Source organism: Tamandua tetradactyla, chromosome 1 (genome assembly GCF_023851605.1).
Source record: "Tamandua tetradactyla isolate mTamTet1 chromosome 1, mTamTet1.pri, whole genome shotgun sequence".
Taxonomy (NCBI): domain Eukaryota; kingdom Metazoa; phylum Chordata; class Mammalia; order Pilosa; family Myrmecophagidae; genus Tamandua; species Tamandua tetradactyla.
In genome coordinates, this window is record NC_135327.1 from 190,476,864 (window position 1) to 190,621,042 (window position 144,179).

At 34.8% G+C, this 144,179-nt stretch overlaps 2 long non-coding RNA genes and 1 pseudogene across 6 annotated transcripts; 2 read left to right on the forward strand and 1 right to left on the reverse strand.

Moving 5' to 3' along the window:
• Positions 1 to 19,604: 19,604 nt before the first annotated feature.
• On the forward strand, positions 19,605 to 21,633 carry LOC143673741 (microtubule-associated protein RP/EB family member 1 pseudogene; annotated as a pseudogene).
• Positions 21,634 to 21,676: 43 nt separating this feature from the next.
• LOC143673747 (uncharacterized) lies at positions 21,677 to 55,007 on the reverse strand. 4 transcript variants are annotated; one of them, XR_013170587.1, is made up of 6 exons: positions 54,715 to 55,007; positions 50,831 to 50,919; positions 48,556 to 48,681; positions 37,384 to 37,553; positions 24,895 to 24,987; positions 21,677 to 21,802 (listed from the first exon to the last, which is right to left on the reverse strand). It is a non-coding gene; the product is annotated as an uncharacterized LOC143673747 (long non-coding RNA). The 4 variants fall into 4 exon arrangements; XR_013170582.1 differs by lacking the exon at positions 54,715 to 55,007 and having other exon boundaries at positions 50,831 to 50,948; XR_013170591.1 differs by lacking the exons at positions 24,895 to 24,987; positions 54,715 to 55,007 and having other exon boundaries at positions 50,831 to 50,948.
• Positions 54,724 to 56,679, forward strand: LOC143673759 (uncharacterized). Of its 2 annotated transcripts, none has more exons than XR_013170594.1 (3): positions 54,724 to 55,086; positions 55,585 to 55,626; positions 56,524 to 56,679. It is a non-coding gene; the product is annotated as an uncharacterized LOC143673759 (long non-coding RNA). The 2 variants fall into 2 exon arrangements; XR_013170601.1 differs by having other exon boundaries at positions 56,534 to 56,679.
• The last annotated feature ends 87,500 nt before the right edge of the window (positions 56,680 to 144,179 follow it).

The following is a 144,179-nucleotide window of genomic DNA, read 5'->3' on the forward strand; positions in this document are numbered from 1 at the left end:
TTTATAGGGTATATTGACAAATCTAAACAATTCAAGAATAACTGTGACATTATTTTATGGCTCAAGACACATCACGCCACCTCTTTGAGCAATGAAAACTAGTTTTCTAACAATAAAGTTGTTTCTCATCTTATGAATGCCCATGGGGTAGAGCAGAATAACCCCTGACCCCAAATTTTGCTTGAATGGCATGACTAGTGATGCCACCCACCAAAAGGGGGTGAAAAGTTTCCCTATGCATATAATGAGACTTTCTGTGGAAAGGGCAGGTTCCAGGTGGGACTGGAATGAGGATTCCTGCCTGTGGGGTTTCTGTGGTCTTAACTCGCCCCTAGGGCTAATGGAGGGAGCTCCTGGGCTTTTCATTGGCTTGCTCAGAGGTAGGACTAAAGGGGAAAAGGAAGGGATAGGGCTTGAAATGTCTCAGGAGTCTGACATTGAAAATCAAGTTAGACTCTTTAGGATACCTTTCTTAACTTCCTTTCATTTTTTCTCAAATTACAAGCGCCTTGGGTTCTGGGAATTGAGTAATTGCTTTGAGTTTTTTCACTGAGTCAATATTAGGCTCATCCAGTGTTAAGGCCCATGTATGCTCCATTATGAGCTCCATTGGAACACAAGATCAATGACTTAATCATGTTTTTTTAAGTTGTTTTTTTAATTCTTCATATTGGTGGAGGCTGGCTTTTTGGTTTTTCTAATCACTCAGCAGGATATCTTTTAACTACATGCATTGTGGTGTGGGAACAATATTAACAAAAACTTTATAACACTTAGGTAATTGTGTTATTCATGATTTGACCTGTAATTGAATTCATGAAATGACTGCATCTTTTAGCAAGTCTCTCCTCCTTCCCCCAAAGAGACTACACACAAGCACACATACACACAGACACACACTCACTTTCTTTAAACATTTGACTTTCAATGTTTCTTTTAGCTCCTATCCTAAGCATGACAACTTGGGAGCCCACTGTGAGTGACTTTTCTCCAGGTCATTGCTTAGGGTTATAGCTTCTGCACAGAAAACAGGTCTCCTATGCTCTTTTTCATCTCATCAAGCACAGCTTCCTTTGCAAAAACAACAGCATCCAATTGCAAAGACGGAGGTCATTGTAAAAACTTTTTCAATGTAAGCAAAACTGAGTTCTTAAGAACACTGACTAAAGATACTTAAGCTCAGTTTTGGAAATAAACGGGTTTGAAAAGTTACAGATCTGTGTAGTCTAATGAAAGAAAGACCGAAAGAAAGATCAAAAGAAATCATTGCAGCTAGATTATAAACATTGATCAAAGATAGTATCAATATGTACAGAGCTATTTTTTGTTTGTTTGTTTTTGTTTTTTTTGGCATGGGCAGGCACCGGGAATTGAACCCAGATCTCTGGCATGGCAGGTGAGAACTCTGCCTGCTGAGATACCGTGGCCCGCCCAAAGATTAACTGCTATGCCACCGAAGCTTCCATGTATAGAGGTTTGATAACAGCATGCTAAAAATTATTGATTGGAATTCATTACTTTAAAGAGTGTTACCAGTCTTAAAAGAGAGGTCCCTTTTTTTGTATATTTCTGGGAAAAAAAAAGGCAGTCTAAAATAATGATGCTTCATTCAATCTCTAAACTTAAAGTGAACTTCAGTAATTTTAGGTTAAGAAACATTCTCTACAAACAAGGGAAATTCAGTCAATGGTTTACCCTGCCCCCACAGTGAGGAATGGTGTTGAGGTAGGTGGTCTTTGATGATGTTTTCTCAGGTGAAAAAAATCAAGTTGCTCACGCATCTCCTCATGAAGGTGAGCCAACAGTGGCTGTGAGACGCTAAATCTTGTCTAGGAGGCAGCTGCTGTTATTTTCCTCTTACTGTGGTTGGCTTCAATTAAAAAGACTTTTATGGGAGAAGGAAGCTGTGGTACCATCTATTTTGATTATATTACAAGAGGAATTCTAAGATCAGAGAGAAGCATCTATAATAGAACAGTAATTTGCAGAAGTGAATATGTGAGGCTGGGCACAGTGCCACATTAATTCAGTTTAAGGCACAGAAACACCACTAGATAGTAGATAGGTTGTTTCATGTGGTAAATGTAGAGATTGAGGGAAACCTTTCAAGGTTTTTGAAATTTTCTCCTCAAGGAACAGAAAGGAGGATTGTGAGTAGGTTACTTTTATTCCTGGAACCTCAGTCATCCTCTCTGGGAAATAAGGAGGTGAGGTTTGATGATGTTTGAGGTCTCTCCAGCTCTACCATGTGTCAATTTTAACTAAAAAAAAAATTTTTTTTTGATAATCATGGAGTACTCTAATGAACAAGCAACATATTTTCTCCTATTACCTTAGGGCAAGCACTTGTTCACTGGCACACTGCCATCACTAATTACTGCTGCCACTCAATTAAATGTTAATACAGCTATAGGTTTTCTGTTGTGTTTTCTTTTTGTTTGTGTGTGTGTGTGTGTGTGTGTGTGTGTGTGTAGGGTTTTAGAAAAACATAACATCTCTATAAACAGCTCAATATTTCTTTTACTAAAATAGTTTGAATATCATAGAGTCTGATAACTAACATGCAAATATCAATGCTGTCATAAGATAATAACATGCTTTGTAAGCTTAAATTCTGCTTAAAGTACCCTAAATAATTCAATACATATTTGTGCATGTGTATATGTACATGCACACATGTGTGTATGAAATTTTGTAGCAGTGATGGAAATTGTAAGTAGATCATGAATAAACCAATGACTTTGATATTCTTCCAAGTTTAATTCACATAAAATAACTTGATCTCTGGTGGGCCCCGGTGGCTCAGTGGCAGAGTTCTCACCTGCCATGCCGGAGACCCGAGTTTGATTCCCAGTGCCTGCCCATGTAAAAAATAAAAAAATAACATGGTCTTGATTTCTGATTTACAAATCTTCAAAGATCTCTTCCTGCCAACTGGTCCCACATTATCTTAGGATAAAGTGCAAAATTCTTAGCATAAATAAAAAACACCTCAAAACAAGGCTTCTGCTAGCTTCCTTAGGTTCCATGTCTACCATCTCACCCTTTGACAGAATCTCAACTCCAACCATTCTGACCTAAGGTCAAATGACTGAGTTTTCTATTTTCTTTCCATTGTCAAGTCTTCATAGCATCTGTCTCCTTTAACAGAATACCCTCCCTTTATTTATTTGCCAGTAAACTTCTCTTCCTTTGGGTTTCATATAAGTAAATTTGACTTCCACTGAGGGAGATTATAATCCTTTCTTAAGACCAGCTCTGCATTTAACTGCACAGAAACAGCCTAAGACATTCTTCAATCAATTAATTTATATTCAGTGAGCAGCTACTACTATTATGTAAAAATACTACAGGGACATAAATAAGAATAAGATACAGCCCCAGATTTAAAGAAGTATGGAAAAAGCACACGTTAAAATAATAATGCATAATATCACATGGGGAATTCAAAGCTATAAAGGCGTACAAAAGAGTTCACGCACATTTTGTTGAATTTGGAAAATAACTTTGGCATTATTTTATGCAATAGCTTACTAACTGCATTGGCCCAAAGGATCTTCTGCTCTGAAAGGTATGTCTGGGGCTATTCTTGGCTGATGGTCCAGGGATCAAGTGAGGGGTTTTGGACTCCAATTTCCAGTTCAAATGAGAGCAGCTTTTTAAAAAGTGTGAAACCTCCAGGTCTTTACTCCTGGGATAATGGCATACTTTGACATTAGCAGGTATTCTTAAATTGAACTTTACCCTCAAGGGAATTGGTGGGTAACAAATGCACTCTCTCAGTTTAGACTGGTGTTTTGTTACCTAAATCACTGAAAGTAGTGAATCATCTGTTTGTGACCATATATAATACTGAGAAAATTTAAAACACTCTACATTTGCCAGGTACATTCATTACTTTTTTTTGTATCTGTGTGGTGGGGGTCACATTTCATTCTTTTTCCATGTGAGTATTACAGCACTACTTGTTGAATTTTTTTTTTTTTTTTTTTTTTTTTGGTGGTGGGGGTGGTTAGTGTACAGGCCGGGAATTTTACCCAGGTCTCCTGCATGGCAGGTGAAAATTCTACCACTGAACTACTCTTGCACCCCTTCATTACTTTTTTTAAGATTTCCTTTTGGTTGAATTTCAGAGAAAGAATTATATATTGCAAATTACTATCTAGTACTGTGATCTTTGAGAATGGCTCAATGCCCTATGTTAATTGCAAATGTGTCAATATTTTGCAGCAGGAATTCTGATTCTTGAAGCAGGGGGGAAAAGACATTGAGGCTAAGAACTAGATGTACCTGAAATATCTGTGGAACAAAAATGACAACATAACTATGCTATTCTTTCATTTAATATGTGTTTAATACATAATATAACTACTTTTAATTTCTGTGTTCATCCTGTTCTGTTTTGAGCAACACTAAATATGCTTCTCTAGATTCAAGTGCTCACTGTATGAGGTAAAGTAACTCTTCCAGTGCTGTAGGGTACCAATTAATGCCCTGGAGGAGGTAAATTACTAAGTGGTACCCTGCTGCTTTCAAAGACCAAATTTGCCTCAAATGGTTCAGTTGCTCTCTGGTAAGAGTAGATTACTCTCAATTGTTCTCTAGAGGATAGGACTCATTTTTAAATGGGAAATTAGATTCCACCTGATCAGTGAGCTGTAGCTTCCCAAATAACTGTATCATACAATATTCATGACTAGGTGATCACGAGGTACAAACTCCTTTAAGGAAGGCATAAAAAGCCAATTTGTAATTATAAGGGCATGGACTATTGGGCCATGTTAGGTAATTAAAATTGTATAGGAATGGTGAGAATATGGGATTTGAATTTTATTATTAAGCTGTTATCTTTATCTTTAGTATTTAGCATGAATTAATGGTGGTATTACACAAGCATATGACAAACAATAGTCATTCCTTTCTTTATTCATTAAACAAATACTAAATTGAAGATATAGAAATGCAGAAGATATCTACTCTAGCATCTTTTGCCCTGCAATTTTAATGTTGCCTGGATAATCTAATGCTTCATAAGGTGACACAAGCTATTTTTTTAGATCAATCTAACTCTTAGAAAGTTTTACTTTATATTGAGGTAAAATCTACTTTCCTTTATCTTCATGTGCTCATTAATTGCACAAAGAGTTTTGAGTGTCTATTAAGTGCAAGACATTGCACAGTAAAGAGAAAAACACCATTCTACCCTTTAAAACCTTGAATTCTAGCAGAGAAGAACAAAAACAAAACCATAAACATAGCTATTACATTGTGATAAGTGCTAGGTGGAAAATAAATAAAGGTTCAAGACAGAAAATAATTAAGGTTGGGGAGTAGGTAGCAACTGCTGATAAGATAGTCTGGGAGTACTTTCTAAGAAGATACCATTTACATTTAATCCTAAAGGATGTGAAGGTGCTGCCTATGAAAAGCCAGCATATGTTGGGGGATAAGGTTGGTGAATAATGTTTTCAGATCTTAAAAATTGAAAAACAGACCCATGTGACTACAGACTAGTGAACAAGAGAGGGTGTGGTATGAATTGAGATTGTAGGGAAAAGGAAGGCTCAGATAATTAAGGGTCTTTAAACTAACATTAAAAAGCTGAATTTTATTCTAAATGTAATGAGAGAATGTTTTTAAGCAAGTGGGTGATAAACTGAATTACACTAAATAAGGCAATGATATAAAATATTTATATAATACATATGTGCTATATACTTTTATAAGGACTCAGTATTTATTAATCATTCTAATACCCTAGAAAACAGAATCATTATCTCGGATTTAAAGAGGAGAAATGTAGGGCCCAGAGGTTATATGACTTGTTCAGAGTTACATAGTTGTATAGTTATTAAGTTATGTAATCAGAATCTAAATCTGCATAGTCACAAGCCCTAATTAATATGTACGTAGGTATGTATGAATGAATCTTTCTTATCATCATCACCTATCTTTTACAAATGTGCATAAATAGTATAAGTGGTATTAAATTATTGGAAATTGATGAGATATTTTAGGAAAAGCTTTTGAGAGATAGGAGGACCCAGAACTAAGTGGGCTGTGAGCAACACTATTAATGGAGGCAGGGTAGAAGAAATGACTCAAGCCAAAGAGACTAAAAAGCAGTGAACCAGTATTAGTAGAAGGAAACTCAGGAGGAAGCAGTGTCATGGAACCAAATATTAGAGAATATCCTAGGACAAATTGAGGAGTCAATGCTGAAAGCTGCTAAAAGGTAGAGTAAGATTACATACAAGTATTTTCTGGCTTTATTTCATGGGAATTGTTCATGGTCCTGAAGAGAGAAATCTGAAATATGGGATTAAAAGTGAATGAGAGAAGAAATAGAGATACATCATATGAGCAACTCTTTTGAATTTAGTGGCTATAAAAGACAGCAAAGCTAAATAGGTCTATGGGGTCAAGATGGACACATAAAAATACACACAAAGGTTGGTAAGGATACAGCTTACATATACTAATCAGAGAGAAGGGAGCCGTTGAGGTGCAGATGAGAAAATGACATCAATACACAGATGTCCTTGAGAAGATAAAGCAAGAGAAGATTCAGAGAAGACATAAATGTTTCAGCCTTTGATGGTGGACTTTCCTTATAAAGGAAAAGATAAGTAAAATGACAGTGAGTTATAGCTTTGCTCTGAAAAAGGGAAAGTAATGAGCAAAACTTAATCCTGTTTATAATAAGCCATTCTCAGTGCTAAATGTTATACATATATTCTTTCAATTAATTCTCAAAAAATTCAGTATTTTTTATTTTTTTTTACTTTTTAATTTGAAATACTTTCCAAATTACAAGAGAGTTACAAAAATAATACAAACCTCAAACAGAGAACTCCAACATAACCATTTACTTCCCAGATACACAGATCTACCAATTTTAAAATGTTGCCATATTTGCTATTTCATTCTATCTATCTATCTATCTATCTATCTATCTATCTATCTATCTATCTATCTATCTATCTATTCATTTTCTGAACACTTGAGTGCAGGTTGGATATATCATGCTCCTTGAATACTTATTATGGCAATGGACATCTCCTAAGAAAAAGAATATTCACTTTTGTAACCACCTTAAGTGTAGTTATCAAGTTCAAGAAATTTAACATTGCTACACAACTAGTGTCTATATTCCAATTTTTCTATTTGTCCTGATAATGTCCCTTTGAGCCTTTTCTTCTTCTTTATTAGATCCCAACTAGGATCATGTATTGTTTTTAATTGTCATTGTCTCTTTAGGTTCTATTTCCTTCTTTCTTCTAAATTGTGGGAACATATATACAACATAAACTTTCCCATCTCATCCACTTCCGAGCATTCCATTCAATGGAATTCACCACTTCATAATATTGTATTACCCTCACCACTTTCCATTACTAAAACTTTCTCATCTCCCAAATGGAAACCTTAAAATTGGTATGCATTAAATTCCTTTTCCTCCTTCTTCTTCCCTCTGGCAAACCGTATTCTAATGTATATATCTATGAGCTTGGAAATTCTCTGGTACTTTCCTTGTAGTTATGGAGCTTAAATCTAACATTCTATATCTGTTAAAATCTCATTTGTTTTGGTATATATAAACTATGTTCCCATACCTCTCTGTCCTCCCATCTTTATGTAATTCTTATGAAAAATTACATGATTTTACGTTATGAATTCAAAACCACTGATTTGTCATCACATTTTATGCATTTGCCTTTTAGATACTGTAGGAAGTAAAACATGGAGTTACAAATAAAAAATACAATAGTATTGGCATTTATACTTACCCATGCCATTGCCCTCACCAGAGATCTTTATTTTTTTCAAGTGGTTTCAATCTATTGTCCTTTCCTTCCAACCTGCAAAACTTTCCTTAGCATTTTTTGTAAGGCCAGTCTAGTGGTGATGAACTCCCTTAGTTTTTGTTGATCAAGGAATATCTTAATCTCGCCTTCATTTTGAAAGGTTTTGCTGGAAATACAATTCTTGGTTAGATTCTTGTATGCTGTATGGTGGGGTCATACTTCATTCTTTTTCCATTTGAGTATCCCATTATTGCAGCAGCATTTATTGATTTTTTTGGTTTGTAGGTTGGTTGATTTGTTGGTTTCTTTTTGTTTGTTTGGGAAGTGCATGGGCTGTGAATCAAACATGGTCTTCTGCATGGCAGGTGAGAATTCTACCACTGAACTACCCTTGCACCCCCTTGGTTAGAATATTTTTGCTTTCCGCACTTTAAATATGTCATTCAACCACCTTCTTGCCTCTATGGTTTTTGATGGGAAGTTGGAATTTAATCTTATTGAAGCTTTCTATATGTGGAATGTTGCTTTTTTCTTGCAGTTTTTAGAATTCTCACTTTATTTTTGACATTCAACAGTTTAATTACAATATGTCATGATGTGGGTCCATTTGGTTATATCCTATTTGGAGTTCTATGAGCAGCTTGAATGTGTATGTTCATAGCTTTCTTAAACTTGGATAGTTTTCAGTCATTATTTCTTTGAATATTCTCTCTGCTCCTTTCTCTTTCTTCTCCTTCTGGTACTCCCACAGTGCATTTATTAGCAACACTTGATGGTGTCTCGTAGTTTCTACAGGCAACATTGATTTTTTCATTCTTTCTTCTTTCTACTCCTCAGACTGAATGATTTGAAATGTCTTATTTTCAAGTTAATTGATTCACTTTTCTGCCCACTCCAATTGGCTGTTTAAACTCCTCTAGGGAATTTTTAATTTGTTATTCTGTTTGTATTAGTTTCTGTGCTGTTTTGAAACTGTTGTGTACCCAAGAAAAGTCATGTCCTTTAATCTTGATTCAATACTGTAGGGTGGCACCAACTGTAGGTGTGACCTCTTGATTAGAGTGCTTCCATGGAGATGTGACACATTCAGTTGTGAGTGTGACCTTTTGATTAGATGGAAACATGACTCTGCACATTCAATTGGGTCTTAACTAGTTTACTGGAATGCTTTAAAAGATCCTACACAGGAAAACATTTAGGAGAAAGCTTAGGTGCGGATGTTTAGAAATGCAGAAGCCCCAGGAGATGCCATGAGCTGAGAGAGACAATACTAGTAAGACAGGAACTAGAGCCAACCAGACATTGCCATGTGTTATTCCATGAGATGCTAAACTAAGAGATGAAACTTACAGTTTTGCCCCAGAGCAGCTAAGTCAGGACCCACAGATGTCCAAAGAGAAAGCCACAGGAATTAGAAGCTAAAGCAATGGAACTGGGATCAAGGACCAGCAGACACTAACCACATGCCTTCCCATGTGACAGACATCGGCTTTTCTTTGGAGTCAAAGTATGTTTTTCTGGATGCCTTAGTTTGAACATTTTTAAATCCTTAAAACTGTAAACTTGTAACTTAATAACTCACCTTTATGAAAGCCAGTCCATTTCTGGTATATTGCATTCTGGCAGCTTGAGCAAGCTAACACAGTTTCCTAGCCACTGAAACAAAAACCATATTTCATGGCATGGCTTAAACAACAGGAATTTTGTGTTCCCAGTTTTGAGGATAAGACAATTCCAAAATCAAGGTATCAATAAGGCACTGCTTTTTCCTAGAGAACTGTGGCATTCTGGGACTGTCTGTTAATGATCGTTGGTCACTGACTTTTCCATCATGTGGCAATGCACACGGCACCTATTTTTCCTTTCTCTCCAAGAGCCTGTTGATTTGCAGTTTCTTGCTGTACCTTTGTGGCTTACTCTTCATGTCCAATTTCTTTTGCTCATAAAAACTTCAGCTATATTGGATTAAGGCCCACCCTTATTCACTTTGGATACACCTTAATTAACATCTTCAAAGATCCTAATTACAAATGGGCTTACACACACAGAACCAGGGATTGAGACCTAAATTTGCCATTTCACCTGGTCGATTTCTTTTTATAATTTCTATCTGTCTATTCATATTCTCTTTGTGTTAATCTATTGTTTTCCTGAATTCCTTTAGTTCTCTACAATGTTTTCCTTTAACTCTCTGAGCAAATTTAGGACCATTTATTAAAAAGTCTTTGATTGGTCTGTCCCAGGACTGTTCTTCCTCATTCATCATTTCTAATGCTTTAATCTTCTCCTTTGCCAGGGGCAACCCTTCCTGTTTCCTTATGTGTTTCATAATCTTTTGTTGAAATCTGGACATTTTGATATGTTAATGTGTTATTGATGGAATTTAGACTGGAGCAATTTTCCTTAAGATTGTAGCAAGACAGAGTTATGACAATGTTTTCCTTGAATGCCAGAGGCTAACAAAAATAAATAAAAAAATAAGGAAAACAAGAAAACACCTTTCTGAAACTTTGGATTGTCCTGTAAAACTGATCTCCTTCAGGGTTTATCCATATAATGTGTTTAGAGAATAGGTCCTGTCAAATCATAGTGGCCATCCTGATTCTTTCTCTTTCTCTTGAGATGTACATGTGGCCCTAGGAATTCTTTCATTTACACAGATACACATGTCCCTCTTCCCAGGAACCTTATAGTTTCCTCATAGTCCCTGGCACCCTGGCACTACACTGTATGTCCTATAGCCACCGAGTCCTTGTCCCAGGCAGCACAACTTGACTACTCTCCTACTGCATTTAATAGGAGAGCTCTGTGAGCTGCCTTTTGCATGCAGGGCAAGTTCAGGGATGGCAAATCCCTCAGGCCCCATAAATAGACTGGGCTATACATTCAAGCTTCAGTATTTGCATGCATGTTACTGTGATCCTTCTGGTATCAGGACCAGGAAACTGCATTGGAAACCAGGTCCACTATGCATCAAGATTCTGAAGAATGGGGAATGGGCCAGCCAGGGTATCACAAACTCCTGACACTTTTAAGTAGAATTTTTCTGATTTGGCTCTTGTCCTGTTAAAAGGCATCACAAACTACTGATAGTTTTAAGTAGACTTTTTCCTGATTGGCCTCTAGACCTGTTAATGCAGTCCTTTAACTGTATTGTGGAGTTTTGAGGAAGATATTACAGCTAGTTTCTTGTGGTTGTTCAAAGCTGCTGTGAGTGGACCAATCCCTGAAGCTTTCACTCCACCATCTTGATTGGGACAGAGCAGTATATTTAATGTTTAATTAATTAGCTGATGTAATTAGGCTCATGGGACTATGTACACGTACCAAATCTACTAATTCATAGATTTGAAATTTGAAGGCAATTGGCCTGTCTCCAAAGCCTGTTCTAGAACTAGGAATTCATTTATTAACAAATACGTGGTGGAGCCCAGACAGCTAAATCAGCCTTACCAAACATTCATATAGAACACAAGTCTCTTGACTCCCAGTCCATTGTTCTTTCTACTATACTTAGCTATGATTTCATTGGCATTAAAGGCAGGAGATATTGCAAAGTAATAATATGGCTACTGATTATGAAACATATTCATTGAGAATTTATTGGCATTTTGGGAAATTAAATATATGAGATACAATATAATGATAACAGAATTATTAGATTATTTTTCAAGATGTAAAAAATAAAGGACTGTTTGACTTACACAGATTTTTCTGAGAGTTCCAAGTATATACAATTAGTTATAAAAAAAGACTTTTCCAAGTGCCTGATTAACTTTTAATCAGCATGCTAAGGTTATTAGACACAGTCTCATTATGTAAGGAAAAATGAAATTAGGGACAATGCTCTGCTTTTCTGAATACACATCCACTGAAGCAGGCTTCAAATAAGCAATTAACAGGAAGTTTAACAAGACTTCACATAACAAATATGATAAAATAAATAGGAATGGCAGTTTTTCAAAGGTTGTGAATTGCTTGTTAATATTTTCTCCTATTTAATGGAGAGAGATTTCTAATCTTTAATTTTTTATAACAGAATAGCTGTCAACTTTATCAGCTGTTCTTGTGAAATACCAAGAGTACTTTTTAAATTCTACTCTTAGGAAACTAGATGTGTTCCATTCTATTATTTATTGCATGGTTTTCATTCTAGTGATGTAAATGTGACATCCTAAAGTTCTTATTTTTCTTCCCACTGTTTCTTATGCAGTACTTCATTTCTTCTTGACATCACTTTTTACTCCAGCCACTTGTATGCTGTGTTAAACAATTCCACGTAGGCTTCAAACAGCTTATACAGGTGTGAAGTATACCTAAACTCACATCCTCATTTCCTCATTCTTCACATCTGTTCCCCAGAATGGTCTGTCCAAATGAACTACCTGAAAAAGTATAAAGGGGAGGTGTATGTGTCTTTCATTTCCCCAGCTAAGTGCCAAAATGAATCTTACTTGATTCACTTAAACACACACACAGGTTTACTTCAATCCTTTGCAACTACTTGCCTACATTTTATTTACTGTCAATTAATTAATTAATTAATTTATTTATTTATTTTGGGGGGTGCATGGTCCGGGAATAGAACCTGGGTCTCCCACATGAAAGGAGAGCATTCTACCACTGAGATAGGTTTTATTTTTATAAGCTAAAATAAAGAATTGGAATTCACAACTGATCTGAGCCAATCTTTTTGATGACTAGCCTAAGGTCTGAAGAAATTTCTATTATTTTAATAATCCAATATTACATCAAAACAATTTTTTAATAGGAAATAGCAGTGAGAGAAAACTTGCCAAATATTGTATCTGAAGTTAGGCTGAAATATATAAGCCTGGGTATGAACTAATCGTTGTCCCATACTATTTATTTATTTAACATCTACATGTGTCTTTCCTGTGTCGATTGCTCAGGGAGTTTGTTTGTGTGTGGGAGGGGCAATTTCTATTATTCTAAATGGAAGAAATCTTAAGACCTACATCAATATTGTACCTTAAAAAGAGAATTGGTGTTGACATTATCTGTGACAAGTGTTTAAATGGAATATCCTCGGTTTTGCTACAATTTTCTCTTTATCACAAAACTAAGTGTGATGGATAGATAGATATAGTTAGATAGATGTAAATATAGATATACGAATATGTATACACTGTTGTTCATTTTTATATTTAAAATGTGACTAGATGTATTCTATACTAAATGCTAGATTTACCATTTTCTCATACTTTTGTGACATCGTTAGAATTTAGAAATAAGAAAATATTTTGTTGAAATAATTTTTATATATAATATCAACCTAGTTTTCTAAATACCACAGTAATGAATTCAGTTAGCTTTTGTAATGTCCTCTGATAATAATATTTATCTGATCAAGGTTACTACTAATATTTTTTAAAATACCATATAGCTGGCGGGCAATGATGGCTCAGTGGCAGAGTTCTCGCCGGCCATGCCAGAGCCTGGGTTCAATTCCTGCTGTCTGCCCATGTAAAAACAAAAACAAGCAAACAAACAACAACAACAACAAAACATAGTTACACAAGATTAGTCAGTTAGTTTGAATCCAGAGGAAAGGAACCATCTATCTTATTACTCTTTAGAACGCAATAACAGAAAACAAATCTACAAATATCATTAAAACCTCAAAGAAAATTCCTCCACAAAAGGAAATTTTGACATCAGCTGATGAGCCCTAAAAGATTAAAATGATTGAGAATCTGTCCTCAAAATTGGTCTTTTATGTGCATTTATGTATTCGGCTTGGCCATCCTTCAAGAGTTCCACCTGTCTTGGAGATATTGCCCATCATTTTATTTATTTGCAGAGAGAGTGGAGTCTGAATTGATTTTCATTTTAGTCAGAAACTGAAGGTAAGAAACTGTGAAAAGCAATCTGGAGCCAATGTACATCCTTTTTCTGAGAGAGAAGTTTCACTTCACAAGGATCTGAGCCTTGCCATTGAGATCCACTTTTGGAGAATGACAAGAAACTGTCTAGTTCTTTTGTAGACAAATGTGGACATTTGGTCAGGTCAAACCATGAAACAAAACCTGTCACAAACTTTCTTAATTTTATCTATCCTTAAAAGATTGTAGTTAGTTTCAGGGTAATAGTAAATAAAAATAGCTGCTTTGAGAACTATTAATGGTGCATATTTAACATTGGACGAGATCCGACAAACAACCTCAATTTTTCCACCACAGCAAATGTTTCCTTTTGCCAAAATAACTGTCTATTACTACCGTTCACGTTAATAGAAAGGTTCCTATGTGCCACATACTGCACTAACTGCTTTTTTGAATGATTTCATTTCCTCCTCATAAGAATGTCACAGGGTAACTAATATTAAACATATTTTTTTATATTTAAGTAAACTACTTACTTAATTTATAAGTGCCAGAGACACAGTACTTCATTCCATGCCTATATGATTTAGAAAAAATGCAAGCCTTTGGTACATTTGTATAGCACAAGAACTATTTATTTAATATAAGAATTAATAAGTCTGTATTTCATACTTATTATCAGGAAACAATTTACTATGGAGTAGAGAGATGAAAAAGGGAGTTTTTCACTTTAGGAAACTAGTAGTGCTGATAAAGCAAGTATACACATGTTCACATAAAACTGTTTCTATCTATATAGGCTTAACAGTTTACAGGGATACTTCATTTTAATTGTGTTTTACTTTACAGCAATTCACAGATAATGTGTTTTTTGAAGGTTTGTGGAAATCCTCAGTTGAGCACTGTTTCCAACAGCGTGTGCTCACTTTGTGTCTCTGTGAGACATTTTAATTAAAATATGTACATTGTTTTTTAGACATAATGCTATTATATACTTATACACTACAGTAAGTGTAAACATGATTTTTATGTGCACTGGGAAAGCAAAAATTTGTGTGGCTCACTTTATTGTGATACTTGCTTTAAAGTGGTAGTATGGAAAAAAAACACCATCTCTCTGAAGTACACCTGTACAAAGTTCCTTCTGACATTTTAATTTTATTTTACTGTATTGAGTATTTTGATCATTAACTTATCTGTTCCCCTCATATATATATGACTTTCATTATTAATGTATGAATCCTCTCTTACTTTGACTTTTCAAGGATATCTATATATTTAGTATCATTTCTCTTCTGCATCCCCAATGACATCCTTTTCTCTCATCCGCATATTTATATGTTCTATCCTTACCCAATTTCTGTGTGTGTATGTGTATGCGCATGCTCATGTACCTGTATATGTGCGTGTGTTTGTCCATGTGTGGGTGTATATTCTCTAGTAACTCCATATCCGTCCACAGCTATTGCTGTTTTTGCATCCAAGATTAAAACCAAGTAAAAATTTAGCATACTGGAAAGCATAATGAATTAAACAAGTTATAAGTAAGGAAAAATGCACAAAAGAAAAGTCTAAGAAAATATATACAAGGCCAATAAATTAGCAGATTTGAAGAAAGCGCCCAGATATGCTATCAAATGGTCTATAGAGCTGGCTCTGCTTTTTAACAATACCTTTGATGTTGACCAAATCACATGAAATCCTTCTATTTTATATAGTAATAGCCTCCCTTCCTTCTCTTAAGTTGTTGCTTCAATTGCAAGTAAAATGCCAATTTATTGTAGAGTGTTTATAAATTGTACAAATCTTACACAATACAGATATTAGATGGTATTGCTTTCATTGGGATAAATGCCCTAGTGGCGATTCAGTTTTCCTAAATGAGTCATTCTCCTATCCCCAGTTTTGCTGATTTGTGTGCCTCTGCATTTTCCTGAACACAGAATTTCTGTATTCCAAATAATTTCCAGGGAGTAAACTATCAAGTTTACTGCTGTTCCATTCTTGTTTCTTCTTGTATATTTTTTTTTTCTTTTTAATTAGTTCTGTGTGTAAAGAAGAGTCATTCATGAAACACATGATCCCCCTATACCGCCCTATTATTATCACTTTGCATTGGTGTGGTACATTTGTTTCAATTGATGAAAGCACATTTTTATTATTCTACTAACTATAGCCCATGGTTTAACTTAGACAAAACTTTAGGGTCATTGTTTGTGTTATACAGTTCTATGGATTTTTAAAATTTTTATCTTAGTACCTTATATACAACCTAAAATTGCCCTTTTAATCACATTCACATATATAATCCAGTGCTGTTAATTATATTCACAATGTTGTGTTACTATCACAACTATCCATTACCAAACTTTTCCATTTTCCCAAATAGAAACTCTATATTTTAAGTCTTAACTTCCTATTCTCTCCTCCCACTCCATTCCCTGGTAACCTATATTTTAGATTCTGACTTAATGAGTTTGCTTATTCTAATTATATTAGATAATAGATATTATACTGATGTATTATATAATATATATTATACACTATATATTAAAATAATATATTATATATAATTGGGTATTATGTAATATAAATAAGATTATACAATATTTGTCTTTTGGTGTTTGACTTATTTCACTCAATGTGATGTCTTCAAGTTTCATCCATGCTGTTCTTGATTGAAGAAAAATAAACAAACCTGTGCCATTCTTCAAAACTTTTAGACACTCTAAATTGTCTTCCAGGGTTAAGACATACAGTGAGAAATATTTTGGCACCCCAAAAAGACATTTTTAAATTTTTAAAATAACTTTTGAATGATAAAGAACTTTATTTAAAAATTTCTGCAAAATGTATCACTCTTTACCATAAGGATACTGATAAGTGTATCATACATCATTTAATCCACCTAAAACATCTTACTATCAAAAAATACATTGAGTGTCTCGGCAGCTGAACTCACTGCCCTTCACCCTACATGGGACATGACTCAGGAATGTAAATCTCCCTGGCAACAAGGGACAGGATTCTCAAGGATAGGCCAGAACCCGGCATCGTGGGATTGAGAAAGCCTTCTTGATCAAAAGTGGGAAGAGAGAAATCAGACAAAATAAGGTTTCAGTAGCTAAGAGATTTCAAAAAGAGTCTAAAGATTATCCTGAAGGTTAATCTTATACAGTATATAGATACTCCTTTTTAGAATATGGTGTATGGGAGTGGCTAGAGGGAAGTAACTGAAACTGTTGAGCTGTATTCCAGTAGCCTTAATTCTTGGAGTTGATTGTATATCTATATAGCTTTTACAATGTGACTGTGTAATTGTGAAAAACTGTGGCTGACACACTCTTTGTTCAGGGTATGGACAGAAGAGTAAAAAAAAGAAGGACAAAAAATAAATAACTAATAGGTAGGATAAAGGGTAAAATAAAAAATGGGAAGACAGAAATACTAGGGGCCAACAAGAGGGATGGTTAAGGGGTATGGGATGTATGATTTTTTTTTCTTTTTTCTTTTTATTTCTTTTTCTGAAGTGATGCCAAGGTTCTAAAATGATCATGGTGATAGACAACTGTGTGATTATACTGTGAACCACTGATTACATACTTTGGATGGACTGTATGTGCAGGAAGATATTTCAATAAAAATATATGTTTTTAAATGTGTGCTTTGAGAAACTTTTCCCTTTATGTGTGCAGAATTATCATCATATTATCATCATATCATCGTGTATCACCTCTTGCAAATATATAGACTTCATGCAATAAATTGTCATGCATTTTCTGTATCAACCTCACCCTAATACTCTCCATACTTCCCTTTGGATCATTTTCCTTTACCAAAATTCTTCAGGATGTGTGTGTGTGTGTGTGTGTGTGTGTGTCTGTGCATGTGTTGAAAGATAACATATGCATATAATAAAACATTAAACCACCTCAAAAGTAATAGAGTTAAAACTTTCCTTTCCATCTCTGACCCTTAAATTCTACTTCTCCTTCCCACAGAAATTCTATGAATCCAATACATATTACTTTATTACTCTCTTTTTTGGTGTGCATTTAGATTTTGTCTGATATTTTGACAATAATTGTCAGGTATTTTGTATGATAATTAAAGTTGCAATAAATAAAATACCTTGTTTTGTAAGTAATCTGTGAGACATATTTTAACAAATGAAAAATCAACGATATGGGCATTCTTCATTCTGATAAATGGTGAATTGTTCTCAAAATAAGTTACAGAAATTTATTATTTCATCTGAAGTGTATGACAATTCCTTTTAAACATTCACAACAAAAGAAACTTTTAGAGCTATACCTATTTGAATGCTATAAAATAAGAAGTTACATTTTTAATTTAGTATTTTCTTCACATGATGCAGTGGAATATCTGTAAACCACTCTTTTCTAATTTTCTCTATTGGCTGTTGGTTATTTTCTTACAGATTTGAAGCTTTTTACATGTTACAAATAAGTTGTCTGTCATATAGCACATTTATCCCAATTTTCTGTTTATCTCTGACTTCATAGTATTTTGATATCCATAAATTGCTAATTTTTATTCTTTTTATCAAAAGTCTTTGTTTTTTTAAGCATCTGGATTTAGGGTGCTACTCAGGAAACGTTTCCTAAAAAAAAAAACTTTTGTGTATTTTTATTTTATTGTCATTTAAAAATCATTGTTAATTTGGGATTTACTTTTGAGTAAAAAGTGATTTAGAAATCCAACTTCATACTTCTTTTGTTTCGTTGTTGTTTTTCATCCATATGGCTACCCATATGGTATGAAGACAAAATGGTATGAAGACCGTTTATTTAAAAACCCATTTTCCCTCTGTGATTTTAAGAGCCATACACATTATTTAATGAATAAATATTTTCACAACTTACTATATTTTGGGCCTTATATTTTATTTCATTTGTTTGCCCATTCAGGCACCAGCTCCAGCAGTTTAAATTAATATAATCTTAAAATACTTCTAAATGTCTGGTAGAAATATTCATTAAACTTTTTTACTGCTTTTTTTTCTTAATCACTACTCATCAAACTTATTTTTTATTTTTTCCTTTTGAATATTAAATTTTTATTCAACTTTTTATTAAATTTTACAGGTGAATTTTAATGTTTCCCTTCTTCCAGTACACAAATAAAAATTAAAACACAAAGAAAACCAAAAGAAATTCCCAATATTTTCATGGGAAATGTGTAAATTTTAGAATACTTTGGTGATCATTATCTTTCTAATATTGAATCCTCTTATCAAAGAATGGACAAAAAGTCTGTTTTTAAAAGATTGTTTAAATCTTCCTCAGTAAAATTTTAAGGCTTTTTAAAATTGATCTTGCACATTTCTTTAAATTGATCTTGCACATTGAGTGATCCTTTTCAGGGTAAAGAGACCCACCCTGGAGAAAACACATTTAAGATATTCTATAGGTATTTGAAGATCTTCCAAAAAAAAGATACCTCAAACTAATTTCATGACAGTGAAACCATAAGTGGTTAGACCCTTCTGTGTCATCACAGAGTTTCCATATAGCTAATGAGAGATCCCCCAAGTATAACCCAGATACTTGAAGAAACACTCAGATATAAAAACAGAGATTGAAATTCTGAACAGAAAAACAAAAGGAAGTTGAAACACCCAGACAGACATATACTTACACACATACAGAATTTAGGCAGCAGAATAAAGCATTGAAGAAATCAAGTTATCCTTCAAGGGGTGATATGATATTGTATTCATGAATCTCAAATTCTCTTTTTCACAAATATTAGAAATTTATTGAAAGAAAAAGTTAAGGCAATCTCCATTAAAGTAGATCAAAAATACAGAGATGGGCTTTGCGTCATCACGTAAAAGGCGAGGGGTTGGGGAGGTAGGAGAGGTGGGAGGGGTGTGCACGGTGCCTGTGAGGTCATCCTGCCGTGCGTGTGAGGTCATCGAGCGGTGTGTGTGAGGCCATTGCGCAGGAGGGCAGCCGGGGTCCGGCGGTTGAACCAGAACAAGACAGAGACCGGACCAGCTATAGTTGCCCCTTGCCGAGAGGCAGAGATGGCGGTGAATATATACTCGGCATCAGTGACCACTGATAACTAAAGTTAACGTGATATGCTGCCATGGATCAATGAGCCTCTGAACTGGAATTTGACAAAGATTGAACAGTTGTGCTCAGGAGCCGCCTATTGTCAGTTTATGGACATGCTATTCCCTGGCTCCATTGCTTGAAAAAGGTGAAATTCCAAGGTAAGTTAGAACATAAATGCAACCAGAACTTCAAACTACTACAAGCAGGTTTTATGCGGATGGGTGTTGACAAAATAATTCCTGTGGACAAATTAGTGAAAAGAAAGTTTCAGGACAATTTTGAATTCATTCAGTGGTTCAAGAAGTTTTTTGATGCAAACTGCAATGGAAAAGACCATGATCCTATAGTTGCTAGACAAAATCGAGAGACGTCAGTGGCTCCCTCCCTTATTGCTCCACCTCTGGATAAACCAAAGAAACCTCTGAGCTCTAGCAGTGCATCTCCACGGAGGCCCATTTCAGCACAGAGAACTACTGCAACTCCTAGGACTGGTCCAAGTGTGGTGAGAAAGAATCCTGCTGTGGGCAGTGGAGATGATGGAGCAGCCGAATTGATACAGCACGTCGACATGTTGAAACTTAACGTCGTCGAAGACTTGGGGGAGAGAGATTTCTACTTGGGAAAACTAAGGGACATTGAATTGTCAGGAGAACGCGGTGGGGAGAGGAAACGACCCTGTATTGCAGAGAATTGTGAACATTCTCTATGCCACAACCAAGGCTTTGTGGTACCTGATGAAGGCGGCCCTCATGAGGAACAAGAAGAGTGTAAACTGGACCAGCCGGACAACATCCCAATTCTTCTAAGTCATGTGCTTAATTGTAAAATATGCCCTTTATTATTCTTAGAGGACTCATTGGTTTCTTTTCATAAGCAAAAAGTACCTCTTCTTAAAAAAATGCACTTCGCAGCAGTTTCACTCTTTCTCGGTTAAGTATGAGTTAGGAGCTTTTACCTTACAGCAGAGCAGTATTAACAGCTAGTTGGTTCACCCAGGGAGCAAAGAGGTTGACCCTGGGGCTCACCATGAGGTTGCTGGAAAAGCTGATTGCTAGAGATGTAATGTAATACATTAAAGTGGAAATCTCAGTAGCGAAACGGAAAGACGGAATTTAATTTTAGGCTAATGTGAGATCTTTTTTTTTGAGAACGTTTTAATAAATAAATGCCTTAAGAGTTTTTAAAATAGGCTTCCATATTTCAAAATACAAAATGTAACATGACAGAAAAAAAAATATCTATTTATAATGAGATAGACTATGTATATAAAAGGATACTTGGAGTACGTCCCAGGAGTCCTGAAATTCAAGTAATAGAAATCTCAGAATGAGGGAGCAGAGAAAATGGTACGAAAAAATTATTAAAAATATAATAGAGAAAATGTCCCAGACTGCAAGACATGGGAAGTCTCCAGATTTAAAATGTTTTCACAACACATGGAAAAATAAGAAAATATCTAAAAAATGTTTTCAGAAAAACATCACATACAAATTATTTGTGATTGCTTCAGAATAGTCATACTGGAAATTAGAAGAAAGTGAAGCAAAGCTACAGACTTTCGAAGGAAATGGTTATCACATTATTAACCACATGAAAGAGTGTAGTAAAAACATTTTCAATATGCAAATTTCCAAAACTTTACTTGTATATGCTTTCTCAGGTCTGAGTATGTACTCTTTTTAAAAGGGAATGTAAGCCAAGAAAGAAAAAGATTAAAAAATTGAAGTGATTGCCTATGGGTCGTAAAACGGGAAATGGAAGGAGAATAGAGAGCTGAAGTTTGTGTTTGTTTGCTTGTTTATAAGTTTTTGATCAAATTTGACTTTTAAAATTTTGTGCATGAATACTTACGAATGAAATAAAAGTATTTTGAAAGTTTGAAGTGAAAAAAGAAAAGGAGTTAATTTAGTTTTAGAATGTCTAAAAACACAAATGGTAAATCACCTCCAAGTTTAAAGTATGTATCGAGTATATGAAATTTATCAGAACTTCATCTTCAGTTATTATCAATCTCAATATTCACTGAAGTATGTCTTTTCACTGTGTCTGCTGTATCTTCTTCCTATTAAAAGAAATGACATGTACACAAATACACTCAAAAACATTAAGAGAAGGGGATGAAAAAAAGATATTCACAAGAGACCACGCTATCATTAAAAATTCACTTTAGCTGTGTGGATGGATTTAAGGAAAGAGCATGTCCTTGGTGAGAGGTCTTTGATGTCGTTGAATAAGTGTGTAATTAATGTGACTGGAACCTTTTTAATTGGTGCTTAAATAAAGGCAAGTGAGCTAGGCTCCTGATCAGGGTCACAGGGGATGTGGGAAATTAAGTAGTGTGTTTTAGTTTTATCTGTGCATATAAAAATAATCGAACAGGCATGTTTTCAAATCTGTTTTTAAAATTCAGGCCATTCAGGTGGATTAAAGTAATCAAGACTTCAATATACATGTTTTTGCTTTGTTTAAGGGTCTCTCAAACAATATTATTATGCTGTAAATGGCACAAGCAATTAAGTGTTTGTTCAGCTCCAGAATTTACTAACGGTTTTATAAATTTTACTGTGAGATATTTATGCTGATATGCCAACTTAGAACTGATTGATCCTGTAGAAAATATATCAAAAGGGTCATTTCAGACATTGTGCCAGCTATAGATAGAGCCTATCGATAGAAATATAACTATAGATAGAATATATAGATAGAACTATATTTGTTCATATCTTTTAAAAAAACACTGAAAAAATTTGTAACTTCCCTTCTGTTAAAAAAAAAAGACTCCCTTTAGTAATTTCATTTCCCTAGTTTCACTTCTCTATTCAAAGGAAATCCTTTAGCTTTTTCTCTGCACTAGTTGGCACTCATATTTTATGAGTATGTACTCTAGACAGACTAACCTGGTCATAGCGTGGGAAGATATGTGCAAACTATAGCAGACCCAACTGTACAATCACAATAATCAGATTCTTTCGATTAAAATCACACTCTGGCCTCCAGCATCAGCCCAGGTATAGCAGGAATTAGAGTATATGCCTTTTCCTGGTTGTGGTGTGAATTAAATTCATCTTACAGGAGCCTGGGTTGAATCACTGTTTTATGCTCCTCAGAGAAGCAAATAATGAGTTTTAAGCATAAAGAATCTAATTCTATTCCCCAAAATTTAATCAGTTATTATTGTAGTTTATTTCTTCTGATAAATTTTACAGGTTTTTGTTATGTTTTCATGGAAAACTCTGACTCTTTTTACAAAGGAAATAAAAAAATGAACTATCCATTCAGTTAATCACATCTGGTCCTGTAGACCTAAATTTGACTTCCTTCTATTTGACTTCAAATGTACCACTCTGAATAATGTTGACTAAAGTCCCCTAGTGAGATTCTTGCCTGCTGCTCTTCTTAACTCCCATGCAAAAACCCTTAAATCATTTGTCCTTCTCTCTCACCACTGTATTGACCTTGGAAAACCCCACACGGATTAACTTCATCTTCTTCATCTTCTCTTTGCCTTCACAAAAATAGATGAGTTTTGCTCAATAAAGTCAAACAACCTGGTTTAGTTACTTTAATAACATGAATGTATACTCCTCAATTAACACTGAACATGTCTCACGATCTTACTGCCTCTTTCCAATAAGATAGGATTTCTGCTCAAAGAACAGAAATAACTGTTTCTTTCTAGCATGTCAGTAAAAAAAAATAATAACAAACTCTCAAGCAGGATCACCCCATCTTTCCCAAAAGTTACAGTTTTGCTAGTTCAACTACCTGTTCTTTGATTTTCTCTCTGGATAAAATGAAAAAAAAAAAAAAAGGTGTTTTGCTTTTTGAATTCAGTTCCTTTACTTGTGCTCTGAATCCATTACCCTTTTGCATTCTTAAAGATTTATTCAAGCAGCTATCCCTGTTCTTTTCTACATCATTATCTTATCTCTCTTTTCTTCTTAATCATTCTCTTTAGGATACAAGATGGTATAATTATTTCTCATATATACAAAAAAAAAAAATTCAAACCATTACTTGACACCATAAATCTCTTCTGCTCCCCTTCATAGCAAAATTTCTTGTTAAAGCTGTGTGTATGAGCTATCTTTTTTTTTCATATCTCATCTGCATTTACTGTTATTGTTTTGCTAGAATGTCCTAAAAGAGGAAATAATTGACAGACTTTGATGTTTTTGTCATACGATAGGGCCAAATTAGACAGATTGGTAGAATAATGAAGTTGTAGTGAGAAATCTCATATCCATTCCAATTTGGTTTACGTCCTCTTCACATGAGCTATTCTTGTCGATATCACCAGTTTCCAAAATCCAATGGACACTACATGTGTTCATCTTACTTGGCATCATTCAAGACCACGGACATTTTCTCCTGGGCACATTTTCCTGTGTTTTAAGCCAAATAGCTCCATACTCTTCTTGTTTTTTTCCAGTCACATTGTTGTTTCCTTTTCAGGGTCCTTTCCTATTTTCCTTTTATCTACATGACTGAGTACCTCAGGCCCTTTGATTATTCTCTATCTACATTTTCTTTGAAACCTGTCGCATTATTTTACATGGCATTTATATATTGTTGTCCCCAAAAGTATATCTCTGGCCCTAATTTCTCCGCGATCTGTATCATATATCCAACTGCCTACTTGATACTTCCACCAGGTTGCCTGAAATGGGTCTGAAACATACTGTCATGGTCAGGTTCATGTGTCAACTTGGCCAAGTGGTGGTACCTGTTTGTCTGGTTGGGCAAATGCTGGCCTGTCTGTTGCAATGATGACATTTCATAGAATTAGATCATGATCACGTCAGCTGCATCCACAGCTGATTCCATTTGTAATCAGCCAAAGGGGAGTGTCTTCTGCAATGAGGGATGCTTAATCTAATCATGGGAAGCCTTTTAAGGAGGATTCAGAAGAGGCAGGCTCTCTTCCTGCTTCAGCTGTGGAGCCTCCTGTGGAGTTCGTCCAGACCCTCCATCGGCTCATCAGCTTCATAGCCTGCCCTGTGAATTTTGGATCTGCATTCCCGTGATCACGTGAGACACTTTCATAAATTTTATATTTTCGAGTGTTCCCTGTTGATTCTGTTTCTCTAGCGAACCCTGATTAATACACATACCAAGTCTAAAGAGTAACTCTTGTCCCCTTTCAATCATTACCTGCCTTTCTCTGCAGTCATCCTATAAACTTCTTCTCTCTTCTACAGCTTAGTAAATATTAGCTCCATCTGCTCAGTTTCTCAGGTTTAAAGCCTAGGAGAAGAGTCATTATCATTAATGATACATACCATTTGTGGTTTTACTGATTTGATTACTAGAATTTTCTTCAAAACAATCAGGCCATAGTTATAAAAGAAATGTTTGCCATAAATTGTTATAGCTGGATCATGGGTAACATAAAATGCAGATTCTAATTCAGTAAGTCTATAGTGGGGCTCAAGAATCTGCATTTCTAATAAGCTCCAGGATGATGAGAAGCAGGAAACTGGAGGCCTTCTCTGAGTATTATGATCTTAGTAAAACTCCTCACCTCATCCTGAATTATCCTCTATGTCATCATACTATCTATTTTCTTACTGGGAATTTCACAATACTTATCTGCATTTATCCTTTAAATTCTTAGTTGTTTGCCTTCCCCAATGTGAGGGTGTGTAGCTTTCTTCTGGCTCTCTTCTGCCTTCAGACCACTTAGCAAAGAAAATATTAAACCTAAGGGATCTACCTGGAGACTATGCCTCCATATCCTTTTTTTAAACTATTCTTTGTGTACTCAGGACCTTGGAATTTCCTGAGGCAATGGTTTATCCAAATACCAGGGCCTGTGTGACCCTTCCCTGGGCAGATTCTCCCAAGGATGACTAGGAGGTAGTTGTTTTGGGGGAAAGTGAAATTGTAGTTATTCCAATCAACTGGATAGTTCCAGTGTGCTTGAGAGGTCAATTCAGTGTATGTATATAAGGGAGAGTAGTGAGAAGGGAAGAAAGGGACTGGCTTTCGACATATATATGCATTCTTACCCTAGGGGCATATCTGAGGTCAAATTCTAATTCCAGAGAGCAGGCTACAAATACAATTAAGGAGAATTTATGATCTTGGAATATAATGGCAATGTCTTCCCGTTCTAGTTTGCTAGCTGCCGGAATGCAATATACCAGAAACAGAATGGCTTTTAAAAAGGGGAATTTAATCAGATGCTAGTTAACAGTTCCAAGGCTGAGAAAATGTCCCAATTAAAACAAGTCTATAGAAATGTCCAATCAAAGGCATCCAGGGAAAGATATCTTGGTTCAAGAAGGCCGATGATATTCAGGGTTTCTCTCTTCTCTGGAAAGGCACATGGCGAACACAGTCACAGTTTCTCTCTCAGCTGGAAGGGCACATGGCAAGCAAGGCATCATCTGCTACTTTCTTTCCTGGCTTCCTGTTTCATGAACCTCCCAGGGAGACGTTTCCCTTCTTCATCTCCAAAGGTCACTGGCTTGTGGGCTCTCCGCTCTCATGGCTATGTCAGTCTTCTCTGCTCTCTCTGAATCTCCATTCTACAAAATGTTTCCTCTTTTATAGAACTCCAATAAACCAGTCAAGACCCACCCAAATGGGTGGAGACATGGCGTCACCTAATCCAATTTAACAACCACTCTCGACTAGATCACATCATCCAGGGAGATGGTCTGATTACAGTTTCAAACATACAGTAATTGAATAGGGATTATTCTACCTTTATGACATGGAATTTTGATTAAAACATGGCTTTTCTAGGGGGCACACCTCCTTTCAAACCAGCACACTTCCCTTCCTTATACACACAATCCCCAGGCAATTTAGGCAACGAAGTAAAGCTAATTTCATTTTTCAGTTACTATAAGAAGATGAAAAAAAAAGAGGACTTCCATTTCACTGTTCCTAATAGAAAAGAGCCAATATGAAGTTGGTCTTTTTCTGAACAGTTTGTCCTGATCACAGAAGCTTCACTCTGCCCCCTTCAACTTTGTTTGGCCTGGAGAATAAGAATAAAATATTTTCTGAGGATTATTTTGGATACTTTTAGCCCTTGGGGCCATTATTTGGGTTACATCTTGAGATTTTGCAAAAATTTCAGAAATTCAAAGAGAAGTCAGCCTTGTAAAAGGGCAACACTTTCCTGATAGATTTTTGCTTTTTGTTTTTTGTAGCTTTCAAATTTGGCTAGGCATTTGAATAATGAACACTTACAGAGCCTGGTGTTATAAATGTAAGCTGTTTTTAAATTATGTAAGAACTTTTGCAGTTTATTTTCTAGAGCAAGAAAGAAAACAGCTGAATGAAGTTAAGTATTTTCTGAGATGCTGACTTTTTGAATGAAAACAAGAGATATTAAAACTTTGCTTAGAAGATGTTGAGACCAGTCTTATAATGATTTTGCTTTTTAACTGAGAACATACTTGTGTACTGCAAGAGATTCACTCAACTTGCCAATAGCTACCATAACAGATAATGAAGCTGTGCAGTTAATTTGTGTTTAGTGTCTTTTGATTCAAGTATTTCAAAGTATTCGTAAAAATGTTATGTTTCATATTCATATTAAGGATCTAAAGAAAAGTGAGGTAAATGCAGATGTATTAAAGGAGAATATCAGAACTACTAGAAATGCTTTTATTGCTAAGGATAATTTATGTAATCTTTAAAGAAAATGATTTTACAAAATACCTCATACCTCCTAGTATCCATATACTGCTATATTTTTCTCCCACAATGACCAACTAGGCCATGTGATTTGCTTTTGCTAACACAACATCAGCAAACACGTTACAAACAGATACTTGTAACATTACATATTGGGGCATGCTCTTTTGATCGTTAACCTGAGATTTCCAAGTGAAGAATACCAAACCTAACATGGAGTTTAAAAATTTGAGAACAAGCACATGCTTGAGAAGAGTAAAACTTTTAGTGAAGTATCTCTGCAAAAGAGTTACAAGAGCAATCGACAAGATATTAGTTTCTTTGTCCCAGTAGGTGAGACGATGGAGCCTACAGCCAGACAGCTTACTATAGAATCCTGGCTCTTCCCCTTACTAGTATTTTACTTATTAGTATTTTACTAATGCTTTGAAATACTTAACAGATATGTGACCTTGGGCACATCGTTTAGGCTCCCTGTGCTCTGTATCCTCATCTGTAATATGGTTATAATAATAGCACTTACCTCCTAGGGTATTTAAGAAGAATTAAATGAATTAATATTTGTACAATGCTTAGAATACTACTGGGTGTACACAATTAGCATATAAATATTTGTTGACTAAATGAACAAGGATCAGACATGGGGGCTTTATTAGAATAAGCTCCTTGCAAATATTCAAGGACCTAAATCAGTTAAGGAGGGAGTCATATCCCAGAAAGCAAAGTCTATAATAAGGGCTTACAATAATTTATCTTATTTGGGAAGAAAGTTCAGGGACAGAAATAGGGGACTGGATAAAATGAAACAGAGAAAGAGAGTAAGCTAATACAAGATTGCTTTCTCCTGTTTGTTCAGTGGGTTTGTTCCTGTGTGGACCTGTATAGATGGTGCCTTAGAATTACCATGGCCAGAAAAAAAAAATGAAAGGAGATCATTCATGCATTGGCTCCCATTCCTCATTAATCAAGGCTTCCCCATAGGATGAAAATTCCCTCGAAGCAATAACTCCCTTGGAACTTTCATGTTGTTATTAAAGGAGTGTGAATGAGTTCACCCAGGTGACCCTTGAGCTCTTTTGCAGAAGACAATACAAAAATTAACAGATTCCCCCCAGGACAGCTGAAGTAAGGTGTTATAGGTTACACCTGTTGGAAACTAATTGACAAAGCAGCGCATGGAATAAAAGGTAGGCTGAAAGGATATGAGGAAGAGCAGTCAATTGGGGCCAGGTGGGTATAACCTAGACTTCTATCGTTTGTGGCATTCACACTGCAGTGTGGGAGACAATCCATGAGAAAACAAGGAAGAGTGGTGCATAAAAAGAGGGAGGTGGTAACCTTATTTGGAGAAATATATATATATATATATTTATAAAATATATAAAAGGGAAGAAATGCCTTGTGCAGACCTGTGACCGAAGAAAAGACAAGGTAAGGAGGCAATCTGGTGGAGAAAGTATCCATGTTCTGAATGCTTTATTATGCCATTTAATTTGTCTATATTTTGACAGGAAGTTTGCTTGTAAATAAGAACTTTCTTAGAAGATAAATATCTTATAAATAATTGTCGAAAAATCTGTCAGTATTCATTAAGCTCCCCCAATCTCACTGTCAACAAAATTGCATAATTACTCCCCACAGTACATATAATTATTTTTCAGGTAGCTCCATCTGGTAATTTAACAAATATAATAGATAAATAACTTCTAAGGATTTTGAAACAAACTTGGTATAGGAAGGCATACAGCTCTGTAAACAGAATAATTCATCTAATAAAACCTGAGGTGCAATCCAATCTCCATATCAGGAACTGCTTAAATAAATAAAGCTAGCAGTTCTCATTAGTGCAGTGGCTACACTTAGATGTCTTCAGAACTACCCTGTTATGAATTTTGATGAAACTAGAAAGGCGTCCTGTAGTCAAACAGTGGCAGAAGTTAAAATAATTTACAAGTATTTATGGCAAGTCAAAGATGGAGAATTTGGAAAAACTATATCAAATCTTTAAAATTTAAATCCAAAACTGTAATTTGGCTCTAAATATTAAAGTAGGATTTTTTTTTTAATTTAAAACATGATTTTCCTCTTCACTGATACTTTTCTAAAATCCCTTTTCTTCTTTTGAAAACTCCCATAGTTATACTGAAATCTTACTTAGCTGGTGTTTTTGATAATTTAATCCATTAAATAGTGTAATGAAAACAAGGAGAATGGGTATGAAAAAATCCCATTATGAGAGAGGGGTTGGTGTGCTTTATTCTGAAATATAAGAACAATTAGCCACAGAGCATGCTGATTTTAAGGAAGGCACCAGTAGATTAGATTGATCAATTAATTTTGTGCAGCTTTGACTTGCTAAAATATGTTCACCTAATCAGTTTTAATCCTATTAATCAAAAATTATAAACTAGATTTCTATAGCTATTTAATCCTTTTCAGTATACACATATATATTTTAAGAAGCTGCATGGCATGCTGGAAAGATGATTAAAGTAGGAATCATGTAGCTGGCTCCTAATTTCATTTCTGATTAAAATCAGCTACCTGGGGACTTTATACCACCTTTCTGCAATTAGGTTTTATTTATGAAAAATTTGAGTTACATGAGTTACAATTCTGCTATACTTTCTGAGTGTATTCAAGGTATTATTTTATAGAGAGCCATTTTTGAATATGATATAAATGAAACCAATCTATCAAACTATTAGTTTCTAACTTTACACTTATAGTTAATTTCTCAGTGTGTAGTGGTAAGAAATTCAAATTGTATGTTTCTTATTCCTTCTGTTCTATTACAATTTTGGTAGCTTTTCAAAAATATTGACCTTTGGCATTCCAGGTAAAAGCACACACAACATGTCATTTGTTAACATTTTTGAGGTTAAATTGTGAAACTGTACATAGTTTTTTGGGAATAGCACTGATATCTAGAATCCTCATACATGACTTCTATTCTCTGTTAGCCTCAGCAGGTTGTTTGTTTTGGGCTACCAAAGTATCAATTAGTTAGGTTAAAAAGAGTGGATAAACCTGATCTCCAGCCTGTCTATTACTTGTAATGGAAAGGAGCATTATTAATTTGAAAGAAAGCTTAGATGGCTTATGTAGATGGGCCAAAGCAAGGCTATTGAGCACAAAGTCTACTGCTGAGAAAGGGACAGCCCTAAATCTCTGAAATTCAGTCAGCTTCTCTAAGAAAATACTCAAGGAAGTACATCAGAAAAAAATTTTATAATGCAAATATGATGTATATAGTTAATTGTGTGGTCCTCTTCTCAGAATAATTAGCAGAGGTAATGCTACTCCAAATCCATTCATTATCAGACCAAGCACGGTACAGAAATTACTTCTGCTTATTGAACTAGAAAGTTCAATGGAGCACAAGACCACCGCTTGATTAAATGTTTCAAGCTAGTAAAGGCAACCAGCATGTCATGAAATGAGAAGTATAAACCACGCTAAAGGAATTTGGTGCTTTTGGCCTTTCATGGGTCATCAAAGACAATAAGTATTAATAGAGTTATAGGTTGTGATTTTTAATATAAGATTTTAAAATTTAATTTTGTGCTATTTTTTTTCTTGTAGTTGGTAAATGTACTCCATAGTTGAAAATCTGCATGTATACCAAGAAAGATCTTGATTCCCTATGTCTTTTTGAGCCGATTCTCATTCATTACATAACTCTCTGTGGAGAAAGATACTTCATAATTGATCAGTTTGTTTTTTATTAAGTGAAATGCTCTAAACAACAGAAAGCCAACTTAATGGTAAAGAGTGACAAATATATTAATTCCTCAGTCAGACAGCGGAATTGGGCCCAGATGTTCGGGTTAACACATAATTTACTTGAAAGCAGGTACTAAATCTTTGATCCTTTGGGTTTGTACCTAAACATTGCTTCTGCTGAAAATCCCTTTGATTTCTTGATTATGTTAGAATCTTTCCAATGTACTCACAGGAAAACTCTGCTTCCCTTGCCATAATCGTATCACATTTTAATAGTTTATTTGGTTGACTGGCCATGATAATCACTGGGTGAGAGAGTGCCTGTTGGTTCACTGTTTTCTGTTTGTTCCACTAGTGTTTGGAGCCAACCACAGACGTAATTAGCTTTTAGTATATTTAGTGAATGAATGAATCCTTGTTTCCCCAAACTCTAGACTAGAGCCCGGAACATGGATACTGCTTAAAATGCTTGTTAAACTGAAGTTAATTTCATAATTTCATTATCACTATCTAAGTCTGTGTTGTACCCTTGCATTGTATCAAATTACCATATTCTATTTTGCCATTTTTAGGTTTCCCCTTTGGTTCTAAAATCCTTAATTGTATTAATCAATTACTTTTAACTTCTATTGCTTAGGAGTCTTGTTGATCTTCCTGATTAAACTTCTTTCCCTCCCTTATTTCCACTTGTAGAGTTAAGGAATTGGGTAGTGCTGCGTTATTATTGTGATTATTGCATCATGTAATAATTACAAATTTCCAAGGATAGAAATATACCCCTGAGGTTACATACATGGTTGTTTATAATTCAACTAAGAGCAGTTAATTCACACCAAATCTCATGATTAAGTGCAACCATTTCAAAATTTGAAACAAAATACAAGACAATTTCAACTCAAGCCTAGTAATGTCTTCTCTAGTCTAAATTGGATACGATTTACTGCACCTCCTCTTCTACACTCCTCTTATAATTGGGAATGCTATTGCCTTTTTGCTCTCTATTCTGTTGAGAGCCAAAACAGCAGGAATTCCAAGTCTACTGATTCCTCTGGATTTCAGAACAATCTGTTGTCTCAACATATAAGAGCTAAAGTAATTTTCTTACTGTTGCAAAAACTCATTTTCTAATATGCTTTAAATGATGAGCTTTTTCTATGCTGCCCTGAATTAGATTTCTGTAGTAAGTTTCTGTCACTGTATTTCAGCTATTTACAACACAAACAAAAATCAAATCACTTCAGTAATACCAAATGACCTAAGGATGTGTTCTGTTGATTTTTTTTTTTTTTTTTTAATTTTTGTCACTAAATCACATATAGGTGGTTTAAAAGTTAAATGGCTTATACGGAAAGGCTTTCAGTGAAAAATAACAGACTCCCTGACCTTCCTTTCACCACACCTGTGCCCTTCTCTAAAGAACAAGAGCTTTCACTTTTAGTTGTTTCTTCTGTCCTTTTCCCTTATATTTATAAACAGAATATTTTACTAGTGCTTTTCAATATGTAAGTTTATATCAGTGACATTCTACTCTCTCACCCCCACTTTGACACATATACCTTTATCTGCTTTATCCCCCATTCTTCTCTTATAGAATATGTCGAAGGCTCTGGTTAAATCTAGTCAGTGATCACATTATTTTGATTACATAGACACTCTTTAAAGTTGAAGCACAGAGCATACTAAAATTCCATGATCCATCTTTTATAACTCTTTATTTTTGGAGGAGTTCAGAATTGTCTCATTTTCTGTTTGTTTTATCTGTATCATTAGTTTTTTTCCCCAGATATTCCATCAGAATCATAAAATAGTTCTGAGAATCATCAAATACATAGAGTCTGTAATCCAGTGTGTTATTTTCTTTTTGAAATACTTTGTCACTGAAATGTCATTTCCCTAAGGTTAGGGACTACCAGGTTAGGCTTAAAAAAAGTGAAAAGCAAGGATCCAAAGTTTCCTTTGCCTTCAAGAACTTACCTGACCCCTCGGAACTGTACAACTTGAATGGCTCTAAACTGGAGAACCCCCAAGTACCAGAAGAACCCTAATCCTCACCCCTGAATACTCCCTCCCCAAAAGCTCCCCAAGTCAGGGTTTCAGTCACCATTTGTTCTTTAAGAAGAAGCAGAATTTGAGGGCAACATTCCTAAGGCTGTAATTTCTTAGCCTTTGATCTTGGTAGAAAGAGGAGGAGTAAATAATCCACAAGTTTTTCTCTCACTTCCTCCACACTTTAGGGCTCCTGGGCTGCCCTGATTTTACTCCCTAGAATACCTGCAAGAGAGGTCATAGACATAGCAGGAATTATTCCTCCAAGACAAAGGGAAGCAGACAAGAGCAGAAATTGAACTTCTCCCACAGCCTTATTAGGTGCCTCCTACCCTAGGCTAAAGCCTCCCCTTCCACTCACAGCAAGGAGTTTAAAGCAGCCACTCTCCCTCCTCCCCAGAGATTTTCACAATTTGTTTGCATGTGTTTTGCTTTTTTTCCGTTTCTTCTCCGCTTCCTCTGGTTTTAGGTAGTGCTTGGAAGAGGATGCCAGGATTCCTAGTAATTTCTCATCTTGGTAAGACAAATGGTGAAATTTATAAAGTAATCTGTTTTCTCCTTATCACCCATACTTCTTGGAGATGTGTCTCCTGAAGACCTTCCTGATATGTTTAAAATAGACTGGTGGTTCCCCAGGCCCACAGCTTAGTTTGTGGGACTTAATTTCTCCATCAGTCTGAGAACTTTCTTTCCTTTTTTTTATATGGAATTCTCTCAGTCTTGAGTCCTATGCTTCTGTTGTTTTAATTTCTCATTTCTGTGGAGCACCTCCTCCAGCTTCCTGAGAAAGGGTACATGGGAAAGAAAATTGAGGCTTTGAATGCCTTTCCTTTACTTTTACCATCAGTTGATAATTTGACTTAATAGAAGCCTTGGTAAAAAGGCATAATTCTGCAGTCTTCTAGCTTCTTCCTGTTGAGATGGTCTAAACCCACTTGAGTTCTGATTCTTTTATTTACTTGTGGGTGTTTTTTTAATTTGTTTTTGAATTGCTGAAAGCTTTTAGTATCTGCTCTTGATCCATGGTGGTTATTTTATAATTTTTTAAGGTTTTTTTATTATTGTTTTCATTGTAATTGGTTCTCAGGTTGTTTTCTCTGTAATTGGATCTGCTGGGAGAGGTTGTAAGCAAATTCCAGCATCATGATTTTGTCTCAATGTCAGGTGTGTTTTTTTGTTCTTTTTTTTTTTTTTTTAAAGATTCATATATTATGTAAGGGGCAGGACTATTTAACCTCTGAAATACTTTACAACATTTTTCCAACACATTTTATTACTTGAGATCTATGGTGTCTGAAATTATGTTTATATATCCTGGTGTGCCACCCTCCAATCTGGTGTCAGAATAAGACTCAGAGATAAGCATTTGGGAAAGATAAAGAAAAACTATACAGACTGTAGAGGAGTCAGAATTGAGAAGGTTTGTCTTGGCTAAATAAAAAAAAAAAAAAAAAAAATCTTAAAAGCCAAAACAAAATGAACAGAAATATTCACAGATGTTTTTGGAGAAAAAAATAAAGCAAATTTAAAATGAGCTCTTAAGTCATAATGGGATAAGGGAAATTTATACTTCTGCAGATGTAAATGTAGCTAACAAGCAGTGAAATTTACTGGTTAGCCTTACAGAAAAGAAAATTATTTTTTTCTGGATGACATTAATGTGTGAAAATCCAACAAATAAAATATAAGCATTTAAAGAGAGCAATTAAAATAAGCCATACACCTAAGTAAATCTACATTTGGTCTGTACTTTTGGTGCAAAGATGGATATACATTTAGCAGCAGCCTATTTAATGTTAAATTGGTTAACAAAGGAGCAAAAATGTTTAATTGGTATTCTGTGTTATCGTTGTCAGTGACAGTACCCCCCCCCACACATATAACATCTTTTCAAACATTGTTTATAGTTGCTTTATTTAAGGAGTTGATGTGCCTGGACCTATCTGGCTGACCCATGGCAATTTGTCTTTGGAGGAGTGAGATTTAGGGCTAGGTTTAGTACTGTACATGGATTATTGTGGCATTTGGCAATGTGTCTTAGATTAGTAAACTATAGATAAGTTTATCTGAAATTGCATCTGGATTACCTGACTAAAGGAAAGAAAACCATATCTGCTATGGGGAAAATAGAACAACAAAGTACTAAGGAGAAGGCAGGTAAATAAGTTCCAGTTTTGGAATAATGTTATAATAACTTAAAAGCTGCACAGAGGATAGGACAGTATCTGAGCGTATATTAGCAGTAATGGCTGTAAGATTGGAATTTAGAGAAGAATCTCAATCTATCCTTTATTTACCTGATCCAGAGCCCAAGACTGATTTCTATATTTTATAAATATAGTTATATAATCATTTCTGGAATTGTGAAATCTACGATAGAATGCTTCATTTCTTATCAGTATTTGCAAGCCCATTGTATAACCTTGGGCTTCACACATAAATGTATTGCATATATGCTTTCATGAATGGTTAAGTGAATGAATGGCTGAAGGGGGTGAACTGAGAGGATTTAGGCTCAAAAGGTTATTTCTTATGTAATTGCTTGTAGTTTATTATTTCTTATCACCCCAACAATAATAAAAATACCAAACACCTTTTGCAATGTATCACAAACTGTTCTAATTGCTTCGTATACCTAAAAAATGGTATAGTTTTTCACCCAGTGGCTTTAAGAGGTAGATACTTTCATCCCTTATACAATTGTATTTACAAAATGTGGCAGTTTGTCTTGTACTCTGTGTTATGTAATAAAAAATAGATAGAATTTAATTTTGTTTCATATTTTGAAGTGGTTATTCTTAATAATGCTGTATGATATGGATTAACTGTTATTAGCTGAGTTATAAATAAACATTCATATGTAATTTTAGTGGTATATATTTCTATGGAATTTTCTAATTATTAGGTCTAAAGCCAAGGCACAGGAACACAGTGGTGGACAGCAGATTCATTCTCTACCAATCCAGTCCAACCTAATACCAGAGTCTTAACCACCATATCACATCTCAGAGGGAAGGTGAGGTCTTTTGTCATACTTCATTTTATATATGCCATACTTAATGGTAAGTTGTATTCAATACATAATGTCAGATCGTTCTTGTAGCTTTCTAATTCAGGGAAAGAGACAGGTAGAGAGCCTCAACCTCTGCCCACCTTCCTGCTATATCTTCGTTCCTCGAGATAAGTACTAAATATATCACAGATCACAGTTTGAAAGTATTGCTATAGAAAATAAATTAAACTAGGTCCTTATTTGTCAGGGCTAATATTGTAAGTCACATTAGATTGATGCAATAAATTTCAAGGCAGTTAAAAGAGTGTACTCAGAGGCTAAAGAGTGGGGAGTGATTTGCTTAATGTGTGCAAAATGTTTAGGGTGAAAAACATTTAGAAATGGACAGAGGTGATGGTGGCAGGTTATTGTAAGAACAATTAACAGTACTGAATGGTGTGTGAGTGTGGTAGAAAGGGGAAGTTTAGAGACATGTCATCAGGAGAAAAATTGGGGTTTAAACCATGGGAACGTGTAACAGTGAATCTTGTGGTAGGCAATGTCCATGATTAACTATACAAATATAAAAAAGCTTTTTCATGAACTAAAGCAACTTATGACACTACAGGAGTTAATAATAGAGGGGTACGTGGAAGAAAAAACGTACCTATTGCAAACTGTAGACTGTAGTTGACAGTAATATGTAATACTCTTTGATTAACAGTAACAAATGTACCACACTAACATTATGGGTTAATGACAGGAAGGATAAGGAGTATGGGAAGATCAGGGTTTTCCTTTGTCTTTTTATTTTCTGGCATAATGAAAGTGTTCTAAATTTGATCATGAGGCTGTATGCACAAGCATTTGATGATATTGTGAACCGGTGATTGTATACTTCAGATAGTTTCTATGTTGTGTGAATATTTCTCAATAAAATTGCATTTAAAAAGCAGAAGGGTTTCAAAAAAGTCCCCCTCACACATTGAAAAGCTGCATTCAGTGTAAGTAATTAAATCAACATACTTACTACCTACAAATGTCCCATCCAACAGGATAGAATATAAAACAAAATGAAAAGATAGACAGATGGTAGATAGATAACCTTACGTGTAAGGAAAGGGCAAGCTGAATATTTCAGATTGGTGGGTTTAAAAATCATTAGTCAGGAAACCCTTCCTACAAGATCTTAAATCATCAGGCTGTAAATTGGAGATACTTACAGTATTGTTGCAAGATTTAGTAGATAGAATGTTCCTGAATATTCGTGGACTCAGAGTTGTTGTCCGATGTCCTGAATTAATACTTCCCTGCTTCCACATCTGTGCCAACTGCTGAGAGATCATTTCTTCAGATGGAGAGCAAGTAGTAAATGGTACTTCTACTCAGGTTTCTGGGAAAATGATAATGCTTACCTAGTCATTTTCTATGTTTTGTTAGACTTTTAAGACATATTTCATGAAATATTGTGCTGCATTCCTTTCAGGAAATGTATTATTTTGATTCTTTGCATTTCCCCTCTGCATAGTCTTAGGCTTCATTTCAATAAACTTTTACTGTTAGGAATTATTGATTGTCAGAAATTAGGGTTTCAACATTACATTTTAATTAGCATATGGTTTTCCGGTATGTTTTTGTATATGTGCTGAATTTAATTAGAGACCAAGTAGAACATCAGTCCAAATGGAATATATATATATATATATTTATATATATATATATAGCATTAAAATATTAAATACATGTATGCATTTACTCTCTCTTCAATATTTTAATTGCAGCCTTCATCAATTTTCCTAACCAGCACATTTAAATTTTTCAGTGTTTCATGTAAAATCAAACTATTGCGTTTAAATATATAATATCTTAAAATAAGATAAAGAGCAAGAACAAACACCTAAGTTTTTTTTGGGGGGTGGTGGTGGAGATTATAAACCATGTGGTTTTTCTTTTCTAATTCTAATTAGTATTACCAAGTCATTATTTCTAGGATAGAATTATAAAGCAAGTACGAAGGTACTTGTAGCATATTGCAATTAGGGTTTACTTGATTAGGCAATTATAAGAAAATGAACTTTTTTCCAGCATGAACAGTGAAGTCAGTTTAAAGGTTTTGTGGAACTAATATGATAATAACAATGCTGAAGAAACATAGCATTATTATTGCAAAATTATTTTCTTTTCCAATTTTGGAACTTACTCCTTTATTAGGATTTTATTAGTTTAAGGGAATAGCAAATATATATGGTCTAAAATATGGACTTTTTCTCTTAGATTCATGACTGGCAGAAATAACAATTTACTTTTTAAAATATTTCAGTTAGTCAACTGGTATTTTGGGGTAGGAATCAAGGAATAAGTTTATTAAGTAAGCTATTAATAATATTTTAATTTGCAAACTATACCTCTGCATCAATAAATAAGAAAACAAGATTTTTTCAGTTATCTAAGAAATAAAGGTATTTAGTTTTTAGAAGTTTTCTAAGTTTATTACATCATTTTGATTAATGCCACACTTTCTTATCTCAGAATTCATAAGGCTTCCAAAAAAATCTTGTCTTTTGAAACTTTAGTAGATCTTTGTTATTTCACTTTCTTAATGGAATAAATACAGGGAATATGACTTGTACTTTACTGTAAATTGGCTTCATTCTCTCTGAAAATTTTAGACCTTGATGGCTTTAATGCCATTTGTAACTGACTCTGGATCCATTGTCATGGTGTAGGCCTTGGCTTTTCTGCTACTCATCAGTAGATTCTTTTGCAGATTTCCATAAATAAATTTCCAGGAGACAATATTTACAACATTCACTAATGACAACAATGATCTTTGGGCACTTTTATACTGTGCTTACATGTTATTCAGAAATACATGGTTGATTATGTCATTTCAACTGCCTAGATATCATTCAAAGAGCCATTTGTTATTTTAATGCAAGAATTTGAAAGATTAAGGTCAATTAACCCAGCAGAGTCACAGTATGTGCCAGATTCAAGTGAAAGTTTCAGATGCTACTCTTGAAAACTGCCAGGAAACATGAATGAGGAAGAGGGTTGCTGTTAATGGCTAAACTGTAGAGTTAATACTGTTTCTGATTCTCTCTTCTCCCCATGTTCTCAATTCCTTCAGTTGTTGTGAAATGAATGCTTGCAAAATATCTGTAAATACACTCCCCTAACTCATTAATTTCCAATATCAGTATAAGGAAGCATTCCATTTGCCATGCCAGTGTAAAAGTAGAAATAATTCACTGTCATGTAATATAAGCCTTAAAGGAGCAATGCAGTAATATGATGGGAGGGAGATTGAAATAGCTAAGACATTTTATTTAATAATGTGTCAGGATTAGTTTTACATGCCAAAATTTTACATATTTTTCAAATTTATACTAGAATCTTACGTTTTTTCCCCCCATGAATCTGAATAATTAGATTTGATAATTAGATTCCAATTGCGAAGTATAGCTCTGGACTAAATTGGGTGTAAACATGTTTCGTATTCTCTGAATATTGAAGTCTGGCCCTAAAGAGAATAAGTTAGTCAGGCCTCTCTGAAAAATCAAACCTGTTTACTTTGAAAAAAAACAGTATTTGCTTTTTAAACCTTGGAGCTAACCAGGGCAGAAACACACTGAAAATAAACATTTTTCCTATAAATTTAAAAATCCTAAAAACTTATTTCTTCTTAAAGTATTTCAATAATTATTTAACAAAGTATAGAGAATTTCTACTTTATATACTGTTATAATCACGTGTACAGATAGAGTTGCCTTGAACTTCTTTCCGGTCTGTTAAATATATGTATTTTTATTCACTTGTTAACTAGTTATCTTTTTGTGACAAAGTACATTTTCATCCCAATGTTATTATTTTTCTTTCAGATTCACTTAAGAGAAATACTTTATCAATTTAGTTATTTTATTAAATAGTCACAATTATTTCACTTTTGTTTAAATAGCATCGCTTATAATATACATGTGGGTTTTCTGAGAAAACTGCTATAGTTGACAACTGCAATTACAGGACAGACTAGGAGAAAAATCCCAGTCCTAGTAATAGAGGCTTCTTCCCTTTTTATCTGTCCTGGGCAAGATATGGTTACGAAAGCATGCTACACATCAATGACTAATATTGAATCAATACATTCCTCAACCTCCTATCTGGTTATGACTACCTCTTGACTACTATCCTTCTAAATGAAAAGTCTAAAAGGAAAGTGGAAGCAGAGTTTACTGAATGTCTGCAATAAATTATAGAAAAAAAAATTCCGGTAAGAAATTTGAATGAAGAGAATCTCAGGAGACAATAGATGAACTATTAATATTCTTTCCTGAATTACCTTTTTCTTCACTGCTAGGCATTGTCTTTTGACTACATTCAATTGGGGGAGTAGAAAGACACGATAATATGATATAAATGAATGCTTAGTAGTTCATCATATTCAAGCTGTTTTAATTATTTATTGTCAACAAATGAAGTGAGAATTAGGGATGTTAAACTAGAAAGAGAATTTCAGTGTGAGATCTAACTGGCATGAAATCTTTGGGAACGAAATTTCCAGTTCTGCAGAACAGTTGAAAATTATCAATAAAGGTCTTCGTAAGACATACGGATTGGATGTTTTTCTCAATATTCATTATATAACTAGCTTTGAATAATAAGTAACTTGCATATCACAAGTTAGTAAAGTCAGCTTTATTAGTCATTGATTGTTTGCCTGAAAGCCTTATTAAGACATAGAAGAATGGGTTGAGAAGGGAATAAGGAAATCTCTTGGCTGAAGACTCAGAACTTTTAAGAACAAGAATGTGAGGAACTTTGCAGAAATGGTTTGAAATTCTTGGATTGATACGAAAATTCTCCCTTTACAAAGGATGCCAAGCAGAATCTGAAAAGCTGAGAATCCTGTTTGAACTAACGGTGAACCCACAGTAAAACAACTGTGTACATTACAGGCTAATTACTAACAAACCAGAAAGATTTTCAGGAAAAACAAAAAGTTTCAGACTAGGAGTCAGGAAAAGGGCTATTAGTGAGAACAAATAAAGCCATTTAAATTTCTTTGCACACCTGGGGCTGTTTTGAATAATACCATTTTGTGGTTTCTTGAGCCTAGGTAACTTTCCTAATGTTGATGATGTTTACACATCACCTGGTGCTCCGTAGAGGCTAGAAATTAGCTTGTAAAGTAAAAGAGGGGGAAGTTATACTTATTTCCAAGACAGTAGGACAGGCAGGGGCTGAAACTCAACATTTCATTTTCCACATGGCTTGGCCTGAGTAGGCAAGGAACAGAACTGCTGGCAGATATAAATAAGTGGCCTAAGAAGAAATAAAAAAGAACATGGGTAGCTAGAGTGGGTCAATAAACTTGATTGGCAGGAGGCCCATATGTTCCTTCCCTATTTTTTTCCCTGCCACAATATTTTGTGAGTAGACATTTATTTTGTACTCCATGAATCTGTTCCTTGGCACACGTGTACTGTGGTTGATTTTGAAGAAAGATATGCTTATTTCTCACATATGTGAATGGTGTATTCTAATGGCATTTTTATGGTTTATACTCTGATTAATAGATCTTGACATTTATTTATTCTGATAAATGATTTACATCTGTTTTATATCTTTTGACTTTTCTTGTAGCTTCATTATCATTTCATGAAATTTCATGAGATATGTTCTCTCCTCTAAGTTTATTTCAGTTTCTACTCAGCAAAATGCTATTTGGGCAAAATAATATAATTTATCTAGCTCTTTTTTTTAAATCCCCCAAACAAAAGTTTATTATATCATTGCTGAGAATGTATCCCCAATACTGTTCTTTGCAGAAAATATCGCCTACGTAATTGGTCACAGTGTAAAGTTGGTATTTAGAATACATGTTTCTCCTATTTACAGCTATAATAAAAAAGCATAACATCTAAAAGATGAAAATGTGTTTTATTTTCAACAAGAGTTTGACATATATATAACTATTACAAACGTATCTAGAGTATAACTATTACAAACATATCTAGAGATATTTTTCTTGGAAGTTGAAGATTTGTAATGTAAAATATGTTCATAAATAATCTTTTATAAAATTTACATTAGGTAGCTGTAACACTTATTTTCTTAATATAGGAGTATGTGTTCATTTCATATTGTTAATTTCTGTTATACACTTTCAAATCACCAGCTATTATATCGATACTGTGGGGTTTTATTTTTAAGAACACTATCAAGAACATGTGATTTTTAACTTATGCTTCAGCAGTTTCTTGTGTACTTAAGTCAAAATTAATAGTCAAATTTTGCTTGTCAATGGTTAACTCACTATTTTTCTCAATACCAACTGGGAAAGAGAGAATCTCCCTTGGCTTGGTTACTGAGCCAGGAAGCAGATACCCAAGAGGCTGTCCAAAATCAAATATGACCATTGTCCTTTTTAAGTTTCTAAAATAAGATATAAAACCACAAGGATAGCTTTACCATATTATATATAAATCTATCCAGGTGTGATGTTAATATAATTAGTTCCACCTGTCTCTACCCTCAAAAAGAGGGGAATAAGCAAGCAATTATAACACATATAATAAGTCTGTTAAAAAAAAAAAAAAAAGGCAATGTACCCTGAGCTTTCAAAATGTTCCTGTAGGAGTTGGGACAGCCTCTTAAATATACTAGAATCTATATATTAACATATACAAACATGAAAAAATGAGGGAAAGAGGTTTAGGAAGGAAAGTGATTAAATTTCTGATTAGATGCAAAAAGCTTTGTTTGAAACTTCCAAAAGTTTAGCCATAATTCAAATTAAATTTTTGTTTACCTTTTTTTCTTTAATAAATCATTGAATACCTTAAGGATTCATATCTTGGAATTTAAACTAACCAAATGCCACTCTGGGTTCTACAATTATACTTTATAATTGTGTTTTATTTTTCTATTTTTATTCTGTTTGAATTACCAAAACAATTATTTCATTATACAATGGAATTAATACCCTGGTAGCTCATTTTTATTGATTCATATGTCTTGTGGAAGTTTTCCATGATCAAATGACATATTTTGAGCTTTCAATGAATTCCATTTGTCACCTAGACTTGCCATTTTCACTTTATAATAATGTGTTTCACAATATGTTTTATAGGGGGAAAGCTAGAAATTCTGTAAGAATTCGAGAGTTTTGCCATGCAAAGGAGGACTCCAAGAGACGTTCTCTCATGCAACACGCAAGGGGTTTATTTACCACACATGCGTGAGGCTCACTGAACACGCAGGAACAGAGAGCCCCTAGCCTGGGTTTGGGGAAGCTTTTTAAGGGGGAGGAGGAGGCGGGTGGGGGTCGAGCATGGGTCACAGGCGTTGCTTCATGCAAGAAGCAGGTAACGATCATTTTCACAACAAGCATTTCTGGTGCAAGGAGTCATAGGGGTTGGGAGAGGCAGATAACCACCCCGGAAGGTCCAGAGTTGTTTTTCTTAGCCTGATGGGGCCCATAACTCTTTCCTTTACAATCCTTAACTCACACCAAATGCATAGTAGTGAATATAAAATGACACAAATCCTTTTGCTAGATATTTCTATCATTCAGAAGCTAAAATACATGTAAATAGCTAAATTAGGCAAGAAAAGTTAGCTACTGCTAAGTTTTATAAAATCCTTCTTTACATAAGAAAAGTTAGTTACTGTTAAGTTTTATAAAATCCTTCTTTACATAAGAAAAGTTAGCTACTGTTAAGCTTTATAAAATCCTTCTTTACAATTCACATTAAGATTTTGCCATAGAAGTTTTGGAAAAAAAATGATAATCATTATCAATTTTTAAATTCGTAAAATGTCCATAAGCTAATTTGAGTTGTAATTCAGTAATTACCAGTGGATATTCACTAACTTACTAAGTAATGAAGTAATTATGAATCCAACAAAGTTTTAGGCATTTAACAAATGAATAGCTTCCTTTTTATTTGAATACAATTGTGTGAGACTTGTTACCAATTTATTAAAAAAAGTATTAAGTTAAATATTTGTTCTATTTTGTCATATTGCAATAAAACTTTGAAATACACTATTTCAGATCATGTACATTCAGTACTTTTAAATTTTAGTCAGTTTCTAGTTAATATTCTACTTTTACTTTGTTGGGGAGGGAACTAAAGTGTTATCGCTAGTCCTAAATATATTTTCAAGAACAAATCTTAAGATGACCCTACATACCACAAAAAATAAACCTTCACATAACAACCCAACCCTAGTTTTCCTAAACTCTACTTGATATACTGCAAGATTGAATAACACTATTGGAAAAAAGAAGACTTAAAAAAATTCTTCCCAAACATAGGACTCAAACTGAGAATAGGAGGGAACCACTGAGACAGAGTCATGAATTTCCAGAGTTCCCACTGTTCTAAGACCAAAGCTCGAACTCAATTCAAGGGGAACAAACAGAAAAATATGTCTTCTTGGTTTTAGTGATTTAGGATTAAGGGGATTAAATATGATTACTTTTGAAGAGGCTTGTCTCTCTCTCCGAAGGATTCTCACTTCATACAGTGTCAGTGATTCACCAGCATTGGTGGATTGAATTAGATTAAAGGAATCTGGAGGATGAAGGGAAGCCAGTAGAAGATGGGCAGACCTAAGTTATGCAGCTTGACCTTAAGCAGCAAAGGATGAAATGCTGGGAATGAATAAACTTGGTATGCATTCTGCTGCGTTGTCCTATTTAGCAGCTATGGTGCCCCATCCATATCCGCAGTGCTGTCTCCCAGATTCAAACTCAGCATCCCTCTGAGACTACCGTGCACTCTCCTATCTGGTCTCCCCATCTCACTTTTGCCTCCTCCAATTCAATTTCACACTTCAGCCAGAGCCATCTTTTGAAATGTAAAACAACTTGCTCAAACTGTCTCAGTGGGTTCCTCGTGCTCTTAGAATAAAGAGCAAAGTCCCTGGAAAAATTCCAAGGCCCTGCAGGAGCAAGTCCCTGAACATCGCTCCAACCTTCTTCTCTGTTCACAGCCCTTCACTTCTCATTCCCATCAACTTCTTTCAGATCCTCAAACATGTCATGTTTCTTACTTACTTGTCCTTCAGCTGGTATTTTCCTTCTGCTTCAAAAGCTCCCAAACATCTTTGCCTACTGAACTTTTATTTATTCTTCATGTCTCTTCCCAAAGCTCAGTTCCCCCAGGAAGTGTTCCCTGATGGCTCCAGAATGGTTCTAGATTTTCTATTACAGTTCTCAGTGTGCCCCGTATATTGTTACATTTTGCAATTAGAGATTTACTAGTGATTAACTAATTATATCCTTATTAGTCAACCATTGAGCCTTCAAAAAGAAGAAATATACTTCCTTTTTTTTTTGCCCACTGGATGAAAATTTCTGCCCTACCACACAGGACAAAGAAGTATTCCTAGCAGGGATTGGTAGTGATCAGGCCTGGAGATGGGCCCATCAGAGACTTGCCCTCAAGATTTTGGAATTGAAAGGATAAAAGTGAATACAGTCTTTATCTAGTTTGAAGACTTGTCAGAGGCTCATCTATAGAAGAAAACACTTGGTGGTGGTTTAGTTTTATGGCACTAAAAATCCTACTTTTATTTTTAAGGTAATTTATTTGGTTTTCCCTAAGTGGCAAAGGTAACAGTATGATTGAAAAAAAAAAACCCACAAAAATACAAAAACCTTACATTATAGGACTATGAACCAAAATCTTACATAGTAATGATCTTTGCTAAGCATTGTGTCCGTAATTCTGAGAACTGCCAAAGTTGCTATGAACAAAGATTTGCTAAATGAATACACTTTATGCAATGGTCAATTCCTGTCTTGTCTTTTCTGGTAAACTTAGCTTGTAATTAACCTTGTTTTAATGTGGCCTGAATGGGGGGAAATGATTACTTCAGGTCCCTGAAATTAACATTAAAATTATATTTAGATAATATTTCTGAGTGAATTTCCAAAATTATGCATGCTGAGAGAAAATGATGAGATAACAAAAAAGGTCAATTTAAACTGCTGGTGATTTTGGGGGGGTAATTTAGAAAAATGTGATTTTATTGTGTTTGAAACAAAGATTCAGGATGGTTTTTACAGGACTATTAAGAGGTTTTGATTTTATTACATCCCTAAAACCATTTTAACATTGGACTTTAAAACATACAAATTTTATTTACACACACTGGGAGGTGGGGGTGGGGGGGTGAGTTTAACTTCTCCAAGGAAGAACAGGGTCAATATAATCCGACTTAAGTAAGAAATCCCCAGATAACCTCCTTATATCCCTATGGCAACTGTCAGAGTAAACAATATTCATAGAAAGAGTAAGGACTTTTGGGAGTGGTTGATACTCTGTGAAGAAGAATTAACTAAAAACATTGATTCTACATACCCGAAAAAGCATCATTTGAAATTAATTGTTTTGAGTTAATAGCTAGAACCTTTTAAAATGAACCTAAATGAGCAAATCATACTCCCACTCTTTAGGAAAGTTACAGGGCTAATGGTCAATGTGTGAGCTGAAGTTTCAGAGCTAAGTGGATATTTAGTTGTACTATAATTAGAAAAATCCTCCCTAATTAAGATACTCTCTAAAGGTTTTAAATCTCCCTCTTTCTTTCTGGTGCCCTTTCTCCCTCCCTCCCTACATTCTCTCCTTCCATCTGTCTGTGTCTCTCTCTATGAATGCATATGTGTTTACATTTCCTTTTCTTCATATATAGTCAATAACTTGATATAGCCTGATTAGACACTGCTATCCAAAGTCATTTTAAATCAAAGCCCCAGAATTGTATTTATTAGCAAAATATTTTATTGTAAATTCCCCCTTTGTCTTTGTTATATGCATGCTCATTTAATGGAAAGAAGAACAAGCATTAATTCATTAGACAAGACAGGTAAAAAGAAACATGTCTCTTCAGAAAATATCTGAAAAACTGAGCATCACACTGCTAATATATTCCTAAGTAGAACATTATCAAAATTGGACTTCTTGTCTTTGTACATTAGAAAGATTCTGGCTCATTAAAATAATCAATCATAACAATCAACCAAAATAAAAAAGGTAGATCAAGGGCCTGAGATCTAGATAGGTTGATATCCAGAAAAGCTAAAACCTGGGAAAAGCTTAATTTCTGAAAATGACCAGTCAAAAGATCCATTGAGAACTGGAGCTGGACACTATAAGGGCTCTCTATGTCAGAGTATGTTTAAAAAATAGGTCATGCCCCATCTCTAGACAAAGTTTATTTAGAAACATGAACTAGTTGAAAAAATTCAGTGCAAGAAAACAGTATTGAGATATTTTTTAAAACAAAAGAAACTATTTCAGAGATCTTTTTAAATTACGTTCATAAAGGAAGTTTGAAAATTTGGAGATCTCAATGAGTGCGAGTAACCAAGAGAGGAAAGAAAGGAGAGGTTCTGTAGCCAAGTAGATCGGGATTCAGTTCCATCCAAATTGAAAATGTCATTATGGACCAGTTTAGTTTCTGTTTCTACCTTCCTCATCTGTAGGGTTGATGATAGAGAATCTGAACTAAAGCATGGTTATCTCATTTAATTCTCGAAATAATTTTAAAAACTAGTAGTTTGAAAAGGTAGTATGTTTAAAAACATAGTAGATTGAATCAATTTTTGTTGTATTTTTCTATTTTCCTACTTGTGATAAAAAATATTGCACACTAAAACTCTATTTTGGGCCTCTAAGTAAGTTTTATGAAGTAGTTTAATGGCTATGTGAATTTTGAACGAATTGGTGCTTTCCCACCCCTAGTAAATAAATACCATTTAAAACATCTAAAGGACCATTGTTTTGAGAAGCAAATAAAATTAAGTAGTTTATTATTTTTAATTAGGAACAGTGGCTTAAAATAAATCATTTAATCCCCTAAAAACAAAATAATCACTTAAAGAAGTTTAATAGAATTTTGGTAACAATTAAGTAATTATTTGGGTTTTAAAAATAACTTAAAAATGGAGGTACAAGGGTAGTTCAGTGGTAGAATTCTCGCCCGCCATGCAGGAGACCTGGGTTCGAGTCCCAGCCCATGCACTTCCCCAACAAACAAGCAAACAAACAAATGAAAAACAAAACAAACAAATTTCAACAAATGGTGCTGCAATGGAGGGATACTCACATGGAAAAAGAATGAAATGTGACCCCTGTCATACAGCATATAAAAAAAAGTTAAAAATATTTCATAGTTGGCAATGCATAATCCACATAATATGAGATAAACAAGCAATTAAATAATTCAAGAAATAAACTGAAAATAATCAAATTTGGACAGTTTGTCTTTTAAATATCAGGTATAGCAATGTGATATATAAATGATATACAAAATGCCTATCACAAAAACTGAGTAAGGAATAGAACATTTTAAACTGTAGTTCCAAATTCTTTAGGTACCTGGCACTTAACATTTCAGAGTCTCAATAATATCAAATGGGGGTGAGGTTAGGGGATCATAAAGTGATCTTTAAAATTCTTCTAAGCGTGTCTTTCTGTGTATCGCCTGTATTTCTCCCAAGGACCCTATAATGAATGATTGATCAGTGCATCCTATAAGTTAGAAAGTTACAGTTGGAAGGAAACTTAGAATCAACTTAATTCTATTTTTGTAATAAGGCCCTCATTCCAACTACTCTCACTTTTTACTCTTGTCTGTTCTTGAATTCCTTCTAGATTAATAGTCATGCCAGACATTCAGAGTGACCTTGATGTCTTCACCAATGCATACCCTAGAGTAGGGATTGGCGAGCTCCTTCCTGTAAACCAAGTCCATTCATCTGCTGTATATGTAAATAGAGGGTTGATTGGAACTCAGCCTCATCCATTTATCCACTTATTGTCTCTGGCTACCTTTGTGCTACTAAAGCAGAGTTAAATAGTTGTGATGGAGACCATTTCTCTACAAAACCCATTAGAACTCAGCCTCATCCATTTGTCCACTTATTGTCTCTGGCTACCTTTGTGCTACTAAAGCAGAGTTAAATAGTTGTGATGGAGACCATTTCTCTACAAAACCCAATATATTTACTCTCTGACACTTTGCAGAAAAAGCTTGCTTACCTCTGCCCTACAGGAACAATAAACTGAATCAATTATGAACCCTAGTCCAGAGCTCATGTTTGACTTGAAATCCCATTATTCTTTGAGTCGATATTATGGGTATTACAACGAGCACTGCTAATTAGCTGGGAGATATTAATTTTTTAAGTAAAAATAATTATTATTCCAATCACACCGTACCCCAGTTCACAAACTGTACCATTAATAAAAATTATAAATTGCCAAATACAGAGGGTGGGATGCCATCAAGTCACCTTTAAAGGTACTAATGTCATTTTGTAAAGTATTTTGAATGTCCCAAGAAATATTATTTCAAAATATTTGGGTTAGAAGGATGCAAAGGTCGTTCAGTGGTAGAATTCTCGCCTGCCATGCAGGAAACCTGGGTTTGATTCCTGGCCAGTACACTTCCCCCACAAAGAAACAAAAACACACAAGCAAAATTTAACAAATGGTGCTGCAGTAATGGAAAAAGAAAGAAATGTGACCCCCACCATGCGGTATTAAAAAAATAAATAAAATGTTTGGGTGAGATAAGCAACAAGCAGCCACCTTTCACCTAGAGCTGATTAGGAACCAGGAGACTTGAAGTCACATTACACTTCACAACTGCAATTTTATCTGTAAATCAGAGACGTTTATGGCCTATATACATGGAAGAATGTTTCCAGTGAAAAACGATGAGGTTTTTGAAAGTGCTTTGTTACTTTTTTAAGTTAATTTGGAGCCAAATTTCAGAAAGAGATTTTCGTTATTGGATTTAATTCAGTTAAATCAGGACAGAGAATGCAGAACAAACCTAGATTAAATTTCTTCAGGATACGTATATAATGCCTTTAACTGTGAATAATGCCTACTCCGGCCATGTGTTCATTTTACCATTTGTTAGATTTATGTAGCATTTTTCCCTCCAAAGAGTCCAAGATGTTTGGTAGAGAAGTTTAAAGTTACTGCAGCGATTTTTTTTCAAGTTGCATATTAAAGCAATAGTGCCTTATCTATAAGGCAGTGCTGTAAGTCTCTGTGATATCTTGCTTAGAATTAATTCACTAGTTATCGCCATCTGACACAGAAGCAGAGATTGCCTGTTTATAAAGCTGGTGACTTCTGTGGCTCCTCAAATATTACTGCTAAATCTTAGAGCTTTAAGATGAAGGATTGCAAGTTAGTCATAGAATAAACCTGAAATCCTGGGATGAATGCCTTATTTTTATCTGCATCTCATGGAAAGGGATAATTTTTCTATCCCTAGTCAGATAGACTAGACTTTAGATCCCATCCATATGAAAAGGGAGACCCCACAGTTTAAACAGGCCACAAAACCTTGTGGGTTGTCCACAAGTCTGGCTTTTACAGTTATAACAAACTGGATTTTAGCTCAAACAAAGAAACAAAAACGTTTTCAGTGTAAATATTGGAAAAAAGCAGTGAAATATTGCCACATACTGGTTTAAAAAAAACAACTGACTTCACTACTACATAGAATGAAAAAAGCCTCTGGCTGGCTGGTTGCTGTCTACACCTGATATGTGTAGAAAATGCAGGAAAGAAAATAATTGAAAGTCAAGGTCCTGCCTGAGGAGCGGGTCTGAAAACAGGGCCAATTACTTACTCCTATCTGGAATTTTCATAGTTCACGTCTTCAGGTTGTACTTTCCACTTGGTATTTGGTGTGTAGGTGTTTGTGTGCATTCTCAAAATCTCAAAGTTGAAAAGGAAAGGAGTTGCAGTGTTTCAGAACAAAACAAAGGAAAAAGCTTAGTAAAGAATTCATGCTTTGCTGGAAACAGGTTACTTTTCTATTTATGGGCAAAGAGCACTAGACGCAAAGCCCTAGATCAGCTGTGCAGTCTGGAAATAGCTTTCATCTTGTAAGAATTTCACAGCATCTTCTTTGGGTGATTCAATCTTGCCATATTACATTGTTATTGCTGTTTTGTTTTGTTCTTACTATTCTGTATATGCATTGGATAAGAGATTTCAACTACCCAGATAAATACTGATCATTTTCTAAGGGGAAAAACACATTTAATGTAAGCCTTTGGGGCAGGCAATGGTGGTTCAGTGGCAGAGTTCTTGCCTGCCATGCCGGAGATCTGGGTTCGATTTCTGTTGCCTGCCCATGCAAAAAAAAAAACTAAACTAAACTAATGTAAGCCTTTTAGAAGAGAAACAACTTACATTTCTGTTTTTTATTTTCTCTGAGGCTTTAAGATCATTCCCAGTGAAGCTGTGTTTAAACCTCTCAGCATTAATTAATTATTAGGGAACTCAGAGGCCCAATACTCTGCAGTCTCTAGAACTGATCAGGTAGTTTAACTGAAACAGACAAATGCCCGACATAGTCACTATATTAACCGCAAACTTGCCTGTTTCTGTAAGTAACATTTTTATAACACAAGGGCCATATGCATAAGTATGTGAGTTTCTGCAGAGACCCAGGGCCTCTCCTCTATACTGAGAGTGAGTTACTGCCTGTGGCTGCCTACAATGACTAGGACAGAAATTAAAGCATTAAATTTCCTTGAGGGGTAATGGTGGTGGGTAGAAAAATACACAAATGGTATCATAAACGAAGCATGAAATTCCCCTCTCTTGATCTCTATTGATAAAACTCTCAACCCCTGCATCGGGAGACCCTGCTGAAACTCGATTCTCACACCCTTGTCCTAAACCTTTAAAAGCCCTTGCATTCCCTGCCCACCCCCCACCCCCTTTGTGTAGCATTAACTTCTATTTTGCAGGAAATGGAAAATTTCCCCCATGGAAGATCCTCTCCTTTCATAAATCCTAATTTCATGTCTAGCCTCATGCCTGACGTGTCCCCTAGAAATAGGGCTGCCCCAACCCAAGCCCTCTAAGAGCTGGGTCGTAATAGTATATGTGTATGTGTAATATTCTTTGTGGTTATTGACTAGGTATGGGGCATGTAATAGGTGCTTAAAGAATTCTAAGAGGTGGTGTTGACCTGCTATCTTGGTGCTCAAATATGAATCACAGGCAGGTTTGTTTGGACTATACAGCATTTTTTAAAATTAGAATTGTATGCCTATCTACTTTTTTAAAGTTGATGAAAATCCCATCAGTATTTAGGAGTTTGTAGCTTCTCCTGAAAAATCTGAAGCTCCAGCAAGGCTGCATTCACAGTTCCCCAGGTAGCTATCATCTGAAATCTGATGGCTGTCACTGCTTTGAGTCAAGAAAGACTTTCTGTGTCTCCATAATCTCAGCCACTACGTATATTTACCTTCTGCAGCTACACAGATCTGTGTCCTGGCCCGGTCCTGTGGTCATTTGAATTGTAAGTCCCATATATCAAGGAGCAATGATTGAAGGGGATTTGGAATGAGAGTGGGATGGCTGTAAGGGAATGTGGCAAAAGGCCCACTCAAGTCCCTGTGTAGGCCTAATTGCCACATGTGTCCCATGCAGCAAAGAATGGGAAAGTACTTCACAGCTTCTGGGAGCAGGGCAGTAGGCTGGAGGGGGAGCGTCCCCCTTGTTGTAGATCTCTCTTTTGTGCTTTCACCAGCAATTTGCTGAAGAAAATACAAGAAAATTTGCTGTTTTTCTTGTAAGTTTTCTTTCCAAATTTTACGTCTATATAGCTTGAGATAAAATTCCTTTGGGAGGAATAGGATGGAAGCAAAGGGACATTTGTGTGGAAATATTGGACAGTAACCTGCAGTGACTGAACAATACTTAGCAAAAGAGTAGAATGCAGGGTCTACGCTTTTTAGAATTCTTCTTAGAATTCTTTAAGCACCCTCTTAGAATTCTGTAAGCACCTAGAATATGTCCCATACCTAGTCAATAACCACTAAGAATACAGTGGTCTGGTTTATAGTGTATGTTCTGTGTTTTTCAAGCGAAGCATGCACATTTGTAACAGTGTTCCAGCTGGAAAAACCATAGACAACAGTTTCAGTTCATAAGGAACAAAGCGTCAGTCTGTGAAGAAATTAACTGCCATACTGAGCACTTGGCTTTGGATTAAAACAATCGCTTTGCTTATGGAAGTAGTAAATTTTGAAATTAATTCTCATTTGTGTTTCTGTTTTTTTACAATTTTAAAATGTATTCATTTATATTATTCTATGCTCTGTTACAATAATAGGAATAAATTTCAAGCATGTGTTTTCACTTCAAAATAATTTAATAGGAATACCTTCAAGTAAAATTTCTTTATTTATATTCACAAAATATTACAGATAATAAAATGAAATTCTTGTGTCTTTTATTGCCAAAAGAAAAATTAAGTGTGATGCTTAATGAACTCTTTGAAAATTATAACTGTTGCCTTCATGCAATTCATTCCAATTTCCATTAAAAAGTACCTGTTGCATTTTGACGCACATAGTTTAAGGTCCTTATAATCAAGATATGTTCCACTTTAGAATTATAAGAAAATCTCTTTCTTATTTTCCTTTTAATTCTAGAAAACCATGTAAAGATATTTTTGCTACCTAAGACATTCTTTCTCATTTTAATATATATATTTAAATTTTTAATAAAAAGAAAAAAACTGTTAATAGCATATGTGTAGAACAATGGAAAACTGTAATATTAATGATTAAACTACTCTTGTTTATTGGACTATCAATATAAATCACCTTTCAGCTGAAAATACTTGTTTATTTAATTCAATAAATAATTTCAAGTTATATCTTTTGAATTAAAAAGAAAACCTGTTTGTTTGTTAAAAAGTAACTGAGGGCAGTGCCGTGGTGGCTCAGCAGCAGAATTCTCGCCTGCTGTGCCAGAGACCTGGGTTCGATTCCCGGTGCCTGCCCATGCAAAAAAAAAAAAAAGGCATACTGGGAGAATTCTATTATATGATATATTTATTACTGTCAAAGGATTTATAATTTCATATCTTCCCATATATAAGATTTCAAGTGGCATTTATTACATCACATATAAAATGAGAATATGTTGGTCTCATTGCATTGGCCAAGTACAAAACTCTAAAATGCAGTTGCATTTTCAATACTAAAATGTTAGAAAGGCATACATCTTACTTATAATTTATTTTAGAATTTCCTATGCAGCTTATTTTCTAAAGAGCCTCTGTAATAACCAATTTATAACTGTAAACCATTCTATAAAGATGGTAAGATTTCTTGGCGCTGCTTGCCTCTTATGGTTAATTGTCTTCTCTGGTTAACAGAGTTCCTTCTATTTAGAGATGACTATCTTTCTAGTGTATTTCAAGTGTCCTACTCTGAGTTCAGATCACATTTGTTTCATCATTTACTATATTTATTTATGTTTTTGCTATGAAGACAAGGCTGAGTCAATTGCCCAACTTAGTCTTCTCTTTCCATATAATAGCATATATTCACTGTCAAGAATAGTACTGTAAAGTATAAGACACAAAATTTTCCAAATGAAACATAGTTCCTTAAATATTTTGTATATCATCTCCTTTTGTTTTAGAAAGGCTAAGTCACGATAGCTTGGATTCTATCTTAAAATAATATCGGAAAAACTTACCCTCACATATCTACAGTAGATTTGACATTTGATGGTGTGACCAGTGTCCTGCTAGCATTAGTGTCAGCTAAGCTCTGTTCCAGGTAGAAGTTTCATCACTAAAAGAATTTAGATAAGCAAGAGGGCCAGTGAAAAGCACCACTGAGTGGAGTTAGTTAGCTTGTTTTATAGGAAGGTTGTACTGGTGGCAGGTTTCCATAGTAACCTTTGAGCACCAGGTGTCTTCTTTGTGCAGTTTCCTATAGTGACCTTTGAACACTAGGGGCTTACATGGTTTGTATTAGCCAGATGCTTACAGGGCTAGGATTGTTTCAGAAAGAGATAACTTGATGCCTGTGGTCAGCTTGTCATGTACCCAAAATTTATCTTCAGGTAGATTTTTAACAATATTTATGACCCCAGGCTTTCTGTTATTAACTAAAGGTTTGTTTTGGACCCATGGTTGGTTATATAAGCTTTTATGGTTTGGGAAGTTTCAATGGTTTGGGGAGGTTTCGAGGCTGTAGGGCAATTTTTTGTTCCATGATGTTTTCAGCTGAAATTTGCAGTTTTGCATTAATTCCTTTGGAGCTAGATAAGAACCTAGGGACTTGCAGTTAAGACACTTGCAGTTGTCCCTTAATTCTTTTAAAAGCTGGATAGGAGAGTAGGGATTGAAGTTGTCTATTAACTGTTTTAGAGCTGGATAGGAAACTAGGGTCCTGCAGTAGGCTGTTAACTGTTTTGTTTGTTTGTTTGTTTTTTTGTATGCTGTACGGTGGGGTCACATTTCATTATTTTCCACGACTATCCTGATATTGCAGCACCATTTGTTGAATATCTGATTTTTTTATTCATTTGTTTTGCTTACTTGTTTACTTTTTGCGGAAGTGCGTGGACCAGACATCAAACCCAGATCTCCCCGCATGTCAGGTGAGAATTCTACCACTGAACTACCCTTGTACCCCCTGTCCATTAACTCTTTAAGAGCTATGTTGGAAACCGGGGACCTGCAGTTGTCCTATTTTATTCTACTTTAATGGGAATCAGGGGACAGCAGAGGAGAAAGAATTCTTGACTCTCTCTCTGCTCATATTTAGCAACCTTCAGGCATTTTAATTCTTGTCCATCCCTAACTCTAGTAAAACTGTCACTGAACCAAATGTTATACCTGTAAAAAGAACTCTGTGCTATCAAAAAGTAACGTTACTCAGCAAAGCTTATGAGACTTTATGTCCGTTTTCTACTTGAATTATAGTTATTTCACTAACTAGTTATCTTCTTCACAGCTATTGTGACTAGAGAATGAGATGTAGAGGCAATCTTTGCACAATGCCATTTGTAAACTAAATTTATGGTTTAGATTTGCATGCTAAGTGCCTCTCTGGTAAGAGGAGCTCTCAAAGACAGCATGTTTATGCCACCATTTGTGTTTGAATTGGAATTCTAAAGCAGACCCAAGTTAAACAGGCAGCCAACTTTAGATCTTTGTCTTAAGTCAAGTTTGGACCATTTACTTACTTACCTTTGTCTGTGAGTTGGCAGCTAATAGCAACACAATCTGCAATTATTTTTAGTCATCCCTTTTACTATCCTCATAGTTTAAAAATACTGTGTGTTAGTGTTGGCATGAAAGTTAGTGTTTAAAATTCATGATTGGGTAAAATAAGATCTGATGTTTAAAAGGAACTTCAAAAGGCGATTTCATGTAAAAGGTTATATGTATTTACATAAACCACATAGTGCTTTATTGGATGCATGGACATTCTGGTCAGATAAATCAGAAGCATCTTTGCTGGAACTTCTCATTCATTTAACATATATGTTGAGTTTGTCCTAGGCACAAGGTGACCTCTGACTGTCCGGTGCTGTGATACACAAGACAGACAAGATGCCTACCCTAGAGAGTGTGTCTTCAAGTGAGGAGGGATGGAAAAGGCAATGAGAGAAAATCAGATAGTGTGAAATAATTCAAACCCATGGCCTTAAGAGAAAGTAGATTCAGATTTTGGCCCTGCTTTTCTCTGTTGTGTAATATCTCAGACTTCCCTTTCCTCAGCTGTAGAGGGAATAAGGATACATAATTTACCTCTTTCACAAAATATTAAATCTCAGCTTTAGGCTGGGGCCCATTGCCTGGAGATCTGCATTCACAGATGGGGACCTCTGGGTCTGGAGCTCTCTCCAGTCGCTCTGACTTGACAGTCTATTTTCACTCTGCTGGAGACTATTTAATTACACTTACTTAAACTTGCTTAAACTCCTTTAAAGAAGCCCCTGGGACTGAGAGTGCGGAGTGTCTCTAAAATACTTTTTTAAATTATAAGGTTAAACAATAAATGTTTAAAAATGTAAACAGAAAGAAATAAAAGATTAAATTTCTCTATATTTATATACCTTAATTTCCCTCCCCAGAGATAACACCATCAACAGTTGGTTTTGAATTTTTCTTTATATTTTAAAAATAACTATATGAATAGCTTCCTTTGTAGCAGAAATCTGCTCAGAAAATAGAATATACTGCAATTATTATTATCATTTTTTTTGCTTGTTGGGTTGCTTAAAAAGGTAAAAGATAGATATATTCTCATTATGAAGTCTAAAAATATTCAGAAGTAGACAGAGGGAAATCCTCATGTTATATACTTCTCCCCATCACCCACAAACCCCAGTAATGATAATAAAGTTATCTGATGTACTATCTTTTATAAAATACCATACCTGCCTATGGATTGAACATTTTAATTGTTAATAAATATGATAAAAAAAATTTATACCAAAAAAAGTGCCCATAAAAAAAACTTTTGTTTACATTTCTCCTACTAAGTTGCCCACAGATTATTTTGTCCACTGATTTCTGTGTGAAAGACCACTGAAGTCCACGTGCTTTATGCCCCCAATAGCTATAGATAAGTATGTCTGAAAATCTGAGTGGTAGGATAGGCATGGAACTGAAAAACCTTATGTGGATTAAAGAAAATATAAAGAATCTTTTACGTTTTGGTCTATAGAAGGTTGTTAATAAACTTTTCTTCTGGGCTGTCTTGCAGGGATGGTTGTGGGTAAAAAAAGAGGAAGACACTGAGTATATTTTTCATGGCCTCCTGTAGCACGGAGACATTTTGAGACCTATTTGAAAGGTTATGAGGAAAAGGAAAATGAAGCATTGTCAGTTATTTCTCTCTCATGCTAATTTTAACTTTATCTCTTGTTGATTTTATTAATTTTCATCTATATTAATACAAGTTTGAATAAATGATATGATATTCATTACGGAAGAATTTAAATAAATCATAAAGATTTTGTTCTATTACAAATTACTTCAGTTTTCTATGAACTCTGTAAGAAAATGCTTTGTAATCCCACTAAAACAAATTTCATCTTGTTCTTTGGGATTTCCAGTTTGCAGATCCCCAGGCTATAGAGTGTCTACAAGCTGCTGTCTAGATCTGAGGGCTCAGTGAACTTTCAATAGGGGTCATTTATTCATGTAACTTCACTATATCAGTTCCAAAAATAAGGCAGTGTAACTTTTAAGGAAGCTGTATATGTGAACTATTTAAGTTAGATAAGGTTATCCATTATTATTTGGAGAAAAGCATGTTAAAAAAAGATTTATGGCAAGAATAAACTAAATAAAAAGGGCAACATGCTGTAACACAAAAATTAGCAAGTAAGACACTTCACTGAGCTTCATTTTCCAAATCTATAATCTGAGAGTATTATATTACATGAACTCTAAGTTTTCTTTGAATTTAAATGATTTTTGTGATTTTAAGTGGCCTTCAGAAACTTGGAAGTTATCTCCATCTTCCCAAGTTCCTGGCTGACTTTGAATTGGTATAAAAACCCAAGCAAAGTGTCTACAACTTAGATATTAGAATCTCACTTTCAAGCATGAGTCTTATTCTTTGACTTCAGGAGGAATTAAAGGTCTCACCTTTGCAAGCATCTCTTTTAATTAACAAAGTCCTCATCTCACCCTCTTACTTTCTGCTCTAAAATAATTTATTCCTCTCCACCTTATCCATCTTTGCCAGATCACTGGAGGAAGATGAAATAATGAATGTGTATTCTATAAAAAGATCTAATTTTTGTTATTCCATTATTGAGGTGAAGATAATTTCTCCCAATTTTGATGTTAATTAAAATGGCAGAATAACTGAAAACAGAAAACTAGTTGTCTACTTTCCTACCCCAAATGAAAGATGCCTCTACAACTGTCCTCAAAGGTGGCCAACCATTCCCCATAGGATGCGCTCATCAATACAGAACTCATGAAACTGCTTGAGCCATTTTACAATATGTCAAGAACTCTGAACTGTATTCATAATGTAAAAATAGTTGCATTTATGCATCATAAATGTAGAAACAGTCACTGGTTTTCATGAATTCTCCATCACATAATATTTATCAGTATATTATAGGCACCCATGTATCTGTGGAGATTAATCAACCAAGAAGGGAAAAAAAGGAGGATACAGGTTGTTATGCTGGTACCTTCAGAATGTCCTGATCATCATTTTCTATTTATAGCAACACATACTCCAACTTTTAATACTTAGAGACTTTTTTACATTTACATGAAGATTTATTGAGGAAGGATATACTTCAAAATGAAAGGATGATCATGATTACCTAGTAGGGAAAAGGCCTGATGTCAGAAGAGTAAAAATGTGATAAAGAACTCTGATTTTATAGAAATACTGTAAGATTGGCCGTTTGTTATAGCTACTCCTAAAATGATGAAATATTTTCGTGGAATTTATCTTGAAATTGACTCCATTTCTCTTTTCCTGAGTATGCACACTATGTTATTGACATAGAATTAGAATAAGTTATCACCAATTATACAATTTGGCTATCCATTTTATTGTTAATAGGTACAGAGAATAAAGAAGCTTAACACTGGACATGAAAAATGTAAGCAAAAAGCCCACGGCTCTTGCTTAACTAGCTTCTAATCTACTGACTTACATAAAGATCATTTAGAATAATGTTAATGTGTACATGTACAGAAAATTTCATGGCACACTGAATTTCAAATTGAAGTAGAACTTAGCAGCTGGTAGAAAAAGCAGGCAAGATACAGTATTAAAAAAAGAAAGTCACCCAAATATTTTGGTTTCGTTTTCTTTATTCTTGCCAGAGAAGTTTGTTATGCTATTTTGCCTTTCCTATGCCATTCAAGTTCTTTGCTATGTTATCTGAAAGGTCACCTTTTATTTTCCCCATTTGACAGGTCTCATCTATACCTGAGAGGGTCTCTACTAATTACTTTTGGCAAGAAAATTTATAAGAGATAATAGCCTTGTGGCATACAGCACAAATATCTATTAGTATGAGTGCTTTTCTGGAGCTGTTCATGCAAAAATGAGGTTGGTTTACTCATACTTTAACAGATGATCACTTAAAACACACCTTATCTGAAAAGGTTAAAGGAAAAGATAAAATTGATGAACTGTAAATTAAAGTCATGTAGTTATATTCTGTCATTAGCTTTCTGAATTCTTTGTGGAAAAACATTGTTACTATACTACTATAATTAATTTTTGGCTTCCTGAAAAGTACACTTAATGTTGGTTATTTAATACTTGTAGTTAAAATCTTTCAGTATATGCTTTTCTTTCTCATTTTATAGCCTTTCCTTTTGAATCTCTTATCTCAGACAACTTTTCTTATTACATTCAATATTTCCATTTCTTTATTGTCTCTTGGGAGGAAGAACAGCTGTATATGAAGTTATATTGTGAATTTTGCATCCGTTATATGTCTCATTCATATTATAATTAAAGTAAAGACCCAACTCTTTGAATGAATTCTTTTCTTGTTTACATAGCTGGTTTGCTTACATTTATTCTTCCAAAGAATGAGTAGTACGGTTCTTGCCCACAAACATTTCATGATTAACAGTTATATCATTATCATTAATTAACTCCCTGGAGACAACTGGTTGGGTTAGAAGTCATGGAGGACAATTGCCAGCAGTTCTAGAGGTGTGCGTGTAAAGGAAGGAGGGCAGGAAAGATGAGTGAGTGATCCCTACTCTTCTATTTCTGCACACCTCCCTCACAGATTCAGGATATTTGTGTTCTAGGCTTTTAGCAACTTTATCTGTTACCCTCCAAAGAGGGAAACAAGTGACATGAGATATTGAGCAATAACCAAAACACTTGTTCATATGCTGCAGGTCATGCAGATTGGTCCCCAACTTTTCCACACAGGATTTCTCTTGGGCATGATATTTCTGCACACTAGGTATCCATTTTGTTCAGCAGTACTTAGAGCCATAAATGTTATAAAAACAGTTACAGCAAACATTTCTAGAAAAAGGAGAAGATGATGCTTCTCTCTTGTACTTTTAGAAGTTTATACACAGCTTTATGGTAAGTGCGTAAACCATGTTTGCTCAAACTGTTTAGCTACAGTGAACCACCCTTGTGCTGGTTTGAAGCTATTATATTCCCCAGAAAAGCAATGTTATTTTATCCAGTCTTGTGGGTACTTTTTTATTTGTGTGAGACATTTAGATTTTGTTATTTCCACGGAGATGGGACCCCCTCAACTGTGGGCGGGATTAAATTGCTTCCCTGGAGATGTGGCCACCCAAGAAAGGGTGGGTCTTAATATTTTGCTGGAGTCCTGTGTAAAGAAAATAAAAGGCAGAAAACAGAGAGATCTCAGAGCTGACACAGAGTAGAGAGAAGAAACCAAGACACAGATGTTGGAGATGCAGAAGTTCCCAGGAAATGCCAGAAGGACCCATAGGAACTGAGCGCCATTTGAAACTAGAAGCCTGGAGAGAACAGCAGACATTGCCATATGACTTCCCATGTGACTGAGAAATCCCAGATGCATTCGGCCTTTCTTGAGTGAAGGTATCCTCTTGTTGATATTTTAATTTGCATTGCAGCTATGGTCCTTTCTACCATACCCATGCTTTTGATGGCATAAATGATTTGTTTTACCCAGTGAAACATTCACATTAAAGGGCACCTTTATTTCCAAGGCTGACAAGAGTGATGGATCTGGCCTGGAAGGTGTTTTCATTTATCTGTAGACCTTTCTAAATGATGGGGAAAAGGAAGTGCAACTGCCTCAACTATCACAATAACATTGTAAGGGGTTAAAATATGCGAAGCTCTGCTGTAAGTGATTTACACTTGTAACCTCATTTCATCCTCTAAATCAACCCTATGAGAGAGTTATTTATTTTTCATTATCTTCCACATCTTAAGGAATTGGGGCAAGGTCAGAGTAATTTCCCAAGAACAGGTTAAGGAGCAAGGACCTAATCACCAGCATCATGGTACCAGAAGCCACGGGTTCCTGTTTTAGTCTGATTTTTGCTTTGGTGTTCTTGTTTGTGTGTTTCTGTGGGTAGACATGGGGCGAACATAAATTTTTTTTTTTTTTTTTTTTTTTTTTTATTAACGGAAAGAAAAAAAAGAAATTAACACAACATTTAGAAATCATACCATTCTACATATGCACTCAGTAATTCTTAACATCATCACATAGATGCATGATCATTGTTTCTTAGTACATTTGCATCAGTTTAGAGGAACTAGCAACACAACAGAAAAAGCTATAAAATGTTAATATAAAGAAAAGAAATAAAAATAGTAGTAATAGTAAAAAACAACAACACCAAACAAACCAACAAGCAAACAAAAACAAAAAAAAACCCTATAGCTCAGATGCAGCTTCATTCAGTATTTTAACATGATTACTTTACAATTAGGTATTATTGTGCTGTCCATTTTTGAGTTTTTGTATCTAGTCCTGTTGCACAATCTGTATCCCTTCAGCTTCAATTACCCATTGTCTTACCCTGTTTCTAACTCCTGCTGAACTCTGTTACCAATGACATACCCCAAGTTTATTCTCGAATGTCCGTTCACAACAGTGGGACCATACAGTATTTGTCCCTTAGTTTTTGGCTGGATTCACTCAGCATAATATTCTCTAGGTCCATCCATGTTATTACATGGTTCACAAGTTTATCTTGTCTTAAAGCTGCATAATATTCCATCGTATGTATATACCACAGTTTGTTTAGCCACTCTTCTGTTGATGGAGATTTTGGCTGTTTCCATCTCTTTGCAATTGTAAATAACGCTGCTATAAACATTGGTGTGCAAATGTCCGTTTGTGTCTTTGCCCTTAAGTCCTTTGAGTAGATACCTAGCAATGGTATTGCTGGGTCGTATGGCAATTCTATATTCAGCTTTTTGAGGAACCGCCAAACTGCCTTCCACAGTGGTTGCACCCTTTGACATTCCCACCAACAGTGAATAAGTGTGCCTCTTTCTCCGCATCCTCTCCAGCACTTGTCATTTTCTGTTTTGTTGATAATGGCCATTCTGGTGGGTGTGAGATGATATCTCATTGTGGTTTTGATTTGCATTTCTCTAATGGCCAGGGACATTGAGCATCTCTTCATGTGCCTCTTGGCCATCCGTATTTCTTCTTCTGGTAGGTGTCTGTTTAAGTCTTTTTCCCATTTTGTAATTAGGTTGGCTGTCTTTTTGTTGTTGAGTTGAATAATCTCTTTATAAATTCTGGATACTAGACCCTTATCTGATATGTCATTTCCAAATATTGTCTCCCATTGTGTAGGCTGTCTTTCTACTTTCTTGATGAAGGCGAACATAAATTTATGTATATATAAACCTGTTCTCAAAATATTTAAAAAAATCATTTTCTTAAAAATTTTAAGAATATCAATTTTAGCACATATTATTTGTATGAAAATGTAGTATTTATTCACAATGAAAGCAAACTTATCATCCATGATAATGAGAAAGATTAAATATATATATTAAATATATATATATATATACAGCTTTAAATATATACTTTGTGGATTTTTTACCTCCAAATTCTTATTTATTCCTGACAAGGAAATAAACAGAAAGACAGTCTTCTGTTTAGTGGGAATGGTTCAACTATGCCATCTAGATCAGGGAACAAAGCAGAGATTAAATATTTTAGGCTTTGGAAGACAGTACAATCTCTGTTGCAACTACAAAACTCTGCCTCTGTAGTTAATATGCAAGTGAATAAGTATGACTGTGTTCAAATAAAACTTTACTTTTGGGCACTAAAATTTGGTGTGCCACAGAATATTCTTCTTTTTACTTTTTTCCAACCATTAAAAAAATTGTTTTTAATGTTTCTTCCCTAAAGGAACCTACAAATACATGTGCTAGGCAGGATTTTGCTCAAGAGCCATAGTTTGCTAACTCTTGATCTAGAATAATAAAAACTGCTAGGATAATTGGGGTTGCTTTACTCTGCTAAGGACATTTTTTCTCATCTCCAATTATAGATTTCGATCACAAAATTTGAAAATGACATGGTAAATCCATGTTCTCACTATTTTATAATAATATAACCTATGTCTTAGTTCATTAAGAAATGCCAATGAATAGAGGTCTATTAACAATACATATATCCAGTGATAATCGCAGAAACTATTTCTGTGTATTACCAAAACTTCTAAGATTTTGTCAAAAAATATTTTTTCTGGCACTAGAAAATCTTGACATCCATAAAATTATTCCCTAATGTAAAACCAGTTATTGCCTATATGCCACTTACAAATTAACCTTTTATTTGAAGACATGAGCCTTTTATGGAAGTAGACAGAATACAAATAAATCAATATATAAACAAAGCAGGCACACTTCATTTTACAGAGGCAGTAACAGATATTCAGTGGTGTTTCATCATTTATCCAAGGTGTCAGAACCATTAACATTGCTCGAATATACCCCAGTTCTTTTGATTCCAAGACTTCTTGGTTCCTAATATTGCTATTAGCTATTTAATTGACTGTTTCAGTGGAAATATAGAATAGTTACCAAACTCTTTGAGCCTCCTCATATTACAGTTAGTTTTCAACCAAAGGACTGCATGTTTTGAGAGTTTCTAAGTATCAAACTATGTGTGTAAATCAATGATCAACTTTCCTGGTTTTGAATAGCAAAAAACATAGAATTTCATCAGATCAAGACATAAACCTGAGATAATATAATTCAATCAATACAATTCCATTTGAAACAAAGGTATTTAACAGCTTAGATAATCTATTCATGTTCACATGGGGAAAACTAAAAATTCTGTTAGTCTATGGAATATTAAAATCAAGTTATAAAAGATGTCATTAATTTAGATATGTTGGTTGAAAAGAAACAAAAAACAGAAATTCAGTGAACAAAAGGACAAATCCCACTTGCTTAGTAGTCTAGCAGATGGTAGAGACTGGAGAAGAATTCCACATGCTGAATCAAAGAAAAAGGAAAATATCAGTAGGAAACATCCATTCTCCACTCCCTCTCCCTCACTTGGTCCTGAAAGCTTAGGGTGTTCTCAGAGGTAAGCCCAGATCCCTCCCACCTCCCTCCAGGGACAGCAGTCATAGGGCTTCAGGTATATGCAGGCCCAGGGCCTAGGGTCCACAGAGACCCAGAGCAGAGCACAAGTGGCTGCACTACATATAAAAGGGCCCCCCCCAGGGGGGTATAAAAAGTGAAATTCATATCCAGATTTATATTTTTCCAATTAACTATCCTGCTGAGTTAAAATCAACCATTAAATAAATAATATTTTATCCCAACAACAGCAAAAATAAAGTCACAAGCCTCCTGTTTCTATTTTTGTAGACTACAGATTCAGAATTGCTATAATTTTACCATTTTTCTATATTAATAAATTAAAATATTCAGTTCTGGATGCCACCTTTAAAGAAAAATCTTTCTACCTGTCTGGGTTGGGAGATGGGAACTGGATAGACTGGGCAAAGGAACTTAGTCCTGACAGCTTCTGTGGCAGAAAAATCCCAAATCTAGGTAACATATATTCTAGAGAAATTTTCCCCATTTTGCTAACATAACTTCATAAACCCTTAGAATCAGAAAGATGTATTCTGCTCATCTAGTAGCAATGACCATTGTGGACAGAAATGTCTTTTAGATTCTCTGGAACTCAATAACTCATCTTAAGCATCTTCATTGTATGGGGAGCTCATGTTTTGATAGATTCAGTCATTAGGGAATATTTCTTTGATCTCATTTACATCTGCAGCCCTGAAACCTCCATCTGTTGGTTTTAGCTCTGCTGTTTGGAGTAACTCTGATCAAATTTATTTAATCTTGTCCATAAAAGCTGCTTTACCTAGTCACAAAATGTGATTTCTCTGTTCCTTACGATACTAATAGTAGCTAATGTTAAGTGCTTACTATTTTCCAGGAGCTGTTCTATATGTTTATGTATAGTTTTAATTTGCTTTTCATAACCATGTCTGTGTGGTAGGTTGTGTTACTATCTTCATTCTCATAATGAGGAAACTGAGTTATTAAAAGGTTTAACAGCTGGACCAGTTTCATACTAGTAGTTAGTTATCCAAAGGTTTAATAGCTGGAAGAAAGTCACATAGCTAGTTAGTGGAGATACAGTAATCAAACCCTGACCATCTGGCTCTAAGGTCTGAGCCACTAAGCCCTGGGCTGATATATTTCTTTTTATACCTTATTAAATCCCTTGTTACTGGTTCATATCCCTATGACTCTAAATGTTTTAAAAATAAAGATGGCTTTCCTAGGATCTGAAGATTTATACTTTCAAATTCTCCCTTTCCTCACTCTTTGGAATTGCATAAACAGAAAAAAACACAAATGCCAGTCACTAAAGGTGCCCAGGATAGCCCTTTCCTCACCTTTTGATGATATTAAAGAACCATTAAAAACAGGAAATCCTGATCAATGACCCTGTTATAAATATTAATGAAAATAAAGAAGATATTATGAACAAAATTCACTAAATTTCAGAAATCACATGGAAAATTCATGCTAAAATGTTATTACCTACTCATTCAAATAGGAAAAAAATATTATCAGGGTGAAAAAAAGAAAACCACATGGAGATCAGATGACCATGACCAAAGGATGGGGTATTATCTGTTAAATAATGATTCAACAGAGAGACTTGCTTTTATAGGTTTTCAGAGAACACCTTGCTGTGAATTATGATCTTGTCATGTTCATTATTTTTACATACTGAAAGGCTCAAGGCATTATTTTCTTTCTTGTTCTAGCTACTTCAGTGGAATAAATTAATTGAATTGTCCTGATGATTCAGAATTCTGCCATTCTTTACCTTGCTCTAAATAGAAATTCTTACATAACACTGTAGCTCTAAAAGCTATGAAAGACAAAACCAGAACGATATAAGATGCTCCTTTGTAAATAAATTTCATTCCCAAGTAGTGCTGAGAATGAGTGTTATAGTGGAAGCAAAGCTGCTCTAATACAAAATATGAATTCCAAACAAACTCTGCCACTCATTTACTTTCTTTCCTCATTCAGTAAAATGGAGTGGGGCTAATTAGCCACAAAGGTTCCATTTAGTTCTTTAAGTTTCATTATTGTATGAATTTTGTTGATTGTTCCTTATTTTCAGTGGGTGGAAAGAAAAGCCAAAATTACAGTTACCTAACTCATTTAATTAGCTATAGTCTCTTTAGAAGAGGTTACTGTGTCGGTTTGCTGAGAATCTAAGCCAGCATTCCACATGCCAGTTGACGTTCAAGCCCTGATGGTGTGTTTAGGTACATTTATTAATGGAGTGCCTTTCCATGGCACAGGTTGATCTCTCCACAGAGAATGGCGCTAATGAAAAATAGAAATCAACTCACCCGCAAAACAACTCTGTGAGGAGTAGCTGAACTTTCTTTCCTTCTACAGAAAGATTATTTTGTATTACCAAGACATCACTTTTCTGTTGTAATTGCTTTTGTTTTGACTACAAAGTCTTTGGCAGGCCCAGGACACAGGGTGATGAGTGATCCCAATACCAATGGACTCTTGAATTTAATTTAGCATATTTGCTACAGGTGATCACTGGGGCCTTTGTATACACATAAATAGATCAAATTAATCATTAAAAGCAGAAAACCAACCTGGTAGTCATTTCCTTAATTTGTTAGGTGCCAGGCCCATACCTTCTAATTCAGAGCTCCATTTCAATAGCTTTCAAGCTGTGACGCTCAAAGGGATGGAGAGTAGGAAAAAGTGAGGAGACAAACTCCTTAATCACAATTAAACATAGGGTAGGACAAATTGAGGAAATTGAAAAATTGGGAACCAGGGTGCAGTTAGGGTTGCAGTTTTTCAAAGTATGTTTTCTGTACTTCGTTTTAAAACGTGAACTCAAAAATGTGCATTCTTGTCCAGCAGAGGAGTGTAGAAGTTGGAATGAAAAAAGCAATTAAGAGGATATGAGTTAAAAAATGTGTGACAAGATTCCCTATACAGGGGGCTCCTCACCGTGCTGTGTTTTGGGGTGATAGACACCTCGGCAAGCCTTGAGAGCAGGTCTCTGTCGCCCGCCTGGCACAGCAGAGAACACAGTAAAGGACTGTGTGTATACACAACAGAACTGAGTGTATTCACAAAAGTGATCATTCTAGAAGTAGGTCGGTCTACAGGCTTAAATACCAGACCACCCTACAGTTTCCAAGTACAAAAAAAAATCTCCATTGTTCCTGAAGGACTGTTTCTGCATTTGTTTTCCTTGAATGAAAATAGTGGTCTTGACCATTCTGTTTTTTGTTTTGTTTTTTGTTCTCTTTCTTCCGGAAGCTACCAAGTCCTGGGTATGGTTTTCAAACTGCATCTTCACAGAGTATTTAAGGACAAAAGAACATTTATTTTTGCCAAACCAACTCTAAATTTCACAAATGATACATTAGGATTAGTGAATGGTGTTCATTTTAGCATTAAACTGCTTTTTTTTAATGGCCAGATACCATTCCAAACTAAATCTGCGGGAGCCATTTATGGGAGAATTACCCTGGGAGGTTATATTTGGATTTGTTCTACTCAATAAAGTGGCATAAAAATAAGAACTAAAGTGTTCAACAGAATTTCTAAGAGGCAATCTTATGAGTTTTCCTTATTAGTGTGACTAAAGCTTTAATGGTATTTCACAGATTTTACCTCATCATGAATGCTCATGAATTTGTTAGGGGATGCTTTGGACCTGTGGGCTAATTTTTACAGCTATCTGAAGCTTTCAAAATAGATTAAAATTATTTTGCCCTTTTGCTTGTTTTAATTCTGTAACTCAAAATTTAAATCAATTGTCTAAGTGTCTTTATAAAACATGGGAGACAACAGGGTTTGAATGCATGGTGTACTTCAGAAAAGATTTGAACTCAATTTTGTGGGCAAGTGGTAAAGGACATTAGAAAGAAACACTAATTCAAATTCCTTAAAATTATAAAAAAAGGAGATGTGATATTGTTAATAATAGTGTCGTGATCATGTGGTTATGAACTGCTTAATTATTTCAGCAATGGGTGGCACCAGTATTACAGAGGGGAGTAATAGAGATCATAAAAGAATCATCAGCATGCTGTTTGGTAGTAAGTTAATAATTCAGTAGTTACTTTCTACTACTCAATTCCTGAAAAAGACTATTGGCAATTCAGAGTAAATTGCAACAGCAGTTATTGACTCCCTAAGTGTGCCAGGCACTCAGAATCGTTGTGCACAGCTCTACACTGCACATGTCCAAAAAGTGCCAATCAGAGAGCTCATGATATGAATGGCCCTCCCCTGTGTCATGCAACTCAGGGGACTTGAAGACTCTGTTTGCTGCTTTTTTCAGGACTTTATTATGTAAGTGGGGTCACATATTATGTTACAGGATAAAGAATCTTATGGTCAGAGGGTTAATTGCCTTGTCACATAGTTAGTGAGAAAAGTATGTGAAATCTGGTATTTAAGATGTTTTAACTTAAAACTTCATGTTTTCAGCATCATACCACACTCATTTTTTTAACCCCAAAGTTTGTGCCTATAATATAATACTTTTTATAACTATTCTCATACAATTAACACCTTCCTTTACTATCCATTGCAAGTAGGTATGTGGTAATGTGCTAGTACCAGATGCTTTCAGATTCTACTTATGGAACCTGTGCTTAAAATTTTATCACTTTTCATTTTAGTTCTACTTTTTGTGACTTTTGGTTAAAAATAGTTTTGGGGCCTTAACAGCAATTTTTTAAGAGCATATGATTTGGAATCAGTTATACTTGATAACTAATCCCACCTCCATCGATTATTTATTGACTGAGAAAATAATTTGTTGAACTTTTTAACCTCAGTTTCTCATATATAAAAAGGGATTGATAATAACTGAGTTTCAGAGATAATTTAAGATACAAAACAGATAATATATAACATAAGTATCTGTTGAAAATGTCAATAAATATATGTGCATGACATGGATATTAATCACTTATTTATAAAAATATATTTCCAATCCTTTTATTCAGTGCTTTTATTTGAAGATATATTGTAGGGTAATTGTTTCCACAAAATGATATGGGAATAGTATATATTTTAAAGGAATGAATTTAGGAAATTCAAGCAAGTAGCAATAGAAAAATATTCAGCATGTTGTTTTGGTCAAGCCCAAGGTTTATTGACAATAAAGAATATGCTTGGTAAATTATATGCTAAGATTTGGCTGGCTCCAAAACTTAAAACATGTAATATCACTGCTAGTTTCTGCCTGTCTTCAAAGAATCCAGTTATTGAACATATTTCCCCAAAATGCAGATAGTTTCAAAGAAACTATCACAGTTGAGGTGATGTCTGCAATATTCTGAGTATAGCATAGAACATACTGATCATTTTCCATAAATGGTAGTGTGTACCTCTCTCAGAAATGCACACTCGTGGGTAGGATAAACCATAGGTCTGAACTAGTATAATATGTTGGAGGCTTTATGTCTATGATGCAACAGTGGATAAGAATTTTTATTCTCTTTTTGAAAATTGACAGTTTAAACAACATCTGTAAAAGTAGATATGCTCTTATGACGTCTGTATAATTAGGTAAATCTGTAAAAAGATTCAGGGTATAAATAAAGATTCAGAGTATAAATAAAGTTAATTATTAATAATAGCCAGATGAGACTGTATAGGTTGCACTGGTGATAAAAATGTGGATTCATAATTATAGATATTGTATACTTGGAAAACAATACAATTAATGTGAAACATTTTGTCTTGACATATTTTCCAAATTTAGTAATGAATGAGCAGTAATATTTTAGAAAAATAATGTATTTATTTTATTTTACAAAAGGATCTAAATCATCAGAATAAACTAAGAGTAAAGGAAAATTACTCCAATTTAAATCAATTCAATATACTTATTAAAATACTATAGAAAAAAAATACAATAAGGTGTTGCAACAGTGGCTTGGTGATACAATGGTGGTAGAATTCTCGCCTGCCATGCCAGAGACCCAGGTTTGATTCCCGGAGCCTGCCCATGCCAGAAAAAAAAAAAAATACTATAAGTGACAGCAGCAAAATGGTAAATATTTATAGGGAAGCTAAAATATTGACAATCATTTTAAAGGAAACAAATCACGGACAGGATTATTTGACTAGCAAAGATGGAAGCTTCTAAAATTTAGGTATGTTTTCAGAATCCAAGTTTGACATTGAAAGATGGACTATAAAAATAGTTTATGGAATATCTTAAACAGTACAGTAAAAAATGCTTGGTGTATGAGTTCTATGGAACATTAAATACATACATGTTTTTCAGTGATATTAAAGAAATGAAAATAGAATACAGACAAAGGACTAAACTGATTTCCCTGTTGACAAGCAATATCAAAGGCTGGCATCATTAACATTGACATTGTAGAAATATTAAGAAGGTCTCTAAAAAGTGTGGTTCCAAATAATAAAACTACCCTTTCAAAAACTTAGGCACAGTTCATGTGTGTTGTACATGAATATAGGATGATGATAAATGCTGTATTGAATCAAAATTATGTTTCCTGATGCTTAGTATTTCATATTTAATCTGCCTGGAGATAATTTTGTCATCTGTTTACCATTCTTCAGTGCTTTCATATCAAAATATGAATGCATTATATACCTATTGCTTAATAATCTTTCTCATCATACATACAATTACTTAAGTCCGTTTTCCCCAAAACATGTTTCATTAACACTTAATCCTATAAAATGACATTCTAAGAATAATTCTATAATCAAATATGTTTAGGAAATGCTGCATATTAAAATTGCCTCTTGGATATTGTGGCAAAGACACTCATATTCATTGAATATTCCATTTGCCTCTTTATTTTTTCTAGTTCCCTTTGGGCACTGGACAATATAGCCAATTTTGGCCATTAAATTGTGAGCAGAAATGGAGTAAATTCTAGGCTATATTGTAAAACATGAGCAATTCTCCCGCCTCTGTTTTGTTGTTTTTTGCTTGCTTCCCTTCTCTTACCAGGTTAAAATGAAGAAGCTTTCATGTTACATATGATGTTTCTATAAGATGGGGTTAGCTTCCTCAGCCTGGAGTCTGTGTGGTACCTGTGATGGGCAGGTAGTATGTGAATAACCTAAAAAGTCATTACTGTGTCAAGCCACCAGAAGTTCTGGTTTATTTGTCATTAGGACATAATCCAGCCTATACTGTCCAAGGATATAATCCAGCCTATACTGTCCAATACAATTATATATAGCTCATATTGTCAGAATAAAGTTTCTTAGAAGCCTTTAAAGAGAACTCAAACTGTTTTTGTCTTATGTCTCAAACTCGTTTGACTACAGAAGCCATTTCTTTTTTGTTCTGAGTCTGTTTGTATCCCTTTGATCTGGTGTCATGTAGAGCACAATTTGTGAAACAGATTTTAAATGTTTCATCCCCTTATTTCTTTAATCTTCTTTTATCCTATGGGATCAAGACTTTGAAGGTTTACTCCCTATTGGATGAAATAATAAAACTAACTTTCTCTCTTATTCGCCCAAGTATTACTCACAGAGTTTTGGGGTACATATTCTATTAGACTGAAAACTGGTGGACATTTTTATATTTCCTTTATTACTGAGCATTTTAATCATATCTTATCTCACCCTTCCTCTTTCTAGATAGTGCTGGTTATTTTCCTTGAAATAGCAATAATAATAATAATAGTATTTCACAAAATAATTTTCTAGGTTTCTGATTAATTTAGTTCCTTTCTGGATTATACAGAGTTCTTTTACTCATAACTAAGGTATAAAATCTTTTTTACAAATATGTTTATAAAAGGATATTTTTCTACTGAGCTTTTGTCACTCCTGTCACTCTGTCTAAAAAGTTAAAGTGCACACTAGCTTGCACTGGTTCTCTTTCCTGGGTAGAAATTTTTGATCATAGAGTTTCATCCTGAAACATAATTTTTATATCCCTCTAAAGTCAGTTTTTTTTTTTCAGTCCATTCACACATCCTAACAAATTGTTTCTCTAGTTTATGTTGCTTAGCTTGACATGACATTATCACAAATGGGCTAGGATAATCTATAATTTTGGAATTTCATGATATCACTTTTTGGATCATTTATTAAAAATAATATGTACCATTGCTGATGGCTGGATGATCCCACCACTAATATATCTTTTTTAGTAGGGAGCACATCACTGCTCAGAGAAGGGAATATTTATGCCTTCCCTAAATTTCCTTATGCTTAAGATAATTCATTTCTCACAAACTTTCTCTTCAATTTCAAAGACCATATATCAAGACCATATAACCTTTTCTCTGATACATTATGCTTGCTAAAGTGTTTAGTGGTGTATCTGTCAATATAGAAACCACTAACTTCCTTGATATAAAAATGAATCACTGTTCTCCAGTTCTCAGGTCACTTTCAGAGCCAATATCTGGATTTACTTCTTTCCCTAAATATAGATATTCATCAAGGAAACTTCACTGGCTTTTTTTTTTCCTTTTACTTCTAGATCTCCCTCAAGTGTCATATCTGCTTCCTTGGTTGCAACCATTACATCCAAGTAGATTTTTTGAAAATTTCATGTCAAGTCTAGATCTCATTTCATAGATTAACCTGTATTTCCAGATGTCCCCAGATACAATTCCCTGTGCAGTAACCTGTACATCTGCTTCTTCATGTACAAAGATTACATTTTCCACAACTCCCCACAAAATAGAATTTCTATCTGTGAGTAATGGAACTATTGTCCTAGTCACATAGGTTCTAACTTTGTTGTATACTTTGGAGGTATTATATTAAAAATCACCTTTCTTTGCATTGTATGCATACTAAGTATATGTTCTGGATTTCATGGAATAGCCCCACACTTAAATACCCTGTCTTATTTTTAACATTATTATATTTGCATTTGTCAGAACACTTCTCCGATTTTTTGATTGATTAAAAAAAAATGTACCTTAAGAATAAGAAACTTAATAGAGTAAAAGCAAATAAAAAAGAGTATTTTTCATTCTAACATGTTCCAAACCTACATTTTGTTTATTCGTTTTTTTATTTTTTTAAATACAAAAAAACACCGAATAAACATTCTTATTTGATCATTTCGTTTTACATGTATAATCAGTAATTCACAATATCATCACATAGTTGCATATTCATCATCATGAGCATTTCTTAGAACATTTGCATCAATTCAGAAAAAGAAATAACAAGACAACAGGAAAAGAAATAAAACGAAAACAGAGAAAAAAAAATGAAACATACCATACTCCTTATCCCTCCCTTTCATTGATCACTAGCATTTCAAACTAAATTTAACATTTGTTAAACCTAAATTTTAACAAAGTGTAAAAAGACTGACATTTATCCATCAACTTTTCTCATAAGAAGCTCTTGGTCTTTTATTTCTCTCTTATCCAAATTCTATTTGACATTCAATTTAAAATCCAAAGGATGTAATGAAACCCCTTAAGATAATAACTGTGAAATAGCAATATAGCCTGACATTTAATGAAGTGGATGGATATGTCCATTACTTGAAGAGAAAATGTGAGGATTTAAGGTCATGATGGTTTTATTGTCTGTGTGAGCATCTTTAACTTTTATAAGAATTTTTGAAGAACATTAGTTACTTAGCTGTCCTCCAAAATAATACCTCTGTGTAAATATTCCACAACATTGCATTATTTTAAAGTTTACTGCTAATGAAAAAGCCAAAGCTATTTAATGTTCTTTAATATTTTGCCCACACCTTTCAATACTTAAAATCCTGAAAAACCCGTGCTCCTTTGTGAACATATTAAGTAGATTCATATTTCTGATCCCATTATAATTACTATTTCATTCCAATCTCTTGTCTGGTTAACTTAAAGACTCAACATTGAAATTTCAGAGAGATGCCAGTTCAGTGAAGCATCAGCTTCATTACCAAATACCTAAGATGACAGTTCATTGCACATTTGAAATGTCACCTAATTCATTCAAGTTCACACTGGTTATAAATCAAATGGTTACATTGACAACTCATTATAAATCAAATGGTAACATTGACAACTCATTCTAAAATAAGAGCCAGCAATTTAGGTATTTCAGAGGATACATTTAATTTTTTTTAGATAGTTCTTTAAACCACCTGTTTTAGTTTCCTAGTTGATAAAGCAAATACCATGCAATGGGTTGACATAAGCAATGGGAATTTATTGGCTCATGGTTTTGAGGCTAGAAGTCCGAAATCAAAGCATCATCAAGGCAATGCTTTCTCTCAGAAGACTGCGGCTTTCTGGGGCTGGCTGCCAATGGTCCTTGGTCCTTGGCCTCTCTGTTATGTGGCAATGTACATGATGGCTTCTTCTGGATTTACCATTCTCTTCTGGGAGCTGCTGACTTTCAGCTTCTGCTGTTCTCTCTGTGACTTTCTCTTTCTCTGTGACCTTCTCCATAAGACCTTCATTTATAGGATTAAGGCCTGTGCTGGTTTGAAAGGATGTATGGACCCTAGAAAAGCCATGCTTAATCAAAATCCCATATCGCAAAGGCAGAATAATCCCTATTCAACACTGTATGTAATTAGATCATCTCCTTGGAGATGTAACCAGATCAGGAGTGGTTGGTAAGCTTGATTAGGTGGCCATTTGGGTGGGTCTTGATTAGTTTCTGAAGTCCTATAAAAGAGGAAACATTTTGGAGAAAGAGAAATTTGGAGAGAGCAGAGAAGAACAACATGGCCATGAGAAGCAGAGAGTCCATTACCCAGAGATCCTTGGAGATGAAGAAGGAAAATGCCTGCCGGGGAGCTTCATGAAACAGGAAGCCAGGAGAGAAAGCTAGCAGATGATGCCATGTTTGCCACATGCCTTTCCAGTTGAGAGAGATGCCCTGACTGTGTTTGTCATGTACCCTTCTACTTGAGAGAGAAACCCTGAACTTCATTGGCCTTCTTGAGCCAAGGTATCTTTCCCTGGATGCCTTAGATTGGACATTTCTATAGACTTGTTTTAATAGGGACATTTTCTCAGTCTTAGAACTGTAAATTAGCAACTTATTAAATTCCCCTTTTAAAAGCCATTCTCTTTCTGGTGTATTGTATTCTGGCAGCTAGTGAACAAGGCCTATCCTGATTCAGCTGGGACATACCTTTACTCAAGTAACCTCAATCAAAAGGTCCTGTTTATAAGAGTTCACACCCACAGGAATGGATTCAGTTTAAGAACAATGTTTTTCTGTGGTACATATTTTAAAACTACCATACCACCTTAGTATGAAAACTGTAACAGATATGGCTCTCAGTTAAAAAATTCATCTCTGTAAGAATTTTTATCTACAAACCAGCTAAATTTCTGTCTCAAGGCCAATTCTTCTGGGTTGGCAAAAGAAGTAATTTTCTTGGTGTTTTGACCAAGTTTCAGGGGTCCTATATAGTGCCAGACAATGAATGTCCATGTGGTCATCAAGTATTCTCTCTATGAAAATGTCCTCTGAAAGTCCATCATCCCATTTGCTCCTCAGTTAAGGATTTAAATGAACTTCCTTTCCTGTCCTTGTGGCCCTTTCATCCCTGTTGTTGATTGCACATATGGGCATGGAGATCATTCTCTAGTTTCCATGCCACTGGACTTGAATAAGTATAAGATGAGCTTATCTGCTTTAACCCAGCAAACATCTCTTCTGAGGTCTTGCTGGCTTCTTAGGGTCTAATAATGAAATTGGATGCAAAGCATTTTGGACTCGTGAATCTCACAATATTCTGTCCTTTTATGTTTTATTTATTTTTTTGCTGCTTTCAAAGACAATGCCTGTGAAGGAAGCAGAGAAATCCTCTATCAGTGTCCCCTTTGTCATCATTGCTTCTGCCTTGTCTCTCCTTCCCCCCACCTACTGCCTTCATCCTGGGTATTGGTTTTATAGGTTTGGGAAACTGAAGAGCCAGAAATTATGGTTTATTTTGGTTTCTTAAGTTTATCAGCTCCTTCCCAGGAAGAACTGCGGAAGAAACAAAGAAAAAGATAAATTTATAAAAAGAGTACCAAGTGGCAGATTTCAGAAACATCCTGCTATGCTTATGTTGTTTTTATTTTTGCCCTCCAACCTTATTTAAAACAGTTCCTGAAAATAATTGTGCTTATATTTTTACCTAACAAAATATTATAGCATTTTAGATACAATAAAGAATTTGCCACATGATGTTACCTTGATTTTCTAAAATTTTGCTTTTTAAGGCACAAGCATAAGACTTAAGTATATTACTCTGGGTAACTTTTAATAATCCTGAATGATATGCTTTCATCAGAAGTCAGATGGATTTTATGACTTACCTCTGACTGGAAGACTTTTTTTTTCCTAAAGAAATTGATTACCAACATTAAAACCAAGAAATTCCATAGTAAAAATGAGGTTTTCCAAGTTACCTTGAAAATAAAAAACCTGTTAACATTTGACCCATATACTTGCTTAGCTCTAGTTGACAGGTAGTGACAATTAATGGGCAAGTATTGGCAACTTCCTTTTATAATTTAAAATTATAAAATTTGTATACACACACACATGCAATTCTAATTGTGATTACAGATGTAAGTTTCCTTTCAGAGAGTTCAATTAATCATATTCCTCATTCGTGGCATGCTTTCATCATTGATCCAGGTAAGGCATAAAACTTATGTTTTTGCATTCAAATCTGATTCACACTTCCATTTTCCTTTTTTCAATGGCAACTATTTGATATATTTGGCATATATCCTCAGATATGCATGAATCTTTGAAGATTAATATAAATTTGGATATGTATACTTTTAACTTACATAAAATGCATTATAAACTAAATCTAATATTTCCTTATTCTTTCAATCACATTAAGTTTTTAAAAGTTAATTATTTTGCATAGTTATATCTATTTCAACCTTCTGTTTAATAAATAAGGCTCCATAATAAGCATCAATTCCATTTCTATTTCTCACGTTCCAGATCCCTTGGTTGTTTCTGGACCCTGGAATTTTCAGTGGTCTTGTGAGACATTTCCTTTGCTTTAATTCAGTAGTACATTTGCTGTCATTTGATGCATTTAATTTAATTAGTTACCAATATATTGCACTGTCTAAATAACAGCATTAACAACTATATCCTCACTAGCAGTGAATAAAGTTTCTAGTTGCCCCACCAACTAAGAAACATTTATTCTTGTTACATATATTTCCCTTGTTTGCAATTTATAATGTTCATTGGTTGGCAATATATAGTTGATTCTTCTTTTAAATCTATCCACAGCAGTTCTGTCATTTAATCAGTGAGTTTAAAACATTAAAACATTTTTCCAGGTAACAGGTGTCTACAGAACTTCATTGTTTTTTTTATCGTGGTTATTTATTACTTCCTTTAGGATTTACAACCTCTGTGACACCCAGGGCATGTTGCCTCCAAGTCTGGGATAATAGATAAAAGTTTACTCATATCTGGGTGCAGACTTGGCATTTACATATTGCTGAGAGTTGAACATCACAGCTTGCTTACAGTTTTAAGGTTACATTTAAAAGGTTACAACGACATAAACACCTTCCCCAGTCTTTTCCAATTGAACTGCAGGAATGCTCTTCTTTGGAGTTTATGCATACAATGAATATAGAGAATAGTTTGAGCTCAGAGTGTAAGGGTCACTGTGCTAGTTTGTAAGCTGCCGGAATGTGATATAGCAGAAATGGAACAGCTTTTAAAAAGGGAAATTTATTAAGTTGCAAGATTACAGTTCTAAGGCTGTGAAAATGTCCAAGTTAAGTCAAGGCTATAAAAATGTCCAAATTAAGACAGCCAACGAAGATACCTTGGTTCAAGAAGGCTGATGATATTCAGAATTTCTCTCTTAGCTGGAAAGGCACATGGTGACATCTGCTAGCTTTCTCCCTAGGCTTCTTCAATGGCTTCTCCAATTAAATGCCATGGCCTTTCTGGGTTATATATTAGCTTCAAACCAGCACAGCCACTTGTCCTTTCTTCTCTTGTGTACTCTCTTGAGCACGTGCATGTGGCCCTGGTTATTCTTCTGTTTAAACAGATATGATTGTCTCCTCTTATATTGGAAGCAGTTTCCTCATGGTCCTTGACACTGAATGACTTGACTACTCTCACATGGTGTTCCCCGGGAAAGCTGGATGAGCTGCCTTCTACATGCAGGGCAAGTTCTGGGATGGCGAGTCCTTCAGGCAACACCAGACAGCTGACCCAGACATACATTCTCCACATTGTGCACAAGGGTTACTCTGCTTCCTCCAGAACTTACTAAGATCAGTGATTCACACTGGGAGCCTGGAGGATTCCCTGTCAAGCCAGTGAGGGGTGGGGGAGGAGTCACTCAGGGTCAGCTGAAGGAGCAGCACAGCAGCTGGACCGTGGGGTGGAAGGGGCTCAGTCCCCTCGGCCCCTCTTCTCTGCTTGTCTCTGTGGGACCCCATCGGCCTTCTGCCCACAGGCGCTTGTCCTCTAGGGCCCACGCTTCAGCCACAGGGTCAAGAAGGCAATGGGATGACATATTTAAAGTGCTAAAAGCAACCTATTAACTTAATCTTGTTCAGTGCGGGGAGGTCTTCCACCTCTATGTGTTCCCAGGTCTAAATGGACAGTAAGCGTGCAATAAATTTTTTATTGATATTTAAACACAGGTCCTACCTCTTTTAAGTAGCTGTTTTCTTAAGTTTGTATTTGCCCTGTTACTGCAGCCCTTCAGTTGTTTTCTGGAACTTTGATAAAGATGTTTCTGCTAGTTCTTGCTTGTTGTCCAAAGCTTCAGTGAGGGGAAAGAGTCCTGAAGCATCTCGCATCCCATGACATCATCTTCCATTGTTTGTTAGTTTGACCGTAGATTTTTAAATTTAAAGGCAAAAATATTTTTTTTTGTATTTTTATATTTTTTGTATTTTTATATTTTTTTAGTCAAGGCACTGCCTTGACTAAAAATGATTATAGTCTATCACCATCTTTTCCAGATAGAGTTAACTGGCAATTTCATAAGTGTGTATAAAATTAAAAAAGCAATTTCAATCATTGCCCTTTCTTCCCTCCATTTCCATTCCACAGATTTAGGCCTCCCCTGCTTAGAAATTTGGGAGCTCTTAATCAGAATTATGGTAAGAAGTCAGGAAAAAGAAAATAAAGGTATAATGAGCATTTACTAATGCTAATCTCAGTATTTGGCCCTTTTCATATTAACTCATTTAATCCATCTCACAACCAGATCATAACATTAATGAGAGTACTGTTGTCATGTTAAAAATGAATGCCAGAGGCCCGGGTTTGATTCCTGGTGCCTGCCCATGGGGGGGAAAAAAAAAAGAAAGAAAGCAGTATTGTTTGGAAATTTTCCAAATCCCAAATTTGGTAAGTAACAGAGCCATATTTTATATTTTTGCTTGGCTAAAAATCCCTTAAACAACAAACAAACAAAAAAACAATAAAACCAAGACATCTAGACGTAGACATTAAAGTCATAGTTTAAACACTAGCTCTGTCAACAGTATAACCTTCCATAAATCATGTAATTTCCCTTTGCTTCACTTTTCTCATGTTACTTGATATAAAAACCATCTCCTTGTTGTTTCGAGCATTATGTAAAACCGAATACATAATTCCATAATTCATGTGACAACGGTCAGTATCATCTACAACACTGGTTCCCTGTAAGTGTGTGATGAACTTGAATTTGTTAGAAATTAATCCATACCCCATTTTCTCAGTAGAAAGCACTATCCGTGGTACCATCTTATTATTTGTTGTTTATCACATTTTCCGGGCAATAAAAATGAACTAGACTCACACGAATCAAAAACTGCTCTAGAATCAAGCTTTACCAACAATTTCAAAGACACAAGCATTTCAGAGAAACCGGTGAAACACAAAGAGATATGCAACCTCCTGTGTGGATTCCTGGAGACTTCTGTCCTGCACTGTGCACACTTTCTGGGTGAAAGCAATAGACGAGCTGCCTAAAGGAAGGTTGTGGGTGTCTTCCCAGAGTGAGAAAAGTATTAACAAACATCTATATCATATATGTACCTAGGCCACTCAGAAATTGTATGACGTCTTCAAAGAACCCGGGCCTCATAAATCCATAGCTTCTCGATATGTCTACCATAAATTATCGACATTGGGAATATCCTGCTGAAAGCATTACATATGTAAGGAATTTCCTCCTAGAAAAATCTTAGTATATTCAGCAGTAGGGCCTATTATCAGGATATGCAGAAGAATTTCATCTAGGAGTCATCAAGGTTTCCCTCCATCCTCCTCTCCCCCAGGAGACAAACATATCACAGGCCATGCTTAAGTTATCCTTCTACATGTGGCAAAAATACACAGGCTCACCTCATTTTATTGCATTTTGCTTGTGCTTCCCAGACATTGAAATTTTTTTTGGTGTTTTTTTTGTTTTTTTGCAAATTGAAATGTGTGGTAACCCTTCATCAAGCAAGTCTTGGTGCCATTTTCCCAATAGCCTGTGCCCACTTCATGTCTCTGGGTCACAATCTGGTAAACTCATAATATTTAAAACCTTTTCATATTAGATCTAGTATGGTGAGTTGTGATCAGTGATCTTTGATGTTACTCTGCCACAAACCACATCCACATACGACAGCAGACTTAATTGATAAACATGTGTGTTCTAGCTGTTCCGCTGACCAGCCATTCCCCAGTCTCTGGCCCTTGGGTTGCCTATTCCGTGTCACACAACAATATTGAAATTAGGTCAATCACTGGCCCTACAATGGCCTCTAATTGTTCAAGTAAAATAAAAGTTTCATGTCTCTCACTTTAAATAATAGCTAGGCAAAGGGCGGGCCATGGTGGCTCAGTGGAGAGTTCTCATCTGCTGTGCTGGAGACCCAGGTTCAATTCCTAGTTCCTGCCCATGCAAAAAAAAAAAAAAAAAATGGCCTGATTAAGCTTAGGGAGGAGGGTAAGCCTAAAACTTGAATAGGCCAAATGCTAGACCTCAAGCACTAAGCAGTAGCCACATTGTAAATTCAAAGGAAAAGTTATTGAAGAAATTGAAAGTGTTCCTCCAGTGAATACATGAATGATAAGAAGGCAAAACAGCCTTATTGCTCATACACAGAAAGTTTCAATGGTGTCAACAGACTATCAAACCCATCACAACTTCCCTTAAACCAAAGTCCAATCCAGAGTAAGGTCCTAACTTTCTTTAATTATATGTAGGCTGAGAGGGGGGAGGAAGTTGAAAAGAAACATTTCAAGCCAGCAAAGGTTGGCTCATGAGGTTTAAAGAAAGAAGTAATCTCCATAACATAAATGTACAAGACGAAACCACAAGTGCTTATGTTGAAACTGCGGCAAGCTAGCCAAAGATAATTGATGAAGGTGACTAACACCAGATTTTCAGTTTAGATAAACAGCTTTATATTGGAAGTAGGTGCCATGTAAGATTTTCATAGCTAGCGAGAAGTCAATGGCTTCAAAACTTCAAAGGATAGGCTGATTCCCTTGTTAGGAGCTAATGCAGTTGGTGACTTGAAGTTGAAGCCAATGCTCATTTACTATGCTGAAAATCCTAGGGCCCTTAAGAAATAAGTTAAATCTACTGGTCTGTGCACTATAAATGGAACAATCAAATCTAGATGGCAGCAGATCTGTTTACAACATGGTATACTAAATAGCTTAAATCCACTGTTGAGAACTAATGTTTAGAAAAATAGCCTAATTCAAAATATATCTGCTCATTGACAATTCACCTGGCCACCCAAGAGTTCTGATGAAGATATACAGTGAAATTAATGTTGTCTTCATGTCTGATAATGCATCTGCTCTGCAGATGATGGCTTAAAGAACCATTTCAACTTTCAAATACTTTTATTTAATTATAAAACTATAGCTACCTTAGACAGTGATTCTGCTGAAGGATCTGGGAAAAGTTAATTGAGAGCCTCCTAGAAATGATTCACCATTCTAGATGTCATTAGGAACATTTGTCATTCAAGGGAGGAGTCAAAATAACAGCATTAACACAAGTTTGGAAGAAGTTGGTTCCAACTGCATGGATGACTTTGAGGGGCTTACGATTTCAATAGAGGAAGTGATGACAGATGTGGTGGCAAGAGCAAGAGAATTAGAAGTGGAACCTAAAGATATAACTGAATTGCTACAATCCTATGTCAAAATTTGAATGGATGAGGAACTACTTCTTAGGATGAGCCAAGAAAGAGGTTTCCTGAGATGGAAACTACTCCTGGTGAAGATTCTGTGTACATTGTTGAAATGACAACAAAGGATTTAAAATATTACATAAAGTTTGCTGCTAATGTAGCACTCTCATTTTGAAAGAAGTTCTACTGTTGGGTAAAATGCCATAAAATAGCACTGTGTGCTACAGAAAATCTTCTGTAGAAGGAAGAACAATCGATGTGGCAGACTTCATCATTGTTTTGCTTTAAGAAATTAACACAGCCATTACATCCTTCATCAACCACCACCCTGATCAGTTAGCAGCTATCAACATCAAGACAAGACCCTCCACCAGCAAAAAAACTATAATTCTCTGAAGATGAGTTGAAATATTGTTAGCATTTTTTAGCAATAAAGTATTTTTAAATTAAGATACATGCATTGTTGTTTTGTGACATAATGTTATTGCACAGTTAAAAGACTACAGTTTAGTATAAATGTAACTTTTATATGCACTAGGAAAAAAAATGTGTGACTGGCTTAATTGTGATATTCGCTGAAGTATGCCTGTAATTGAGATTGTTGTAGTAGATGCACAACAACTATTGCAATCTATTCCTAATGTCTAACATTTAAATGGAAGTAGAAATCCTTCAACTTAACAACAACAAAAAGACTAACAACACAATTTAAAAATGGGCACAAGACTTAAGTAGATATCTCTCCAAAGAAAATACACAAATAACCAGAAAGGACATAAAATGATGGTCAACATCATTAGCCATCAGGGAAATGCAAGTCAAAGCCACAATGATGTACAATTGCACACCCATTAGAATGGCTACAATTAAAAACATGGAAAATAAATATTGGAGTGGATATAGAGAAATAAGAACACTCATATATTGCTTGTGGTAACGTAAAATGGTGCAGCCACTGTGGAAAACTGTTTGGTGGTTCCTCAGAAAGCTAGGTATCGAAATACCACATGACCCAGCAATTCCACTACTAGGTATATACCGCAAAGAACTGAAAGAAGAAACTTGAACAGATTTGCAAACCAATGTTCATAGTGGCATTATTCCCAATTACCAAAAGGTGGAGGCAACCCAAGTGCCCATCAACCAATGAATGGATAAATAAAATGTGGTATATACATACAATGGAATATTATTTAGTCATAAAAAGGAACAAAGTCCTGAGACTTGCAGCAACATGGATGAACCTTGAAACTGTCTTGAGGAAATAAGCCAGATACAAAAGAACAACCATTATATGATTTTACTGTTTTGAAACAATTAGAAGAAGCAAACTCATAGAATTAGGAGTTAAGATTATAGGTTAACAGGGGACAGGACGGGATGGGATGGGGAAAGGGAATGGGAAATTAAGGCTCAAAATATACAGGATTGCTATTTGGAATGACAGAAATGTTTTGGTAATGGATGGTGGTAATGATAGCACAACACTGTGAATACAATTAATAGCGCTGAAATATATATAAGTGAATATGATTAAAAGGGGAAAGGTTAAGTTGTATATACGGTGACAGAATAAAAGCTAAAACAAAACCCATGAAGCTACATTACATAAACAGTGAACCCTGAGGTAGACCATGGCTTTCAGTTAATATTACAATTATAAAAATATGCCATCAGCAATTGTAACAGATATTCCACACGAGTACAAAATGTGGTGGAGTGGTGTGTGGGAATCCTTTATTTTATGCCTGATTATCCTGTAAGTCCACAACTTCTCTAATAAAGAAAAGATATTAAAAACAACAAATTGTAAGTAAAGAAAAATTGATCATGTATTGAGTATGTGTTTGTATATATAGTAAATTTGAAAAAGAGAAATGTAATTAAGGACAAAATTCCTTTTTTATGACTAGAACTGTTTGCTTCCTATTGTGACACGATATAATTCCCATTGAAATAGAATACTTTATACAATCTAAATCTAGAGTAAGCTATTTAATGTGAGGTGACAAAAGGATTATCAAAAAATTTGTCCTGATCATTGGCAGATTAAAATATATGATGGAGAGCTTTTTTTTAATTGTTAAAGACATGGAAATATTTTCCCATTAGATAGTCAAATAACTAAAGGTGGTGCTTGTATGTTTAAATATATGTATCTATCTCTTTATAGTTTTGCTTCTGCTGTTGTTGGTTTGGTGTTTCAATTATCTAGACATTTGCACATTATTCTACTTTTGCTTCAGTAGTATTTCTGAAATCTCTGTAAAATAAAGACAAATAATAGAGAAATCTTGAGGACGGAGAAAAGAAGAAAGAATGAATTTGTAGGGGAAGCATTTGCTAAAAGCCTACTTTACAGCAGGAGTGATGGTAGTTTAATAAACGTTAGATTAACTTGAAGTTATACCAAATATCTGCTGCTGTTTTTAAGTAGAATTCTAATGCCTCAAGCTGGAAATTTATTGTAGGGAACCTTAAGAAGATAAATTCTCTAAAATAGCCTTCAGGTAATGGGATCAATCTTGGTAAGTAACTGAGCTTCTTTTTTGCTGATTGGTACATTGTGAAAAATAAGAAGCTCATTAACTTTAGAACAGAGAAGAATCAATTGTCCTTCCTACTAAATTAATTGATTTTGCATGCCAGCTGAGAAAGAGGGCCAAGGCAGGATGGCTCCAAAATATTCAACTTGATGTCATAAGGTTACTGAAGGCACAAAGTGCTTTATGTTAAAAAGCCATATTATTATTTAATTATTAGCATGGTATGATGTCACAGTATGAAATAAGCATATTGCGATATAGAAAGCAATCTTGGTAGTAGTAGAGCTGTTTCTCTGATTGAGTATCAATTCAGAAGAACATGGCTATGAACTTATTAATATCTCAATTCCAAATCATCTAGAGAAATCTCCTGTACAAACTATAGTCTAGAAACCCTTTCTTTCTATAGATTCATCAACACACAATGCTGAGGGTATGGCAGAGAAAAAGAAATTATATTTGCGACCACAATAGCAGTTTTTCAGAGTGATAAACAATCAGACAAATATCAGTGAACATTTATTCTAAGAAAAAGACCAGTCAATTCTAGGGAAAACAAAGCAAAACATGAGAAATGCTAAAACAATCAGTGAGAAGTTGGAGAATGCATCTCTCAGGTTTATTTTGTCACATGTTAACTTATTTTCAACCCTGAATATTTAGTATTATACAGAATATTTGAGCCATTTTTTGAAGCTTGTTATTCAGATATCTGGAAAGAATTCTAGCTGTAATATAAAGTACTGTCTCTTGTTCAACCCTAATAAAAGACTCCACTGTTTTTATGGTTTTATACCTTATAAAAGCCTAAGAGATTCTGACTGCAGAAGTGAACTGCTTACAGAATTTTACCTAAGACTGCCTCTGTATACAGCCTATCAATTTTAGATAGTTTTTTACATGTTCGAAAGGTAGTTATATTTATATTAACACTAGCCTCTCTCTCTATATATATGTAGAACCAAATTTTATTTCATTTTAACATAGCTTTAAAAAGCCATCTATTTTTCAAAGATAAATTGAAAGAAATATTTTATAAATGAACTTGTCAATTTGCCTAAGAAAATAGATCTTGTTATATTATTCAAGTCAGAGTTTAATTTCCTTTGCTTCAGTTAGATTTTTTTGCTGAATCTAAAAATTTGGGGACAAATGGATGTGTTAACATGATTTTATATGCTCTCTAAATGCTTCAGGATCAACTTTTATTGCTTAATTGAGAGTGTACACCACAGCACAATATTCCAGGAATATAGTTTCAGTGAAGAAAAAAATGGTGTTTTATTGTCTTAAGGGCTAACTCTATTTTTATTTGACATTAGAGGAAGGTATGTGCATTTCTGAGGTTGAAATTCAATATCATTTGTTTCTGACAAGTTTTGAAAGGCCCTTGTAAAGGACACACTATTTCAGTGCCTCCTGTTGAGTTCTATTTTAGAACCAATTTAATATTTTCAAACCATTCCCTCAATTGTTCTTAATTTGAGGAGCTAATACAGTACAGGTACCAATAAAGACAATGTACTTTTCTTTGGCATTATATGAACTTAAAAAAAAAATTGTACTGCCATAAGATAATCTTGCCACTGCAAATCAGGTTGGAAAAGAAAGTTTTTATGCCTCATTAACACCTGTGCTATACATTCAGGTTTAACACTTTGGCAAAATAATATTTCAAATTGCAATAGTCACAAGAGTTTTTATTCTAATAGCTTCAAATGCCAAGCAGAAGACTGTGAGAGTTAATAAACATTTCTAATTGGATTCTACGTAGTAAAAGAATATCAGTGCAGTTGGCTTGTTACTCTGGGGATTAAGTTTAATCATATCAAAGAAGCAATACTGCCATTCAACTTCCCTATGCATTCTTTCCTTTCTTTCTTTCATTCTACAAGTTTTAGACTTGCATGGTGATGCACACATTTAAGAAAATGGGGTATACATTTGCAACCTTTTATTAAGAATGTTGGTTTCTAAAAATTGAATGGTAACGATAGATTCTCAGAGTCTAAATAATCTTCTGGACAGGAGCTCCCTCTATGAATATTAATACAAAAGTTTCTTCTAACAAGCTTGAAATAGTAATTACTGAGCAAAGTCAAATCTCTAATGCCATACTTATTTAGTGGTCAGTAAATGCTAAGATTGAGAAAGCTATCAAATTGCAAAATTAGAGGTGCCTCGGAAATATGGTCTCTTCTCTATTCACAAACTGAAGTCCAAAAAGTTAGTTCTGTCAGTGGAAAGTCAGTGAAGACGACACAACTTATCCCATCAGCAGGCTGCTACGTCCAGTCTTCTGACGTCCAGCTCAGGCCTCCTTCCCAACAATCTTCTGCAGTCTGGCCAGGGAGGAAGGGTAGGTAGGGTCCCTACAGTACTATAGAAGGTGATGTTTTGGTGTTCTTGTTTGTTCCTTTTTTTTTACTTTTAACTTTGAACTGATTATAGATTTACAGATTCACCAGAAATTGCAAAGATCTTACAGAGCAGTCCTGCACCCTTCAACAAAATTTACCTCCATGGTTATATCTTACAAAACCACAAATACAATAAATTAATAGTGGTACAATGTTTGTATAACATTCACCATGCATGTAGAGTTGTGTAACCCCCAATGCAGTCATGATACAGAACTCTTCTGTCACCACAGATGCTTCCTTCTTACTATCTCTTTATAGTCAAACCTAACCTACCTCATCCCCCTACAAGCTTAATTTATGCCAATCTCAGGTATTAACATTTTACTAATTTGAGTGACATGTAGAAATCTTATCTTCCTGTATGTCCTTTGCCTCCCCCAATTTATGATATAATTGACAAATAGTTTCTATACAAACCCTGAGAGCCAAATCAGACAATTTTACACTTTTTGTTGTAACTGTCATACATAGTTTAGAAAACTCAAGGAGAAAGAAATTCAGTGGTATTTACCTATATTTTTGCCCTGTCCATTTTTCTCTCTATGGACTCTTCCTGATGTTCCAAGATTTCTTTATTTATCATTTCCTTTCTGATTCAGGAACTCATTTTAGCTTTTCATTTAAATAGGTCTGTTGGTGAAACATTCTTAGTTTTTCTTCATCTGATAATGTTTTTCATTTCCCTTCCACTCCTAAAGGATAATTTCTTGGGATATAGGATTTTAGGTTGATAGTTCTTTTTTTTTTAAGCACTTGAAAAATATGCCACTTCTTTCAGGCTTCCATGGCTTCTTTATTATTCAAAGTTTTCCTATATTTCAAGTATTGTTTCTCTTTTGCTGCTTTCCAATTTTTAAATTTTACTTTAGAGTTCAGAAGCTTCATTATAATGTATTTTGGCATGGATTTCTTTGGGTTTATACTATTGAAGTTTTGGTCAGCTTCTTGAATTGGTAAGTTTATATCTTTCACCAGACTAGAAGTTTTCAATCATCATTCCATTGAATTACTCTCTCAGCTGTACCTCTTTCATTATCTTTTTCTGGGACTCTGATGCCATGGTTCTGCTGTAGCACCACAAATCTCAATAGTCCCAACTTTTTTTTCAATCTATTTTTTTCTGTTGTTCAGATTGGGTCATTTGTATTGTTCTAGCTTCTAGTTCACTGACTCTTTCCCCTGTATTTAACTTTCTCCTTTTGAGTTTATTTCTTGAGTTTTTATTTTGTATACTATTTTTTTTGTTCTAAAATATCCATTTGACTTGCTTTATATCTTCTACTTACCTATTAAGACTTTCTAGTCTTTCATTTGTTTCAAGCACGTTCATAATTGCTTGTTGAACTATTTTTAAGAGCTTTGCCAGATTATTCCACTATCTCAGTGTTGCCATCTGTTAATTGTCTTTTATCATTTTAGTTGAGATTTCCCTGGTTCCTTGTATAACAAATTTATTAAATTATATGTTTGATCATTGTTTGAAACACTGGCTCTTATTTATGTCTTCTGTTTTAGCAAATCTTCTTTGATATCACACAGCCTAGTTGCTGCCATGTTGAGAGAGAAAGTTCACTTTCCTTATTAAGCTTGCCTCTTTTGACACCCCAATGGGGTGGGAAGGGTGCCCTGTTACTGCTTGGTAGAAGTGGGATATTTAGGACCCCTAGTAAGTCCAAGCTTATATAACCCTAACTGGGAAGGGATAGGGGTTCCTCACTACCTTTGGGTAGGGGTAGGAATCCAGGATCCCCACTTTTCTCTGGCATCACCCTGCTGTGGGGTGAAAGGCTAGGCTTCCAAAATGGACTTTGTTAAGGGGTAATTTTTTTTCCCATGGTGCTAGATTAGGGCATTGGTTTTCTGAAAGTTACCTTTCTTGCTAGGTCACCCTTTTACTGGTACTTTGAGTAGAGAAAGCTTGCTTTTGGAGTAGTTTTTTTTTTTTGCATGGACAGACACTCAGAATTGAGCCTGCATCTCTGGCATGGCAGGCAAGAATTCTGCCACTGAGCCACCGTCGCACCGCCCTTGGGGTAGTTTTTTGCCTCTGCCTATTGGCATATTTGGGTTGCCAGCACCCAGATTGGGATATATGAGCCACAAAGAAAATCCAGGGATTTCAATGCCAGGCTTTTACTCAGATCCCAATGGCCTTAGCTGACTTCTTCTCTCTACTCCTTTGAGTTGTCTTATATTTGTTTTATATTCAATATTAATTTTCAGGGAAAAAAAGGGTGAAATTTATCTGTTTCATCCTTGTCTGGAACTGGAAGTACTACAGTGGATATGTATATGATAGAGAATATCACTAAAAGGAAGGAAATAGGCTCAAATGTTTTACTTGACACCATGAACATATTTTTGCATATTTACAAATATATCTATTATTAAATTGGTTGATATGCTTCTTAAAATGATGACAAGCTTTGTTTGACAGTGATGTAAAATATGCAAGATTACAATTGCAGCCCATGATAATTTAGAGACAGTACTATTTTGTAAACTAAGAGCTATGGTCATTATATTTAGGTGAAGAAAGGTGACAGATATCAGTGATGTCCACTTGCTTTAAGTTCCCCAACTAAGTAAATACCATGCAATGGATTGCTTTAAACAGTGGGAATTTAGTGACTCAAAGTTTTGAAGCTAGGAGAAGTCCAGAATCAAGGTATCATCAAGGCTATAGGCTATGTTTTCTCCCAGAAGCCTTCTGCAGCTGGCTACCAGCAGTCCTTGGTCTTTGGCTTCTCTGTCACATGGCTTTGTACGTGGCAGCTTCTTATGGACTCTCCCTTCTCTCCTAGGAGCTACTGACCTTCAGCTTCTGGCTGACTCCCTCTCTCTGGCCTTCTCTGTAAGGCTTTCATTTACACAATTCACACCTATCCTGACTCATCTGGGCCATACCTTAACTGAAGGAACCTTAATCAAAAGTTCCTATTTATAAAAGGTCACACCCATAGGACTGGATTAAGTTTAAGAACATGTTTTTTTCCTGGAGTACAGAGGTCTAAACTACCACAACATTCAAACAGACCTTTGTAGGGTGACATACAGTATGCCTAGTTTCAGCAAATAGCCAGTCAATCCATATAGCACCCAATTCTAATTTCATTCCTGACCTTTCTCAGTTTATTCTATGTTCATCTTATTAAATATGGATATTATTCAAGGTCTTTACTAATACCGCTTATGTTTGTACATTTTTTAAAAAGTGAGGGTTTTCTTTTTCCCCCAGGAGATAGAGCAAAACAGCTAATAGTCATTATCCCTTTAAATAATTAATAATTACATTTGAACTGTTTTTAAGTCTATTTCTTATTTTAAAGAAAACATCTGTAGGAATTTGAAGTTATTAAATATTGATATTAAAAATTCATACTATATGTTGTATATCTCACGAAAGATTTAGTTTCTGTTTCAGTTATCTATTTTATAACAAACTACCCCAACACATAATGGATTGAAAACATTTTTTTTCCCCTCTCATAATTCTGTGGGTCTGGAATTGGAATTCCAGGGCTCAGCTGTCTTCTTCTGTTCCACATGGCATGGGTTGGGGTTTACTCATTTGCTTGCATTCAGCTGGCAGCTTGGACAGAAGATTGAAAAGGCTGATATCTGGCACCTTACTTCTTTTCCAAACAATCTCTCACAGATTTAGCTTGGTCTTCCTTGGGGTTCGAGGCAGAGTTCCAAGAAAGAGTATTCCAAGAGCACAAAAAATGAAATCTCCCAGGCCTCTTAAATGACACTACATACATCAATTCTGCCAAATTTTCTTGGTCAAAAACAATCACAGAACCAGCCCAAATTCCAGAGGAGAGAAAGCCTCCACCTATAGGTAAGAAGAGAGACATAGGGCGGGCCGCGGTGGCTCAGCGGGCAAAGTGCTTGCCTGCTATGCCGGAGGACCTCGGTTCGATTCCCGGCCCCAGCCCATGTAACAAAAACGGAGAAACAGAATACAATAAAACAAGAAAATGTTTAAAAATGTTTCCCTTTCTTCCTTCCTTCCTTCCTTCTATCCTTCCTTCCTTCTCTCTGTCTTTCCTTTAAAAAAAAAAAAAAAAAAAAAAAAGAAGAGAGACATAAAAGTTTCACTGCAAAAGGCATGTGGAATAAGACATTGTTGGGACCACCTTTTGAAATAATATAGTATTTAGACTTACTAGGTAGGATTGCTTATTTCTTATTTTGCAGCTAGAAAAAGTATTACTTTAGTAGTAAAAACATTTTTTTTCAAAAAATAATTGTAATTCTTTAGTGTATGTGAGCCTCTATAATTTTGTTTAGAGGGTTTGTGCCTGATGACATAGCTTGTAAGCTTTCAGTCAATTTCCCCTTTCTATGGCAGAAACTCAGTCAAACCATTATGCTTTTCACATGTTCAAAATTTTTTCTATGCTCATCTCTGATCTAGCTCCCATAAACAGTCCTTAATCCAGACATAAGCAGTAGGGCTGGCTTCATGGAAATGCACCTGCACAGTCATACTGGATCCCACACTGAGAAAGTCCTCAGACTTGGTTTAATGATCTGCTTTCTCTGTTTGAAATTCTTAAATAATTTTCCAACAAGGTACCACATTTTTGTTTTGCACTGGGTTCTGCATATAAGTCCTATTTTTTATGTCAGGTGAGTTTTCTATTTCTCACAGTATTCTACCTGGGAAGTTTTCAAAAATTTTTCAAGACAGAGTAATATCACCAAGCTTCTACAGGGTACCTTAAGTGCTCAGCCCCACTCACAGAAGGAATAATTGGCTTTTCTTTATATACTTTGTTTCCATGCTACTTGACATATACTTCTATTATATGATGATGTTTTACTGTCATCATTTTTGGGTCCATTCTCTTCTACTATTAGTTGGATGGAGAAAGCATGCTGTATTCATTATTACACATTTAGTCATTTCCCAGGGAAAAAAGAATGACATGTACCGTGGATATTCAGTAAGTATTTGTTTGAATGAAAGAACAAATGAATAAATGAATGCAGTATAGGTATCTAACCTATTTTAAAATGTTAAGAACATACCCTCCATATTTTAATACCAAATACATTTGTTTGCTAACATGTTCAGCACCTGTGTTTACCAAAACCACTCAGTTACAATATATGAGCAATCGTCCTATCTGTTCCTTATTGGAAATATTAAACATCATATATCCAAAATGTAGTTATTTATTTCAACTTAAATTCTTACCTTAGATTTAATTTCTCAGAGGCAATAGCAGTCATACACACAATTTAACACTTCCTAAGAGGTTTTCCTCTATGTTTTCATTAATTCATCTTTGCAAACTCATCAACAATTAGATTCTAAGCCCTTTGAGGGACTTCTACTTTGGCCAAGATGGAAAAGAAGGGTTAAGATTACCCTCCCATCTAAAACAATTAAAAAATCTTTTGAAATAGCAGTTTTCAAGACATTGGACAAAAGTCAAGTAAGTATGATGATCACTGACAGAAAGAAAACAAATGAGGAGAGACTTATAATTTCCCCCAGATTAATGTCTGGAGAGAGTTTCCAGACCACAGTGAAGGTAGAGAGTCTAAGACAAGTTAGGTTAACTCTCTCAGTTGAGGAGACAGCTGAGAGTCTTCCAAGGCCAAGATGGCTAGAGGTCTCGGGGTAGACTGAAGGAGAGGAGAATGCTACCCAGAAAGGGAGCTCCTGAGATCCATAAAGGGTCCCTTTGGAAGCTACAGTGGAGTCCTTACTTGTGCATGTGAGTAAGGAAACTACCTGAGACTGAGGAAAGAACCACTGGAAGTGATTAGAGGGAACAATATTGTACTTGAAGTTCATATAGGGCTGAAAGCACTGCTTGTATGCACCAGCTAGAGTCTAAAACCTCTGAATGCACAGAGCATGGGATACAGCTCTCAGAAGGATTTCGCCTCCCTAAGGAACAAAATCAGCCCTCGACCCAATGCTGTTCTCATCCCACATGACAAAGATTTAAAGTCCCAAAATGATCAAAATATTTTTCCAAATCTCATAGTCCTAAAACAAAACTCCAGACTATTTGTAGGAATACATAGATATCCAGGACCCAACAAGATGAAATTTACAATGTATGGAATAGAACCAAATATTACCAGGCATGGAAAGAAGCAGGACAATGTAACTTTTAACGAGGAGCAAAAAATCAATCGACACTGAGAAATATCACAGATGACAGCATTAGTAAACAAGGATATTAAAACAATGGCTATTATTTTAGCCCATATGTTCAAGAAGCTAGAAAAAATTATTAGACATGTTGAGTAGAAATATGGAAGATATATTAAAGAAGCTAATCAAACTTCTAGAGATGAAAGCTGCAGTTCTGAGATAAAAATATTTTGGATGTGATTAATGACAACCTAGGTATTGAAGAAGACGAATAGAAACCATTCAAAATGAAACGCAAAAAGAAAGAAGAATGAAAAAAAAAAGAGAGAGAGTAGAACATCAGTGAGCTGTGGGACAAATTGGAGTCCAGAATAGGGCAGGGAAGCAGAAAAAGTATCTGAAAAAATAAGGACCAATTAAATATAAGTTTTGAGTGAAAACTATAAACTTATAAATTGCTCAACAGACCTCTAGTAGACGAAAGATTAAGAAAAAAATCCTAAAGCACATCATGAACAAATTGTCTAAAAACAATTATAAAGAAATATTGAGGTCATGCTGTACATTTCTTTGATTTTTTTTAAAGTATAATCCTACCTAGTTATGCAAACATAATTGGTATTTATTCTGTGCTGGTAGATTAATGTTCTAAAATCAAGTAATTTCCTGGTATAAGTATATATATATTTAAAAACATAAGAAGGTTTGTTTGCCTCTTCTGAGTATTCCTTAGTTCCTATACTGTTTCATTCCTATACAATGTTATACCATTCCTTAGAAGTATGTCTGTTCCCTGAATTACATATCCATAGTGAGGTAGATGACATAAAGCACATGATTTTGCAATTAAATTTTTGCTTTTAATTGAATTTGTTTCTTCAGAGGTAAGCGATTCTGTGAAAGGACATCTTGTTTTCAATGGGATAATGGTCTAGTTGATTTCCATCATTAGATCCCAATGTAACCTACCTTTCAAATTTTTCACCAGGTATTAAGAAACTTGGAAGGTAGTGTGAATCTATTTACGTAATCATGGGAAATATTTTTTAAAAGGGATGCTAATTGGTTGATCAATACAGGTTTAAGTCAAGTAGAGTGAAGTGCCGTTTTCACAGAGTAGCTATAATGAGTAAATTGCTGAATCCTCAAAATTGAACCCAACCGAAATAGGCGATAGATAGATATAAATATGGATGGGTAGGCAGGTAGATGGATGGATGAAGTTTTGGAAATAAATTAATCATAATAAATACATATTAACCTGTAAATGTCCATTAATAGAGGAGCATATTAAACTTTTTCCTCCATATTTCTTTCTTTCCCATAGTACAAACCTGTGTAAAACACTGGTCAGCCCTAATATAACTGTCTAGTCTATGAAATTTACATTATTCACCCTCCTTTGTTCCCCCTCTGTGGGCTCTTTTAGACCACAATAATATCAAGTTCTCTTTTTACATCGTCACTTGTATTACCTCTATCTGGAGATATCTAGGGCTCCTCTAACAGACCTGTGATCTCAGGCCAATTCCTTTCATCCATTCATTTCAATAAATCCCCCTTAGCACTAAGATACATATGTATTGAGTATACAAAAGCAGCTTTACTTTAGGTTCAAATCAGTCGTATTAAAACCCTTGCAGAGCACAATAGCTATAAAAGGGCATATAGAAGGCAACTATATTCTAGTTAGGAAAAATTTTACAAGAGATAACTTTATTCTTGACCTTAGTCTTTTCTTACTAACGCATTCTATTCTTTCTAGCCCACCCTATCTTTTGTCTACAGGGCTAATTACCTGTTTGTTTTTCTTTTCAATATTAAAATGTCCATTTCCACCTCTTGTGGAGAGATCAAGCCTAAAAATAAATGCGGACCAGATGTCAGAGCATAAGTATCAGTTGGGAACAAACATCTGCACCCCTTCTGAGCAGTAGGTTCTGACAATGAGGCCAGTTATCTGATAAAAAGATCCCTACTTTGTTTGTTTATCAGTTCTTTTAAGACCTTCTTTCATTCCATTTAAAACTGATTTTTAAATTCATAGGGTCTTATATAGAAAGGATGCACCATTGTGTGAAATAGGAAATGACTCATTTAAGAGTGCGGAAAGTAATTTAAAATACCCAGCTTATTTTTCCTGGTTAGGAAAACGCATATTTAGAAATACGTTGTTAGACAAATGTATATTTTAATAGTGTTTAATAATGCTTGTAAACACTTAGAAAACAAAATGATCTACTGTTCTTTGTATTTTCATTAAAGAAATCTGTCGAAGGGAAAAATAAGTATATTTTTCAGAAAAGTAACCTTAAAAGAATCACTTGAAAAGTGAAATACATAGAACACATGAATCATTCATTCTGAAGTTGTGTTTATAAAGTTTACTGTGTTGCTTACAAACTATTGAAATAATGTAAGCTCTAAACGTATGCATACGTATAATTCAACCATGTCTATATGCTGTTATCTTTGTGTAAATGAATAATTTTTCATTAAAAAGGGGGAAAGTATTCTCAAAAATACTTCTACTTCTTTAATTTCCAAAAATATTGAATTCTTCATTCATCTCTCAACTAGTAATTCCTGGGTAATGTCAGATTAAATGTTACATTTTGGAAGTTTGCAAAGGCCAGAAAAAAATGTTTTTGATTTCCAGAATCAGAAAATGGCTATTTATTTATTTAAATGTTTTGAGGTTAAATGAACACCCCTGTATCTTTTCAATGTGGATATAACTATGAAGAGTAAATCATTGATGGAACTGGAAATAAAATGTTAAAGTCCAGATTCATCCAAATCTGAAAGCCTTGGACATAGATGTGTTCTTCTTGGGGTTTGAGCTTTTTATAAGATCAAACCCCAAGAAGTTTATAAGTGTTTTTATAAACACTTCCAAATCTCACAAATCTTCCTGAAGGGCTGGCTGGGACTGAGAATAGAACCAAAATCTCCGGATTCCTCCAAATCTGAACATTTCAGGCTTGGATTACTTGTTCTTTTTGGATTTTGATCTTTATATAATCTTCTCCAAATCTCCCAAATTCTGCTTAAGGCCTCACAATATGACTTTCACATCTGATGTGCTAAGTGTTACCTTTTTAACATCAGACCTAAAAGAAGTCTTTTAGGTCCAAAGGTGCCACTTTAATCCAAATTTTAGTATTCTCATTGAAAAAAAAATCTCTATAAGCATTCTACCTAGTATAGCTGACTTATGCTCTTAATATATGCAAAAACCTATTTACTACTTTGCCCCAGGGGGACAGAGAAACGGATCCTATTCAGTATAAAGAAATTAGCAGGAAAGACATTAGAAATTCTCTAATCCTCAAGTTATCAAAGACTACCATCTATGCTTTGTTCATATTAAACATTTCATATAATTTAACTATTATTTAAATGTATTCTTTCAAACTGCGTTGCATGACTCTTTGGTCTTTATTTTGCTGACCTCATTTAGATTAAGGTTTTATAGATTTTGATGTGAAAAGCAATATGGAATTGGACCCAGAGGATTAGAATCATCATTTGTCATTTGCTAAATTTGATGTCAAGCTATAATTTAAGATAAATGCCTTAAAGACAACTCTGCAATCAAAGATGTTATTTTAGAAATGTTGAATTAGATTTCCTATTCTCATCACTTCTGTGATCTTTACAGGAAGCAATGAACATGTGAGGCACATAACGAATAGATAGCGATGATTATTTTTGAAGCTGAAGTAAAGTACAATATCATCAAGGGACTTCACATGATGAATAAAACTAATGGCTAGAAAATTAGTCAGGGAGGAAATTCTAAAGATGTATGATAATACCTAAATTTTTGAAGCTAGAAATAAATCAGAATGATATATTTTCATTTTTAATTTATATAAACATTAATTTGAAGAAATACTAATATAAAATGTGATCACCTTTTAATAACAAGTTAATATCATACATATATTTATTTGAAGGCTAGTAAAAAGATCCCATCTGATAAAAAAAAATCCATTAGGAAATGTACAGTGACAAAAATAAAGGTACAGGCACCCTCCAAGTATATATATTTTTTCTGCAGTTTTGGTTTACAGTGCATTTTACAACGTTAGTATTGTCTTCACCTAATGCGGTATAACTTTTGTGGAACAATAGTGTGTGTGCTTATATATATATATGAAATATAGTTATATGTTTCTTCTTGGCGTTAACAAAATATATTGAGAACTCTTTCAGTGTAATACCATCAAAAAGTAACAGACTGAAATCCTTTAAAATGTGATAGCTTACTGAATTCTACGTCTAATTTCTAGTAGTAATGGAAAAAGCAAGCCTGCTTCATTTAAGTTAGCTATACTTGACTTCTATATAATGAAAGAAATTTATTTTCTCTAACTAAATATCAGTATTCCAAGGATGCTGACTACTTCTGTCTGCCCAGAAAGAGAAAGTATGTGAATAATTATATATATATATATATTCATATGTGTGCACATTTAGGTTTTAAAACATCTCAGCACTGGCACCTAGTTATAACAGCAGTATCACAGCATAAATTGCATCTAGCTCAGCTCACTCTCTTTCCTCTCTGCCTTGTTCAAATGGACTAGTTCTTCCTGTAACTGGATTCAAGCCAGTGAAGTGTGGGAAGGGTCAGAAAGTAATATACTTCCTGAAAATGACATTTGGCTGAAGATTTGATTGTCTAGTTATTATAGGAAGAGGAAAAGAAAGTATGGATAAAATGCCAGGGGAAAATTTCAAAACAGGGGCCACTAAATGCCTGAGAGATGGAACAAAGATTAACATGAAAGTGGAGGCCTGGTATGGGATCTAGAAATATTGTACAAGACCAGCTTCGTAATATGCCAAATCTCAAGAAGAAGGTGATAGGAATTTCCATAATTTACATCCAATATTCTGAAATTGTCTGGAAAATTCAGCTTCTCAGTGAAAGCCTTTAAGTACTTGTTTCAACAAAAATTGGTAAGAGGATGTAGTAAATTCAATACCATTTGTTTATTGCTTTGCAAAAAGCTTGTAAATTTATTTTTTTTAAATGTGAGTCTCACAAAAATTTTCTAAGGAAGTTAGAAAACTGTGGGAGAGGGTGTTTCAATAAGCACAGGTAAACTGTTCAAATTCAAATCTGTTATGGGGTAGAATCGGGACAGATTCAATGCTTGTTCTTTTAACTTTATCCACTGTACATGGTGAGGAGTAAGCAAAAAGTAGGATTCAGTGTTTGTCAAAATTTAGGGGTATTGGGTAACACACACACACCTAGAGAGCATTAAAAATGTATAAAATCCCTGCATATACATCTTTAGGTCATTGTTCTGGAAAGAGGAAAATCAATGTGGGCTGTATGGTTTTTTATGCCAATGTGATTTATCATCACTGAAAATGAACCAGAAATGATCAACCTCTCTTGTTTCCTAGGGATCCTCTCCACCCCCTTTACACATACTGTTCACTTCTTAAATAGAGTGAAAATATCATTTAAAAGACTGTAATTTTTTTCTTAAACAATTTCAATTAAGTTACTTCTATTGGATGCATTGAAAGAATATTTCCTGAGGCATGAATGACTTAGACGAACTTTCAAAAAATACCTGATATACTCCAGAAAATAGTTTACCCATTCTCTTCCCCTCTCCCCCATACTGCCTAAATAATATCAACAGTCCCTATCTGGGTGCATTAGTACTTTTGAGCATATAACACACCATTTAGTTTCTACTTATGCTGCAAAACATAGCCTTGCTTTGTTGTATAATTCGTCAGTTCTCTTTTTTTTATTTAGTGCTGCTTTATAATTTGTCTCACCTCTCTTCAAGAAGAGATCTGAATGAGAATAAGTATATTTACCAGCTCTGATTCATATGTGGAGTCCTGATAAGGGAAACAAATGATGTTTTGTTTCCCTAAACAGCTGCTTTCCCCCTTCTAACTTTGGGATAAAGGGAAACTTATTATTATCCAAACACTTGCCTTCACTTGTGACCTTGGTGTTTTCCTTTCAGAGTATCTTGGGATGCTAAACATCATTTCTTCCATTTTTCAAAACAAATTATTCTCTTGCTGTTAAGACATGATCCATTAATATACCTTGTTTTCAGAATATTTCTTATCAGAGCCAGATATAAGATACAATATAGGATGCTTTACATAGTGTCAGCAAAGGGGATTTTGCAGTCAAAATCAATCATTATCCAGAAGAAAAAATATATATGAAAAACTTATTTCTCCCTTTTGGTGTGGAACAACTTCTTAACTTAATAGCATTTTTTGATCAAATCATCAATCCCCCAAAACAGTTTGGATATCTCTCTTGTCATCTCTTACCAAATAGTTCAGGATTGAGTAATATTTCTAACAATCCTTTATTTTACTCAGTATCAGATCAAGTGTTTCCTGGAGTCTTCTTTAGAGGGAAATAATCAGATAGATATGGAAGAGGAAAAAATGTTAAACACCAGACTCTTCCCATCTTCTTTTCAGGAGAGACAGACCTAGCACCCCAGCTCTCCAAGGGCAGGCAACTGGAGTAAGGGGAGGAGTAAAAGAAAAAACAAAAAAGGTTGAATAAGGTGGAAAGAGTAAGGGGATAAATGGGAAGTAATAGAAGAGGAAGATAAAGGTGGTGATAAGAATTGAGAAAGAAAAGAAAAGAGGAGAGAGAGAGAAATACAACAAAAGAAAAATTATCTTGCACACTTCTTCCAGTGTCTGATGGATCACTTCCAAGTTTTTTCAAGGTCTTTATCAAGTTATATGAGTTCCTCAGCATTATGGGCGATTTTGCCGTCGTCTCTATCAATGCTATTGTCTTATTACTCTGTCTCTTCCTTCCGACTTCCATTTTTCCCTTACTCCCCCTATTAGTTCCAAGTTCAAAGCAAAGCCAATAACTCCTTCGATAAAGTGAATTTGTTCCTAAAACTGCTATGAAATAAAAGGTTTAAACTTTGGCTAAGTACTCTTTAAAAGCATTGTTCTCAAATGTGAATGTGACAAAGCAACTAGAAGTTATTGTATCTATGTACTATATACAATCTGATGTCATAAAATAACTGGGAATATAATTTTGACACAAATGATTTACCATCCATACCAGATTCTAGAATAGGCATGTGTTAACAATTGCCAAAATTTAAGAAAAGTTAAGCGGGAAAATGTAAAAATTAAGAAAGTACAATCCATTCACTTACCTTTCTTCCACCAAATGAGAAAAGGTTGACCTCTCTTATTGGGAGTGGAACAGTTTTAGGGGGGTTCCTGGGGAGGACAATTCAGAAGCCAGCGCTTTAGAATATCAGATTTTGAGAGCGGATAAGGAATTATGGTTGCTTACCCCTGACATTATGTTGAATCATATCCCACTCATATTCGTATGCCCAACTTGATTATCGTGCATTTTTAAAGTAGGAGGTTTATTTTTTATTTATAAAGAAGTTTATTTTTGATCACTAAAAAAAGTTTATTAATAAACCATCTCAACAGAACATTTTTTTTGCTTAATGTATTCGCTGTTTCCTGAAGCCTTTTTCTCACCTTCCCTCCCACCCTCTCAAACAAACAACAAATAGACAAAGCCCTGTCATTACTGGTAAAACTCTTAAAGCAGATCTATAGCCTTTCTCCTTCCCTATCAGAATTTTAAAAAGGGGTATTTGTTTTGGAAGGAAATCATTTCAGTGATGGCAGATGAAATCCACATAAAAGCATATTGAATGTATTTTCCTAAAACAAATTTGTTGGAGAACAAAACAAAAGCTCTTATTTTCCAATTAATCTCCCTTGTGGAAATTGGAAACCTTGACCAATTAAAAATAATCCATAAAGCCTATTAGGTAGATGGGAGAGATGTGTTTTTTTTTTTATGAAATAAGTATGTAAACATGCAATTGCAGCTCTTCTCTCTCACCTCCTCTCCCCCCTCTCCTTTTCTAGTCCTACACTATTGTCTCCTGTATATCCTTAATTTATCATAATTTTTAATATTAAAGAAAATATTCTGAAGTAATCCATCATGAATTCTAATACTAAATGCTTCATCTTTCTAGACTATTCTTATTTGTCTATTAGATAAATGAAATGCCTAGAACCACATTTAGCATAATATGTTGAAAAATGTTGTGAATAGCTTAGGCAACCAAATGTTAGGAATGATTTCATTTCAAACTGGTTGGGCAAGTGGGAATTAATTTGAGAGTTGTGCCACTGTGTTATTCTCGTCCCAAGTACTCATGAATTTTAAGTATTTCTTAGCCAACTTCAGATTTGGATCTGTTCTTGGACCTCATCAACTTTATTTCAATTTTCTGGCTGCCTTTCTTGCAGTGTATAATCTCCCAGTTTCTGGTCGTAGCCTGGATCACACTTTAATTGGCTACCTTTAGTGTTTTGTTCAATTATCTCAGAGCATTCCATATATGTGCAGAGCAGAATCAATTCCTCTTAGAATGAATATTTAATTCAATCATCTTCTGGAGAGTCATTTAAAAATTAGATGTTCTGAAACCTTGCCAGCTATCTTGAGACTTCTTTTATATCGGAGTACTAGACACTGATGCTGTAGGATGGGAATATATGAAAAAAGTTTCATAGCAGGGAAATGGAAATTCATTGTGCCCATTGTTTGTTATTTGGCTATGACATTAATCTCAAATCCAGTAAGCAAACAAAATTTCATCTTTTTTTTTCATATACTGCATGGCAAGGGTCACATTTCATTATTTTTCCATGTGAATATCCTGTTTATTGCAGCACTATTTGTTGAATTTTCTTGTTTGCTTTTTGTTATTTGCTTGCTTGTTTGTTTTATTTTTGGGGAAGTGCATAGACTGGGAATCAAACCCAGGTCTCCCCATGACAGATGAGAATTTTATCACTAAACTACCCTTGCACCCCCCATCTTAAATTTTTATATGTAAAATATACAAGATTTTTATTAGTTGGAAGTCAAAATTTGTTCTATTTGATCTTTTGTAATGCCACATATTATCCTAAAAGGCAATATTTGCTACTTGCCTAAGAAGTGGGCATCTGATTTTGAGACCTCTTGCTGAACTTGTGGTCTGGTTAAGAGTGTATAAAAGATGGGCTAGACCATAAAAGCTGGCTGTTTTTCAAAGAATGGGGTAGTGATGACTCAAACCTGTTTAAAGTTGCTTTTACCTACACTGAACCAGCAAAAGTGTACTATCAAGAATACCAAGTGAGTAAATGAGACTTCCTAAAGCTTCCCTAATTCCTGAAAGAGAAACTGTTCACATGTTGATGATGTAATGATCTCAGCAAAGCACATAAAGCTAAAGACATATGAGGTCAGAGGATCTGAGAAGTAAGTTCTCTGACTTACATGTTTGTGGCTGAGAGTGAGATTACATCAGCTGTCAAAGAAGATTCTGCTGTGCCATGATTTTGAATTCTGTGCTCTATTTCTTAATGTGTCATCTTACCTACTCAAAATTTCAGTGCAGCAGGCCTGGGTTTGATGACCAAATGTTCATCAAATGTTAGTTATTTTCAAATTAGTCAACTCTGTTAAGTTTTACTTCAGATGACCTAACGGAAAGGATCATTTTTAGTGACATAAGTAAATTTAATACATCTTAGCTCAAATCCATTCTTCATCCATTTGGGTGATTTTCCCCACCAATGTTTATTGAGGGATCCCAATTGAAAAAGCTGGTTTTGAAGTAATCATTAATCTTAAGGATAAAAAATAATTTCAAGCATAATGTAAGACTGAAATCTCTCATCATAGTTTAGTTATTTTAGTCATTCAGAAGTCTGATTAGGTTTGTTCTTTTGATCAGAACTATTGCTGAATTATTGACAGGTAGTTGATTAATCCTATAATTGGAGTGGCTGATCCTATAGCACCTCTACTTAACAGTTCATTTTACTTAGCACACTACTGTATCTTTGAAGATGTCTATGGCTTTTTGAAACATCTTTTTATTGACAAATCTTCATACACATGCAGTCTATACATGGTGCACCAACAATGGCTCACAGCATCATCACATAGTTCTATATTCATCACCATTATCATTTTTAAGAACATCTACATCACTCCAGAAAGAGAAATAAAAAGAAAAATCTCATACATACCTTATCCCTCCCTCTCATTGACCACTAGTATTTGCATCTACCCAATTTATTTTACCCCTTATCTCCCTATTATATATCTATTTATTTATCCATATTTTTTTACTCATCCATCCATTCTCCGGATAAAAGGAGCATCAGACACAAGGTTTTCACAATCACACAGTCACATTGTAAAAGTTATATCTATGTACAATTGTCTTTAAGAATCAAGGCTACTGGAACATAGATCGGTTGCTTTGGGTACTTCCCTATAGCCACTCCAATGCACCACAAACTACAAAGGGTTATCTATATAATGCATAAGAATAACCTCCAATATAACCTTTTGATTCTGAGATTTCTGTTTGAAATCTCTCAGCCACTGAAACTTTATTTTGTTTCATTTGTCTCTTCCGCCTTTTGGTCAAGAAGGTTCTCAGTTCTATAATGCTGGGTCCCAGCAAATCTCGGGAGTTCTGTCCCATGTTGCCAGGGAGATTTGCACCTCTTGGAGTCATGTCCCACATATGGGAGAGGGCAATGAGTTCACTATCCGAGTTGGATTAGAGAAAGAGGCCACATCTGAGCAACAAACGAGGTTCTCTGTGGCATAATTTTAAGTAGGCTTTGCCTATCCTTTGCAGGAATAAGTTTCACAGGGATGAAACCCAAGATTGAGGGCTCGGCCTATTGATTTGTTTGTCCCCCCTGGTTGTGAGAATATGAGAAATTCTCCAAATGGGGAAGTGGAATATTTTCCTGCAATCCACAGCGAGACTTGGCAAATACTTTTTTATTCACTGCTCTACTTATTTTGGGATATATTGGGGCATCACACTAACCTGGATGAGCCAACAAAATCTTACTCCCTGTTCAATATTCCATGTACTTATGATGTTCAACTAAATTGACCGCACAAGTTAAATTAGATAATGTGCTACCCAAGATGTCCATGATTTTGAAGTTTATGTTGACCTTTGAAAAAATTAAACTGGTTTATACATATATCTTCAGGAACACATATTATATATATTGGAATTTCTTTTATCTATTTTTATTTTATACTTCTCTAACCTGTGCAAGTAAAATAATGATGCCATTGAGTACATAATGCCTATTTAATAATGCATTTTTTTAACTGGCAGCAATAGATGAAAGAGTTCCATGATTAAAAAAATGTAAACTATTCTTAAAGAATTTTAAACTCTATTATGTTTGAAAATTACTGTATTAATTTAAAGTTTTAATTATTTCTTTTTAATATATCATTACCATCTGCTCTTCTATTTTTAATACATAGAATTTCCTGTTATTTTGTCTTTAAGGAAAACTAGTAGAAAAACCAAGGGAATATATATGTGATGGAGTCATTGACATGACTGATTTCAGTGTCTCTTAAGTAATTAGTTAAGTTATGCTTGTCTCTTTCATTAAAAACACTATTACACAGGCTTATGCAAAAGATGACTATGTTAAATGGTTTTTCAGGTCATTTCTGATAAAGTTAAGTGTGGGTGTCATTTCAATTGATCATTCTGCATCTTTTCCAGACTATCCATCCATCTCTCGGAGACAACCTGTTCAGTAAACTCTAGAGGAAATAGTTTGGATAATCTTAAAGAAATTGTGTCCTTAGATTAAATTGCTTTGCCATGCTTTTATTTCCTGTCAAGATGGATAAGACTATATGTCAAAGGGCATTAATTTTCTGTTTGTAGTTCTTAAGTTTCCTTGGTAAATAAGTATTTAAATAAAGCCCAAATAAACACCCAACAAAGTATTTGAATTGTGAGCAAGACACCATTAAATTAAAAAAGCTGTTAATTCAAGAAAACCTGGTGTTTATAAAACTTTACATATCTATTTCCTATATAAAATTATTAGTTACTTAGCACCCATTAAAAAAATCCCCTTTTCATTGAAGTGTTGAGTAATACTTTAAAGCAGTGTAGGAAAGTGCTTTGCAGTGTAAGAACAGTTAATTCAAATATATATGAATCATATATATATATATATATATATATATGAGACTTAATAAACATCTTATTTTTATTTTGGGGAAAAATGTACAAGAGTTAAAATAAAGCATTCCATAAAAGAAGATGCATTTGCATTCTTGAATACAATCAGTTAAAAGATAAGAAGATAGCTAGAGAAAAGACAGAAATCTTGACAGAAAGTACAGTAAGAAAAGGATTTCTGGGACAAAGGGGGAAGTAGTTCTATAAATTAAGGATTAAAAAAGAAGTACTTCAAAATTATCTCTATTTAGTCTAGAGACAAAGAAGAAAATGGATGATAACAGCACATGTGATAAAGACCACGTTAGAGACAGCTAGGAAGTATTGGGGTGATAGAGGACAGTGTATAACCTATTCTAATGAACATCAGTGAATAGTCAAGAGACTAGAAATTGGGTTGCCTCAAATATTTGTAGGAACCAGTCATGCTTTTGTGATTGAGCTCATGAGGAAGAAATGCTAAAGAAATGCTTAAAAGTTTTGAAACAATAACAAGGAAGAAATAAGCCTTCTCCTTGAGGAAATTTTGTGAGATGCTAAATTACGAACTGAAAAAGAAAGGCAACAACTAATTTCATGTTTTGCTCCCATTTTCTTCCATGAGGAGAAATGGTTGGCAACTAAAAACAGTTTTAAAAAGCATTGCAAAATGGAAATTATAGACACTGAAAAAATTAGGGATTGCCCAACCAAATTTAATGAGATTTGTCTCTAGAACCTGACAACATTTTCAAGGATACTAAATGAATTTGAAAACATGTTTTAACTGAAAATCTATGGAAGATAAAAGAGCCATAGGATGCTATGTGTAATAAATGTCTCCTTTAATTTCAATTAAAAGAAAAGATTGAATTTGAAAAGCAATATATTGATAAATTGAGGTTATTTTAAAAATATATTTTATAAAATATTGAGTTGTAGCAAAATCGTGTGTGCCATCCAGATCCCCCTTCAAAGAAGGATCCATTCCTCCAACTGTTGGGATTGCAGTAGGTAGATAGTCTTCTGCTCTAAGGCAATTTCTGGAGATGGCTCACATCTATTAACTGATTGAGACAGGATATGAAAGCCTGGCCATTTCACGTTAACATGGGCAACTCTGATTGGCCATTTCACCTTTAGAGTTCCCCAGGCATTTGGCTAAAACTAGCAGACTTGCCTCCCGGCTTGCTTTCTCCCTTTGCCTAATCCTCTTCCTTCACCTACCTTTTTAGAGGCATTAATCCCAAAGACACTCTCCAAAATACATTCTGTACCCTAACTCCATTTCAAAGTCTGCTTCCCAAACAATTCAATCATAGACGATGTTTAAAGTATAAGGAATGATGCAACTCACCGCCCAGGTTAAAAAGTACCTTATAACCATTTCCTTTAATGTCCTATGCGTTTGCACAAACCATTCCTGCATGTCGGAAGTAACTGCTCTCCTAATTGAGTTTTAAATTTTTGATTTCCTTTTCTTCCTTTATAGTTATAATTGAATATTTGTATTTGCAAGCATTTTTATTTGGCATATTTTTTGAAATGTATATTTATGGATTTACTGTTTTTATCATCCTTCGTTTTGCAAATGAAGTTGCAAGGAAATAAAAGATGAGCTCACAAGGAAAAATAAGACAACACAAGAGAATAAATTTTATCAGTGGGCACAAAGAGAAACAACTTATACCTGAAACAGGCTCAGCATGTGTTATTCCCATCACCACATACATCCCTCTCTCCTTTCTCTTCCTGGTAAAGAACCTTATTCAAATGTCACCTCCTCTTTCTTGGACAGATTTCCCTAATTCACTTTGGTTGAGTTTCTTGCTCTCTCCCTACTTACCATATTTTATTTCATTACCTGAATCCCAAGTTTCTATTTTGGAAGTAATGTAGCCAAATAGGAATAAGCCTTACAGAATTCTGTAAGAGGTCTCTCTTCCCTGGCTTTCAAAATCTTGGACTGAATTGCTAGTTATTTTTTGCTTTTTAACTATGCTCATTAATTAATTTTAATTAATTATTAACTAATTGTAATGTCCTTAGAAGAGCCATGAGTGGAAAGAGAATTGCATAAACATTTCCTATACAGCTAAAGAACAAGGTATATTGAAAAAAAACTACAAATACAGTACTGTGTGGATCTGATAAACCTCGTTCACTAGAGATTTGGTGAAAACATTAGCTGAACAAAGTCTTGCTCTGCTTGTCTATTAATCCTCTCCTTATGTTTCATATAGTCAGCACCATGGAAGTTACTTTCTTGAATGAGAGCTTGAGACAACCTTGATTTCTCATCTGCAATAGCTTAACATTCTCTTTATCAGCCTGTGCGTACCATGTTTCTCGCTCTTGGTGTGTCGTTGCTTCTCTGCCTGTGTATTACGAAGCAACCCAGCTGTGAATCAGGAAAGGCAGACTAACCGCTGGGACTGGTCAAATTTAAAAATCCTTCCTAATGGCAAAACTGTAATCGGTTTCATGATATTTTAGCATAGTACCCCCCACACAATGTTCACTCAATTTATGTTTGTTAATTAAATAAACAATGACTGCTCAAATGAAATCTCTAAGGTATAGGTTTGTATGTTTGCATTTGTCATAATAAAACAAATGTATTTAACTCAAAATCCTTTTTGCAAGAGCTATTCAGATAGCTTAGAGAATTATAGCTTAGAGAATTATTCAGATAGCTTAGAGAATTTTCACTACTGAACACTGGCTATTGCCCATAATTGAGAAATCCAAGAAATTTTGTGGATAGGAAAAGATCAGAAATTAAGGTCCATGAATAATTAATTGTGGGAAATGGCAACCACCTTTGGAAGTTGAACTAAGAAAATTCCAAAACGTTCTGTCATTTGTTTAGATTTCATAAGAACCAAAAGTGGGCTTTCTATTTTAAATGAAAATGGCCACAATGCAGAGAAAATAAAAGCTCTCAAGGTGTCCTGGTTTGGGGAAATATTATAAACATTTTATGTAGCTCAATTTAACATCCCTATATTATCTTCATTGTGTAAATGTGCCATTAACACAGGCCACTGTTCTACACTATGTTTTAGGTAATTCTATTTCACAATGGGTAGATGCGACTATACAATTCCACATCAATGTATTTATGCCTGATGCAGGGACTATAGAGGGCTGTACTACATATGGCTCATAAATCAATACGAAATGAGGCCACATTTATGCATTATTTACAATGAAGTTTTGTATATCCTGCATCCAAACAATTATACCTATTGTGTTCCATATTTTAAAGAAAAGTCACCTTTACTCCTGCAGAAAACTGCTTTCTAAGTAGATAACTGATTTCTGAACCAAGCATAATATGCAGCCTCAAAGTTAATGCAATACACTTACTTTGTAGTTGGATAGCCACTAGAGCTCAGATCATAATAGTTTTAATTGATCTTGTTTTAGACTATTTATTCATCATTAACGTAAGAATTTTGTGATTCAACATTCATATTGACCATAATATTAAGAAATGAAATACCCACATAAAAACATTTGACAGAAAATATATTCTTATATATGTACCATATGCATTTCTAAACTTTAAACCAATACAGATTATTTACAAGAATATTTAAATATTTTTTATTGAATTTTCTTAAATGAAAACAATCTATTTTACAAAAGAGATAAAGATATTTTCCTCTCTTAGTATCATAGTTGATATTTAAAAAAACAATCTAGCTGAAAGTCTGATTATTTTGAGTCCTTCATGCTTTTGTCAACCAAATGCAGTTGCAATTCTCTCCTCTTTGGGATGAGAGACATAGTAAATATTATCATTCTTTATATGCTATTTTTATACCATTGTATTTCAAATTAGGGACAGTGAACTCTGAGGGCCTTAGCCATGAGACAATAGACAAGTAAAGCCACAGTATAAACATGACGCATCTACATAGCATTATATGCAGAATTGCTATATGGGTACCCAGGGAGAATAGGGATGACTTATGTTCATATAGGAAGAAATTAAAATATATAAATTATATATATTCCATGAACTTTCAACACTGGAAATTTTGAGCATCAACCTTGTCTCCCTGTGCCTGTGCCATCTTCTGGAATGATCATGGAGTAATGAGAATTTTTAACACCTGTCTGGACTTCCTGCCTCAGACTGTGCTCCCTCCCCAGTCAGTTCTCTTTAATGCAAGTTCGGACTAAGAGTTCTAAAATGCATACCTGATTATATTACTGAAATCCCACAGGGAAAATGCCAATGACTCCTTCCTGATCATCAGTTCATAGATCCTCTCACGTTAAGTTTCCTGCTTCATCTCCCACTAAGACAAATGTCTCTCTTTCCCCTCAGTCTATTCTGCAGGAAACTGAGCTTCAGTTTCTCACAAAATGAAATGTTCTATTGTGGTACCAGTCATCTTGTTTGCTTAGAATATCCTTATGTATCTCCTATTCTTTAGATATTTTTATCTTTAGACATAAATGTTGATTTAATTCCATAGGGATGATACAAAGTGCCGTTACAATTCAAAGAGAATGCCCACCAGAGCTTGATGCCATTCTATGAAAGGTGATCACCAGAGATAAGACAGAGTAAATAAAGTCAGAAAGAAGAGTATCTGAAGTGTCCTTGAACACCTGTGGGATTTGCCAATAATCTGTCATCTCTGAAGGAGCATCTCAATGGGGAGAAATAGTTCTGGCTAAATCATGAAACAGAAAAGGCTTCAACTACTTTTGGTTAATGCTCAAGGTGTCCATAGACCATTCTAGGAGCACAGGACTGGAAAGAAGTCACTGGGCAGTAAACTAAAGAGTTCTGTGGGGCAAGGCTTGTTAGACAGTTTCTAGGGAGGGTATATAAAAGATAAAAGATCCTGTGTCATCTTATTTGTTTTGTGTGACTTTTTCTTACCTCCATCCTTTCTTTTCTTCTTTCCTCCCTTTATATTTTTCCCCTCTGTTAGAAATACTTCAGTGTTACCCTTCTTTCATTCCCTTTCATTCCTAGGGAATTCCTAGGAAACCAGAGAGTTCACTGGATGTTTTCATTGAGTTTTGCCCTAAAAATCTCTTGATTTACAGGGTGGCAACATTTTTGTATTTCTTTCTTGGGTGCTTGTGGTCTACTGGAAGAATTTATTCTTAACAAATTCCCCTTGATTTTAAATTATTTTTATCATGGTTTACCTCTATTAAGTTATTTCGACATGCAGTTAAAACTATTAAACCTGAAGCTTTTTCCCAGTTTTTCTGCTACACAGTATCTCCATTTTACTTTGGCTAATCTATTCAGTTCAGTCATCCATAACGAGATACAGTCCTCTGGGACCCACAAGTTTGTCCCGGTACTGCTTTGTTCTTCCAAAATTAACAACCTTAAAACTCATATTTCTATTACAGTTGCTCCTGTCTTTTAGAGAGAGGATTCCAGGATTGTATCCATACCACAAATACCAGCATTTCTTTTTGTTGAAGTCCAACTGTCAGTCAGAACCAGACCTTGATAACTAGATGGACGGCAGACTGTTTTAACATGGGTGGAAGGTGGAACCCTCAGTGCTCTGCACAGAAGCCTGGGTTGGAATGCACAAAGGTTGAAATGGAGTGCTTGAAGATTCTGAATATTAAATCAATGATTTTTGGTAAAATATTTAAAATATTTAAGAGCTTATCTGTACCCAGTTTCAAAATGGTTTTATCTCATTTTTTTTTTAATTTTGTACTGTGGATATTTGTTTTTAGAAGAGCCCAATTTTTAAGCTACTTTTGCAAATAAGTACTTTCTGTGTATCTACGTTTATTTGTCTATCCATTAATCCATCTGCTACACACACACACGCATACACACATACACACACACACACACACTCACACACACTCTCTCTCTCTCTCTCTCTCATATTCTACCTAAAGGGGAAGGGAGGATGATATGTTTTTCTGTATGGGTGTGGTTTGGATGTTATCACTGGAAAAGATGTTCTCTTGCCTGTGTAATTCACAATGCTTTATTACTGCTGAAATAGTCACTATTGATTTTATGTGAACTGTAATCATCAATCGATCTATAAATAGTATAACCTTACTTAAAAACGATGATAATATCATGCTTTTTTTCGTAACTAAGAGTTTCTAAATCATTTTACTGTTAACTGCATTTTGAATAAGAATTATAGTGGATTATTAATGAAACAAAAGACAAATAAAACTGGATCTGGCTGCATAGATTTTGAGGAAAGAAAGATACATATTGGCATTTTGGTCAGGTAAGAGAGGATTACTTAACTAATGCTGCTGCTTATCTCTCCTTACAGAGATAAACAGAGAGTTGGGTTCAAATCTCAGGTGCCACAAGTATAGGTTTTGGCATGTCACTTAACACTCTCTTGGCCACAGCTTCTTAAACTATAAAATCTTAAAAGTGGGAAAAAATGGATTTCTTTCTAACTCTAATATTTAAGGATCCTATCATTGGCTTTAAATAGCACATATAAGCACAATCAGCACACACAAATGCATGCATGCACATATATATGCATACATATACATGTATAATTGTGTGCTTTATTTTTTTCTGCAGACTATTTAGTGCAACAAGTATATCTTACAAATATTTTGAATTTTTGAATTACTCATTTACAAGATTACGTGATTGTTCTGCCTACATTTTCTAGTTGTTCTTAGCTTGCTGATTTCTGATTCCTGTTGGCTCATCTGGCATTGGAGATGAGGAGAGGAGGCTTCATGGCAGAGATGGGGCTTGAGTCTTAAAGGGGGGGTTATGAATTAGTGGAGCAAAAAGAAGAAGGTAGCCCAAGCCTAGGAGAAGAAAATCCCAGATCTTAAGGATGAGAGAAGACTGGTTTAAATGAATCATATTGTTTTCTTTGAGGAAGAGTGAAAGACACATTTACAGTTAAGAGAACTTTAAAGACCAGGATAAATTAAATATTTTACAAGGGTAAGTAGCCAGCCTTTGAATGGTTTGGGACAGGATGGTATAATGAATAAATTGAAGTTTATGAATGATTAACTCTGGCAGTGAACGGAATGCACCCTGAAATTTTGGGGCCAAGACTAAGGGATAGGAGATGAGTAGGAAGCAGGTGTAGTAATCTAAATAGGTGACGACAAGAACTTATATCACAATGGTGACAAGAAAAATGAAAAAGAAGGAATATAACTGAGAAAGATGGCAAATGAGTAACTGACAGTACTTTATAATACTTCGATTCCTCCCAATATCCAAAAAAAAAAACACATGTATTTCTGGCCAGGGAGTTAGAGCTAACGATGTTGTTAAGATTGACAGCAGATTTGAATGACAAAAGATATCTCAGAGAAGACAAAGAATTTAGTTTTAGTTTTCAAGTAACTTTGAATTATTTTTAGGTTGACCAATTTAAAATATCTTAAAGGTGCTCTAAGTTGAAATGCAGCCCAAGGGAAATGTCAGGTGGGTCAATATTGATTAAGAGATGTCTGCATATAGGTGGTAGTTGAAACCAAAAAATGAGAACCAATTCTAAATGAATGGTGTTTTCCTTTAAGATTTCTACTCTTAATATACAAAGTTGGGCATTTTTACTGTTTTCAGATAAAGCAAAAATATCAGTTTCATCTTTATTCTTTCCTTTGCTTTCAAGTACAGATGTTAATATTTTCATCTTTGGTTACAAGAACAGATTTGGAATAGATTTTTAGGGTCTCTTGCCAAGTAATTACAATATTCACCAAAGGATTCTTGTAATATTTCATATTCATGAGCAATTACGTTTTACATCCAACATTTCAACAAAAGGAAGATTATATACTTATTTGTCCAAGATTAAGATTTTTGAAGATAACACAGAATTCATAGCTGTAATGGAAAATAAAACCAGCCCAACTGTAGGTTGTAGCCATTCATTATTTTACACACACACACACAAAAAATGATTCCTTCTGTCTTCTTTTTTTTCCTTTGTATAATTGAACTTACTATTTTTTTTTATAATTTTAGGGAAGGTAAGTATTTTTGCTATGAATTGAAAGCATAATTTTAGGTAGAGAAATGTTCATTTGCTTTCCATGTTTCCTTGCAGCAAAATGTGCTGCTAGAATATATGAAAACTTGACCTAGAATGATGGAAAAATTTTTTGTGTAACTGGATTAAAATCAAGTTGATCTTGTCATTTTGAGGTACAAATAAGACTAACCTTAATGAATCTAATGAATTATGAGGTATTTAGATATCACTGTGATTTAAGAAGAAAATATCAATGCATCATATTAAATACAACTCAGATGTATTCTCATGATCTGATTTTGTTGGTAAATAACTGAGAGTAGGACAGCAAGGAATATTTGCCCCTTACACAGATGTGCTCTATCCACTGCGGTCACCTAAACACTAATGTTTTTAAATGATTTTAATAGTTTTCCATCAATCTTAAGCAAATGTAAAAAATGAGTATGGGTACTATTGTAGAAAGTTTCTCTATTTCAAAATTGTATTAATCAGCATTCTCCAGAAAAACAGAATCAATAAGTTATGTATCTTTATATATATGTAAACATTAAGAGATTTATTATAGGAACTGGCTCCTGTAACTGTGGCCATAAGATGGCAGGCTATAAGTTGGAAACTCAATGAGGGTGATGATGAATTCCCCAGTAAAAACTGGCTGTCTGGAGCAGAGATAGAAATTTTTCTTTCTGACTGCTGAAATTATGCTTCTCCCTTTAAGGCCTTCAACTGTTTGGATGAGGAGACTTAGCTCACTGCTGAAGGCAATCTCCTTTGCTGATTGTAGATGTAATCAGCCATAGATGCAATCCACTGACTAATGACTTAAATCTAGGAAATAACCATCAAGGCAACAGTCAGGACAGTGTTTCCTTGACCAAAAAACTGGACACCAGACACTAGCCTTGTTAGCACATTACAGAATTTTTAAATGTAAAATTTACTGTATTAATGCCCAACATGGACTACTTATTTTGTCAGTCTTTTTGTAAAGATGTTTTATTTCATGGAGAATGTAATGCATTAACTATTATTCTAGCAAAGGCAAAAAGATTTTCAATTAGTCATAATGATTATATTCATTACAAATCATTAGTAGCAGTTCAGCTATCAAAAATTTCAGGTTTTGGTTTCAACTGAGCCATTAAATGGTTATGTGAAATTGAAGAAGTTAATTTCTCATTCAAGACCTCAGTTTGCAGGGAAATTTTTATTTCATACAGATTTTTAAAGGAAATGAAAAGAGTTTATATATAAAATGACCCTGAAAACTATAGCAGCTGTATAAATATGTCACTGGGATAATTATAATCTTATTGTTTGTCTCCTGGGGGAACCCACTGTGTATATTTTATTGTTCATTTGTAATAAACTATTTGGCTCATTAAATGAATCTTGAGTTCACTAAAATAGAGAATTAATATGAAAAGGAAAGCTGCATTATTATATAATTTTTAAATTCTACATGGAGGTGAGCTGAACTTTGTTACATGGTAATGCACATGGCAATTCTCCTTTCTCCCCTGGGTTCCGTTGACTTCTAGTGACTACCTGTGGCTTTCTTGCTCTAAGTCTGAATTTCATTCCTCTTATAAAGGACTCTAGCAATATGGGTTAAAGCTTTCCTGATTCAGTTTGTCCACACCTTAACTGAAGTAACATTTTCAAGAGATGCTATTTGCAACCAGTCTGCACCCACCAGAATGTTGACCAAGGTCAAGAACACGTCCAAATTGCAGTACACAGCTCAATCCTTTACTTGAATCTTTACTTCTAAAATGGAACCAACAATATCAAATTCGATGATTGATGTGAGGATTAATGAGTTAATGAACAGAAGGTAAGTAATACAATGTCCAAGGTAGAGTAAGTATTGAATGATTGTTTATCTCTTTCACCATCCCCCACAAGTATGCACAACACCTCATAACACAAAACAAAGACTGAAAATAAAAGCTATGGAAAAGCAAAAAATGGCAGGGAATTATAAATTTTACTATTTTGTAAACCTAGACAGGGAGTCTCTTTTTGCAGTCTGTTAGGAAAGCACCCAAGTGAGGAGATGGTTTAAGACTGCTTTATAAAGATAAACCTTTTACAGTGCGGCTGTGGGATTGTGAAAACCTTGTATCTGATGCTCCTTTTATCTAGAGTGTGGACAGATGGATAAAAAAATATGGATAAAAAATAAAAAAATAAGGACAAAGGGTAAAATAAATTAGGTAGTTGGAAATGTTAGTGGTCAATGAGAGGGAGGAGTAAGGGGTATGGGATACATGAGTTTTTCTTTTTAATTCTTTTTCTGGAGTTATGCAAATGTCCTAAAAAATGATCATGGTGATGAAGGCACAACTATGTGATGATATTGTGAGCATTGATTGTATACCACATATGGAATGGATGTGTGTGACAATGTCTCAATAAAAAATATTTAAAAAAAAGAAAGAAAAATAAAAGCTTTATATAGCCAAGTTTGTAGATACTTTCCTCACTCATATCTCATTAACTAATTTTCCTAAGGATAATTCCAAGCCCAGAAGAAGAGTAAAGGGGAAATCAAAAGAAAGAGGTGAGAGACAGATGGAAAAGAGAAATAGGAGGAATGCAGGAGATCAAAACCAATCAGGGAGAAAACAATAATAGGAATACAGAAGAGAGGACAACAAAAAGGAGGAGAAGATGATAAATAACAAACCACTGTAATTAAGTTCTAACCTGTTTTAACATTTCTGCCTTCTATATACATATAGCCCTCTGAGGTGGGCATCTTAGCTTTGTTCTTCCTTCAGTAATCGGCTTTACCATGACACCTAGGGCCAGAAACCCATATGTGGATATTAGTTTAATTTGATTTTCTATTTTAAAATTCTCCACACCAATGAATCATCTAAGTTCCACACCTAACCTAGATATTCCACCATCTAACTTTTAGCTTAACTTTTCCTCCTTTAGTACAGAAATCCTCCCCCACTTCACTTCCCAACACACACGCTAAGAATATTGTTTTCTACTTTGTGCTAAGGATTGCTATCTAGTCTAGCCACTGTTATCCCCATTAACTGGAACAGTGTCTGGCAAACATTAAGCACAACTATGAATAAATAATAGAAAATGATTTAAGGACATTTGGAAAGTAAAAGTTTGGGAAGTTTGGTCACTTGGGGGAGTTTCCTATCAGTTATATATATATTTTTTCATATTGTGCTGTATGGCAGGAGTCACATTTCATTCTTTCTCCATGTCAGTAGCCCCTTATTGCAGCACCATTTGCTGAATTTTTGCTTGTTTCGTTTTTTGGTTGTTTGCTTGTTTGTTTGGGAAGTCAAACTCATGTTTCCTTCATGGCAGAGGAGAATTCTGTCACTGAACTACCCTTATATCCCTCAACTGTCTTTTTTATTTGAGTTAATGTAGTAATATAATAAGAAAGGATGGGATCCTCACTAGGTAACTGCGGTAGCAGAGGGATAGTTTGTCGAAGGTGTTGAATCTATGTTCAAAGGCAATATCTCTCCTTGGCACATTTCATATTCCAGCAGTTAAAAAAGAGATATACAAAAAGTTTATTGCTGAATAACTGCAATAGGTTCTGACAGGGAGGAGTCACTCAGTGAAATTGTCAGCATTCTACACTCTCAACTATCTGTTCCTAGGAAGGCAGCCAAGCCAACTCACCTTTGTTTTTGAATGGAGACTGCAGGATATTACTCATCATTGCCTTTAGAACATAGCCTTCCCTTGGAAAGGTGTCATTATTATTAGTGGGACAACAGACACTCTAAAAAGATGAATTATCTATCAGTTGTGCTGTTCAATAAACACATCCTTGAAACTCATCAGGAAATAGGTTTAATGGAGGCAGTTCTATATTTTGACATTTCCTTTTTAAAACATGTTCAACAATAACTTATAATTCCATAGAAATATTTAATTTAAATGTATTTCATATTAAATATCTCACAAATTTCTGACAGTTTTTTTTTTTTATTTAAACCAGTTGTATTATGATGACAATAATGCACTTACTTGGTCAATACAAATATTCTTATGCTAAAGAGCATGAAGAAAAAAAGAGAAGTATCCATCCCCTATTTTGTTTTCTTAGCATTTGAGCATAGAATCAAAATTTAATGTATAAGCAATTTAATTTATGAACTTATAAGCAATTAGCTTTATAAGCATTATACATCAACAATTAATTATATAGACTAAACTAACAAACTTGTTTGTAAGGTAGGTATTTTTAGAAGAATACATGCACTTATTGGGTAGAAATCTTACCTCATGAGATTTTAGGCAAGAAAGTTGTATCCATGTAAGTGCCATCTTCTGGGATTGAGGTAAGAAGAATCCACTTACAGCAAATACTTTTATAATGTCAAGTACTGTTATTTAAAATATAATCAGTAAAAATAATTTGGATGATATATTTTATTCATCTGTTGATAAGGTAAGAAATAAATCATAGGGAGAACAAATGTTAAAATAAATTTAGTAGATTGAAATGCTAGTGATCAATGAAAGGGAGGGGTAAGGGGTATGGTATGTATGAATTTTTTTCTGTTTTCTTTTTATTTTTCTGAATTGATGCAAATGTTCTAAGAAATGACCATGATGCTGACTATACAACTAAGTGATGATATTGTGAATTACTGATTATGTATTTAGAACGGAATGATCATATGTTAAGAATGCTTGTGTTTGCTTGTTGTTAGATTTTTAAAAAATTAAAAAATAAAAAAAAAATAATAATTTGGATGGGAAACATTGAGTAGTGGCAGAGTTATTGCCTGCCATGCCAGAGACCTGGGTTCAATTCCCAGAGCCTGCCCATGCAAAATAATAATAATAATAATAATAATAATAATAATAATAATAATAATAATAATGTATAAAATGGGTCAATGTAACATAATGGGAGAAATATAAAATGGAGAGGAGTAAATTTGTAAAACAAATTTGAATGAAAAGGTGTAAATACATTTGGAGGTTGGAAGAAAGGCAATCAGATTTTGTCAGCAATTGAGAGAATAATTTGATTGTAAGTGACCAGTCCCTGTCTTTATAAACATACTTATGATTCCAGTAGATGCCAGATCTTAAAATAAATATAAACAAAGAACATTCAACTTCCTCTTTTCTGACTGGATCCATAAAAAATATAATCATGAATGTGATGTTCTAGGGTGACATTTTCATAAGAAGTCTGGTGCCCTTTTTGATATTGTGTCCCTGTCTGCAAAATGCAATCTTCCACTATCAATTATCATTTACAATTAGTTTCGTGATTTTCGTGACTGTAAAACAACTACTCAAAACCTAGACATACTAATCAAGTCAATTTCTGAAACCTCAGTGCTAAAGACTAGGTCGAAGGAATATAGGAACCCCACCAAAATTGACTCAGTGAGGCCTAATCTGAAACTGCCAGCCAACAGTAAATACTTTCTGTAAAAGTTTCGTGATTTGTTTTCAGGCCACTAAAATACGTCAATTAATACTCTAACAACAAGAACACATACCTTGTAGTTTAATTTACTGTATTTCCAATTACCCCTAACTTTCCTTCTTCAGTTCTCATTAACCATTCTTAATTAACATCATCTTTACTTTTCATGTACTCTTTTTTTTTTTTAAATTTTGATGAAGTAGAATTGATCTGTTTTTTATTTGGGTTCTTGTGCTTTGGGGGTCACATCTAAGGAACCTTTAAATAATTTAAAGTCATGACGATTTAACCATACTTTCTTCTAAGAGTTCTATAGTTTTAAAACTTACGTTTTGGTCTCTAGTCTGTTTTTTTGTTAATTTTGCATATGGTATGAGATAGGAATCCAACTTCATTCTTCTGCCTGTTGATATCCAGTTGTCCAGCACGTTTGTTGTATGGACTATTGTTTTCCCAATGAAACATTTTGACATCCATACAAAGAATCAGTTGACTGTAATGTCAAGGTTTATTTCAGGACTCTCAATTCTATTCCATTGATCAATTGATCTATCCTTATGCCAGTACACTGTTTTGATTACTTTTTAGTAAATTTTGAATTTGGGAAATATGATTCCTCCAAATTTGTTCCTATACATGATTTTTGGTCACTTATTTTCCATAAATTCTTAACATTGGAGAAATATTTGGATAATAACTACCCATAAAACATATTTTCCAAGGGAATATAGCATAGAGACTCCAGAATCAGACAGATCTGGAGTTTAATGCTAGGTCAACCACATATTAACCTTTGACAAATTATTCACTGTCATTTATCTTTGATTTCCTTAGTTGTAATTTGGAGATAATAAAAATGCTAATGTACAGTGCTTTGCATGAATTGGATAAGATAATACTATAAAGCACTTAGCAGAGTTTCTCGGACAAAGTAATTGCTCAGTAAATATATTCCTTTCCAACATCATCATTGCCATTGTAATGGTTGTTATTTTCACCAATTTTTCCAAGTCTATTGAGAAATTTAAGTGCTGTAAGAAAAGATGCACTAATTTTTCCTTTTGCTTACAGAATAAATGATTTCATAGAAGTAATTCTTGAATCTTTGTGCAAAAAAACATATTATGACTGTAATCATTCTTGACTAGAGTTAGACTCCTAAATAAGCTAATATCCAATGGACCGCATGCTCAGAAAGAGTAGAAGTGAGGTCTAGGGCTATATTGTAGAGTGGTCCAAATACTCTAATTTACTTGGCTTTGACTTTGACTGGAGGGAAAACTCAGCCAAGAATTTATTGTAAAGTGCCCCAGAGGCATAACACCCTAGAAGCCTGTCAGAAACAAACACAAATCTTTGGAGGAAAGTACCTTCAATCTAACATCAAAGAATGTTCAGATATAAAGCCCTACTCATTATGAGTTCAAAATTTAATAATGAAATTGATAATTTAAAAACTAAGAAAGCAAAAATATAAAAATAAAAAATAAATAGATGGAGTCAGTCAAAGCAATAATCAGAAGATTCTAATCAAAGTTCCCAATGGGTGTTCCAGGAATTTAACAAGCTTATTTTAAGACTTGTACAGAAGAGCCAAAGACAAAAACACGAAAAAAAAAAAAATAGATAAGGAAGGGAGGCTTACTCAATAATAAAATGTTTGTGAAGAAAATGTACTCTATGCATAAACATATAAATTTATAAATACATATATTAGAGTCCTCCAGGAAACCAGAAACCATATATATATATGTGTATATATATATATGAGATTTAATATACAGAGTTGGCTCATGTACCATGGGAGCTGGCAGGTCAGGCATCTGTAGGGCAAGCCACTGGCTAGAAACACTGGTGAAGTTGATGTTGAAGTTCTGAGTCCAAATTCCCCTGGAGAAGCTGACAGTCTGGAAATACTGGCAGGAGTCAATGTTGAAGTCTCGAGGCAGAAATTCGTCTGAATTCTGGAACCCTCTGTTCTTTCTCTTAATGTCTCTACTTGCTTGGATGAGGCCCCCCCATATTACAGAGAGTAATCTTTACTTAAGATCAACTTATAGTAGATGCTAATCCCAACTATGAAATACCTCTACAGTAATAACCAGGCTACAATAGAGCCAAACTACTGGATACCATAACCTAGCCAAATTGACACGTAAAATTATTACAGTGTACATTTCGGATGCACATGATTTTGTGTTGGGTTAATATGCATTATAGGGATAAGTATACATACACATACATACACAGAGTCTCTCATATTTGTCTTAATTTAAGATACTAAATAATTTCTGATCATTATATATAAGAAGGATAGATCTTAGGTAAAGAAATGGATGTAATATACATTTATGGTTCATAAATAGTCATTTTTATTAACTTGAATGTACTCAGCATAAACATATAAACTATGAGAACTGTTTCTCATGTACTATATTTTTAATGTAATATTTTCCTTTGCCACCTGGTAATAAAAAGTAGATTTATTGGGGACACAGTGGTGAGTAACATATATTACTACATATTGATGCTTATTATGATGATGATGATTACACAATACCAGTATTATTACACTATATTACTGATGAAGAAATGAGGGTCATAAATATGGCTGAAGGAAGAACTAAAAAGCTGGTTTCAAAAGCAATTCTTAATTTTAAAGCCTGTGATTTATATTTATTATTAGTTTGTAATCTTGGAAAATCGTGATCTCAGTATGAACTTTCACTTCCTCATTAGGTTTATAGATGACTCCAATAATGAGGACACCTTTACCATGTAAATCTTTTGCAAACTAATTTCCATTGGTTGAATGGACCCCAGCAGAGGCTGCTCGAGAGTTCTGACTTATGCCCTTTGGGGTACACCTCCAGAACTTGATCATTTTTTGATCTATGTACAAGTTATTAGCTGGCACACAGGTGGGCAATACTGCCAATTCAAGAATGACAATAATTAGATAAAGTTCTCATATAACAGTCCAGATGTCACACTCAAGAAATCTCAATGAGTGAATCCCTTTGCCAGAGTCCACACAGACACTCTCCAGGTAGAACCACCATTTGGCACAATATGATTAAGCCTACCCAAATTTGAGGCATAGAAATTTTATTGTTATATTTTATTGTCATATTGGAAAGCTTAAATCTTATCTGAAACCCTAAGTCTTATGGGAGAAATAGAATTTTTGATCCACCCCCTCTTTGTACTTGTGGATTTTTGTATTGAAGATTTCACTACAGTTATCAGATTTGCAGGATAATGTAAATAGCCACTTTGCTTTATCCTGTTAGATGCAGATTAGTTTGTATGGTGTATGAGATTTTATGTATTCACAAAAGAGCTGTAAAATCCTTTTCAAAGGAATAAAAATGCGAATGAACAAAAAAGATATTGTACCTAACAAAACAAAGTATGTTCTCTGAGACTGTGGCAGTAAAAGTAAAAATGCATTCATGTTTTGGAGCCAAAATTGGTTAGACTTTTAAAAGCTAGAGACTTTGTTAAAAGCTAGGGTTCTCTTATTACTACTTTCTATACCCCATGGGTGGAGATTAATTGTGACATATATCTGCTTGATCCCTTGTTAATAGTTCTTTAATCTGTTACGTGAGAGCATTACATTCTATACCCCAGGCTTTTGCATTCTTATTTTTAGAATGCAATTGTTTATCCAGTTATTTCCAACTTCCTTTGCTCTTGATACAAAAGACAAAGTAATTTAGAAATTCATCATCTAGATGAGACTACAATGGTGAAAAAAGCAAAAGGTCTTATTAATAATATTATAATACTTTGCATGTATGAGCAAGAAACAGAGAATGAGAAAAGGAGAGGGAAAGGGTGAGAGAGAGTGGAAGTTTTCTTTTTTATCTCTGATTTTCCTAAGTGACCTTACCAGTGGCAGTAATTATCCTTTTTTTGTTGACTTGAGGCTTTTATGATCTTGTAAAGACATGGCAAAAATGGGAAAATAACTGCTGATTGCTCAACTTTTTGCAATGTTGGAAAGTACAGTATGATGATGTTTAAAAAACGAAAACAACATGAAAGTATTATCACCCATCATCAAGCAGCCTTGATTAACCAGTTGCTTGTAGGCAGATATCATGGCAGTGAACAGGTTGGAAGAAAGGAAGGGGTATGCATCCATATAATTATCACCTCAAATGAGCCGTGTGTCTCGGGTGTTCTGTCTTATTGAATGCTCACAATAACTCTAAATATTGGCTACTTATGACAAACTAGAAATGAAGAAGTGAAGCAAATTTCCCATGCTATCCACTTATTGTTATATAGCAGAGCTGGGATTTAAACCCACGTTCAAGTGATTCCTAAACATGACTCTGATGGAGTGCTAATGTCTTTGAGAGATGGTAATTCCCAGCTCCTTTGCAATATATAAAGAAAAGATAATCCAAGAAGTTCATATCCTTTTAAATAATTATAATAAAATATTTACACATGTAATTCTATTTTAATCTTCATGAACAGTATGCCCTGCAAATATTGTGTTTGTGTGTGTTTTGGCAGGGAGAAGGGTGATGATTAGTGTTAAATCTTCTACAAGTGAACCTAAGAAAGCCCAAACCCTTTGTGGCTGTGAACAAGATAAAAATCTGCTTTTCTCCAACCATGAAGTCTGAAGATAATCAATCTAGGGTTGGTAGAGTGCCTCCTATGTTGTAAAGGACCCAGGCATCCTCCATCTACTTGGGAGGGAGGTTCTAAAATCTGAAAGCAGGGAAATGTGCTATGGGGTGGAAGCTGGCTTTCTCTGACACAGGGTTGACCTTAGTAGGAAAAACCTTAGGTGGACTTAGAAAGTCACCAGCAGGTCATTGGCTAGTCATTGTGATTGTGAATTTCAGGGAAAATCATAATGCCAGTGGACGCCTGTTGTGTGAAGTTTACAATGATAAACGTGACAGGTCTTGGAACACATTTAGTTGCCAGGACAATCTGGAGAGCCAGAAGTGTGATCCTTTTGGGAGAGCCAAGAGAGGTGCTTGACAGATGGGACTTTGCCTCAAGCCTCAGAGAATCGAAAGGCTCCTGTCTCATTTTTTCACATCTGTTCTTGGCTTCCCAAGTATTACTCTTCTGTGTATTCCCCTCACCTAGATGCCAAGTGATTTCTCTAAGAAAACATTGCCTCTCTTCCAGCTGTACTGTAACTTCACACTGTGATTTGAATTTGATGCAATTTTACTGCAGATAACAGGGAGAGACTTTCAGATGTCTCTATCATGGAGGCATTGCCAAAGTGATATTTTTAAACTGAGAATAATATTTTTCTTTAGCGAATGAGGTTTGCTAGGAGCCACATCCTCTTTGGTTAAATAATAATATGAATCATGCTATCATTGATTCATTTCCCCCAAATTAGAAATTAACGACAGCTGTGATAGTCCAGAATGCAAATTCTAGGTTGTTTTAATGCCAAGCGATGATTAATGCTTAATTTTATTAGAGATATAATACTCATGCCTAGCTTATTCTGACAGGCATGTCTGGATGTATTTATAAGGGAAGAGAGTAGTTAATGGAGAAAATTAAGTGATTCCTGAAAGTACCCAATAAACAAAAATCTTTCTAAATATGATTTTTTGGGGGAGGGGGTTTAACAAACTCCTATTTTAAAATGAAAAGGTATAGCATCCTCCTAAGGTGGCTGACATCTCTCTCACTAAAGTGATTTACAACTTCATGCTAATGACTCTCATTTCTTTAATAACTAGTTTAGATAGGTTGCATTTGAGAGGGAAAATGGAAGAGGAGGAATGACTTGGAAATCAATTTTTTCAGCAGCGAACAGAGACAAAAAAATGATATTGGGACTGTTCTAGAAAATCCAGGATACGTCTTCACCATAAAGTCTGAGTACTGCCTGGGTAGGGCAGGCTCAGGCAGCATACTGAAATAAAGTGTAACACAGGCAACAATAGACAGCATTAGATCAATGGGTATGTGACAGTTAAAGAAAGATGGTGAGACAAAATAGAGAACATTATTTAAGAGAACCATGGAAGCCTGTTTCAAGAGAAGATCTTGGGTAGGGCCAACCCTGTTCTAAAGCTGTGATAAAGGATGGTAGGGATGGTGGCGAGGCCTGAGTAGGGATCTGTAAGGGAAATTAAAGGTTAATAGGATGGCAGGCTAATTTACAGAGATTGCTTTCACAAGTTTGCAAAGTGTCAATAAAAGGCCAATGCTAAACCAAACATCATCATTGCTCCAAATCTAGTTTACCTTCCTGATATCTTGCCTTGTTGCAATTTTCTTAATCATTTAGCTTTGAAATTTGGAGTATATCTTGGTACTTTCCCTCACATTCTCTCTCCAAATCTAGTTAGACTTTATGTTTGTTTTTTTCTAGTCTGTCTTTTACACATGTGGAATTTCCATTATCACAGTCCCAGTCTAGAATTTTTAGAACTTCCTTCCTTCTTTTCTTCTAACTTACCCTACTTCCTTCCAGCTAGCCAATCTGTCTGTCCTTCTTCCTTCCTTCCTTCTCTCTGTCCCTTTTTACACTCTTTTACCTTCATATATGTGTTATTTATAAAAATTTATAACATTTCATCAAATTTATTTAGATATTCAGTAAATCAAGATGCTGCTGGAAAATCTGGGATGTGTGGTCATTTTTAAACCAATCCCTTCATTTTATTAGTTCTACACTATTATAAAACTCTTCTCATCTGGTCCTCCTATCTTCAGTTTCTTCAAATCGCCATGTATACTGCTTTCTAATGAAACTCCCTCAAATAATAGTTTTGAGCATATTTTAGAAATGAAAGTTTTCTCCAGTAAATCTCCCTTGGAACATGGAAACAGAGGTTCAAATTTGAGCAGCTCTGCACCAATGCATCCTCAGGGATTGCAACCACACCTGTTTGAATTCTCTTAAATTGCCACCCACGTGACACTAGCTTTTGGGTCATTTCCCTAGATCTACTTTTTAATGGCTACTGCCCAACAACAGTTCATTTCTCTAGCTATTCTCAACTCAAAAGTTTTAAGCATGTTACCATTGTTTTCAGGATCTTTCTCTTTTGATTTTATTAAACGGATTATATTGGGAAGAAGTAGGGAAGTGGATGAAAGATACACAGGGCTTTAATGAAAGGAAAGAATTCCATTTTTAACTTGTCTATTGAATACTGAACATTTTGTTTATTGCTTTTATAGTAGTTAGATTGTGTCCAGTTTATGTGATATGCTATTAAAAAAAAAAACTTAATCCTTCTGTCAGAATTTGTGTGACCCTTGGCAGGCTCCAATAATTCATTAATGTATTAATCCAACCAATATTTATTGAACATCTAATATTTGCAGCCCCAGTTTTAAACCCATGGGAAAATAGAGCAGTGAATAAAGTTGACATACATTTCTGTCCTTATGAAAGTCATATTCTAGAAGGAGAAACAGGCAATAAACATATTAAATTTAAATATATGATGAGATTAGTAGTGGTAAATCCTGAAGATTAAGATCATAGAGGGGAAGTGAAGTATCAAGGGTGGGGAATTAAATAAAGTGGCAGGGTAAGTCTTACTGAAACAGTGATTTTTAGTACAGACTGTTAAGTGTTTATTGAATAAAGAAAAATATACATATATATATGCAAACAGTAAAGAGACATTTAGGTACAGAGTTCAATTTAAAATCATATTTATGGAGTACCTACTATATGTATGGTTATGAACTAACCAGTAGCAAAACAAGATGAAAGCATACTTACAATGTCACATAAATATATTCACTAATGAATTGATCACTTTAGGTAAGTATACATTTAGAACTGTAGAATTCACTTTAAATTACCAGTTTCACTTTGAAATTTTGCAGTTGACCTTACAAGGCCTGAGTATTGACTTTGAAGGAGGGGTTTCAGCTATAATACCTTCCCATTACGAAGATTCTGTATCTGTCGTGGGTGGGCAGCGGGGAGGAGAAGGGCACGATGCCTACCAGCGGTGAACCACAGAAACTCTTTCAGTTGTAGTTGTGATTAGTCTATCTAAAAACCAGAGCAAATCCTGTAAGTATTCCAATGGAAAAAAGATGTGGTATGTTTGTATGGTGACATTTACATACAGATATGCTTTTTTTTTCTCATTTGAAATTGCGTTGTTTCTAGAGCGCATATGGTGTGGATCAAGACTTAGAGTCTTCTGCAAAACAAGAAAAGCTAGAAGAAAGTTTAAGGACTTTATATGAAAGTAAAGTGTGAACAAACAACTAAAATGATTACATGGTTGTGTTTTTAAAAAGGTGGGTGAATGGTATTCAGTGCATTGAATTTCATCACGGAATTGAATTTTCCGGTAGCTCATTTTAACCCACCCCAATGTGAGCTTTGGAGGGATGGGCTCTGCTAACCTCTTTTACATAATAACATAATGATACTCAAGGGAATTATCATTTCTTTCTTTCTTTTTTTAAAACTATTCCAAAGTAAGGAGAAATCAGAAGGTGAGCTTTTCCTTTAATATTTTTCATTTTCTTTCCTCAACGGGGCTTTTAAAGCTCAGATTAGCATGTTTCAAAATTCATATCTCAGCTGAAGTGCTAACAGATTAACACCCTAAGGGAAAAATAATGGTGACTAGTATGGGGATGTAAAAGGCTCATTACTTCAGTAATTTGAAGAGGTTGGTAGAAAGGAGGCCAGGCACCCATAGGAGCTTTCCTATCCCTGAGGCTTCTTTCCTACTTGGAAACCTGATGCCACTAAGTGAATATTCTATTGATTCACATTGAAAAGGAACCAAGATTCCTTACCTGTAGAGACAAAGGAAATAAGGATAATACCAGCTCTTGCAATATGCATTAGAAATGTGCAATCGGACTCAGTCTACTCCCTGAAACATAATTTCTCACGATCTTCAGAGAACCCAGCAGCTGTCTTCTTTATTATGTGTCTGCTGGTGGAATGTTCTATAAAAGCAGGCACAAAGTGGAACCGCGCTAAATCTATGATCTAAGGATGTGATGATGCACAAATGACAGTGACTGTTACACAAGTAGGAAGAACATACTGTATTATTTTTATCCTGACTCCCAGATGGATCTCTGAAGAGTAGAAACTGCTGTGGTTTTCTGTATCTAATGAAGAAACATAACTTAGAAGTCTTATGATTGGAATTGTAGTAACCAGTATCAAAACCAAAAAAAAAAAAAAAAAATGCATCTTGCTTGTTCTCATCTTTGTATAACACAATGGCCTACTGTCGATTGCAAATGTTTGCCAAGACAGAATATATAAAGGGAAAACAAAAAGGTAGAAAGAAGGCTGAAAGGGAGGAAGGCAGGAAGACAAGAAGGCAGGCAGAGAAGGAATACCAGGCATGGACAACCTCTTCAGTAGCCACAGTGTAAAAACAGAATCTTCTTGACAAATCAGCTCTCCCTTGTCAAATGCTGTGCCCATGCTGACATTCATCTTGCTCATAAGAATGTCTTTGGCAAACTTTGTAAGTTAGGCATCATGAGTTATTCTACCCTTTTTAAAATTTTGGAGTTTGATCATGGTTCTTTGCTTTTTCCTTCAAGCTCTTTACTCAAAACATTAACTTGTAAATCTTTTCACTTCTTTAGACAGATGTGGATCTAACTCCTTTGGCAGAATTCCTTTTAAACAATTCTAAACCATGAAAGTGTACATGAAATTCATCTTTCATTTATGTACCAGAGAAAGGCAGTGGATTCTTTTGTCCGTGTACTCAAATGACCAATTCCTGAGACACTGGGGTTTCAAAGATAGAAAGAGTTTATTGCTAGGTGCGAAGTAGGAGAACATATGGGCTATTGGCCAAGAGTCTGTCTCATTGAATTGCTGCTATTCTGATTGTTTTATAGTATCAGAAGATGGGCAGGTTTTAGGATAATGAGCACAATAGCTCCAGATGATGCAATAATCAAAGGTGATCTAATTATTGAGCATGCACAGATCAAAGATTGATTACATGCTTAGTCATGGAACATACAGAAGAAAATGGGGCCCTTAATATGATGATGAGCATGATTTTTAGTATTGAATGAAGTATAGTTGACTTATAGCTTAAAGTCTAAGCTACTGTTCATATCAGGCAGGCCCATTTTGTTTAGATCCAGCTTTGGATTATCAAGATAACTTTGGACTTCTGGGCTGACCCAAGGCCCTCATTAATAAACATTAGTGTCTGTCTGTAGTGATCACATGACTCCAAGTTTGAAAAACTGAGTAAAACGAATACAAGCCAGGGTAATCACAAGGGTTTTTACTGTGATGAGCACACAAGATAAAGGCTATACAATCATTATCAGAAATCAAGGCAGTTGGATTATAGTTCAGAGATTTCAGGTATTTCCCTCTATCTACTCCATTATACAAGAAAGCAAAAAGGAGTATCTGTATAATGATTCAGCAACCATAATCATCCCTTAAATCCTAATTTCTTGGTTACATTTATAGTTGTGTTCTATCTATAACAAATTGTATCTAATATGACATTGTATGGTAGTGGTATTACATTCTGATAGCGGTTATATACACTGTTTGTATCGTAATGTGTCTTCAGAGAGAAAACATTTACTAAATACATTGAAGTGGTGACTGTAAAGGCCAGTGTTTACCGCATCTTATGGCAGGTTTTATTTGCAATGGCTAGACTGCAAATATTTACTCGACTTTTATTACTCCCAGGTAGACATAACAAAACAAAAACGATTTCTGTGAAAAGATGAATATTTGGTTAACCTAAGCATATTTTTACTTCAATCAGTCTCTAATCTAGGGAGATATATCTAAATAATAACCCTTAGCAAATAAAAATTTAAAAAGAAGCACAAATCACTTATTTTATTACTTATTTTCCTTGCCATGAAGCCTGTTCAAGATCAGTTTTGAAACATTGCACATATTATTTTCATCTGTGTACTTCTGTTTGTGTACATGTTTCAAGTCAAACATGATTTTAAAAATACCTAAAGAGTTATTCAGGTTTTGTTTACTGATATCAATCTAGCTTTGGCAGATGACACACGGTCACTATTCTTGGCTAGAACAGGTACCAAAAAAAAAAAAAGCTAGAATATGAAATAGCCTTTAGAGCAGAAAACCCAGAGTGGGGAGTCTCTAAAATGGATACATTGTTTTGGAGTCATATTTTTGTCCTGTCTTAAATTACTTGATGGATTTTTAAAATAAAGCTTGATAGGTTTTGAAAAAGGTCATTTTGTATTTCTGTTCTGTTTTGAGATTATCAGAGGGTGTTGTCTGGAGGGAGCTAGAGGGAAACAGTAAAGAGAGGGAAGACTATAATTAGGAAACAGAAACCAGGGTGGTGGGTGGGAGATTTCTGTAAGAGATAAGCAAAACAAAGAGTTCAGGTCTATAAAATCTGAACAAGAGTTACAGAAGGCATCTATGATGTCTTGTGGCTTCCCTGTGTCTGCCCATGTGGCCATCCTGAGCCACAGTCAACTCTAGCTGCTGAATGGACGCTGCTAAGGCCATTGTTCAAAAAGGAGAGAGGGAATAAGATAAAAATATATAGTTTGATTCCCAGTCCATGTACTTCCCCAAAACTAAACAAACAAACAAAAATTCAACAAATGGTGCTGTAATAATGGGACACTCACATGGAAAAATAATGAAATATAGACCCCGCCATACAGCATACAAAAAAGAAAAGAAATGTATATAACCTTTTGAGAATTCTGCCACATTTAACTTACAAAATTCACCATGCGATTCAATGTACAATGGGGAAATACTACTTTAGATAATGGTAGCAAAAATGTTTTATAAGCAATAAAATACTAGAAAATATAGGAATGTTAGATAATAAACATTTTTAAGAAATAATAATATTTTCCTGAAAGTATAAAGAATACCATCTTTCAATCCTTAAAAAAATATTGTCTTGTAAACAAAGTGAGTATTTTTGAATTAAATGAAGTAATGTTGATATTCTGTCAATAGGACAGTATGAGACATCAATGAAATTAAAATGATTAACAGTCAGTAGGACACGGTACTTTTTATATATGTATGACAGCTACGGATCCACTTATGCTGACCAAAATGCATGTGTCAATTAACCAGACTGAAGTTTGCAAGGTATTCGGGATTAATTGTCATATAACAATGCTTTTATGTTGATTTATAGTTAAGAATATCCATTTTTAAAAGATAAAATGCCTCAAAATGCATTTACTGAACTGGCTATTTGATTAACGTTTTTATTTCCCAATCAAAAAATTTTAGATGAACCAGGTTATGACCTACTTCATCTACACACTCAGAAATTTATTTGAAATCCAGTATATTTCCTAGTGTATTTACCAAATGCAATAACACCACAGCAAAAGCCAAATAAAATTAGTGCTTCCCAACTATTAGAGGATAGAATCAATTTATCATCCATTCTAGCAGAAGCTGTGGAGTTTTATATGTGACTAAATTAAAGGAGACACTTTAGGCAACATAAAAATAGAGCATCTCTTGATAAAATTATGACCCAGGTTGTCAAAACTGTGGTAAGCCTGTGATGGTGTCAGGCAGGGTCAGCTCCTCTGGGACACTAGTTATTCACAATGACATTTTCTTATGTTTGACTTGCCTCTAGATCCAAAGGAGGGAACAGATTTCTCAGACAACTTTACAGTGCTTTCTCATTTCCATGTGCATGAAGCATTTTTTTTTTTTTTTTTTTTTTTTAGTATTGATGTGTTTTCTCTAAGTAAGATATGTTCTAGTTGGCCAAAGAAAAGAGACAATAAAATTCATGAGAGCGGTGCTTGATGTGGAGATAAATGAACTGAAAAGTAGTGGACAATGACTGAATCACACTGAAGATTACTGCCACCTCAAACAATTCAACCCTTGTGTTCTGTGAGTGAATTCAAACAAAAGCTTTATGTTTGCTTTTCTAAAATGCGGATTTCCAAGGGAGAAAATAGTGTAGAGATAGTGTGTACAAGGATTTTTGAGGGAAATGGTAGCTTTTAATATGTTTTGTCATTCCATTTGTATTCCAAAAATACTTAAGTGCACAAGTATAGCTAAGGAGTGAAGAAATCAGGAAGAGGAGTAAGGCAGAAGAACAAAGACAGAGAAAACTTAGCAAGATAAATTTATGGGTGCAAATGATAAGTCCAGATCTCCTTCTTAAAAGGTAAGCCTCAAAATATACTTTGCTGGAATTTCAAGACAAGGACATAAAGGAGGAAAACAAGCAACAAAAATCTACTTCAGGAAACTGGGTAGACTGTATTAGGAAGGGAAGGAGGGTCAAAATGATGCTCCCATCACGGCTCAGGTTGATTGCATCCAAGATTTGTTTGGTCTAAACAGCTAAACAACAGCTTCTATGTGCCTTGATTGGGGATGGCAAGAAAGAGTGTTGGGTGCTGTGTTGACTGGGACTAGGCTCCAGCTCTTCACTGACCTCATATCACCAAGGATATTTCTTGCTCATATCAGGTGTAAAAACAAACAAACAAGCAAAAAAGCAACCTGCTCAGGCTCCTACATTTAAGTGGCCTCTAGCAGAGGTTTCCTGGTTGGGTGGTGACAGTAATACAACTTTCTTGAAAGCCTGCATTGTGCAAAAACAGACAAGTGTACATGTACATACATACTCAAAGTTAGAAAAATTTTATAAAATAAGCATTCCATATACTTGGTCCATTCCATGAGGCTGAGCAATGTGCTTTTTGTGAGACTCTTTACCAAATGATGATAAATGCATTGATATCAGTACTTCTTGGTTTATGGCTGTTAAAAGATGATTCTGTTCTATTTCATAATTAGGAAAGATTTCAAGGGAGAAAAAACTGAAACTAAAACAAGGAAACAAAAAAGTACAATCAACTGGAAATAATAGCAACACAAATTGATTCTACAAAAGCTGGCAATGTAACATCATAAAATATTCCCTAGGACCTTCCTCCCAGGATTTGACAGGCTGTGTCCAAAGCCTGTTGCACTCCTGATTTCATAAAGTTCACCCCCTAACAACTTTCTTTTCCCTTATCAAGTTCAAAGACTTACCCTAAATGCAGCCAGAACATCACAGATGATTCCACTGTGGATTGCATGGAATCAAACATGTGTTAAAAGACAGTATTCAAGAATAACAGCCTAATGAACATGTTGGCCGATCAAAAATAACAAAAATGAGAGCAAGTAGAGTCTCTTAATTTTGTCACACACTATATAGCTAGATCATCAAATAAGAAAAAAAAAAACTTATATATTCTTCCTCAGTACTTGAGTTGCATTTAGCCAAAGTCATTTATCTTCTAAGAGGATGTGGCAGATTGAATTATGTATGGCAGGAAAAAAACAAAACAAAACTGTTTCTTCATCTTAATCTCATTCCAATGAGTGAAAACTCATTGCAAATAAGACCTTTTGCAGAAGTTATTTTTAGTTAAAGTGTGGTTACCTGAATCAGGGTTTTATTCCTATTACTATAGGCCCATGGAGAGGAGCCTAAAGTCAGAAGTCAGCTGGAAACTGGGAGAGAAAGAAGACATTATCATATGACAGGAAAGCCAAGGAACCCCCAGAGATTGTTGACTAGCACAATACTCTCTACCCTGGAAAGAAGGAAGCCTTCTAGTTTCTGAAATCATTAGTCAATAAATTCCTGTTGTTAAGCCAAGCCATTGTGTGGTATTTGTCACAGCATCTGGATAACTAAGAAAGAGGGAAGTTAAGAAAATGCCCATTTTAACTGTACATGGGCATTATGTATACCAGGTACTTCATGTATCCAATCTCCTTTCCTCTACCTAATAATTATGGGAGGTAGTTTTATTGTGTACATTTTATAACTGAGATTCAGAGAGAATGATGTCTTAATCTCTGTTCTTTCTTACCTACACTTCCTTACCACATCTCCTGCTTCTTTAATTTGGTATCTGAACTTGGTCTCTTGTCTCCTCTGTTTTTATATTCTGGTTCAAGTTGTGTTATTATTAAAATCTTGAATATTGAAAAAACGTTAAGTTTAATCCCATACCTATTTCTGAAAGGACTTTTTACTAATTTTCTGATTAAAATAGTGTTTATCCTTGTCCATCTTTTGTGTGAAGCTTTTTATCATATATTCAAGGTAATGCAGGTACCAATTTGCAGTGTCAATTTACCCATTTACTAATCATGAATAATTAAAGCATATCTTAGTATCCATATTCCTTACATAAATAGCAATTTCCTTTCTGATGAGAACCCCAAAACTTCAGCACTCTCCAGGCTTCTTAGCACCTCTTTCCACAGTGGTCCATCCAAACCATTCCTCCTTGGTAAATGTCACATAGTACAAACTGATTCTACATTTCCATTCCACCACCAAAACTCTCACCCTTCCATTGTCCTTCTGCTTCTGAGAAAGAAAAGAATGTAGGTGCATTACTGTCCTGTGATTGCTGTGAACAATTTGCAACAAGCCATTTGCTTAAAAAACAGAAATTATTTCTCTCATAGTTCTGAAGGCCCAAGTCCAACACCATGGTGTTGGCAGAGTTGGTTCTTTCATCTGGCTCTGAGAGGGGATCCATCCTATGCTCTGCTCCCAGCTTCTGGTACCTCAAGCAATACTTGTTGTTCTTTCATAGTGTATGTTAAATTGTGTCTCCCAAAAGATATGTTCAAGCCAAACCCTTTGCACCTGGGAATGTTACTTTATTTTCAAATAAGGTCTTTGTATATGTAACAAGTTAAGATGAGGTCATACCACATTATGATGGGCTTTGATCTAAGGACTGTTGTCCTTATAAGAAGAGGGAAGTTTGGACACAGACACAAGGGGAGAATTCCAGGTAATGACAGAGGCAGAGTTTGGGGTATTGGAGTCTATAAGTCAACAGGTACCAAGGATTACCTGTGACCACTGGAAGGAAGTTGCAAGAAAGGATTCTCCCTAGAAACTTCTGAGGAAGTATGGCCTTGCTGACATCTTGATGTCAAGAGTTCTAACCTTCAGAGCTGTGAGAAAATGCTTTTCTGCTATTTTACTCTACTTGGTTTGTGGTACTTTGTGTGGGCAGACCTAGGAAATTAACTCTCTTGGCTTCTAGTCACATTACTCCTTTTCTGTGAGTTTGTCTTAATATGGCTTTCACCTCTCAAATCTCCTTCTTCTTTCTCTTATAAAAACACCAGTTTTTGACTTTAGGGCCCACTCTAAATCCAGATGATCTCATTCCAAGATCTCAAGAATTTATTTTATATCTGCAATGATCCTACTTCCAAATAAGGCCACATTAATAAATTCTGGGGTTTGAGATTAGGCATATCTTTTTGGGTGATACTACCCAAAGTAGTACAGTGAGTCTTGTCAAATTGCCTCATTCTTAACTATGCGTGATTTATAGTCTCTAAATTTATCCCACGGACCAGTTTTCATTTATTTAACACATACACTCACTCACTCGCGTATATATTCATTGATTACCCACTAATCGGTTGATTGTTCACTTAGTAGTTGTATACTATAGTTAAAATAAAGATACAAATAAATGGAACTCATAAGTTAGTAAGAGAAGTTAAAGGTAGAAAGTAACTAATGACACCAGTCATTGTAGATAGAGAACTGATGGAATTAAGAAACAGTTATTGGCATCTGGAGAAAAATCTTGAAAAGCCCTATAGTATACATGTCATTTGAACTGTGTTGCTAAAAGTTGAGGGATCTGAAAATTTAAAGATGGGAGAGGAGGTATTGCCAGATTCTACTTAGACCACATCTGACATTTATCCACAGACAGTGGTATTTTAGGGCCTGTGATGGAGAATGGCTTGAATAAAAGGGACCAGTCCATGTCTTTATGAGCATAATTATGATGCCAATAGGTTTCTGGAACTCAACATAAATATAAACAAAGAAAATCCAACTTCCTTTTTGACTAGACCCATAAAGAATATAATCTTCAATATGGTTTTGTAGGGTTACCTGTTCATAACAATTATGGCTGGGTTTATTTCTGGACTCAGTTCTATTCCATTGATCAATATATCCATATAAAACATCCACTCTCTAATCTCTAGCCTCATTCTATCTCCTGGTAACCTATAATTTAGATTTTATGTCTGTGAGTTTACATGTTATAATTCATTCATATTAATGAGATCATAGAATATTTGTCCTTTTGTGTCTGTCTTATTTTATTTGACATAATGTCGTCAAGGTTCATCCATTGTCCTGTGCTCCAAGATTTCATTCTTTTTTACTAATGAATAATATTCCATTTTATGTATATATTACATTTTGTTTATCGTTGCCTTTGTTGGTGCACACTTGGGTTGTTTCTATCTTTTGGCAATTGTGAATAATTCTGCTGTGAATATCAGTGTCTCTGTCCATGTCTCTGATTTCAGTTCCTTTGGGTATATACCAAGTAGCAGGATTGCCTGATCAAAAGGCAGCTCTCTACTTTAGCTTTCTGAGGAACTGCCAAACCATCTTTCACAGTTGCTGTACCAGTTTACATTCCCACCAGCCGTGACCAAGTGTTCCTATTTCTCCACATCATCTATAATACTTGTGCTTTCCTATTTGTTTAATAGGGTCATTCTAGTTGCTGTGAAATGATATCTCATTGTGGTTTTGATTTACATTTCCCTAATAGCAAGTGAAGAGGTATATCTTATCATGTGCTTTTTAGCCATCTGCATTTCCTCTTTGAAAAAACATCTATTCGTGGTTTTGTCCATTTAAAATTGGGTGGTTTGCCATTGTTGAGTTGTAGGATTTCTTCATATATTCTGGGTATCAAACCCTTATCAGACACGTATTTTCAAATATTTTCTCCCATTGAGTCTGCTGTCTTTTCACCCTACTGACAATGTCCTTTGAAGCACAGAAGTTTTGAGGAAGCCACATTTATCATTTCTTTCTTTCTTTTTTTTTTTTCATTGCTTATGCTTTGGGTATAAGGTCTAAGAAATTAGATCTTGAAGATACTTCCCTGAATTTTCTTCCAGGAATTTTAAGGTACTGTATCTTGGATTTAGATCTTTGATCAATTTTGAGTAAATTTTTGTTTAGGGTGTGAGATAAGTTTCCTCTTTCATTCTTTGGATATGGATCAAGTTCTGTCAGCACCATTTATGGAAAAAACTGTTGTATCCCAGTTGAGTGAACTTGGGAGCCTTGTCAAAAATTAATTAGATGAGAGGATCTATTTCTGAACTGTCAATTTAATTCCAATGATTAATGTGTCTGTCTGTATGTCAGTATCATGCTGTTTTGACCACTGTGGCTTAATATGCTTTCAAGTCAGGAAGGATGATCCTTTGCCTTTCGTTCTTTTTCAAGATGTTTTGGCCACTTTTCCTTCTAAATAAATTTGGTAATTAGCTTTTCCATTTCAGCAAAGTAGGCTTTGGAATTTATATTGGTATTTCATTGATTCTGTAGTTCTGTTTGCATAGAATTAACATCCTAACAACATTTAGCCTTCCAATCCATAAAGATGGATTGTCTTTCCCTTTATTTAGGATTCCTTTTATCAATGCGTTGTAGTTTTCTGTGTACAGATCTTTTATATCCTTGATTAACATTACTCCTAGATATTTTATTATTCTAGTAAATGGAATTTTTTTCTTGTTTATCTCCTCAGGTAGCTCAAAACTAGTGTATAGAAACACTACTGATTTTTGAATGTTGATCTTGTATCCTGCCACTTTGCTGAACTCACTTTTTAGCTTTAATAGTTTTGCTGTAGTTTTTTGGGGAATTTCTAAACATAAGATCTTGTCATCTGCAAACAATGAAAGTTTTACTCTCTGATATTGGTGCCTTTTATTTATTTTTCTTGCCTATTTGCTCTAGCTAGAACTTCAAGCACAATGTTAAATAACAGTAGTTACAGTGGACATCCTTGTGTTGTTCCCAATCTTAGAGGGAAAACTTTCAGTCTCTCAGTATTGAGTACAATGTTAGCTGTGGGTTTTTCATGTGTGCTACTTCTCATATTGAGGACATTTCCTTTGATTCCTACCTTTCAAAGTGTTTATATCAAGAAAAGATGCCATTTTGATTTCAAATGCCTTTCCTGCATCAATTGAGATTACTGTGGTTTTTCCCTTTCAATTTGTTAATGTGGTATATTGCATTAATCGATTTTTTTATGTTGAATTACCATTGCATGGTTTCAATAAAACCCACTTGGTCATGGTGTATAATTTTTTAATGCTGTTGTATTCACTTTGCAAGTATTTGTTTGAGGATTTTTACATCTCCATTCATTAGAAAGATTGGTCTATAGTTTTCCTTTCTTGCAGTATCTTTATCACCTTTGGTATTAAGGTGATGTTGGCTTAATAGGGTTAGCTGGGTACTGTTCCTGTTTTTTTAATTTTTTGGAGGAGTTTGAATAAGATTAGCACTACTTCTTCGCGGAATGCTTGGAAAAATTTACGTGTCAACCCATCTGTTCGTGGGATTTTCTTTGTTGAGAGGTTTTTGATGATTAATTCAGTTTCTACTTTTTGATTGGCTTGTTGAAGTCTTCTATTTCTTCTTGAGTCTGTGTAGGTTGTTCATGTATATCTAGAAAATTGGTCATTTCATCTAAGTTGTCTAGTTTGTTGGCATACAGTTGTTTATAGTATCCTTTTATGATCTATTTTTTAATTTAGTTGGGGTCTGTGGTAATGACCCCCTTCTCATTCTGATTTTATTTATTTGTATCTTGTCTCTTTTTGTCTTTGCCATTCTAGCTAAGGGTTTGTCAATTTTATTGATATTTTCAAAGAGCCAACTTTGGACTCTCAATTGATTCTCTCAATTGTTTTTGTTGTTGTTTTCCATTTATTTCCACTCTAATCTTTGTTATTTCTTTCCTTCTCCTTGCTTTGGGATTACTTTTTCTTTCTCTAATTTCTCCAGTTGTTAAGCTAGGTCTTGATTTTAGTTCTTTCTTCCTTTTTAATGTAGGCATTTAGGGTAGTAAATTTCTCTCAGCTCTGTCTTCACTGTCTCCCATAAGTTTTGGTATGTGTGTTCTCATTTTCATTCATCTTGTGATATTTACTGATTCCCTTTTCACTTTCTTATATGACCACTGATTATTTAATAGCTGATTTTTACCTTCCATATATTTGTGAAATTTCCAGTTCTCCAGCTGTCATTGATTTCCAGCTCTATTATATTATGCTAGGAGAATGTGTCTTCTATAATTTCAACCTTTTTAAATGTATGAAGATTTGTTTTGTGCCCTAGCATGTGGCCTATACTAGAGAATGTTTCATGAGCACTTGAGAAGAATGTATATTCTGCTGTTTTGGGGTACAATATTCTAGATATGTTTAGATATGTCTAAATGATCTAGTTCATTTATCATGTTATTTTAGTTCTCTGTTCCTTATTGGTCCTCACTTTAGATGTTCTATAAGAGATTGGTGTGTTGAAGCCTCTTGCTATTATTGTAGGGACGTCTCTTACTCCGTTCAGTTTTTCCAGTGTTTGCCTCATATTCCTTGGGGCACCTTGATTAGGTATATAAATATTTATGATTGTTATTTCTTCTCGCTGCATTTCCCCTTATACTAATTGTTCTAGTTTGCAAAAACTGCCAAAATGTGATATACCAGAAACAGAATGGCTTTTAGGAAGGGGAATTTAAGTTGCAAGTTTACAGTTCTAAGGCTGTGAAAATGTCTAAATTAAGGCACCAACAAGAGGTTACTCAAGAGGGTACTCAAGAAAGGCCAGTGAAGTTTGGGGTTTCTCTCAGCTGAGAGGGTACATGGTGACATCTGCAAGCTTCCTCTCCTGGTTTCTTGTTTCATGAAGCTCCCTCAGGGGTATTTTCCTTCTTGATCACCAAAGGTCTCTGGCTGTGTGGACTCTGTTGGTTCTGGTGGCTCTTTCCATGATAGTTTTCTCTTAAAGGGCTCTAGTTAGCAACCCCACCTTGAATTGGTAGAGACACATCTCCATGGAAACCATCGAATCAAAAGTTACCACCCATAATTGGGTGGGTCACATCTCCATGGGAACAATAAAAAAGATCCTACCCAGCAATAGTGAATGCAGGTTAAAGGACATGGCTTTTCTGGAGTATGTAATAATTTCAAACTAGCACATTCCATCCTTTGGACCACAAAAAGACGTCTTTTCCAATTACAAGATATATTCATCCATAATGATATGAAAAAGTCTTAATCCATTTCAGTAACAATACAAATACAATACAAAGTCAGAAACATGTTTCTTGTCAGAAACAAAGTCAGAGTCATATTTTATTTGATCATAAAAATATGATCAAAGTCAGCTACAGGCATAGTCAGTCCTAAGGCAAAATTCTTCTCCAGCTTTGGACCTGTAAAACTCAGAACAACTTATTTGCTGCCAACATACAAAGGAGGAACAGTTATAGGATACATATATCTATTTCCATAGGGAGAAACTGAAAGGAACACTGGGGCCACCAGACCCATACAGTTCCTAAAACTTGCAGAGTAAACTCCATTAGACTTCAAAGTCTGAGAGTTGCTTAACCTCAGGGTTTTGGAAAGTGACAATCCCACCCTTGCCAAGCACCTATGCAGTGGCCCACCTCTCTCCAAATACAACCCTTGGGGGATACTGGGTAGACTACATTTTTCTCAGTTCCACTCTTTCCAAGCATCGGGGCCACACCTAGGCTCTCTGCTATCTCTGGGTATGCACTCATCCCCTCCAGAAAAATGTGGTGGCAGCCAAGCTCTCCCCAGACCCTAAGAATTGTGCTCTACCCTCTCCAAAGCCTGAGGTGGCACAACTCTTCCACTTCAAGGAGGTGGAAGGCCTACTCTCTGCCTTCAGGGCAAACTCAGCCTCTCCAAGTGCTTGGCTTGGGTGGGTCTGCTCTTCCCACAATTTTTTTTTTTTTAAAGCAGGTAGTTTATAACTCCACCTTAGCCTTTATTTCCTACTTGTTCACAGCCTCATCATCAGCAAGTGGTAAAAGACTGGGGCCTTCTCAGAGCCTCTGGGCATGAACATAGCCTTGCACATGCACATAGCCTTTTCAATTGCCAGAAATATGTCAGAAAGCCTTCTATGGACATTCATTCCCCTTTCTTTTTCTCTGATCAGCCTTTCCTTAGCCTGGCTGGATCACTCATTCAAAGAGATGAGATGTTAAACAATTCCCACTGATTGTTTCCAACAAATGTCTTAGGGATAGTGCTCTTAGCACAGAGGAGGCTTTCAGTTAGATTAAAGGAAAGTCTGAAAATTCAGCTTTGCGAGTGAAATGCCAAATGCTCTGGGGATAGGGCTTTGGAGAATGTCAAACTTGTTTTCTACCCTGAAGTGGTTGCTATGCTACTGGTTTTCTTGGCTACCATGATTGTGATGGTTAGCATGGGCTTGAATAAAGATGATGTTAGGAGGGGGAAGTTAAAATGCCATAAATCATCTTCTTCCCAAGATTCAGCTATTTTTCTTAACTAAACATTCCTTGAATTGTTGCAAGCCTTTGGTCAATTTCCGGGGTGCTGAAAAGTTGATTTTCATAATTTTACCAGTGTTATTCTTGTTTTTATGGTAAATCAGATTTTCTGAGCTCTTTATAATGTTAAGAAGTCAGGTTTTTAATGGGTCCCCAATGAAACACCTGTTAGCAAACTTGCCTCCAGCTATTAATTCTGCTTTTGTCTCTGTATCAGTATCATCTGGAGAGTGAGTGTGTTGGACTGTAATCTCTAGGTCTAAATCAGATGTTAAATGTGATCATTCATTTCTTCCTGACTCTAAAACAGTGACAAAAATGGCCTTTAAGATGTGTTCTATTTAAGTTTCATGATCTCCATGTTTATTTTCAAGTACTTGTTATTTTCTTATTTACCATTTGATTTTGAGTCTTCATATTTCTTTAAGAATAAAATAATATTGTAAAATCATATATTTACCCTAATGTTTGTATGTAATACTCCATTCTTGGGAATAACATAAAATACTCAAATAATTATTAACTTGCATATGAGTGATATCTTTTGCTAGAGGACATCAAAATGTGTATGTACGTATAATATATATTCATTTAGTACTAAATGTGGATAGCAGGGGCAGAAAACTTTAATGGGTATGGCTATGTTCTGTATCCTTCAAATTTTGGGGAAAAACGCTGTATTAGTTTGCTAAAGCTGCCAGATTGCAGAAACAGAATGGCTTTTATAAATGAAATTTATTGCATTACAAGTTTACAACTTTAAGGCCATGTAAACATCCAACTAAGGCACCAACAAGAGGTTATTTTCACTTAAGAAAGGCTGATGCCATCTGGAACACATCTGTCAGCTGGGAAGGCACATGCAATGTGTGCTAGCTTTCTCTCCCATCTTCTCGTTTCTTGAGGTTTTCCCAGGGATGTTTTCCTTCTGCATCTCCAAAGGTCTCTGGCTGGGTTGTCTCTGAAGCTTTTTCCAAAATGGCTCCCTCTTAAAGGACTCCAGTAAGTGACACCACCTTGAATCGGTGGAGACACATGTCCATGGAAACAATCAACAGGTCCCAACCACAACTGGGTTGGTCACATCTCCATGGAAACTTAATCAAAAAGATCCCACCCAGCGATATTGAAACAGGATTAAAGAACATGGCTTTTCTGGAGTACACAATGGTTTCAAACCAGCACATACCCTGTATCAGGTGGGGTTGTGCCTTTTCTCCATTATGTGTCAGTTCAGCACCTATGTATTTTTAAATATGTCACAGTGCAGAGGAGAGGAAAGACACAGAGGGAGGCTTTTATTCATAGATACAACTACAACTTTGTTATTTTAGAGCTCTTCTTCACACAGTCTATTTGTTGAGACAATCAAGTTAACATAGTTGTATTCTAGTACTTAATCTAATTAAAGTTGCTTTTTTAGGAATATAAGGGTCAGAAAATTACATTTTATTTCAGGATTAGATTAATGTAAGCAGAAACTCATTGTGATTTAAAAGGAAAATAATAAATCAGAATCTGATGTAATAATTAAATGCTTTCTAGTCCCCAAATCATCAGTATCACAAAATATATGCATGTATAACCATAACCAAGGTTTTAGCCCAAAAGGACAGCTCTCATTACCCTTCTTCTCTAAATATAGTGAATCAAGCTGATATTGTTTTACAGAAATGCATTCAACAAGCACTTGGTCATTAACCACATGCCAAATACTGGACTTGGCACAGAGTATATACAATTAAAAAAAGTGTGGTCTTTTTCCTTGAAAAATTTTCAGTCTAACAGGAAAGAAAGATATTTTAAGTTAACCATCTGTGTTTCTATAGACATAGTTAACAGTGACTTGTGGTATCAAAGTTTGGGCTGTATATTCCTGGAGTCGTCATTATAAGGAGATTTGCTATTTAAAAAAAAAATGTATTTGCTTTAATGTTTATTTTC